This window comes from Pseudonaja textilis, chromosome 1, assembly GCF_049901715.1.
Source record: "Pseudonaja textilis isolate UNSWEBS1 chromosome 1, rPseTex1.2, whole genome shotgun sequence".
In the NCBI taxonomy this organism is placed as follows: domain Eukaryota; kingdom Metazoa; phylum Chordata; class Lepidosauria; order Squamata; family Elapidae; genus Pseudonaja; species Pseudonaja textilis.
Window position 1 is genome coordinate 211814705 of NC_141990.1, and position 115943 is coordinate 211930647.

General features: G+C 37.8%; 1 protein-coding gene across 2 annotated transcripts; it reads left to right on the forward strand.

The window, feature by feature from the left end:
* The first annotated feature begins 16519 nt into the window (after positions 1-16519).
* SLC12A8 (solute carrier family 12 member 8) lies at positions 16520-87092 on the forward strand. Of its 2 annotated transcripts, XM_026707935.2 has the most exons (14): positions 16520-16613; positions 21937-22232; positions 24071-24217; positions 28034-28225; positions 31215-31446; positions 52068-52181; positions 59263-59350; positions 61934-62021; positions 73906-74052; positions 75961-76642; positions 78223-78320; positions 79980-80097; positions 81490-81550; positions 85092-87092. In XM_026707935.2, the coding sequence occupies exons 2-14, from the start codon at positions 22080-22082 to the stop codon at positions 85255-85257; spliced, it is 2286 nt and encodes a 761-aa protein (XP_026563720.1). In that variant the 5' UTR covers positions 16520-16613; positions 21937-22079; the 3' UTR covers positions 85258-87092. The 2 variants fall into 2 exon arrangements, with proteins under 2 accessions (XP_026563720.1, XP_087776516.1); XM_087920390.1 differs by lacking the exon at positions 79980-80097 and having other exon boundaries at positions 85092-86333.
* Positions 87093-115943: the final 28851 nt, after the last annotated feature.

Consider the following 115943-nt stretch of genomic DNA (forward strand, 5'->3'; position numbering starts at 1 on the left):
GATGCAGTTATACACAAATACTTCTAAACAATTAATCTTCTATTCTTCCATTTGCTAGTTCTATCTCTGCCCCAATAACATGTTAATTTTAACTGAGCATGTCCAGCACGATATCTCAGTGTTCCCCTATTTATTTAGTTAACAATTGATTGTGTTCCAGTGAAGTAAGCAAGATGGGCAATTAAAACAATGTAGACATGTTCAGTAGCTGGAATAAAAAGCGAGGAAAATTTGAAGCCATTTGCAGATAGCCAAGAGGAACCCAAGGTGTGTGGAGCCTGGGTCTTTAAGAAGATGTAGGTGTTTACTTCATATGAACAAACCTAATATGAAAAAATTAATATTGTAAAGGGAGGCAGAGAATGAACTCTAGCAGACATTTAAAATGCTTTATGTGCATGGCTATTTGATTATGATGGCTTCTTGAGATGAGATGCATTGATGCTATTCTATAGCATCCTTAAATCTGCAGCATAATTGGAGAAGGGGTGCTTTTGGAAGAAATGTTTAAACCCAAAACGACATAGAAGTATGCATGAAATATCTCATGTATTAGTAGAAGCGTTAGCTTTGGTGTTTGTCATCTTGTCCATAAAAATAACATAAGATCCCAAATTACTTCTTACCTAAAAGCAGCTTTCTATATTAACTAAGATGAGGAAATTTTACAGGTCTATTTCATGCACGCAGTACATTGTGAGATAGTACTACTAAAACTATATTTTGCTTGAATAAAGTTTTATTACATTTTATTTAGGACATTTTAGCTAAGGTCCTAAAATCCTGTTAAACTCAACAGTATATTTACAGTTCGGGTTGACTATCCTTCGGTGTCACTTTTAAATGGAAATATATTGCTTAATTTTAAAAATTCTTATTTTCTCAGTCTTTAGTAGATCATATTTGGATATATGCTGGATCTCAGAGTCTTTCTTGAAAAAATATTGTAAATGAAGGAATTGGGTTTTGATTTAGAGCTGAAATAGCTACCTTATCATTTTGGGGGGCTCAATGACTCAGGCTATATAATTTACCAAGAATGATTTATTTAAAGAGAAACAACATGATGAATTGCAGTGCACTACATGTTTGAAGAACAGTTAGAATAATTTGTTTTTCATTTATGTTAGATCACCTTTCTTGCTTTTTCTGAAATCGGTCTAAAACTTTTAATATAGATTCCAAGGTAAAGCAGGTTGCCACAATATTTCAAGAGAACAAACAGTGTGTCGAAACCTAAAACATTTTTGTAATTTCTGTGGAATATCTGATAATTCCCAAGGCGGTTTTTCCCTTGTTTCTCTTGAGTGGTGTAAAGTCGTGTAGTAGAACTAAAACGATGACTGTAACTTTATCCAAGCATATTGCAGAGCATTTGTGTAAGTGCTGCAAATTAAGAGGCTGTGGACAAAATGAATGAAATACATTATAATGTCATATGCTTGCTTTTTTTCCTTATTTATTTTGTGACTTTAAAAGGGGATTCAAATCAATAGTGTGAATAATACGTTTTAATGATAGCTTTTGGATTTTATTTCCATAGTTTCGGGATTATCTTCAGAAATAGCTCCACTTGGATGCATACAACATATGTTCCATGTTTTCTCAAATTATTTTGGATGATGTGTGTAATATGTTTCATGAATATTTGAAGAAGATCCATAGTGGATCCAAGATCAGCCTGCTTGAATATTTCAGTATTAACTTGCTTTGTATTTGTAAATTTGCAACCTAAAATTTTGTCGGGTGGAAATTCTTACTCAAGTTGCAGGGAGATATAGATATTAGAATTTAGTTCAGAAATTTAGAAAACAGAAATGTGTTTGTGATCTGGGTATTTCATTTGGTAAAACCTCATGTAATTTTTTCAATTGATGAAATTATTAATAAAAACTACGTTTATATTTTTTTAAATTCTGCTCAACAGAAGCCTTGCAACTTTTTGAAATGCTTTTAATTTCTGTTCATGCATGTTTTTTAGGTATGCAGGACTTTTAACTATTCTTTTTGCGTGCAAGGAGGATGTCCTGAGGAAGTATTACAATGAATGAAAAACAACATTATGTTAAATTTAGCTTCCATTATTTTTCAATTAATTTGTTTCAGGGAAGTTTTCTAATTGGTTTTGCTATACATATAGAAATCACTGTTTTTCTTTTCAATAATAATTAAAAGAGAGAGAGAGTTCTTTTGGTAGCAGACACAAATTGAAGCAAGCAATTTTCTCAGAGTTGTTTCTTGCATTCTTTACCCCAGTACATGGAAAAATAGAAATATGTAAATGTTTATTTTATTTTTTTATGCAATATTGTTCTGTAAATATGAGTTATTAAATAAGGATATACCTATGATTGAATCTTTTGATTCTGCACAGTTAAGAGTTTATATATAAAATATAAATGTGTCTTGACAATCAAGGACTTACTGTCAGTCTTCCTTTATGATGTTTTATTAATGTTATGCATTCCATTTGTTAGACTTGAGTACCAATGTGGGAATTTGTATTGTCTGTAAAGTATGTAATGTTTTTACAGCTTGTTTTTAAACTAAAAAGGAAAAAAAAAGAACCTTGTACATAAACAGATCATTGTACTGCTTTATATCAGGAGGCATATGATGTACTGTATGTAAGCAATAATGCCTAACCGTGCTAACTGTACAAGTAGCATAAGGATAGTTCCAAAAACTGTTTGGGGAATTCAATAGTTTTGTTTAAGTTTTTAATCAATAAATCCGACATTTTTTTCTGTTTGAAGCATAATGTTGTTTACACAGCACAATCGGAGTTGCAGGAAGAACAGAGTTTAGATCTGTATTGCACCTGCCACTCACATTCATTATGAAACTAATGGCTCAATTGCACTTCTGTAAGAGGATGAAGACTACCCCAATGTCAGTGTCAGTGTCCTGGAAGGAAGAAAAAAAGACTTTTCTCCCACACCATTTCTGTGCCGATTGAAAATACGAATATGCATCTCTATAAATCAGATTTGTGCAATACAAGGAGATAGTTCTGTTCATATTGTACACTGCAGTTGAGCATTGAGTCATGGTTTATTTTTATAAAATTGCTTTTTGCTATAGGGATTATTAGCTGATGAGATGAGCTTTATTTAATTCAAGTGAAAGAAATCAAAAAGTCAAACAGAAACTAAGTTTGAACTTTGGTTTCAAGCTGTACAGAGTTGAATAACAGAATTATTTGAACACTCATTTCAGTGGGGGAAAAGATTTATAAATGTAAATGACCTACATTTTATAGGAGGAAATGTTTTTAAATGCTAGTCATTTATATAATATGTGCTTTGAAGGATTTGCTAGTTCACTTCTGTCACTTTTAGTACACTGGTATCTTTTTATATGTAATGTATGCTTTTTATTGTAGCAAATCATTTCAGTAGAAGGAATTTTTGCAACAGTATTGGGGGAAAATTTGTTGTTGGAAACTATAATGGATTTTGTCTCCATAGTTTTGTCTTTATTTTAACAGTGTTGGGAAAAGAGTCCTGGTATTCAAATAAATCCAACTTTAATTTTAGAGGGCACTCAGTGAACCATGCTGTGTGATCTATAAATGTGTCCAGAAATAAGATTGGAAGAAAGCATAAAGTTTTATTGTACAGCCCATTAAAGAATGCTATGTTTGGACTAAAGGAAAGAACAGAATTCTACTGGAATGCATTTTCTGATACAGTATTTGTTTTCCTGAAACCATATGCATTCTTTAACTTTCAGTTCATAAAATCCCCTCTAATATCAATGAGTATCTATTTTAATGTTAACACAGTATTAGCATACAATAACAAATCTGTTTTACTGTTACTTATGATTTCATCAAAACCAATTAAATTCCCAGTTTGAATTTAAAAATTTAAAAATATGTATAAATAATACAGACCATTTTGTATAAACCTTGAATCTATACATTTGTGTAATTATTTTGTATTTGAAATAAATTAGGTAATGCAGGATTCCTGGAATATCAGGAATTTTGTGATGACTGTGTGTTTCTGTGGTGATTGTGCACATATGGGTTGCTTATTGGAAAAATGCAGGTTGTTGTTAGAAACAAAAGAAATATTAGTGAGCACATTTGCATAATAATTAAATTTTCCAAAACATAGATTGTGCAATTCTTGAACAAACTCCCACGTTTACATGCAGTAATAGTCTCTCTCTCTCCCTCCCACTGTGTGTGTATGAGAAAATAAATTATCACACGTGTCATTTCATCCATGTAATTCACTCCTAATGTCATGCTTTCAGTTTTGCATCATTTGTTTGCCTTTTCTTTTTTTCTTTGTGCTTTAAACAAATAAAATAATAAGCATATTTTTTAAAAAAAGTTGATTCCTTAAATATGGCAACTGAAGAAATAAAAAAAAAATGTTGCTCTTAGAACTGGATAGATATTATAGACAAATACTGCTTTGCTCTTTTTTCCATTAATCTTACCTCTGACCTCAGGTTAAGGTTGCATTACAGCCAAACCTTGTATTGTATTTTCAGTCAATTCCAACCAATAGTAGCAGACTATGATGAACTCTGTAAGTAGAATCCAACAGCAAGTACTTCCTGATAATTTGGCCAGAACTACCTGTAGGAATAGAGCAGGGGTGTCAAACTGGTGGCCCATGGGCTGGATGTGTCATGTTCAGGCCATGCCCATCCCACTTCCGTGAATAGGGAGAACATCGCAAAACGTCATTTGACAGCAATGTGACACGGTGAGTTTGACACCCAAGGAATAGAGGATTAGTACAGAAAAGATTTTACTCAAAAATCAAAATGAAATCTTTTTCTTTAAAATTAGGCTTTTTAAAAGAACATGCTTAAGGATTCTCAGATCCTTACAATGTACCTGAAGACAATTTCTAACATTTTTTAAAAATGAAAAATGTTCATAATGCGTCACTGCCCCATCATTATGAACATTTTTCATTTTTAAAAAATGTTAGAAATTGTCTTCAGGTACATTGTAATAATTGTAGCATCCATGAAACTAGGTTATTTGGCATAAGGGCAAAATGATTTGAATGGAATATATGTGCAGGCAATAGAGTTTAATCATCCTTACTCTCTTACAAGCAGTATTGAAATCATCCAGGTTGCATCTCTCCGAAACAAATACTCATGACAGGCAGTATAGTACATTTATACAGGGATATTATTAAGTCAGCATTTTCTGATTTGTGGGAGAAGCTAGAAGCTTCCTCAATGTCTCTTACATTATTCTAATTTTTGATGAGGTTATAAAGCTAAAGACAAATGTTACTGCCCTGCAGAAGAATCTGTGGGTGAGATCAGGAGGATGGGATAAAAGCAGTGTTATGCCATAAACCAGTGATGTCCCCAAGGTAATTTAACATCCACTCTACAAGTCAAAAAAGCTAAACAGATATGTATATTATCCCCTTTATTGTTTACATAAATGACTTGGCAAATTACCTAACAAATTTGGACTTTCATCCTCCTAAATTGAATGAGAAATTATTATAATTTATACAGACAATGTAGTTATATTCTATACTTCCATGTCGGGAGCACCAAAGCGCTGAAAGGATCAGCCAGTGGCATCACTGTTGCCTGGAGGACTCCTAGTTGGGAGCATCTTTCATTATCACTGAGGTGGTACCCATCTATCTACTTACGGTCATCCATTTTCAAACTGCTGCATCACCAGGAGCTAGGCCATGTGACGGGAGCTCACCTTCGCTCATGGTAGCAACTGGGTCTTGAACGCAGAACTGCCAATTGTCAACCCAGTGTCCTAACCTCATAAGCCACCGTGTTCCTATGTTGTTATATTATTTAGGGCTAATATAGGTCTCGGAAGAGTATTGAAGGCTCTGGCATAAGTCTTCAAGAGAATAAATTGAAAATTACCTATCAAAAGATCAAAACCCTGAATTTTGCTAGGAGGGCATATCCAGTGCACAAATAAGCAATTAATTAGTGTCTGGGGATGGTTTTTCATATTCCTATATTGCCTAAAATACTCAAAGGAATGCATTTGCCATTAGAGTCTTCTAAACAAAAAAGTTATATATTATTTATAGTAAAAACACTGGGACAAATGTTCTGTAATACATAGCTGTGTCTAGTCCACTGAGCAAACTGAAATTAAAATTTGAAGATCAAACCCAGGTGTCTCATCTTAGTCACTGGTGTTGGTAATAGTAGAGGCTGGACCAAAGACACCTATACTAAATGACTGGCTAAAACTACCATTTTCTCTCTGGGGACAATTCATCTGCCTTTGGAGGACAGATTCAATCTGTTTGAAAGCAATCCCTGATGATAAAATCAGGTTTCCTAGATCTCTCTTCCTCTTATTTGCCCTCCCTGTTGTGTTGAAATAATGAATATGGACACAGAGCACCAGTCTGACCTAAATAGGCTTTCAAATCTTACTGTTGAATACTATAGGTGTACAGTCTTACATCTTATGCAATTAGAAGTATGTAGATCTAGAAGTGTTACTAAAACTAGAAACCTCTACTGTTGCATGTGTGATATCCTCCCTTCAAGTTTATTTAAATTTCCTGGGGACTCTCATAACTATTTGTTAAACCATTTAGATAAATTTAGCTCTCTAAAAGTATTAAGTATTGCCGCATTACGTGTAAACTTCACCCACAATTGGTTGCTAATAGTTCTTGTTGTTAGGGGAGAGTTCTGCACTGTTTTGTTTTATTGAATGTACTTTTATTGGTCAATGACCAAAATAAAGTTTCTGTCACTTTAACTGATTTAGAGGGGAAATAAAACATTATGTATCTGGGACATGGAGGTTCCTGAAATCTGGATCTGTTAAATTTCCTGAACATGGTTTTCAGTGTTAACTGAGGAGGAAATATGAAATGCTACTATCTCCCCATATAGCTCAAGCCTGTCTTTGTTTATTAGACCTAAGACTATGATCCCATAACAACATATACAGTTGCTATATTTTGCACTGCAGCATATATAATCTCCAGGAACTGACTTCCACTTTTCAGTGGAAAATCATGATGACATAGATGATCTAACTTTTAATATTTCATTGATATCAATATTCACTGTATTTATATAAATTAATATTCTGATTCCTAGAAAGACTTCGAAGTTTAAATATTCAGTTATAGGCTAGTACGGCTAAGCTTTAGATACTTAACTGTATTTCACAGCTTAGCTTGCTTCTGCATAGTTTCTATACCATACTTTTTCATTGTTATATTAATATTTTAAAAAATATCTTATTTTGCATGTTCCCTTACTGGTAGTCTTAATATTATTTAACAACAGCATGCATTTAATACTAATGTTAATATTTTAGTTCTTTTTACTAAGTTATATTCTAGATGATAAGGTTACAAATGACATTGATCACTCCTTCTTGCTCAAGATAGGACTTCAAAAACTATATTTTATGTATGGAAGATTTATCTTTTTCAATCAAACATTACAAAACAAGGATTGTTTAGGGTAACAGTTGTAAACACAGATGTCCCAACGGTGCTTTTTACAAAAAGCAACTGGACTTTCTTGGGTTTTTTAAAATTTCAAAACATTTCGCTTCTCATCCACGAAGCACCTTCAGTTCTGACTGTGGGGAATAAGTGGTGGACCAATGTGGAAGGAGTGGTGGGGAATCAGTTAGAACTGATGAAGCTTCTTACATAAGAAATGAAACATTTTCAAAGAAACAACAAAAAAGTCCCATTGCCTTTTGGTAAAAGCACCTTTGGGAGAGCCATGACCTGGATGATTGAGTATCTCCACAGACACCTAAACAGAGTGCTTATAAATATATGCCATTTCAATATAAGCCAATTTGCATATCACAGCATGAATTACAAGTTATAAATTCACTGGATTGGTGAGTTCAGTTGGGTCCCACCAAGATACCGTACAGAAATTCATTTTTGCTGTGCGCTGTGGGATTGGCTTCCTTTTTAAAAAAAGGAAAGATAAATGCTATGCTTTTACCCCTTACAGCCAAATGTTCTGGAAGGAAAATTAATGTTTTCTTTAGCTGTTGCTGCAGAAAATCCCATATACCATCACACTAATAGAATGAGAACAAGTGGTTGCAGCACACATTCAGCTGGAATTTACCATTTTCTCCTTCAGGAACGAGGGGGGTGGAATTACATGTTTATATGAATTAAGCCTATTTTAAGGCTTACACCAGGGGGTCCACAATCCCCGGGTCCTGACCCACTACCACGCCATGGCCTGTTCAGAACCGGGCCACATAAGCGGCAGGTGAGTGCACATGCAGCTCTAATTGCAAGTGGCAGGCACTCACACGAAACTCCATTTGCGTGAGTGGCGGGTGGTCCCCCATGCACCTGCCACTCACGCCGAGAACCGTCCCCTCTTCCCACTGGTCCACCAAGCCAGAAAGGTAGGGAACCACTGGCTTACAGTACAGTTTTTGTTTCTTTTGGGCCTCAAAGTGACAGGAAACTACATGGCTCCTTCTGTGCCTAAAAACAGAGCAATATGATTTGAAGTAGCTATAGGGGCCACAGCTTTACAATTGTCACCCTTGGTCGGAAGCCATTGGGATGAAAGGCCTGACATAGGCATCCTTTTCAAACAGCCATGTGCCTAAATGATACTATATGAAGAATATAGCAACAAAGCTGCAATATAGTCACATTCTTTGACCGAATAGTACCATAGTAGAAGTACTGTCTTTGGATTTGAATCTTTTTGTACCACCAAAAGAGTCTGAAACAATGTTTTCGCCTGCAGTGGTTTTAATAAGATGGTCTATGAAACTGAATGGAAGAATTCAGTTATGGTATTCTCCAGGATTTGATTAGGTAAGATGTTACTTGACATAGGATGGTGGCTATAAACTGTTTGTATACTTTAATAATTCTTTTGGAATCTTCATTAATTATTTCTATTGATTATTTCTACTAATGCAAGTCCATTATTATTATTTTCTTCACCCTCTAAAGAATAGGACTGTCTGGACCAAGTCTGGTGATACCCAATGCAGCATGCTAACTTCATTTTCTTCCTTTTTTCTTCTTCCCCTCAAGCCCTCAGGAATATATTTTAAGGGTGCAGAATGTGTAGTAGAAAGAGGGTAATCTTTTCTGTCAATTGTCTCCAGCAGACAGAGCCAATTGGATTTCGCCAACATTTATTTTAGTACAAATGCTGTACATTTGTTCCAAACTGAAGAAGCTTCTTGGATGAGAAGCAAAACGTTTTTAAAGAAAACACCAAGAAGGTCCAGTTGCCTTTTGAAAAAAAAAAAAAAGACCTTTGGGACATCTTTGTTTGTTGGTTTCCACATATCACCTATGAAATCTGGATTCAAGAAGGATTAGAATGAGATGGGAAAGGTTGATTATGCAGATACAGGTTACATGGGAGACAGATTACAATTACTTTATTAATCGACAATTGTAATGTGTTAAAACCCATTGTATTTGTTGAGCTGTCCTGAAATTCCCTGAACATTTGAAGTTTCTTGAGTTCAACAGTTTCTCACTTGATGATGCTTTTAAAGTTTATAAAACTGTCACTATGGAGATTCCTGAGAAATTGGAATGCTTTGACATTACCTTGTCCGATTTTGATGCTAACCTCATTTCTTTTGCACAAAATGTCTTCTGTTTATCCTAAATGGAATCCAGAGGGACAAATTTTATTGGAGGAGAAACACCTCTAATCTTATAGGCTTGTTGGGGCCTGCTGTTGTTGTAGATGTGGAGACAAAGTAAATGTCTGGGATTTGTTGCAGAGTCTGGTTCCCATGATCGGCATTTTGTCCTGTTGTTTCTTGCTGTTTGTGAGAATCTGCTTCAAGTTGAGTGGTTGTGTCTGTGCAAGTTTGGGCCCACCGCCCAATGCCTGAAACAGTGTAGTGTCATTGTCTAGTATATTCTGTAGCTTATTAATAATGTTTTCGAATGACTTATGCTGTGAGATATGAGTGGCCACTTATGGTGCTCAGTTGTTTAGTTCCTGTGTTATTGTTGGGTTTTTTTTTTTTAAAGATGCCCTCCCTGGTTATTGACTTGGCTCTGTTGATTTTCTATTGGTATTGTTGGGGGTCAGTTTCCTGTCTGTCTGGTTTTAATGTCTGATGGAATTATCCTTCAGAAACAAGTCTGCATGTACAGATACTTTATCCATGATCACTTGCAGTTCTTTAGCTACACTTTTTGGTGTGCTGACTTACTTGAAGCCAACCCATTGTGGACTTTCAGAATTAAGTTTGCAATCTTTTTTTTTTTTTAACCTTGATCAACAGCCCTGAATTTTCAGAAATTCAGAAGGGTAGTTAGGCTTGGAAAACATGTTCAGGAGCAAAACTGATTTAAAAATACACAGGCAACAGGAAGTAAAACGGTGATGCCCTCGCAGATTAAATGACCTTTCTGGTTTAGCACATCATAGAGACACAGCCACAGTTTGCTCTTAGGCAAGGAAGAGCTTGTTGCAAGTCATGTTGTATCTGATCTCCTTCAAGCCCTTTCATGTACTGGCTGGGTTCTCTGTTGTCTTTACTTAAACTGCTCTTTATTTTGTGAGGAGTTTTTAAGTCCCAGGAGTTCAGATTACTGAAGAACAAAAAAATAATACTCACTTATGCTCCATACTTCCATATTCTAATCTCATCTATGTTGTTGAACAGATCTTGGAAGCCATCAACATTCCTGCCATTCATCTTGCTGAACGGCTTATCTGCATTCTTCAAGCTTGCAAGCAATAAGAAGGAACCCAGCCTCCAATTGCCTTAATTTCTTTCACCCAATTTCTGATGTGAATCGATTCTAGAGAAAGGGAGGCAGGAGAAGGAAACGAACTGCCTTGATAATGGCAAGAAGACAAGCTCATTTGGAGGAAAAGAATCCTCTTGAGCAGACCTGCGCATTTTATCACCCCCAGGCCACATCCAACCCTTTGGCTGTCTTTCTCCAGCCCACATGAGGTCAATCGGAAATTAGAAATCAAAAGTAAATAAGTGTACCACAGGGGGCAGGAAAAGCCGAGTCGGGTCCAGCTTTGCAAAGTCACCCTGTGCTCCTTTAGTTGGCTGGTGGTTGCGGGAGGGTGAGGAGAGAAAGTGCGTTTCGATGCCCATGCAGTGCTTCCCCTTTCCCTGTAGCAGCCTAAGGAGTTGAGGCGATGGAGTTTGAGAACATCAAAGCAGGTTACATTGGTTTGGCCTTCCTTAACTGTCCCAGTTTGTTACGTGGCCCTTTGGGAAAATTAATTGCCCTTGAGCCTCCTAAATTCTCCCTTGAACTTCTGCAATATTTTGACTCCTATTGCTGACGAATACATAGTTTTATGTCTTTATTCATATCTGCACAGCTCTCAAGGAAGTATCTCACTGCTATAGTTAGGGCAGTGTTACTCTTTATTACTCACTGCTGCTGTCTCCAACTGTGTTCCAATTGTGCAGTGTTACTTTTTATTACTCACTGCTGCTCTGTCCAATTGTGTCCCAACATTCTAGAGTAATCACTATTTAGTTCCTTTTAGAAATTATATCTTCAAAGCAGAATAGAGGCAAATTTAGTAGCTGTGTGTCTCCGATACTCAAAAAAAGCAACTGTCCCATAATCGTCTACCTCTAATGAGCTTGCATCTTTCTCTTCCTCTCAACATGGCCCATCTGGCAAGATGGACAGCATACAAGTTTAATAAATAAAATACATAAAAATTACTTGCCCACTGTAGGAGGTCTTCCAGTGAGCCAGTGACTTTACTAGAAAGAGTAAATTACTCAGGCTATTTTTAAATAGATTTTCTGGATTTGGAGTGGGATGAACAACAATTCACAGATATACACTCCCATTCCTACTTTTATTTTGGTGTTTTTGAACTAAAAATTACATCACTGAGAAATGGCCATTTCCCCACTAAAATCTGGCAGCACAATCTAAGAATGCTTTGGGAGCCACAAATGGAGGATTACAAGTGCAAAGGGGACATACATAGGGACCAGGCAACCTACCTATATAAAAGACAAAATCACTGGAAACCATATACTTTCAAATCTCTTTCAGAACTACAGTATTCGTATCCTCAGGTGACTCTTTAGTCAAAGCCTATTCATAACAAAACCAAGTCAATCCAAAATCTGAATTATTTTAAATCAAAGAAACAATGGTTCCTATTTTTTTTTTTTAAGAAAACCTTGTTCTTCTGTGTACGATAGTAATTAAAGTCATTTCTATGCTATCAGTAGCTATCTTAAAGCAGAGATGAAACTTAAACAAAAAACATTCCAGTCGCATTACCCAGGTGGCTTTGGGAGGTGGAAATGAATCCAACACAGGATGTTATCACAGCCTAAAACAGCTGATGCCATTCCTCTCCTCCTTTGTGTGTGTGTGTGTGTGTGTGTGTGTGTGTGTGTGGGTGGGTGGTGGGTTGTTTTTTTTTTGACACCTGTTCTTTCTTGTTTGTTCTCCTTTCTTAATTGTTCCCCTTTCTGTATCTCATACTCTTTCAGATGCCATGTTCTCTCTCCCAAGCTACCGGGGGAAGAGAAGCAACAGATAGCTTTGGTCAAAGGGTGGATCAAATTGTTTCCAGCGGACTTTTGAAAGTGAGCCAAGAATGGCATATGGCCTTAGACCACATGGTTCTCATTGCTAAAATAAAGGTTGATAGTTTTAAACCGACCAGATACAATGTACCTATTATACAAAGGTTTCAACCTAGCATTCTCCAGATGCACTGAACACAAATCTCATCAGCTATGTCAAGTATTGCTAATTAGGGGTGTCAAACTCGATTTCATTGAGGGCCACAGCAGGGTTGTATTTGACCTCGGGGGCCAGGGTGGGTGTGGCTGGGGTGGGCATGGCCAGCTCAATATCACTCTTGTCAGGGGCACCTGTGGTGGCCTGAGCACTCTGCCAGTGAAAATGGACTCCCAAGCTCCATTTTGGGCTGTGACGGCCTCCTACAATCCTCTGCCAGTAAAAACGGAGCTGTTTTTGCTGAGAAGCACCACAGGCCGGTCCTTTGCTGTTTCCAGGGTAGCCCTGCAGGCCAGGTCTAAGCACCCCAGCTTGACACCCCTGCTATGGACAATGGAAGTTGTAGCTCATCACTTACAGAGAGGACCAAGTTGGACTTTCCTTGGCTTACCATTTTCTCTTGGAACTATATTTTTTTCTATTTATCATAATTGCTATTTCCTATTTATCATAATTGCTGTTTCTAATCTAATAATTGTTTGGAACAGCTTCCCCCCCCCTTTTTTTTTGTTTAAAATTTGCAAGGTTTTGGCTCCCCCTCCCACCCATGCCTCCTATTTACTAGATTCTAGGATCCTGTGGGATGCCTACTTTACTGTGAAAGTTCTTACTAATTTGGCAAGGGGCTGTTGCTGTAGCAACTTGCTGCCCTAAAAATACTGCATTCGTTAGGGAGCTTCACTGCAACATTTTGTAGCCACGTTTTCTATTTCCTTTTGTCTGCTTGATACCGTTCAATTCAGTACCATACTTTTCAATTCAACCACCATTTTTCTTTGGGCAAGAGCTGGATTTTAGGACATCCAATTTTTGGAAGAATTGTAAGTCCTATTTGATGCTCTGGTAGGAGAGTCCTAGAGTTGTCCTGGGTTGTCCTCAACTACTTCTTTTAGTAACTGTTCAAAGTTGCAATAGCAACTTTGAAAAAAAAAAAGACTTGGTCCCCACATTTACAATTGTTGCGACATCCCTACAGTTACAGGATTGAAATTGCTTGGCAACTGGATTGTGTTTTTGACATGTGGAAAGGGAACTTCATGAGGACAGTGGTGACACCCAAGCAGGAAAAGCCCAGAGGGAACATCAGGACAGCCATAAAACAAACTGGCATAGGAAAAGAGATTTAATAAAAGGTATTGAAAGAAGCCCCCTAGACAAAAGCCAAGTAATTAAGAAAGCTAGGGAAACAAGAAAAAGAAATCCCTTACAAACAACAGGTCATGCCAAATCAGCAAAACAAATAGACACAAAATATATTGCAAAGGAGACAGACAGGAGATTGCCACAAAACAAATATAAGAAAACATTAAGACGAAACTGATAATCCAATCAAACCACCACGTGGAGTTTACCCTCCGGTGGAAATGAAGACAACCCCTGACAGGATTTAAAACATTAAGAAATACAAACACAAGCACACACACACACAAAAGGAGAAAAGGTATAAAAAATCAGGGGCTTATCATACAAAGCGAGCTAGCCCCAGGAACGCAGACTTCTTGCTATCTCTCGCCTTCCTGAAAAATAAAAAGAACCAGCTTTCAAGCAGTTGTCTGTATCCTTGCACCGGAGCTCTCCCAGCAGGAAAATGAATCCTCAGAAGAAAGGCATTTTAAGCAGCCTTTCAACAGACAGTTGCAGCATCCTGAGGTCATGTGGTCACCATTTACGACCGTACTAGGCAGCTTCTGACAAGCAAATGGGGAGATCTGGATTTGCTTAACAACCATATGATTCACTTAACAATTACAATTATATACATACACACACTGTTATTTCGTTTCGATGTTAATATATCTGATTTTAACAAGTTTTTTTTTTCTGTTTTGACCTGTAAATGACTGAGAGACCTCAACAGCTGGCTGGTTAACAAGGTTAATTAACAGACAAAATATCTGCAATGCCTTCATTTGTAATGTTTTTCCCCCATTACAATGCCACAAGTTTCAGGTTACCTTAAGGGAATGAGCCAGTGGAACTCTTTGGTTAATTAAGATCTATGGGTAATGAAATTAGATCTTGCTAAGAGTTTTCTACCCTTTCTTGGTTGCTCTTAGGAAAAAGACAGGAAAGCCACAAGGGGAAAGACAGAAGGAAACTATGAGTCAAAAGGAGCAAGGTGTGTGAGAGAAAATTGCCTGCAGCGGGAAAAGAACAAGATTTTCTCCTCATCTCTGCAGTTACAGAATTCTCTCTCCAAATGTTCTGCCATCGAAGTTTCAGATCAACTTGAACTATCACTTAAAGCTGTGAATTGCATTCTTCATGCTTCTAAAAAAAATTCAAAGTGGGTGGGCCTTATGTTGTCTGTGCTTAGACACCGATTTGTGGTGTTAGATTTTTTTTTTCTACTGCAAACCATCTTAGTGTTTCCACAGTTCCTGTTAGACCTATAAAATGCCTTGGAAGCATTCTTTGCTCCAGGAGACAATTTACACGAGATCAGGATGTGCTTAACTCAGTTTCCTCTATGCAATGGGAGGAGGGGGTTGGACAATTTGTCAGTGCATAAGCTAAACAAACTGCAAAGCTGTTTGAAGAACAAGTAAACTAATTTCCTCAGCAAGATAGCTAATATTTTGTAAAGAGACAAAAATGAACTATTAATGGTCTGGTAGATGTATTCTGTCTCAAATGTTTCTAATATAATTTCAAAATACTGTTTTTCTACTTCCATTATAGCAAAACAAAGTATTCAATAACAGCATTCGGAAAATATTATCTTAGGAAATATTTGACCAACCATGTCTCCTTCAGATAATACTTGTTGGTGATACACAATATATTTATAAAAGCTAGCATTTGCTGTTAGTCTTATTTTATATATCTTAACTTTGGCAACAGCCTGGATAAATTCATTAAGAGCTTAACGATGCTTCAAGTTACCAATTCTCCTTTTTCTGTGCTATAAATGAACTATTCTAAAAATTGATGAGAAAATTAAGAATAAAATATAGTGAATTTGCCTCTTTCTTTTGAGAAATGGAAATTTCAGGATTCAAAGCTAGTTCAAAGCAACAAAAAAGGAGTAAGTTGATTCATTAATAAAATTCTTTAAAAAGTTTATCATGACAGCCAACACAGTGTCAAAGTACGATCCCTTTCTTTATGTTGGTTTTCTGGGGTTTTTTGGTTCCCTGTAATTGAAATATAAAATCCAGTTTCTATTAAGTCATTTAGTAGAAGAAATCTACATAACCGCATATTTTATCTGCTTTGGCCTCCCTTGTCTCCTCCTCTCTTTCCATACACAGCAATAGATGTGAATATACCCCCAGATGCACCCTTGAAAACAAAACCAACTTACAAAATCAGATTTTAAAATATTCAATATTCACAGTGCCCTTGTTCAGTCATTAATAATGCATCAATGAACATGATTGCAAAGTGTTTAATAACAGGATTTATTTATTTAAAGCAGATTAACTGAAGTATAAGAAGGAGGGAAAGAAAGAAAGAAAGAAAGAAAGAAAGAAAGGAAGGGAAGGAGGGAAGGAAAGAAAGGAAGGAAGGAAGGAGGGAAAGAAAGGAAAGAGGAAGGAAGGAAGGATGGATGGAAGGAAAGGAGGGAAGGAAAGGAAGGAAGGAAGAGAAGGAGGGAAGGAAAGAAGGGAAGGAGAGAAAGAAAGGAGGGAAGGGAAGGAGGGAAGGAAAGAAAGGAAGAAAGAAAGAAAGGGAAGGAGGGAAGGAAAGAAAGAAAGGAAGGAAGGGAAAGAAATAAAGAAAGAGGAGGGCCAAAATAAGAGCAAACATCCTGGAAATCGCCCTTCCTGCCCCATAAAGAGCCACCCACAGGTCAGCCCACGTGGCAGCCAGACTGCCCAGCAAAGGAGGCGAGGCGGCTGCCTCGGGTTTTTCTGCACCCGGCGCAAAAGAAGACAGGTGAGTGCTGGGCCGCCCCAATTAGGATGGTTCAGGGCGGCGGGATTGCAGGTGCGAGCAGGTCAAGCAAAGGGGCGGCGAGGGAGAGCCGCCCCTCGCGCCCGCCTGAAGAGGGAGGGAAGTCGGCGTCTAAGGGGCAAGAGCGGGAAAGACTCAAGCAAAGCTTCGGAGGAGGAGGAGGCGCTTTTCCCTAATTTCCCAAATCCCTAATTTCAGGACAGGCTCTGAATGGGTCCGCCTGAAACGGGAGGGGAGGAAAGTTGGGACAGGTGGCTCCCGGATCCAGGAAACCGCCGCCGCCCGACGTCGCAGCGTGGGTTGGGTCTCTTTCTTGGCAGGCTGCCTCATCACGGTCCATAGGAGCCAAGCCCGCCCAAAGTGGCCTCCACCCCACACGGGAAAGGCTGCCCTCTCCGCGACTGCAGTTGACTGCGTGGGTGAGGACGGGTCGCGCGAACCCCTCGGCCGCCTCTTCCCAGCGCGCAGTTTAAAAGTCTCCCTCTCAAACGCCCACTTAGAAAAATAGCCGGTATTTTGTTACAGTGGAAAAACCAGAGTTTCTCAACCTTGGCAGCTAGAAGACGTGTGGACTTCACCTCCCAGAATTCTCCAGCACAGCACAGCTAGCTTGAGGAATTCTGGGAGTTGAAGTCCACACGTCTTCAAGTTGCAGTCCAAGCAGTTGAATAGGCGCAGTAACCATGTCTTAGGAAGATTTTATTAAAGATTTTATTATTTAAGGGCCTTAAAATGAACAAGGCTGCAGGCAGCCCTGTAAACTGGGAACTTAGAGCTCCATGGGATTTTTTTTGGAGTGGGAGGGTGCATTGTGACTAAGTGAGTAGAACATGATTGCCTGTCGTACAGACACTGGCTATAACAGACTTGACCATTCATATGTGGGAATGACACATATGCCTACTTTTGCCTATGATCATATACTACAAGCAAACACAGCACATAAGATTTAGGATTTATTTATTTTTAGCAGTATTAACATCTTCATCATTTTGGCAAATTTACTGGACAGGGTCCCCAGGTTTCTATAATCAGGACCAAGCTCTGATCCATACAAGCATGGATCTGTTAGGCTCAGTACTGTCTATGTGGATCATCTCTACAGGAGTTCTTAAAGTTTGACTTTTTCCTATTCCCATGTGCTTACATTATGTTGAATTCCAATATTGCATGATCACTCACTCCCAAGGTTCCTGTAATTTTCAACCCCTTCCATAATTTCATTTGTTAGTGAGAATTTTGTTAGTGATAAGTCCAGTATGGTTGACCCTCTTGTTGCCTTCTCTATCTTTTGGGAGACAAAGTTTGTCAGGAATTTGTGTGATCTTCCACTTGGTTCAGAGTTTGTTTCCCAGTTAACGTCAAGATAGTTAAAATCCCCTTTGTTATTGTGGTGTGCTTCCAACAGGCACCTTGGAGCTCAAATCGGAAAAGCCACCGGTTACTGTATCTTGTTCTAAGACCATTCTCTTTTGTGATGGATGTGGAACTATTTTCACATTGGAGATTGGTCAGTTTTTTTCATTAATTTAATTCAGCTTTTATATTACCTGAACTTTTTACTGCACAAGTAGTCTTTAAAATACATGTTTCTAGAATTGCAAATTTTGATCCAATTGCTTGTTTAATATAAATTAAATATTGACAACCTGGCTGTCTCTGATACAGCTACCATATTCAGACTAAGATCATTAGATAGCAGCAGAGACATTCATCTTTCAGGCCAGGTGATAGCCCTAGCATTGGGTAATAAACAGGTGTACTATTTTTGGACATGCCTAAGCAATAGATCTAATAACTATATAGACCAGACTATGATAAAGTAGCATATCAAGATTGTGCTTGCTTCTCAGCAGCAGAGAAGCAATAGAGAAACCAAGACAGACTAACCTTACCAGGCTCCCACCTTTGTAAATAGGTCAGAGAAATTAATATAAAATCCATTGTAGACAAGGTCTTTGAATAGACTCTTAAAAACATATTTATAAGCACTTGGAGAGTAATGCAACAATTAACAAGAGCCTGCAAGGATTTTGCACAAACAGTCATTCCACGTTAACCTTATCTTCTTTTTTGATTGACATATTATCTTATTAGATTGGGGAAAGTGCTGTGGACAAAGCATATCTTGATCCCATCAAAGCATTTGACATTAATACAATGGTAGAATACGGTCTCGATAGAATTCTTAATGGATTCGTACTTGGCTGAACAATTGCATTCAGAAATACTTACAAATAGCTTGACATTGGAAAGTTCTACTGTGTTGAATGCAACAGGATTCGGCCCTGGGCTCTGTGCTATTCAATGATTTATTAATAAGCTGGATGAAGCGGTTGAGTAAATGATTACCAAATATGCAGCTGATCTAAAACTAGAAGTGGATGATGCTTTAGAAGTGAAGGAGAAGATTTTAAAAATTCTAGACAGGTTTGAACAGTGGGCTGAAGCAAACAGGATTAAATTTAACACAGATAAATATAAAATCTTGCATGTGATGAGGGAAAAAAAAGGTACAAGTACAGATGGGGGGAGAGGATCTGGCTTGGCAAAGTAATGAATAGAATTTGGATGTTCTAGGAGATCACATGGTAAGCATGAACTCAGCAGTGTGATGCACTTGCTTTTTTAGGAGGTATTAATGGAAACAGAATCCAGATCACAAGAAGCAGTTATGCCACTGTGCTTTGCCTTGATCAGACCCTAGTGTTTAATTCTGTGTATTGTAGTTCAGAAAGGACAGTGGCAAACTGTAAGTTCGGAGGAGGGATGCAAGATGGTGAGAAGATCAGAAACCAAGTTATTTGAATAACAGTTAAAGAGATAGGTATGTTTAAGCTGCAGATGCAGGAATTGTTGTGACATCCTGAATCTTTTTGATAGACAGAGAAGCTATGGAACAAACTTTAAAAAGTTATTAAGGACGAATATGAAAAGAGGCTGCCAAAAATGAATATCCAGCCTCTCATTCCCCATCAATTGTTCAGAACAATCTGGTCTTTACCAGCTAGTGGTTTGCTCTGGGACTTTAGTGGAACACTATAATAAAGCTAAATGCAGATGTGTATATTTTTTATTTGTATATATGAATGGGACAGCAATGATGAATGATCACATATACATAAAATCAGGAAAAATCCCCTTCAAATAAAAATCTCAGCAACATTTCCAAATTGGTGGCTGAACCCACAAAAAAATAAGCCAAATAATACAAGACTGAAGTTACAGTAACAGCTGCTTGAACAAAGAAAAGTTTTAATACAGCTGTGTAAAACTATTGTCTGATGAAGTCCCAAGGAAAATAGAACCTTACTAAAAAGAGAACATTTGCAAAGTTATCAGCAATTCAATGAGAGCTCCACAGATGTATTGAAAGATTTCCAAAAGTTTATTGATAATAAGTAAAGACACAGTCAAATTCAGTTGAATACACTCTCATTTAAGAGGAAGGCTCACTGTATATCACAGTAACCCATACTGCTTCAGTACAGCAGAACCGGCCATTTATAACTTATTTGTAAACCATTATTAGATATAGCTCATTTATTTATTTATATGATTTATAGAAACACCCATCTCACACAAGTGATTCAAAACACAGAAAATCCACCACATAGTACAGCTTAATTTAGTGTAATATGTGAACCAGCTCCAAGTTTTATAGGATTTTTACATAATACATATGAAGTCAGGCAGCTAATTTTTCTGAAAAAAATCCTGTTTCAGACTAAATTCATATGGATGTCATGTGCATATCCTGTTAAAGAAAGGCTAGGCATAAAAAAACTGGCTCACAGACAGTTCTTGCTCTGAGATCAAAAGACCTTTGCACGCAATCATGTTACACCTTTAATAATTGTCTATCTGTTCCCTGGCAGCTAGAAACAGATGGGGAGAGAAAGAGAGAAAGAAAAAGAAGTCAAATATTAAAGTGAATGTTAAAGGAGACTGAGTTTCATCCATCACTTTGGGCTTCTCAGCCATCCTTTGAAAATTAGTTGGTATCAATTTTCATATTTTTCAGAATGCTAGAACAATTGCTTTCTGTATATGCATTTCTCTTCGTGAGTTACTTGACTTTTTTTTCCCTGAATGCCACATCATTACAGTAAACGGATCCCTTGGGAACATAAAGCATTCCAATGGATGCGCCTAGAAATATTCATTTGATTCTTGCTTTTTCTTGGAAGCATTTTACCATGCCAAATGAATGTTGGAAATAATGGTGAAGCTTTTTGCAAAATAAAATTTCTGCTTACAGCTTTCTGTTGGATTCTTTTTAAAAGCAGCCTGACATTTTACTTTCCTTACTGATTTGCATAAAAAAATTTCCTTTGTGTTGTAAGTTCATCACTCCCTGCTGCTCTCTTCCCTGTGTGAAGCCACAGTAACGCTGAAAAAAAAACCCAGCAAGGGTGGTGGTGGCTGGCAAAGTTTCTTTCTTTCCACTGGAGGGGAATAAGCACTGGGAAATCAATGAACTTTAACTGCTTCAATTCAGCTTCCCAGGAAGTTTGTCAGCCAGTATGATTTGTGAACCCAGTTTCCCAACACAGTTTAGCGCACTAGATAAACTCAGGGGGCAACAAGCAGCTATAAGACAGAAAGGATAAGGAGAAATATTGCCCCAATTGGAAGGCAAGATGGCAAGATTTGAGCTTCAAGTTGATAATCAGGTTGTTGCAGAATTACAGCGATGATCAACTCCAGATAATCTGGATAGGGATACTGGCAGTTCTAGATAATATCTGGAAATCATAAGCTCCTTTTCCAGGTGCAAGAAAAGAATAAATAAAACCATTGCTCTTCTGCTATATGCTCAACAAAGTCTTTCCATCTTCTTTCCTAAAACTAAGAATGTTTAGTTTTACATTCCTTCCATCTGCTAACTCATGGGCAGTGTTTTTCTTTATCACTCTCTTTTGGGTGTCTCCGCATGTAGCAGCTTCTACCTGACTTTCTATGGGGTTGGAAGCTAAGTAGGGCTAGACCTTCTTGCATAGATCAATTCCCTGGTTTCCCATAGGAAATTCAGAGCTATTGACAAGTTGAAAAACATCCTGGAAAAAAGTGCATATGGCAAACCCACACTGCTGCCAAGAATATTTAATGGCTATCAAGCTTGACTTGAAGATGTATTTATTTTTCATGCTGGTGCACTGTGAAGCATTAGGGAAGCAAGTCCGCACAGCGGGGACAAGTAAAACCAGATCTAGCCTTCACATAGGTGCATAATAAGCCTTAATGTCTTTTTCAGGCCATCATATCATACAAACAATTTATAATATGCTATTTTTATTTCCAGTTTTATTCTTTCACTTCAGTGAAACCTGGTTGTGTCAATATGTGTTAAGGTGACAGTAACCTGAGTTTCTGCCAAGCCTGGCTGACATAAAGCCATGAAACATCTGCTGGGCACATCTTACTCCTACAAGGATTCATCTGGGCATGATAGTTGACCTGGAGCTCTCCCTGCAGTGGCTTATCTTTGTCATGGCAGAACCATCCAATGTGAAAAGCAGAACATTTCTGCCCCATGTCCGGACCAGCATGAGAAGTGATGGGCATGTGCAAGAACTTTTTCTTGAAGAAGCCAAACAGGTATGTTAAGAAGGCTTATATTTTATATATCAACCGAGTTCTGCCTTCTGAGACCTTGCAGGACTAAGAGCATAATGGAATACAGCTAGACCTAAACATAATACAACTATAAGACAGCCTGCTCCTTATGGTCTTTTGCATAAAATGTGTTGGTCATATGACTGGCTTGATTTTCCAATGGTTGTTAAGTGAACGCCATGGTTGTTGTATGAACATCACAGTCGTAAGTACAAATCCATTGTTCACTAAGAACACTTGGTTTACTGTCAACCAGAACCGGCAGTTTTCAGCAAAACCATTGCAAAAAGCAATCGTGATTGCAGGATGCTGCAAATAGCTATGAATGTGTTTGTGTTGCCAAGTTTCTGAAGAGCAGTCACATAACTGTATCAGCACTTCAGATAAGAGTTGTAAGTCCCTTTTTTCAGATAGGTTGTAACTTTTGTTTGCTAAACGACTGGTTGTAAGTCAAGGACTAACTATAATTGTGTGTCCAATCACATTTGGCCAATAAAGTATTCTATTCTATAAAGATTTTTTCCCTTTTTTTCATATCAATTTTTTTTATATACTATGAAATTGGTCCATGCTAATTCCTAGCTTTTTACAAAATAATTAGATCATCAATTTAAGAATTAAAAAAAAGGTTGCCACCAATCACTCCTAAGAGATTAATTGTACAATATTTTATTTTCCTTCTTTTAAGACCAAGAGAGTAGTCTGCTCACACATAGTGTGGCAAGTATAAATGCTGAACAAAATTTGGAAAACTATCTCTCTTCAAGGAAGTCATCTTGTGTTTGTGACAGAATTCTGGTGAAATAACCATCCATAAAAACTTTCAACATCATTTATCCAGAATCTTTCTCGAAATAGAGTGGATTCACAGATGGTACTAAACGACAGGTCGCCCTTGACTTCTGACTGGTTCCTTAGTGATTGAAGTTAAGATGGACCTACTTGGGGATATTTATAGTGGTGGATTAAGGCTCACTGGTGCCCTAAGCACTGACAAATCTTGGTGCCCTTCTCCTTTGTACATACAAGATTTTTTTACAAATCTTCATTGTTTTTTTCCCCCTCAACTTTGTGGTGCCCACTTTGGGCCTGGTGCCCTAAGCATGTGCTTAGTCTGCTTAATATTGTCCCCATACCCCTGGTCACATGACCACAGTTCAGTGTTCGGCAGCCATATTGTAGTTGTTGGTAGAATCCCACAGTGACATTACTGCATTTTATGATGGTTTGGCCCAAAAGCATCATTTACTACTGGTTTTTGACAAAAATGGCCCATAGCAAACCATGGATTTGTTTAATGACCGTACTGTTCACTTAACAGCCATCATAAAAAAGACAAAATCAGATCAGGTTCATGGGTAACCCTATTTACAACCATGACAAATTACAATCGTGATGGGCAGGCTCCAATACAGTCTTAACTTGAGGACTACCTGCATAATGGTTACATCTAATACAGATTTTGTGATTGAAAGCTGTGCAAAACATTTGTATGAGTTGTTTCACAAGACACGGGAACTGTGTAAAAACCAGAGGTGCTTCACTGCTTCAAAAAGAGGATGTCCCTCTCTGATTCCGTATATTGCAAATGTCTCATTCAAATACTTTGCATAGACCTAGTGTGGCTTCAGTCACTATTGAGTGTTCAATAAGCCATGATTAAACCCTAACTTATGATGTGCAAACTTAGATATAAAAAGCTTTGGTGTGTATGTTCTGGTACAAGGTATTTGGCATGTATGGATTTTTCTACTGCTTTGGTGCCATATTTAGGAAGCTGACAAATTAAAAGTAACTTGAAAGTTTTTTTTTCTCTTCAGGGTTATCAGACATCTAACAAACCTTGGTGGAAAATACAACTTTTTGTTTGGGAACCAGTGCTTTTTGGAACATGGGATGGAGTCTTTACTTCCTGTATGATTAACATCTTTGGAGTAGTTCTCTTTCTACGGACAGGTTGGCTAGTTGTAAGTATATGGGATTAAGCAATAACTCATAGGGGTTATTGCGCTGTGTGGTTTCATTTTTGCCGCTCTTTTAAAAACAATGTGTGCACTTGTCCTTGACTTACAACCATTCATTTAGTGACCATTCAAAGTTACAACACATTGAAAACAGTGACTTAGGAGCAGTCCTTGTACTTATGACAGTTGGAGCAACCCCGTAGTCATGTGATTAAAATTCAGGTGCTTGGAAATCAGTGTGCATTTGAGCATCCCATGGTTACACGATCACCATTTGCAACCTTCCTAACTGGCTTCTAACACATGAAGCCAATAGAAAAAGTCATCTTTGCTTAATGACCACATGATTCACTTAACAACTGCACTGATTCACTTAAAAAAAACACAGCAAAAAAGATCTAAAATTGTGCACCCCCTGGTTTAGCGGTGGAAATTTTGAATCCCATTGTGGTCGTAAAGGGGAAGGCTACTTGTATAAAAATTGCTTCCCTAAAAAAAAGCAAATTGCAGAAACAAGGGGCATCTTTTCTCAGACCTTTTTTAAAGCATCGAATGCATGTTGCTCTGCAGAACTATTACCAGCTGCTCCACTGGCAGTTATTGTTAGCTTTTTAAACAGCTTGTTAACCAATGCATAATGAAGAAGAGAGATACATCATTAGAATACTGGCAAACAGCTCATCCTACAACCAAATTAAGAATGCAAAGCTGGGGGGGGAAGACTGTTAAAGCAATGAGCTGTGTGATTAACATTTTTCCCTATTGCTTTTGCCTTAGAATCAGATAATTGTAGATCAGTGTGCTGTGAGCATCAAGGTTTTACCCTGGAGGTAATTAGGATTGTTCCTCTCCCCCCCCACCGCCAAGAATCCCAGACATAATTTGTGCGCTACATGTCTTTTATTTTATTTACTTAATCTTTGGTTGGACTGTGCTGTGATATAATGTGAATGTCAAGGATTTATATGTTGGAGTAGCTGAAAGAACAATCCAGCTTGTCAATAAGATGCATGGAATATATATCCTTTTGATATATCTCCTACATAATGAATTGTGCTCATTGTGTTAAAGCCAAGAGGGGTTTGTGCTGACTTAACTACAGCAGCATTTCATGTGTTGAAAATGGCAAAACTCTATTGTCCCAAAACACCCCAGCCCTGATATTACCAAATGTTGAGTTCATTTGGTAGTAACAGCTTGCTAAATTCTCAATATTTAGTAGCAACTAGGTTGATACTTTGGCAGAATATATTTCTATCACTGATACAGCTATAATAGATGTGGGTAACAAAATGGCTTTTGCCTGGTGTGTCAGAAAATAATTCTTAATGCCACCATTCGAACGACCAACCAACAAGCAACCCAATCAGCTTCTCAGAATTTAAATATAGCTCCCAATGAACAATCAACCAATTGTTGACCAACTGACCAAACTGGCACAAAAGACATTTATAAGCTAAGGAGAATAGGAAGATCCTGCTGGTGATGTTACCTAGTGTGGTGACAAAATGTTCAGAAACTAAATCGAAACAAGACTGGAGAGCAAACAACTGCCAAGGTGATGATGGTACCCAGATCAGTAAGCTGTATATTTTCAACAACCCAGTTATTGGTCTGCATCATCTTATAAAATCATCAGACTTGGCTATAGCATCCATCCCTGGCCTTCTTTTAGTTCTCTTTCCCAGGTTTTCTAAAAAATTAATCTTGCTGAAATAATTCAAAACGAGTTCAGAATAAGCTGCATAATATTGCAGCTCCAATAGCCATTTACAAAAGTTTAGAGATAAAACTGAAATGTCCATTTTTCTCAATATTTAAACACTGACAATTAAAATATGATAAGAGTTCTTATAGCTGTGTTGATACTTTGTTTTCTCCTGTTTTTCTATGAATGTAAAAATAAAATATCTTGGAATAGTTGTAATAAAGCTGATTAAAAATAACTGTTCAGGTGAAACATGTTGCCATAGAAACATATTTTTCCAAACATTAAAGAATTTGGTATCATCTCAGGTAATGGCTGTAAAATAGTAATCCAACTCATTTTTAAAAAATATATCAAATATATTTCTTTTGCAACATTTTTCCTGATTTTATTAAATATTTCGTCAGAATTATTGGTATGTGTGTGTCACATTCAAAAGTTGAAATTTTCATAAGAGTTTTATAAGTAGGCCAACCTGTTGAAATTAATGGATGCCATGTAACCCAGTATAAACTAGGGTTTGTATTAAAACAGCACTATTGTTGATGGTGGTAATTGCATTTCCAAAATTCTACAAATATTTGGCTGCTGTGCAAAAGAAATTTATATAGAAATTAATAAATAAACTCATATAAGACTCCTGTTTCCAAGAATATGTGAGTTTATATGTTGGACTCTAAATCAGATCACAAATTTTTCACTGCAAGTGGCAGAAACTGAGATGGACTAGGTTCGTCCTTAGTTGAAATATTTCCAGCTTGGATGGTCTTAGTATTTTTCTTTACCCTGTGGCTTTCTGTGTTTTCTACATCCAACTAATTGTGGTTTATATGAACCATAGTTAATCAACCATTGCTTAGCAAATGCATGGGTCCATTTGTTCATTGTTACAAAAGTCATTTTTCTGATTTTCTGATAAGCCTCCATTCAATGTTATTACTTCTGTTGCTGAATCCTGTCTTATTTTTCTGTATCTTTTTTGCAAACCAGTGTCTACTCAGAATGCAGCTGCATTCATGAAATTCTATTTCAATTTCTTGCCCCCACTGTGTTAGATGACAGCTGTAGAAGATCAAGGAGAACTGGAGCCAGGACTCAGCATGTTCACATCTGCCGGCATCTAGTCCTTTTATACTCCCTCCCTAAAGGGCTATTTTTGAAAAGGAAAGCATTGTTGCAGCTTGCATCATGTTTTTTTAAGTTATGTGTACTGGATATATATTTCAAATGGGCAATGAACCTAGAGTGCTACTTAAATATGTTGATGGTATAAGTATAGTCTAACATACTCTGCACAAAGCAACAATTAGCCAGAAAGCTTAAAATCACTTCCCCTTCTGGAGAGCTGCTACAGGAAGGAACACCACGCCTGCTGGATAAGAGTAACACAGAGGGCGCTTTGAAGAAGAGCTGAAGGAAGCAAAAGGCTTGGATTTGTTCACAATAGGGATCTCAAAAGCTCAGAGGAAAAGTTTAAGAGATCACTTTTTTATTTACATCTACACGCTGGCAATAGTTGGAAGTCCCTCTGAGGATAAAAATGTGGAAATATAAGAACACAGGAACTTGTTCTTTCCTTATCCAAAGATCATGATGTAAAACTCTATCTGCTGTGCTTCATTTTATAAGTAGATGCCTGTGAAAGATGCAGATGCAGGGAGAGTCTTGTTGTATCTGATTATTTCTGAAAAACTAAGCATATCCCATATTCCTGTATGGCTGTTTTGGTCGTAAGAATGGTTTTCAGGAGAGTTAAATGTTGCACGTTAAAAACCCTTCTCACTTGACCTTTCTTCCTTTGCTCAAGAAAGCTAACCTTTATAGATAGTTTCAGCAAAGGACATATTTTTCAATTAGTCTTAAAAGAATCCCTACCATTTTAAACATCCCAATTCATTATGAAAGTACAGGTAGAAATGGTATGGTATCAGTGCACAAGCCAATCTTAAATCTTAATTAATTGATAACAAACAGTAGTCTTTCTGTTTGAAGTAACTTCAATGAATTCACATGGATTATATATCAGCCATCTTCCCCCAATGTGCTCCTAGTGTAGTTATTAATTTATACATCATATTCTTTTTTGCTTCAACCCTCCCCTTCCATTTCAGGGGAACACTGGAATTCTAATGGGCATGTTTTTGGTGTCCTTTGTCATTGTGGTCGCCTTAGTAACCATCTTGTCTGGCATTGGGGTTTGTGAACGATGTAGCATTGGAAACGGAGGAGTCTATTCAATGATTTCTACTGTCCTTGGAGGTCAGGTTGGAGGGACCATTGGCCTACTTTATATTTTTGGTCAGGTAAGAATGCTATTTTCTGAATATATATGAATATATATAATATATATGAATATATATAATATATATGAATATATATAATATATATGAATATATAATATATATATATATATAAAATTTCCCCCCATTAATTTTACCCTTTATGTTCAGGGCAATAATATCCAAACTTGGCAAATTCTGTTGTGTTGAAAAAGAGTACTGGTTGAAAACTCTGGGAAGTGATGAAAGATAATGTTGCTTAAATGTGCCTTTCTAAGATACAGTTTTCCTTCATTGTCTGGGTGCCTATGAATAAAATGCTACCTTCTCTTTGAAAATTCTGTGATAGCCAGGAAAGTAAAATGGGGATTTGCATATGATTCTATGCATGCAATGCTTTTCAATTTAAGATTATTCTTACTCCAAGCCTTGGATACCAGGTTTTGTTCAAAGAAATGTCCCAAAGGAACATTTAAAAAACTTAAAAGTATATCACATTATCTGCTAAATCCCAAAGTTTTCACAAAATGAAATTTAAATAAATGCAACCATTAAAACTCAAATGAAAAAAGCACATCCAAATTAAGATGTTTAAATATTAGACTGTATCCCCATAACTTGATTTTACAATAATTTTTCACCCAAGAATTCTAATTGTTGGTGATTTGCTTAAAAACAGAATCTATTTTGTCAACTTTTTTATTTAGTACAGTGTTATTTAATATATATCTGTGTACATTTTCCTTGGCACTTCCAGCTTCTTTCTACTTTGATTTTAAAAAAATATTCAATTAAAGAAAAATAGGAAGCTAACATCTTGCAAAGCATCAACCTTCAGTCTAATTTTTATTTACATGAATACCTCATTTAGATTCAGTTTTTTTAAATAAAAACAGTGAGCAACTATAATTCAACATTCATTGGTAATGTACAGTATATCCAGAGCTTAAAGGAATAATCTGCAGCAGCCCAAAATCAGGTTCTCAGCAAGATTCTTAAGAAGCTACTAAGTATGATGATGAATTCCATGTCAGCTCAATTCAGAAGAAGCTCCAAATTTCTACACTGATTCACTTGATGTGCGCGTTTCTCAAGTGTCACATAGAGCCACATGCTCTTTAAGTTAGCAAGCAAAGGATGGCCCTTCCAGCCTACCTAATCCTTCAGTTTAAACATTGGCAATGTATGAAGCAATTGCGTTCACCTAACTTTTAACTTCCTGCAGTGAGCTCTCCAGGGTCCTAGCCATGCTTTGTTGTTGTTGAAGCTTGTTGATGACTCTCCCTTTCTCTGAATACGCTACCAGTCCTTAGCTTGCTTCATCGGAGTGCTCGGGTCAAGCTAGGACAAGGGTCTTCAAATTTGGCAAGTTTAAGACTTGTGGACTTCAACTCCCAGAATTCCTGAGCTAACATGACTGGAAGAGGAATTCTCAGAGTTGAAGTCCACAAGTTTTAAAGCTGTCAAGTTTGTAGGGCCCTGAGCTAGGACATAGTCTCACTAGTTTGCCTTTTGGTAAATTTTTAATATTGTAACTTGCCTCACCTCATCATGGCAGCCTTTTTGAGGATAAGCAATCCTTCCATGGTACCCATTGCCATAGCATGCTCTTTAAACACCAAATGTAACCACCCACTCAAAAAATTTGTAGTAGACAGCCTCACAGTAATCTAATACTTCATCTTTCTTCTATCAAAAAACTTAAATGAGGATACATTTTTACTCTGGTTTCCCATTCATACCACAGATGAGAACCAGACCACTTTAGTTTCAGCTGGTTTAGTCTATTTATTCCAATTTATTCTGAGGCCTTAATTATGTTCAGCACCAAATTAATACATGTCAAAATATTTAAATGCAGAAATAGTTCTTATTAGAGAAATCTATCATTGATTCCTATATAACTAACAATTTAAAATATGACAAACCTTTATGCAAGCTGTGACTCTTTACTAGAATATTGTTCATGAGTACACTGCTGTATTTATCTTAAAGTGTCATTGGGAACAAGATTTATAGAGTTTAGGAATCAATTGAATTTTAGCAAAATATTCTAGTGCTATAATTTAAGAAAACTGTACTGCAGTAGCCAAGAAAAAGAGCTGTTCTTCATAGCATCATAATATTTTATGCATAGATATAATTAAGGTATTCTAAGGCATTCTACTATATTAATTGGTACTTCCTGGTTTTGAAAACGAATTAACTTGACTCATCAACATCTGTCAAACATTATTAAACCTAGGAAACTAATAAGGGATGGGTTTTTATTTGTTTAAAATGGGTTTCTGATTAGCCTTTGGTAGTTCATTCCCACTAGATGTCTTTGTTTACAACATATAATGTTATGAATGATATTCAGGAAGAGAAATATTTTCCCTCAGTTTGTTTCAGTGTTTAGCCAGAGTCAACTTTCAGACCATGTATACCATGTTCTCCAGGAGCACCACTATTTTTTAAAATAATCTTCTATGTACCAAATGATGATTATTAAAAACTATCAGTACTTATTGTTTGCTTGTGCTAAAGGACCTTCCTCTTCTTTCTGCTGTACAAACAGTAATCTTTTGGATACCCTCCAGCAGTGGGATGAGGGTAAGAAATCCATTTGATTTCTTGGGTTATGCAGTTGATAGAAGGGCCTTTGTAGTTGTTAATAATACCCTTTGTAGTTGGAATGAACCTTTGTACTTGTTAATAATGCCCAAGGCACAAGTCTCTTTCCTAATGGAAAAAGCAAATGAACAGAAACTCAGATTCAGTTGACTTGTCCTGTTAACACTGGCCTAATTTATTATTCTTTCTCAGTGTTGTTATTAATAGAGCCTACATCAGGCCATTAAACTTCCCTGAGAATCTTGTATCCTCCTCTGAATTTTCTGTTCCTAATGAAGTCTGAGTGACAGAGCTTCCAAATAATGATTTTTTTAAAGATAAAAAATAAATAAATGACATGTTCATTATCCTTCAGTTCAAACAGCGTAGCCTCTTCACAGGTGAAAATGTTCTTCAGTGTGTTGCAGGTGCTATGTATATTACTGGATTTGCTGAATCCATCTCTGGCCTCCTGAACTTCACTAGCATTTGGGCAATCAGAGGCATCTCCTTGGTAGTTCTGCTGGCCTTGCTTGGAATTAACCTGGCTGGGGTGAAATGGATAATACGACTTCAGCTGCTACTTCTCTTTCTACTGGCTGTTTCCACACTCGATTTTGTCATTGGATCTTTCACACACCTCAGTCCAGGTAACATTTTTCTGACTCTTCCAAATCAAGATAACCATCTTAATGGATGAATAAGTTTTTATCCATTTATTTGTTGATTAAATATGCTAATATGAAAAAGTATTTCTAAAGCCACAGTCTTTCTTTTTTATGTTTACATGAGGCATATCTTTTTTATGGTTTCTCTCTCTCCCTCCTTCCCTCTTTCTCTCTGTCTGAGAGAGGGGGGGCACACATTTATGGTTTCTCTCACATCCATAGAGGAACACCTTTACAACAGAAGTTCTTCCTATGCATTAGGTATATATGTTTTACTGTATTAGATAATAATAAATAGTATATTAGGTAAATATGTTTACCATATTCAGGTTTTTTTAAAATAAGAACTGATTGAAAGTGATGTTTAAAATGTGCTGGTAGATAGAATTTTTCTAATCTTTGAAGTATTTTACAATTTAATCTGATGTATTCCTATTCAGAAAGAAATCAAAATGAATTCACTTGCATTGAAGTGGCTATGCAACTAAGTAATGGAAGAAAACAACTAATTGAAGACTAACCCCAACCCCACCCCAGGAATTTTAGATGAAATTATTGTCTAAATATTCATAAATTATTATGAGTTTCATTGGGTGCTTGAGAAATTTAGAGCTAAAGAAAATTATAAAACAGAATGACTCAAAAGGTTATTTAAACAGATACACCCATCTACAGCTGTTTTGGCCTAATCATGAAACTCAGTGTTGGATCTATCCAGACACTTCATCAGGTCAATCTATTAACTGCTTCACTTACAGAATACCTGCTGCATATTACAACCTGTCTTCTTGGCTCTTTCCCCCACCCCCAAAAAGGTCACTTCCCAACTGGGGTTTTTTCATAGCCTTTCCAAGCATTGTTGAGCACTGTATGTTTAAGAATCATAGTGTTATAAGTTCTACTTATGAAAAACTAAAGGAAGCAGCATGGTATTTTTGTTGGCTGGGAATATGAAGCTGAGGAGTTTTATATAAGAAAAATAAGGTAGACAGGGTAAATATGATTGTTTGATAAGATCAAGTACACAAGTATCAGAGAAAGATATGTAGCTTCTAAAAGATCACAGAATAGTAATTGATTGCAAACTGAATGTGAGGTAGCAATACGTGACTGTAAAGAATGGAAATATAATTTGGAATTGTATCAACTGAAGTATAGATAGTTCTCTCTTAATGATGGTAATTGGGCCAACACGTGTTTTCAGTTCATAAAGACACCATTTAAAAGAAACAATAAAAAAAACTAAAAAGGAAACAAAATGACCTGAACACATGCTCTCCAGTATCCTACACCCAGATAAGCTGGGATTAACACCAGACAAATAATTGAGCAGAAAACAATACTCTAATCAAGGAACTACTTTCACCACTGCTTGGGCAAGCTATACTATATAGATAGCAAGCAAAACTCACACTCATTAGTACTGATGATGATAGTCAGATAATGAAACATCTGCAAGCAAGCAATCAAGGTTACAGAGCACCAAGGACTCTAAAGTTTAATGCATATTATATTCTATTGGAACTTTAAACATATCACTGTTGATGAACTTGGGCTGTTCTGGAAGCTAGCATTTGACTTAGTAGATCCAAAACTGGCTATTCCTCACTATTCAAAAAGCAGAGCATTGTTTTTCAGCCTTTAATTAAGCTGCTGCAAATGAGGTTATGATCCATGGCAGTGTTTACCAACTTGAAAAATCTGTTGTCCAGATTCAGAGAACTTCCTCCTAGGTAAATCCCCCAAAATAGAATATAATCCTTGGTAAATGTATATAGGCCATGAAAAGTGATTGCTTTTAGGATCAGATTCATTGCTACAAATTTGTTCATACTTATGTGACAATTTATTATATTTCTGATAATACCAGTTCCACTTATGCAGTTGGAATTTATTTCTTTTATCATGAACAAGCAAAATGAAGAGGGAACATTTGTATATTTAACAGGGCATATTCTGTAAAATATATTACAAATATACCTACAGCTTTTAGTTATTAAACTCAAACATGTAAAAGTAAATGTAGTTACACAACTAAGCAGAAGGTGTCACTTTATCTTCAAATTCTTTTACCTCAGCTTTTTAATGTTGAGATTTTCTTTCTTTCTTGGCTTTGCATTCATGTATTATCTACAATGATATAAAAATCTAAAAACTAGGACAGGAAGATGAGTCACCTGCAAATATTCTAATCTCCTTATCTGGAGAGAATTTTTAATAATGCATATGTTATGATTCAACCCAGGAGAAAATCTCAATGGCATTGTAGCCTGGAATGCATAGTTTAGAATTACCTAACACTTGTTTACAGTTTGTAAAAGGCAGCTGAGGTTTTTGCTTCCTTAAGTAGCAACCTTAAAGATTTTTAATGAATAAGGTCCAATGAGCACAGTTAGACTTATTTCTGGATAAATAAAGATTATGTTCTCCTGTGAGAGCATAACTGAAGTCTCTTTGCAAGTGTAAGTTCATTTAATATTGACTAGACATCCCCTAAGATCATTTATTGCTCAATTTACAGAATTTAAACTCAGAATACATATCTGCAACCAATTTTCACCCTAGAACTTTTGAAAATAGCGCCAAACCAAAATACGGCAGTATGTTCCCACAGGATCCAATTTGTTCTTGCTTGCTTGCTTGCTTTTTGTTTTCTAGCTAAATACATTTGGTTATTTCTTGTGGATCTCAGATTGTAATTAGAATTTTTAATAAGTCTTGATTATCGTTATGCTCTGTACAGGATTTAGTCCTAAATGGTAGATTACAGGAAGGATGCCCAGAGGATTGCACCAAGTTGTTTTAAGTTGGTTCAGAACCCCTCCACTGGGTATGATGTACCTGGAATGTAATAGAAAAGACTTGTAAGTTCAAGGAATTTGAGCCTCAGTTTCATTTGGCCGAATAATTGAAAAATGGAAAATGCTGATTTCTTCTACTGCTACCACTATTACTGCTATGATTTGGTATGATAGTTAAAAGCATTCTCTTAAAAAAATAATTCTGAGAAGCATCCTTAAACCAAAAACTAAGAATGCCACATGCATTGTAAACTGAAATTAAGCCAAAGCGTAAGTAAGTAATACAATAGAACAAAGCAGGAACATCCTTATGCAATGTTTACGTTTTTGAAAATTGGCAATGTAGCACCATCAAAAGTGACCGTGATAAAGATTTCTAGTGTGTTAAGGCACTGTAAACAAGAAGATGTTTATGATCCTTTTCACATAATTTCATGGACTAAAAAAGCCTTTTAATTTGCCTTTGATCCGGATGTAGGCAGTGTTTACTTTGACTGATTGTTTAATGTTTCATTGTTTTAAACATGAGATTCTTTTTTAATTCATAGATTCTTTCTTCCTTCCCATTGGAAGTATTCTTTCTCTACTGTTCCTAAACTATGATTTGGGAAGTCCTGAAATACCACAAACATCCTCTATGTGGTATCTAGGTATTGATTTTCAGATACCTCATATAAATACTCTTCATGGGTATTTGAAAACATTCTTAGGAAATTGGAGTTACATGCATATGAAAAGGTGACCTTACTTTTTCTCTCTCTGTCGTATGAATGTCAAAAGTATTAAACTTATATTTTTTTTAAAGATCTCGATCACTTTTTACAAATGTGCAAGTAATGATAAAATGCCAATGCAAGAGAAAAGTTTGATAAAAGAAGCCAATGCAAGAGAAAAGTTTATGATATACAGTTTGAATGATTGTTATAACGCAGTAACATTTTGTCCTCTCTCTCTCCATGTTGTTCTACTTGGCTTTAATTCTTTGCGGTAGTTTTCTATTGTTTTTTAAGGAGGAAAATTTCTTCTAAGAGCCTTGAAGATGTAATTAGGCATATTATATGAATGTAATTGATCAATAATGCTTGTTTTAAGAAAAAAAAAACATTGCATTGTGGCTTAGTAATAAAAAGTATTAAGGGAGGAAGGTGGGTGGTTAAGAAGTGTTATTAATTAATTAATTAATTAATTAATTGCAGTGTTCTTTAGAAAGATAAGACCCTCTATAGCTGTAACTGATAATCAGGTTAGGCACAAAGAAATGTGGTAGATTAAAATTATTCACTCTAAGACAATCATGTTGTAGTATTAGAGTCCCCTCCCCCTTTAATCTTCATAGGTAAAAAAAGCACAGAAACTTGTGCACATCCTCCTTATAGAACTCAAATGAAATTCGCTACGTGATTAGGCTTGGGTGGAGTTTCCTAGCTGTATCACTCCCATTTCCCCAAGCACAACACACACACACAGACACACACACATCAGTATTATCCCAGATTCAGTCACTTCCTTCCCTTTGCTGATTTTATTTTTAGAAGTTGAAGTCAAGCACATATTTTTCATTGTAGGATTATTCTCTGATGGGGTCTCCCTGGCTCCCTATAAAAGTTCCTCAGTCTCAAAACTTCGTAGCTTTATAGATCTAGAATTAAATGATTCTCGTTGTAAGGCAAGTTAGCGTAAAAAGAGATCTCCTCACAGCTACCTTCTTGGTCCATTTCAAAACAAAACATCTACTGGGTTGGCTTTAATTTTCATTTAGCATGATAGGTGAACCCAATAGTTGTGGATTATAAGTCATGATTCGCTGTTTAGTAATAGACTGCTGTATCTTGAAACTATGGCACGGATATTCCATAGAATATATATAGGAAGGAATCAGGATCATGTTTTGGGATGTGTACATTTTTCCATATACTGTGCGCAAAAAGTACTGGGAATTCTTCCAGATCTTGTTGGATAACATTTTGCAGGAGGAAGACTTTGTGTCTCAAGCTTTAAATATTAACATCTTTCACTCGTTGTTACTTCTTTTTTCAGTGGGTTCAGGATTGCAGAAGCAAAAGAACACAAGTTTAGCTCTGATCATAATCCTGAATGAGTGGTGTAACAACCCCTAGGAGACAGTCCTTTATTATCTTCCTGCAGAATATTTTGAACTTTTATACATAATGCATAACTCTATGATCCTTACTTTCAATATGTCATAAGCCTCTCTGAAACAGTTAGCCATCAAAGGTTCATCCTTGGTGCATTGGGTAGTTGTGAAGTGCTCATAAAGAGACTTCGTTGGTTTTGCTGTTTGTATTTTGTGTCAGCTGCTGTGATTATTATTGTGGCCATGTTTAGGTGCAGACTCTGTTATTGGATGCTTTAACAGCTTTCCTCATGTTTTTAGCTGTAAGGTAGTCTGGTTTTGAAAAAGCAGCAGCCAGAAGTGGGACAAAAAAATAATAAATAAATGGAAGAATTCAGGGCTGTTTTTTCCAGTAGTGGTTATGACCTTATAATAGTTATCAGCAGCTGCAAAAATCAGCCCATTCCCCAGATTAAGTGAACTTCTGGAGAATATTGAATTTGTGCAAACAGCAAATGTAGGATATTTGTTTCAACAATGTTGAAACAAATGTTCAGTAAAAGCTTTTTGAAGGTTATACTTGAAAAGGAAGACAGATAAAAAGCTTCTGTAGAGAACAGTATAGTGAATTTGAGCCAGGTTCCTTATAAAGCTAGGCTCATATACTGTTTTTTAAAAAAAGAAATTTATTTTAAGTCATAGGGATAAAACAAAGTTTAAATTCTTCTGCCTAAAAGAAGGAATTCTATATAAAAGGAACAACATTATTTACAGATAGATGCAATTTCTCTTCTATATAATTTGGCATAGCTTTATATATTAGATCATCTTAAGCCAGGAGTGTCAAACTCGCGGCCCGTGGGCTGGATGTGTCATGCGCTGGCCACGCCCATCCCCATTTTAGTGAAGGGGGGAAAAGTCACAATACGTCACGTGATGATGTGACGACCCGAGTTTGACACCCCTGTCCTAAGCAAACTGTTTCACATGTATTTTTAAAAGAACACAAGGCTTTTTTTAAAATTAAGGTTGATGCTGTCATTCCTGGAAACCATTTTATATGCCATGTCCTTCTCATGATGTTCACATAATTTGACATTATTTGACTTCTTCACAGAGATAGGTGGAGTCTGCCTATTAAAGGAGGATTGCCACTCCTGTATTCATCAGGTAGCTCACATCTATCACAAATCAGTTGTGTAGTTCTGATCCCAAACTGGCTTCTTCCTCTAGCTCACGAGTGTCAAACTTGTGGTGTCATGTTGCCGTCATGTGACATTTCATGACATTTTCCCCCTTCACAGAGTTGGGGTAGGTGTGATCTGATGAATCTGGCCCACAGGCCACCAGTTTGACATCCCTGCGGAGTCTAGCTTAAGCCCCATGTTAACCAGAGCTATCAAATGGTTTATTCCCCACTGGCTAATATCAATGGAGAGGCAAAAATTCAGGAGAATCCACCATACAGTATCTTGTCCTGCACTAAAACTACCTTGTTACTGTTACTGTTATTGATAATCAGGGCCACAAATTTTTTCCCACCATACTTTACTGTTGGCTTAAGGATTAGTGGATTGCATGTTAACTCACCCACCTGGGTGTATTCAGCAGCTCATAACTTGAGCTACATTAATATCTCCTTCTCGGTTTAAATGTATCTGGTTTAGCATTGCATGAAGCCATACCATGATTGCTTGTTTGTACCTTAGTACATTGGGTGAAAATTAAATATTCTGAATGGTCATTTGGAAAGTATGATTAACTTAGTCATCTAATTGTAATTTATTCAGTTAACTGTGATAAAAAACCAAACATAGTGTGACATGTGAATCCAGTCACTGGCCAAGTATTTGGAAGGACATTTTTGGAACTTCAGGTAATAATTGGCTGAATGTCCTTCTGTCTGAAACTGGCATATGCCCCAAAAGGCATAAATATTGTCCTGGGAATCAACAAGTAAAAGTAAAGTTCTAGTGGTAGGAAGAAGAAAAGGAGAGCTGGTATAATGTGTTCTACAGCAATGAAGCAATAGAATAATAAATGGCCCCCCAAAAGCACAAAAGTTATAGAACACAAAGCATCGGATGAGGTATGGGTAATATCTCTTTAGGCAAGTATAAGAATTATATGAGAACAAGAATCTTGAAATATACCTTAAAGAGCAGTATAATTCAATTCCCACTCTATAATTCTTAGGTGCATTATTTCATCAAAACATTATTTTCTGATACCCAGGTTATAAAATATTTATCATTTACTATTGTACCCGGATTATTTTTACATGTATGTCTCACTGCTGATGTGACATTCCTGTCATTATTTATTAGATAAGGTGTATTATCTGAAAACAAAAAACCTCAAATACCCTGCATTATTTTTTAGGTTTAGGTTCAGCAGAAGTAATCCATCATTTTAAATAAAGTCACCCCTGCATTGCACCCTGAAAGGTGCAAATAATGCCACTGATTTCACTTACAATATGATTCCATACATATTAGCCAGAAGTGTTCATGTCCACTGCCTTCATGTCCAGTGCATCACAGAGAAAACACTTACGCTGGAGCCTTAAATCTTTATTTATTTATACTTTGCTTTTCCGTGCTTTTCTTATTTTTTGCCATTTATTAATCTATTACTTTTGTTGCTGCCTAGACTTGAGTGTGTTACTATTTCTTTAGTAAGAAATAGATCTTTAGCTGATGTCTATAGAGCTTGGGTGGAACTAGCACACTTTTAAAAAATGTTTTAAATATTAAAAAAAATCATTTCTGCTTATTTAGTCCATAAGGGGTGTTTTGGAAGATAAACCACAGAAAGATTGCCTTTCTCTTTGTAGAGGTATGCATTTGATATGAAAGAGAGTTACTTTCCTTTTTTTCTCGGGCTTTGCTCTTCTTTGTACTTGTGGCACAGTGGGTAGAATGCAGCATTGCTGACTAACTCTGCCCAAAGCCATGAGTTCAGTCCTGACTGGCTCAATGTTGACTCAGCCTTCCACCCTTCCAAGGTAAAATGAGGGCCCAGTTATTGGCCAAACCTCGAAGGTGCTTTTTTCCCCCAAGGAACAACTGGACTTTCTGGATTTTCTCTGAAGACGTATCGCTTCTTAACAAAGAAGCTTCTTCAGCTCTGACTGGATGGTAGGGAATGGAAGGACTTATACTCCTTGCAGACAGCTGGTCATTTGCGAATGATGTAAATGAAGAAGAAGCTTCTTGGATGAGAAGCGAAATGTCTTCAAAGAAAACCCAGAAAGTCTAGTTGCCTCTTGAAAAAAGCACCTTTGGGGCAACATGACATTGATGACTGAGAATCTCCATAGACAGTTATTGGGTAATAAATGCTAACGTTGTAAACTGCTCAGAGAATGCTGTAAACCACTACTGAGCAGTATTGAGCAGTATGTAAGTCTAAGTGCTCTTGCTATTATGCTTAAATGCATCTGGAAATGGGTGCTACAAAATTATCGACCCCAACCAGCAGCAGAATTTCCACCCTGACTACTGTACAAGGTAGACACTATGGGCGAACAGATCAGGAGATCGCTAATGCGATCTTTTATTTATGAAAACCCACCCTGCTTGCTTCCACCCACATTTTTCCAATTATAGTGCACTGAATTGATGTGACATCACTCTTGTCCATAGTCCAGTCTATTCAACAGTCTGGCTAAGAAATTTATTAACTGGTTACCTGCCAATAAGTCTGGAGTCTGATTTGTAAGGCAGATTATTTTTTCCCTCTTTTTAATGGTAACGTTGTTGGGCTTACAACAACGGGCCTAGAGAAACCTGCAGAATGCCTGAAATAGATACAGTAGTTCAAAGAATTTTGTTTTTTTTTTAAAAAAAAAACCTGATTACCTATTTATGAGTTAGCAGGGATGAAAGTGGAAAATTAATGAGTGTAATTTACCAGCATCATACTGTACCATCTCTCTGGCTGGCCAAAATATTAAAATTTGACGTATCATTCTCATTACTACTACTGATTAGCCTTGTCTATCATGTTGCTTTTTGATCTTGTTATACAGTTGTTGTAATCGAAAGTAAAAATGGGATTTGCAGCGTCTGTGAAAATTTCATGGGCTGCATAATTGGAAATCAAGGCAAATCATAATTTGCAAAACTTGCTGGATTAAACTGGTGCTGCTAAGTGAACTTCTACTGTATAAGTTGAATGTATAATAGCCCTTTAAATTATCTATGATTACCCAAAGCTTGTACAAATGGCTATAATGCTTTTCTGCTTGGCAGCTCTGGAGTGCTCTTATCCAGTGAGTCCTGGAGCCTGCAGAAAATACACTAGAAGCAAAGTTGCCCTCTGCACTACAAGAGAGGTGGGGGTGATGAAGAGGGGGATGGGGACCTTCTTTGGTGCCTGAAGGTCTTCTGCTGTTGGTTCTCCATGGATGGGAGAACTAGAACCAAGGAAGCCATTCCTAGCACATCTTTCAATGTTCCTCCTCTCAGCACCAGGAGATACTTTCCTCTTCCTTCTAGCTTCTGTTGCCATGAATAGCAAAGGAAGTGAGTTTTCTGCTAAGAGTGCTTTGATAGATCAGAAAACTGTTTCCCCCATCCATCACAAAACTACACTTCCATCTTATCCTACTAATCGTTGTCCTCAACCTTCATCACAACCGCTTTTCTCCGTCTGTCTGTTTTTCAGTTCTCTCTTCAGGGTCCTCAAAAGTTGTGTGTAACTGGAATAGAGGTGGAAAGAGAACTCCCTAATCAGGGACACAAATTCTGAAATGTATGCATGTAGAATGGAGCAACATGGGGAGCCTACATTGCTCCATTCTGTATGTATACATTCTTTCATTCAGAATGAAAGCAACTTCTCAGTGATTGAATGTGTTGAACAAAAGGATCGTGCCAAGACAGGAGGCTGGGACAGAGAGTGGAAATGGGTAACCATGGTCTTTAAATGCTAGTATCTAAAACTTAAATGGGGATCTGGACTTAATAGGGAGCCGGGTTAAATTCTTGTGGTGGGAAGAAAAGGAAAATAAGGGAAGTCCAGAGAAATGTGTACTGTAAAGCAGGGATCGCCAACCACCAGTCCCTGGACTGGTCCCGGTCCGTGGAACAATTTCTACTGGGCCGCCGGTTTGCTGGGCGCCACCATCTTGTTTTGATGAAAAAGTGCTTCCGGTGAGCTTTTCCAGGTAGAAAGCAGCGTTTGGGTGCTGAAAGAATCCTCGCCTCTTAGTTTCATCGGGGGAGGGGGGGGACACGGCTTCGAACAAAACTAAGGCGCGAGGATTCTTTCAGCACGCATGGCGAGCCGAGCGACCGTCCCAAAGCCGTTGTGAAGTCCATTGACACAGGTACAAAGGAGGAGTTGAAGGTGGCGGGGAGAAGTGGGGGACAGCTGGCTGGCCGGTCACTTGGCTCGCCTTGCCATGCGTTCTGATGCTGGTACCAGGCCGCGGATGATTTTGTGATGCTGGTACCCGGCCACAGATGATTTTGTGATGCCGGTACTGGGCCGCGGCAGAAAAAAGGTTGGGGGCCACTGCTGTAAAGTACCAGACTAAGCTCCAAGGGAATGCTTCTTTTCCTATCTCTATTTTTCTTATCACCAATAGGTTAGATAAGAGAACACAAGGTAAGTGCACCTGACTCGCTCACCGACAAAATGGTCCTGAAAATCAAGAAGCCACTAACAGGAAAGAGGAGGGCCTACCTTTCTGCAGCAACATCAGCTGCCCAAAACAATGAGTTGAGTTCCCATGCGTACCCTCACCTTTATAGGATACACTTCAGACTGACAAGCTGGTATAGCTTGTGCTTGAAGACATTGGAAAGCTAGATCAGAAAAGGACAACTAATGAGTAAGACTAACATTAGGTTGTCCATGTCTTCTAAATTCATTTCCTGAAGTCTTACCAATCCCTGGTTAGCTGGCCTCTGGAAGCAACAGACTTGTTTCTGTTTTTGTTGTATTTTGCTTTTACTTTTTGTATGATTTTTTTGGGGGGGGGGTTGTACAATTTTTGTGAATTATGGCTCAAGGATGGGAGGCCATACAAGTCTTAAATAAATCAAGAAATAATGTACCTGTAACTTCCCTGTCTTCCTTTAGGACCAGGTACAGAGGATTCTGCTTTTGATCGATCATAGTTTATTATATCATCCAGGCACAGATCTGTAGTTCATTTTGAACATATTCCACAATGCTGCTGTGCCTTTGCGCCTAGGGAGTGCTCTGATTTCAAATATGCTTATGAAGTTATTTTGAGGGGAACATTTCAGAGTAATGTTGCCATATGTCAAGTGACATCTTGGGGGAAAAAAAGCAAAAAGTGTGGACCAAAGCTCAATGAGAAGTTAATGAAATAACCTATAGAAATAACATATGAGAATGTTCAAGGATCAGGGTGAGTTTAGTAAGTTTGTGTGCCCTACAGAGTTTCCCTGTAGTTTGAACTCTGTCGAAAGAATTGAACCAGGGCCTCCTGGATCTGCACGACGAGATGGTAAAAGGAGATGGCTCTGCCGTCTCCTTTTTGGGAATGGGAATACGGGAATGGGAAGGTAAACGAAGGGCAGAAGACTATCATGCAGTGTGTAGAGGTTCCCCAGAATGGCCTGGAGGAATTACTAAATCAGATTAGGGTACAACAGATGAATCCCACTGCTGCATCGTTCTTCAGTACAAAGCTTGCATAAGTATTGTATAAATATATATGAAATATATGTATAATAGCTTGCTATACCTCCTCATTTAGAAGAAACTTCTTAAGTATCACATCATTTACTCAATGCAATATGTTTAAATGTCTATGTTTCCCTTTGTAAATCATACTAAAAATATATGTTTAGTGGCAAATATTGTAAGTTTGTGCCAAAATGTGTCACTAAATACATTTCACGTAGAAATGGGATTTGACTTGATGGAAAAGTGGGAACTCAACGTCCTCTTACAGAATAATTTGGGAGGTTCAAAGGATGTGGAAAGAGATAGCTAAGTCTATTAGGAGAAAAAAAGACTTTGGTCATAGGATGGGAGTTGTCCAGTTAACTAAGCTGGGCAAACAATATCTTTAAAGTTCCTTATCATTCTCAAGCTATGACCTTCTACATTATGCTGATCAAATAGCTGACATTTAAGTCTTCTTTAATTTGTTTTGATTAAACTTTTATCTCTTTCTGTATTTGTGAAATTTTCCATCTGTACTGCCCTGTGATTAGACTTTAAAAAGTTTTGTTCCTTTCCGGTTTTACTTCTTTGCACTTTTTCATTACTGCATTTCCCCATCCAACTTTTCCCCTCCTCCAAAGTCAGTACGACAAACTCCACATTTTTTTTCCAATGCAATGTTCCTCCCTCCACCACTTTGCAATTTCACAAAAAGAAACACAAAATCAGTGTAATAGCTATGCTATTCTAGAATCCATCTAGTAGCTGCATTTTATTCCAAATGTAATAATGCCTGAATAGCTTCCCCTGACTCAATCAAGGAAATATGTAGACAAACCTAGAGGCATCAACTCTTATTTCATAAGTGTATTGGTGGTTCAGTTCTCTTTGTGGTATGATACTGGCTGTGGTGTGCTTATGCTTCCTGCCATGGGAATAGCAGACCAGTTGGCAAATTCTGTGCAACAAAATTGCGAATGGATTTCTCTAATTTAAAAGAACAGGCATGACACAAACAGTACAATCTAGTAGTGATGTGGAAACATTTAGTTCCTTAATTCCTGCCCATCATCTTCAGATGTATGAGCTCCATGCTTCCACCATATTTACAACTCAAAGCACTATAGTACCCCAGCCCCCTTGTGAGTGTGACTGGTATTTTATACACACACACACACACACACACACACACACACACATACATACATACATACAGCAGGAAGGTAGAGTGATTTCAAGGGGTCTACATACAATGTAGGAAAGGTGGAACAGCCCAGAGCATGTGGGTCATGATCAGATTTGCCCACAAGCTCTCTTCAGTTTTTCTAAAAGCATTATTATACTGGAAACCTATGGTATAGTGCACGTATATTGTCATAGCTTAATAATAGCAACAACAGATCTGCCTTAAAACCATACTCAATTCCCAGGATCCATCCCTCTTTATAGCTTCATCCATCTCTTAATTGATGATTACTTTGCATGGAACATATTGGATGCTAACTCTTGTCTTCTCAATACTTTATATGCCGCTTATCTCACTGTTCAAATCAACTCAATAATAGGAACATAGCCTCTTTCACTCTGTGATGAATTTTCACTCTCTTTCCCCTTTACAAGCAACTTCAATTGTATGGACTGAGGTTTGGGAAACTGTTGAATGAAATGACTTCTTAAACATTAAAAAATAAACAAGATATATAGAGGAGAAATGCAGGAAAAATGTTGTTTTTGGAGCACCCATATGTTTTATGTAATATTTAGTTGGATAAGCCAATTACAATGAATGAAATATTCTTAATTTGCTGATACCAAATCCAGAACTGTGGAAATACTGCATTCTGTAACTCATAACATGTACCATGTTATGTACAAACCTTCATTCTACTCCAGCCAAACACAAGTTGGATTCACACATGCTACATTGTAATGTGGCTTGGTTGCTTTTGGTCTCGTATGAACCTGGCCATTGTGGTTTGTAAAGCCTGTTTGATTACTTAAGGCAATATATTGAACAGTAAGTTGTTGAATAGAAATGACAGTTTTGTGCACCGTGCAACCCCAATCTCCACCAAGTGGCAATAGCTTGAGAACGTAGATGTCTTTCCTACCTTGCCTGAAGACACATGCTTAGGATTTAGCTTGGGAGCTTTTGCAAGTAAGCATAATGCTCTCTCACTGAAGGATGTCCCTTCTCCTAAGGGTTAACTTTGCTTTCTTTTAAAGGAAACCATAATTGCAACTCCCTTGCCTGCCTAAACTGAATATAGGATTGCAGTCTGATGTTCCTTGGGATGCTTTAGTTCTGTTTTTGTGTTTGTGAAAAACAATCATTAACAAGCGGAGGGAACATCCACAACATTGCCTGGACTAAATTAAGATGCAGCAACATTGCGTTTCATTTTTACTCTACTGGGATTGTGTACAGTGCAGAGATTGTTTTCCCTTTGAACTGCAAGCCATAGTTGGAGCTGAGATGCTTCTGGAGAAGGCTGCAAATAATTGCCTCTCTGGATATAAATAATGCAGGACAACCTCCAAAGCCAACTGTATCCCATTTTCCCCGACACTGACAGAAGCTGGGATGGCCATGAAGTACCTTTCCCCTGAAATGCAGCTTTAGGGATTATGGGCACCTAAAGCCACTGCCTGAATTTTTTTTTGCTGCTGCTGGTGGAGGTTGACTTTAAATGGGAAGACTTGGAAGATCCAGTCAGAATCAGCAAACAGTAACTTGGAAGGAAAAAATAGTCAGTACTTCAGAAGGGTGGAGATTTCCTTTTGTGTAAACACATCATTCATCTGAGGGAGCACATTCTTTCTCATCAATAGATAAGGAGGCTGAATTGCTATTCTCACCGCTCGGCCTTGTTGGATTGTTATAAGCCATTTTGGCTAAATTCTGCTCATTTTCTTTTGTTCGGCTTGGCCTCTGGAATTTAGAATCAATACTGTAGTAATTGAATAACTCACTGGGTTGAATACTGTACATAAGTGAACAATAAGTGAAGCCTTCACTCTGTGCTCTCTTTCAAAATTCTGCCACTTACAACAAATTAATTACAGTGCTATATCTGTGTACAGAACTGGCAATCTTGCATTCTTGTCAATGCGTGTTTTGTATTTAATGTGCCATGCTGTAATAATAATTTTCTGCTTATAAGTACCCCAGAAACATCTGGCTGAAGATGTAGAACAGGAAAAAGACTAAGATGAGCCTTGGTTTGATCCATTGATTGTGCTTTTATGTATCATCTTTTCCCTGAAGATTTGTCCCAAATCACAAAAGTAGCACAGTATACTGATTTTCAGACTTATATTTTAAAAATTCATTCATTTGGAATTTAGAGGTGTTAAGGTTATAATATTTCACTATAAAGCTTATTACCAAATATATACACTAATTAATATATTACAGCCCAGGATCAGTAAGATATAGTTTTTGGAATTTCTGTTTAAAATTCAGCAATGGGACAATGGACATAATTAAAGAATGCCAAACTCTTGATACCCCAACCTTTTTTAAAAGAACAGGTTGGGGTATAAAACATGGCATAGATTGCAAACTCAAAGGCAACTCATTCCCAAACTTCTTAAAATGTTGGTGTTTATTATTTATAAATAAAACATGGATGTTAACCACAACTGTTTGAAATTACATTGTGCCCTCTTTTTGATGAAATAAACATAATTACAGAAAATATGTGATGATGATGAATATTGTAGGGTATATCCTTCCTGTATTTTAATTTGCTACTTTCCCGCCACTCTTTGAAGGTTAATTCTAACCTGGATAGTTCTAGGCCAGTTTTCCTGGAAAACTCACCCCTTTCCTAAGAGGTCTGTAGGGGGCATGCATAAGCACACCAACATGCCTACCGTCCCTGCCCTATTGTTTCTTTTTACTTTTCTTATATGTATCTATTTCATGTATTCATAAGTATGTTTATACTTATACCTATTATCTTGTAAGCAATTGACAAATCAAATAAATAAATAAATAAAAACCATTCACCATTCATTTTCCTTTCTGTAGGCAAGTCTTACTGCATATAAATATATAGACACACTTTAATACACAGAAATATTGTGTGTATGTTTGTATACAGTAGAAAGAGATTGGATAAAAATCAAATACAAATAATAAATAAAACATATATTTGCAGGCACAGCCATCTTTGAAATAAGATTGCCTCTCTTTTTTTTTTGCATTTTCAGAGTTTTTGACAGGGTTTTGGTTTTTTTTGCTTCCTTTCTTACCATGTTATGTTAGTGCCACAACACTTGATTTTCATGCAAAATGGCCCTAAGTTGAAATGAAGCAAAAATATAGTTTCCTTGGACTTATTTAAAAAAAAAAAAGCTCAGGAGAAAATAATGAGATCAGGAAAAGCAAAATAGTATTTTTAAAAAAAACGTTGTTGCTGGATGTTTATGACTGTGGGCATCCTGCATGTGAAACCAGCATTCTAAATGTTGTGGCAGAGGGAGCCTTGTAACAAAGGCAACAAAAGACTTTCTTGGAAAAAGTGACTTGGGTGGGGGCAGGCGGGGGCACATTCTTTCCTCTGCAAAGTATCCAATGAACTGATAGGGCTAGTTTGTAAAGAAATAAAGTGCAATAGCAAAAATGGATAGAGCTGCCCAAAGCATCATAAGAAACCGGTACTTTAAAACTCAAGCAGGAAAATGGGTGTATAGATAATATTTGCAACCAGAGGGAGATGAGTGAGGAGTGACATCATCAAAGAATGGTTGCTGGCTGTTCCTGGTGATGGGGCAACTACTTGCTAGAAAATATTTTTTATCTGAAACTAATGGCAAGAATTATCCCAGATGGAAATAAAACAGTTAAAATAGCCAAGATTTTCTCTCCAGTCCAAGAACTAAATAGATTATACTATGTATTTTTTATTGTGAGTTACTTAAATTGGTTCTAAGCTGTGCCGTGTAGAAATGTTGTTCTTTGTCTCCTGAGATATAGTTATAAGCTCATGTGTGCTGGATTCTAATTATTTTTATATTGTACACATTCTCCAGAGCAGCTTCTCTCTCTTTTTCTCTGTCTCTCTCTCTCTCTCTCACACACACACACACAGTAAATCAAGTAAAATAAAAAAAATAACATAGAAGTGTAGAAATTGCATTATTAATTTAGGGTCTAAAAAGTTTTCAAAACCATAATAAAAAAACCCTTTGCTTGCTCTTGAAAGGATAACAAAATATTCAATTATAGAGACGTGGGCATCATATGCAGGTATGCTTCTATTTACTAATATCTTACGTACTACAGAGCTGATTTATAAAGAGTTTAAATTATACTGCTGAATAGCACAAAATAAATCCATTATGATGCATACTGCATGCCAGTTTTAATTGAAATCCCTTCATCCTGGCATCTGAAAACGTTTAAAGCTTGAGTCAGGTATTTCTCTTCAGACTATGGAATTTTGTTTTAAGCTCCTTTACAGCCTTTTCATTTTTTGTTTCAACATCTCCCCACCCAACAGCCCCCATTATAAGAACAGCTTGGCATGGCGATAATCCTTTCAGAGTATTTTCAGGGTTGTGTTATTAGATTTTGCATTATAGCCCCAGTGCCAAGATTTGCAAAGCTTTAACTTTTGAAGCGGCTTTATCTTGAATTCGACCCAAAACTTGACTAATCTGTGAAGTTTCACAGAACTTGCCGTGGTGGATACGGTATCTTCGTTGCAGTTACATAACAGCTCTCCCCATATAACCATTGCTCACTGGCAGGGATTTCACCTCTTGAGTTATTTACCAAGTTCTCAAATCAGTACGAAAGAAATTTCATACTTTTCCAAAGTTTGGAGATCTGACATATTCTGCAAAATACTAAACATTTCTAAAATTTTAAAACACAACATTTTTTTCCTCACATACAGGCTCTTAAATATGTGCAAAAACAAACACCTCCAGTAAGATTTAGAGAACAAATAGGAAATTTTTCTATTTACTTAAGAAAGCTAGTGGGGATTATGGATGTTTATTTCTTGTTGCTTGAGTTCTTTGCAACGACACCCTCCCTGCTCTTGATCTGGGATGTGATGACATCTGTGGAATAAAATATGGTTGTTCAGCATATTTTATGAGGAGGAGGCATGATCCTAATAATTTTGCCCAGGGAGCTAAAAATAAAGTTTTACTGTGTTTGCCTTCTTCAAACTTCACAAATGAATAATAGTCACCATGCCTCAGGTTCCATGGCTCAGTAATCATTATTCAAGACAATGGGAACAATTTTGTTTGTCGCAATGTCTAACAATGGAGATAGAAATGACCACTGTGATTCCCTTGACCTCTGCCAGATGTCACAAGGCCCAGACAACTGAGGCCAACTTTACTTGGATAAGAAAGTAATGGTATCGCCCACATATCTTTGCCATTAGAGGAACTTTCCCTAGGGTAATAAAGATTGGAAATTCTATTTCAGCAGTATCTGAACTCCAGAATCTCCACTTCCCTTTTCTAAATATATAATTTTACTGCTATTCGTTTAAAACATTGTGTTAAATATCCCTGGCATCGTACATGTGGGTTTCTTTCCAACTGTTTCATCTAATCAACACAGATCAAAAAGATTTCAAGATCATTTGGTGCAACCCTCTGCTCAGTGTAGAATCTGCTAAAGCATTTTGGGCCGATAAATATCCAGTGAAAATATCATTTCAAGGACACGATCTTCTCATCTAGTTAATAGGCCTTTCATTTGGAAATTGCTCCTAAGATCTAAATCTGACTCTATTTCCCTGCAGTTTCAACAGAGACCTGTTGATCATACCTTCCAGAACAACAGAAAACAAGTCCACTCTCCTGTCTATATGACAATCCTTTAGATATCAGAAGACTATTAATAATTATTCCATGTCATCTTCTGCAAGTGAAACATAGATTAACTATGTATCATCAAGTCATTTTCAACTCCCTTTCTACTGTAGCAAAAATTAGAAAGCTTAGAAACTTTTCAAGGAACTAAGGGAGGAGAAAAAAACATCTCTGCAAGGCCCAGGATTTCTCCCTCCTCCCCCCTTCAGTCTTATTCCCTTGCAGTAAGTTTGTTTTTGGCCCCCATAACTCTGAGGAAACTATTCCAGTCCTTGAAGAACCCAGCAGAAGGAACCCTACACTAGAATAACCACACTCTTTCCCATATACCACAACACAGTGTGGTGTCACCCCGCCCCATTCAATAAATGTACCTTTCCTTCCCCTACTCCAGAATGTGGGACTTGACATTTCTCCCAGATAAATTTCACCCTGTTTCTTTCAGCCCATCATTCAAGCCTGCTTAGAACATGTTGAATCTCCTCATTCTTTTCTGAAGAACCTGTCCTATTCCTCCTAGTTTCTTGGCAGCTGCAGATTTGATAAACATTCCTTCAGTCTTTTCATGCAGGTCACTAACAAAAAAGTTAAATTGCATCAGGGCCAAGACATTATGGGCAATCTCTGTGGCATCAGCTGAGTGCTATTTTCCAAGGCAATGGGGAGCTATTTGTTAATAACCACTGGAGGTGTTTGTTCAGCCAAGTCAGATAGTTTTCTTCTTACTCTAAAACATTGTGTTCCAGAAGCCTGGTAGATGTCCTATATTTCAGTGTAATGTTCCTTGAAGATTAGGAATGATGCTGTTGACTTCAAGTGAGCTTATGGAAAATGGGCCACTTTCAAAGATCCGTAAAGACTAAAAACAAGAACAGGCATAGGGAATGAAGAGAGAGTAGAGATAAAAACTACAACGTATATTTCTTTTGTGCTGAACAAAGGTAGACTTTATATATCTTCACACCGTGTCATACAATTAAAACCCCTACATATAAACCAGGTTATTTATCAATAGAACATGGAGCAATAAGTGTATAGATATTATGTACAACCTGAATTTATAAATAGTTCACCGAATGGGAGTGTCAATAATAAAATCTTTTCAAGTTATAGAGAATTGAATTCTTTGGAGTTTTATACAGGGTAGTCCTTAATCTAAGACCACAATGGGGACCAGAATTTCCATTGCTAAGCTAGATGGTTGTTAAGTGACTCTTGCCAAATTTTACAACCTTTTTGCCATGATAGTTAAGCATATCATTGCAATTGTTAAGTGAAGCACATGATCATTAAGATAATCCAGTTTCCCCATTGATTTTGCTTGTTGGGAATGGCTAGGAAAATCACAAAGGAAGGTCATGTGAGCCCAGGACACTACAACCATTGTAAATATACGGTGGTTGCCCAGCCCCCAAATTTCGATCAAGTGATGCTGGAGATGCTCTGATGGTCATAAGTATGAGGACCAGTGGTGGGATTCAAATTTTTTTTACTACTGGTTATGTGGGTGTGGTTTGATGGGTGTGGTGTGGCTTGGTGGGCATGGCTTGGATACTGTAAAATCTCCATTCCCATTCCATTCCAGGGGGAAGGATACTCCAAAACCCCATTCTCTCCCTACCCACCTCACTAACCTGCTTTTCAGCTCCATTCTCCTGTGCAGGGCAACAAAAGAAGACCCAGCCGATCAGCTGGGACTCGGGAGGCAGAGAATAGATGGGGACAGGACCAGTCAGAGGTAGCATTTGCCGGTTCTCCAGACTACTCAAAATTTCCACTACCGGTTCTCCAGAACTGGTTAGAACCTACTGAATACCACCTCTGATGAGGACCAGTTATAAGTCACCTTTTTCAGTGCTTTGTAACTTCAAACAGTTGGTACATGAATAATATGTAATTAAGATTAGAAGAAAGAAAAGTTTATCTTTCAGTGAACTCTTAATCGCTTTTTTCAATCTTTTTTTTAAAAAACAAACTTTATTGATTATACAACTAAAATGTCAAACAAACACATACACAACACACAGAAAAAAGGAAAAGAAAAACAAAACCATCAAAAAACTAGCAATTCTAGTTATTCACTTTTTTCAATCTTCTAAGTACAGAATAATTTCCAAACTACTGGTGTATAACAATAGTTTCCTTTTGAATATGCTTTTAGGAGAATTAAAAATTTACAACAGTCTGTGATGCTAATGTTGTTCTCCCCTCCATTTTCATACCCACAGAAAATGGCTTCATTGGCTATTCAGAGGAGCTGTTATTAAACAACACGCTGCCAGACTACAATCCAGGAGAATCTTTCTTCACTGTGTTTGGTGTCTTCTTCCCAGCTGCCACAGGTACCACGGAATTTGATGGGAGGTTTAGTGGATGTCCTGCAAAATTTGGAAAGAATCTGAATAAGGCCATCTAGTTTAGCATTATTTATCCTACAATGAGCGAAGAATGCATTTTGGACATTCTGAAAGGTGCTGGGGACAATAACTGGGTTTGTACAATACTTTCTTCTCCAAGAACAGAATATTCTGGAGAAAGCTAGAATGTTCTGCCCTTCTGGACGGCAGCATTCCTGAGGTGGTCCAGTAGCTAAGAGAGAATAAGTAATAGGCTAAACCCACAATCTTCTTTTCTACTTTCTGGAGCCGGAATATTTGAAACTCTTCCAACAAACTCTAACCAGATAATCCCACTAAAACATACATTGATTCTGTAATAACATTGTACCTAATTTGGGGCAGATATGAAAATAAAGTGTTTTCACCACATTTATTCAAGAGGTGTATATTCAGTGTGTACTCTAATGGGTATTTGGTTGCACTTTCCTCAAGATTTACTACACCTTTAATGAAACCATTTGATTCAGTGCCCAGATTCATCAGCAAATAGTGGGCATTACAGGCTTCCCATAACCCAAGAGGGCTCTTGGGAGCCCTAGAATTAGTGCTACTTGCCATATGCTAAACAAACAAACAAACCAAGTGCTCCTTCCTATCTTATCGTTTGGCAAGGGCCTCAATAGAATTGGAATGCATTAAGGCTGGATAATCTCCCAGAGCATTCAAGAATGCCTTAGATGCTTTAAGTCTCAAACCGATCCCTTCTCATCCTTTCAGGATAGATCAGGCCTGGCCTTCTCTCGTCAGGAAATGGGATTGTATATCTTCTCTAACTAGTGAAATCAGACTAACAAGAGACAGGAAACGTACTGCTCCCAACTTTTTATTAGTTGATACACGAGAGGCCAGCGTATGCTAACTCTCCCAGTTAAGCCTTGCATGATATCAGTCAAATTGCTAGCAGGATTCTTATAGTACACTTAACATTAGTTAACTGATTTATTAAACAAATTCAGTGTGGTTGGATTTGCCAAATATGCTAGATTAAAACCAAATAGTCATAATTATAACTTGATGCAATACCTAAACCCTCTCACTCTTTTCTACAAGAGACATATTGGCTTACAAACTTTTAGAGGGCTGCCCTTGCTTTGTTAGTTTTTGAAACAAAGCATCCTTTTTATTGCTTCATGGAACAACACAGTTCCCTGCTTCTAAAGGGTGACATGAAAGTGCTATGTGGTTTTGTCTCATGTTGTTCCCCTTAAAATATATATATATGTATGTATGTATGTATGTGTGTGTGTGTGTGTTTTCTTAAGTTTTCACGGGTACTTACATGTATGGTATTCAGCTTTGTTCGGGTATTTTCCCACGTCATTATAGTTGTGCTTTTAACAACGTTGCGGCAGAATCTCATCTGCCATCATCAGGCTTCTGTATTGTGTTACAGAAGCCTGATGATGGCAGATGAGATTCTGCCGAAACGTTGCTTCAACTTTAAAAGCACAACTATAATGACATGGGAAAATACCCAAACAAAGCTGAATATCATACATGTAAGTACCCGTGAAAACTTAAGAAAACACACACACATAATGTTCGAAACAAGGTTAAAATACAAAATACAGAACACAAAAGACAAAAAACGCAAAACAATTTTAAAAATGCATTAAAAAACGCCCAACACATATACACATAATATCCCTTAATCAGCTGAATACTGATCAGTAGATTACTAAAACATTAGTTCCTACTCTTTACGAAACGGGCAGTCCCAATTTTTTTAATCTACTAAATCTATTTACAAATTGTTGGCCTGTCTTCTATAAGTTTCATGTTGTACCAATGGCCTTCTCCAGAAAATCCAGTAGCAAGACACTTTCAGTGTGAAACTGTGTAAGAATATTCTAAAGTAGGTGTGTCAAACTCGATTTCATTGAGAGCCTCATCAGGGTTGTGTTTGATCTCAGGGGGGTGGGATGTGTGTGGTAGGATGGTCATGGCCAGCTCGACGTCACTTATGTCAGGGGCACCTGTGAGAGAATGGTCCTGAGCTCCGTTTCCACCTGCAACCCTCTGCCAGTGAAAATGGAGCTTGGGAGGGCCACATGTAGTCCCCCCGAGCTCCATTTTCGCTAGCAGAGGCATTACGGGCTGGTCCCTTGCTGTTTCCGGGGTGGCCCCGCAGGCCAGATCTAAGCACCCCATGGACTGGATCCGGCCCACGGGCCTTAAGGTTGACACCCCTGTTTCAAAGCATGTGTGGATAAATTGTGCTGTTTACTGGATATTCAGAGGAGGCAAAATGCTTCAGGTGTAGGCCTAGTGCCATTAAAGCAAGCTCAGTTTACAAGGTTGCCACAAAGGCTTACTCAGGGAAAATATTCTGCATTCAAACACTGTGATGCATGAATATCCAGTCTACTAAACACGAATTCCCATTCTGAACCACACTGAAAAATGTTAATGGAAGATTTCTGTTCACCATCCCACCCCACAACCCCCCAGTTTGTGTGTTTAATACCCATAGGGCTTTGTTCTTTTTTTCCTCTTGTTTTTTTTTAATATCAGCATGAACCAGTGAGTGATCTGCAGGCTGAGGGCCAGACTAGAAACAGTCTTCATCCACTACTAGCCACAATGACAAAAAAATATCAACATTTGAAAAATAAATTTTTACTCAGCAGATTGAACATCTCATATTTCTTGTGACGTATAAACAGGTTGTTTACAAACACAGAGTGAAGTTGTGTGGTCGCTTAGTTTTTTAGAAGTAAACACAAGAAGGATCAGTTACTTTAAAAAGCAGCATGGCAGGAATGTTTCCCATGAATCTGTTGAAAGCTTTACGCAACCCGCGTGTATTGCTCAGAAATCATTCTTCCCCCTAAATATTATTTATCTTCTTTTAAGCTTGCAAGCAGAAATTTTTCTCTAGTTATTTAAAGAAGAGAGGAAAAGCATGTATTGTCTCTCTAGGTATGTAAGAGAACAATTTGCCAAATGCAGGTTAAACCTTTGCTCTCTGGAGGCTGAACAAGAATATTAAAAACTGTTAAGTCTGTCCAAGTATCACAGTGTCAATCAGATGAGAGCTAAGAAAGTGCCTTTTTTCAAGGGACTAGCATTGGTTTAATGGAACACTTTTTCCTCAGTGCTGTTTATAGATGTTTTATTTTGCCTTATTCTTTTCAGGTGTTCAGACTGTGTCTTGTAAACAGCTCCATCTGGGCAGAGTTCCTGAACAGTGAAAGAGCCTCACATAAATGCAATATCATAGTACAGGTGGCCATTGTTTAGCAGTCACAGTTGGGAGGGAAGATTGTTTAGTGAAGTGGTCATTAAGTGAAACTGCTTACAATACTACCTCAGCTTTCCTTTGCTTTGCAGACCTGTGAAGGTCATAAACACAAGGACTGGGTGCAGAGTTACTTTGTCATCAACATTGTAACTCCAAACAGTCACTGTCTGTGGTTGTCACTAAATGAGGACTACCTGTATTCAACTTAATATGTTATAAATTGCCTCTCATTCATTCATTATATTCAGGTTGAACCCATGAAGTTTTAAAAAAAATTCCTGTTGAGTCTCTGTGATGCAGCATGTGAAAGAAAGTTTAATTTCAGCATATACTGTAGGCATACCTAGCGTTTCTATAAAATTATCCAATGTCCCTTTAAAAGTATCCAAATTACCTTTTATCACTTAGATTGCTGATTGAAATTCCACAACTTAATCTTGAACTATGTAAGAACTATTTTCTTTTCTAACGCTTTAATTTCCTGCATGTCTTTCTCCACCAAGCTCTTTCCTTCTTCTTAGATTCCTGTTCCTATTCTAGACCCAGCACATTCTTTTGGGCTGTTAGTAGAAAGTCAGTTTCCTCCTCTAAGTATTTTTCCTATCTTCTGTGGGGTACAGATTGTCTCTGTGTATTGATTTTGGAACCTGTAACCACGCTAGAATTCCAGGACCATTCTGGTAGAAAGAAGTTCCCTAAGGATGGGCTTTGGAATGAGTCCAAATGCTTGGAAGACGAAACCCCTAGTCCTTGCCTCGCCTATGGAGCATGTAAAACATGTTCTGATTTATCCTCTTGCCTTATTTTTTTTCTCTAGAATTTTCTCCTCCCCCGCCCCCACCGCCCCCAGCTGCTTTTAAGATAAAAGAGTCATGGCTTTCTTGCACCATTGAGTAGAAAATATTTCAGATGTATGGCCTTGTGTGTTTTTCTTACAGGGTTATCTTAAAAAATAACTGAGTGCAAAATAAAATAGTTTGCTTATTCCCCGATGCACATTGCAATGCATTTGGGTAGATATCAAGATAGGTGTTTCTGCAGTGGTTAGAGTCAGAAGATGTTGAAATTGATTAGAAGTGTTAGAAGAATCAGTTTGTCTATAAACTGGGAGGCCTGTGAGTTTTAGCTTTGCCTTTGGCACAAATCTAGCCAAGTGACCTTGGTCCAGTCCTTCTCTCTCTCTCAGCCCCAGGAAGGAGGAGACAAGGAGAAGCGACTTTGAGAACTGCAGGGACTTGTTCAGTCAGTCAGTCGCCAGGAATAAATACTGACTCAAAGGTACAGTAATGACAATAGGAGTGAGTGGGGCTGGAGTTATTGAAATCTACTTAAGAATATGCAGTGGCCAAAGAAAGAGTAAATGTTTTGATTTCTGCTTCTACCAGATAACTGGTAGTCAATACATGATTCCATTTTTTAAAAGCTCTATAATGAATGTAAAAGATGCAAGGGATAAAAATTACTTCATGTTCATATGCACAGGTAGAAAACTAATTAAAAGAATAATAATATATAGGGCAGTGTCAGGAGCCACAACTGCACTGATATTATTTTTAGCACCTTCTTCTGCTAACACAGTTCTATAGATCTGTGCTTGCTGTTCAGCAAAAGTTTTTTGGGTGTGGAGATTTTGTTCCTGTAGTTTGTTGCCTGCTTCTTTGTCTCTTTTCATTTTGGAAAAAAAAAATGTAAACACAAATTTGCTCTTATGCCCTGGGTGGGAGAATGCAGCATGAGTAATGTAGGCAAGAGAGCCATTTTCTATAAAAATGGATGAGAATTTAACTAAATTTGGTGGTGTGACGGAAGCCATTTGATCTCTGGCCAAGCATTCTCTAGCTCTCATTGCACTGTACCAGAATTCAAGGTCTTGATTTGGTGTCATTGAAGCTAATCCATAGCGCTGAACTAAGTTACTCCGTGTTCCAATGTTAAGCTAGGCTTGGAATTTTCTTGAAGGGAAATAATTGCACTATTAGGAACTGAAGTGTTATTGTTTTTTCCTTGAATACCTCTGTACTTTGTATGTATGTTTGTTTGCCATGTGTCCCAGTAACACAAGGATAACAATTTTATGTTATTATATAGTTACAGAAGCAAGACCATCACACAAAACAGCTCATTTCTTAGAAATTGATACTTAGTACTTCAGCACTTCAGAAGCCTCTGGCTTTCTTCCCAAATATTTTGTTATGTGATAATTAAGAACTGACTTTTTTTAATCATTCAAGTAATAAAACTGTTAAATGAGTTGTATGCAAACTCGTAGGTCTTGATTTTTCAGTTAGATCAGTTACAACCATAGGTGATTTTCAAGTACTGTTAAGTTGTTTTGGATGTATACAAATATTTATCATATATTTATTTGCGGAAGTGGAACATATTCTTCTGTCTGATGATTTTTGACTGCAGTATTTTACTTGCGTAGCAATCCTAAGGTTAATTACTCTAAAATAAGGCCCACTGAATTCAGTGATCTATATAAATATGATTAGTTCTGTGAAAGCTTAAGTATTAATAAAAAGACTCATAAAACTATAGTTGATGGTCATTATCCCTATGGAAGTCTTAACTGCTTTAACAGAGGGTGAATGTAGAAAGCATCAAACTATATTTAATATGTCAAATACTTGTGGCTTATCTCCTGGTTGGAACTAGAGTGAATTAAAACAAAGGAAAAGCACTATTTGAGCAAAGACACATCTAACTGATCAATGGATCTTAAGTGGATAGTGGATATTGATCCTATTAATTGACTATGGGCTGGAAGTATGGTTCAATAGTCTTTTAACTGGAAGATAAAATTTTATTTGAGTTGCTGTATAATTACTTCCATTTCATATTAATTGTGGGAGTGTGACTTCATGAATACAGGTAGTCCTCAACTTACAACAGTTCATTTAGTGACTGAAGTTACAACGGCATGGAAAAAAGTGACTTATGACCGTTTTTCACATGACCATTGTAGCCTCCCCATGGTCACCTGATCAAAATTCAGATGCTTAGCAACTGACTCATATTTATGATGAGTCCCGGAGCATGTGACCACATTCTGTGACCTTCTGAGAGTCAATGGGAAAGCCAGATTCACTTAACAACTGTGTGACTAACTTAATAACTGCGGTGATACAATAAAAAATTGTGGCAAGGAAAATGGAAAATGGGCAAAATTCAATTAACAACTGCCTCGCTTAGCAACAGACGGTTGGGGTTCAGTTGTGGTCATAAACAGAAGATTACCTGTAGTTCAATTTATTACTACTTTTTAAAATTAATTTAGTTATTTATATAAAGAACCACTTTATCCAACATGTAAGGAGTTGGCAGCCGTCATCAGACATTAACAACCTGAAAGCTTATTGTTTTAAAAAACAGGGAACAAAAGTTTCCTGTGAAAGTGTCAGAATCTGTCATGTATCTGGAGATAACCACTCATGTAATGGGGAGCCTAGCTGAAAGGTCTGCCAAGTTCAGTGCTAGCAGGCATTTGGAAAGGGACTGTTTTCAAGTGATAGTTTTCAGATAAGCTGTTTTTGTCTAAATCCGGGCCTTTCTTCTAGTACATTGTCCAATTTAGAACAAAGGATCTCTTTGTGGGTATGTGGTTAGCATCCTGTTGCCAGTGGATACCTAGTTGCTTAATCATGAAGCTGTATACATGGCACTGATATCAGTATGTGCACCGGGGTTGGGTTTATTTCCCCCCTCCTAATAAAAAGGTCATCATCTTACAGCCCACTAACACTGTTGTGTTTATTTTTGTGTGTGCTCAAATTGCAGGAGTGATGGCTGGGTTTAATATGAGTGGAGATCTCAGGAAACCCGCAACGGATATCCCTCTAGGATCTCTGTCTGCCATTGGCATTTCGTAAGTCCTTATAAATAAAGAGGAACACCTCCTTGGGAGAAAAAAAATATTTTCTGCTCAGACTGACTTTCTGCTCATCTCTGTTCTGCAATCAATCCATTTCCTATTATAATAACTTTTCCTTTTCTCTCTCTTCTTTATCAAAGTTGGCAGGGATTCAGCTGTTTACTTATTTATTTGATTTGTCAGTCGCTTACAAGATAATAGGTATAAGTATAAACACAATTATGAATATATGAAATGGATACATATAAGAAAAATAAAAAGAAACAATAGGACAGGGCCGGTAGGCACGTTGGTGCGTTTATGCACGCCCCCTACAGACCTCTTAGGAAAGGGATGAGGTCAATAGTAGACAGTGTAAGGTTAAAGTTTTTGGGGTTTGGGGAGCTGAAGTCGTATTTCCTGCAATCAAGTTTGAAGTTCAGCTGTTTATCCCTGATCGCTTTCTGCCCTGGACACATTACAAAGAGACAAATTAGTTAATATCCTCCTCTCTTTTTCACTTTTCCAAATTTAGGGAACATGAATCTTTTCAGTATAATTATAGGACTGATAAATAAATAAATAAAAATAATAATTAGCTCTCCTTTCTGGTAGGGAATATCCCACGCAAGGCGTAGGCTGCCTTTTCTTATGCTCCTACGAATCCCTAGATACGTTTTACAGCACACTGATTTTTAGGAAGAATTCTTAAATAAAGCAGGCCCATTACCTGTGGTTTCATTATTAATTCATTAAATTTGTTTGCTGCCATTCTCGCCACAAAGTAAATGGGATTCTTTTATGTTTATATGATATTTTCTCATTTTCATTTACGGGTGAATTATTTCAGTCGTAGTCAGAGAATGTAACAGGGCTTAAAGACTTGATTTCATTCTTTGCTGGATAGCTACTTCCACACAGTAGTTAAACAGTAGGATCTAATATTTGGAGGCTTAGAGAAGTTAGATCCAACTGCTGAATGGTATGGTATGTGTGAACATGGAAAGAAGATTATCAGCCTTAATCATATATTCGTAAGCCAGAGCATGGTTTCGGGAAGAAAAAGGAAAACAAACTTATAGGAACTCCCCTCATTATATGGCGTCACCTCTCTCCTTTAACTACTTTTTAGCTATCCATATTTTAAAATAAGGATTTGACTCTTTATCATCATTTACAGTTGTTGCAAAATGTGTAATATTGGCCTGAATACATTCCAATAAAGGAGAATATTTGTAGCTCAGGATTGAACTGAGGAGCCCTTGGTGCTCTCTGAGCTTGCAGGCTTTTTATTACCCAAACTAGATAATACTGTCAGTGCTAGTCTGATATATATATGTTGATACATTCCTTCTTACTGTTCTGTTATTCTTATTCTTATTCCTTTTCCTTTCCTCATTCTTTTTTAAAAAATTGTTTTCAATAACTTTTATATTGCATCTTTGAGAGGGCATATCCTGTCTTTTTGTTTAGGCTGCTCATTTCAGCTTCTGGTACATGCATGATGGCAATAATCAGAATAAAATATAAATGCAAATAGTTTTCTTAACTCTCTGACTCTGATTTAATTGTTTTGAAGAACATCGTTGTTTTCAAAAATCAATTTAATTTGAATCCAGTTCCTAGGCATTTTTGTTACAGTCATGAAAAACTATAATAAACATAATTCATAAAATGTTTTAGCAATGTATCCTTAGTCCTAAGCATATAGATCCAGACTGATAAGTTGAGGATCTGTTCTAGGAGTTAGATTTCGATGGTAGAGGAACAATTGATAGTCCTACATCTGCCCATTAAAAGGTAGACTGGGCCTTTGTCCTCAATGGGATTACGTTGTACAGTGGTACCTCGGTACTCATCATTAATTGGTTCTAGGAGGAGTAATGAGTACTAAAAACAACAAGGGCCAAACAAATCATGTGACTTACCACATGACCCTTTGTTTCAGCCACAAAGGACTTCCTGTCTGTCCCTTTTCTATGTCAGCGACTTTCCCAACATGGCTAATTTTCTGTCCGCCTCCTGTGGCTGTCCCCCACTTTCTTTTGCGGCGATCTTCCCAGCACAGGCAACTTCCTGTCTGTTCTCTGCAGTCGTCCACTTTTTCCTATCACAGCACATCAAATACCAAACAAGTACTAGGACAATATTTTCACATCAAAATGCATCAAAAACCAAATTTGACAACTTGTGAAATAGTCAAGTACCACTGTAGAATTTCCAACTTTGGATCTGCTATTTCATAGTTGGGCCCTCCCTTTCCATTCTTGCAGAGTGAAATTGAAATCATGTTCCTCTAGCATTTGCATTCAAACTTGTTTCTATTTCAGTTGCATCCATAATGTGTAGTGTTTTTCAACCTTGGCTACTTTAAGATGTGTAGACTTCAGTTCCCAGAATTCCTCATCTGCCTGGTGAATTCTGGGAGTTGAAGTCCACACATCTTAAGGCAGTTAAAGAGGAGAAACACTATGTACCTTAAATGATTAAAATATTTTTGGAGCAAAGGAAAACTACTGCTTACTGAACTAGCTCATACTATTAAAGACATTATTTTTTTAAAAAAAAAGCTGTTATTTTTTTTTTATTTCTTTGCAGGTGGTTTTTATACATTGTTTTTGTTTTTTTACTGGGAGCTATTTGTACCCGGGACTCACTCCGCTATAATTTTATGATAGCAGAAAAGGTAACTTTGAATATATAAGGCAAATCCTTTAATTCTGAATTAAATTATGTGGTTTCTTGATGAAGAGTAATAATGTTTACTTATTGGCTAAATTGCTTCTCAACATCTACTCTCAATCCTGTCTCCTATAGCCCCTTGGAAATGCTCCAAATTTGTTCCCATGGTTAGGAGAGAATCTCTAGGGTAGAGTTTGTGAATAAAAGAGCCAGAAAGAGAGAAGGAAACAAAAAGAACCAGTTACACACAACACTGGATTTCACTCTGTGTCTGGAGCATATCATGATTATTTTATTCTACAGTTTGTGAATAAATTTCCCCTGCTTTTATTCTCTTTTCACACCTTAGTTTTCTTTATGCATACAGTAATTTTGCTGCATTTATCATGTATAAAAACAAAGTTCCATGACTTTTTTCAAATGCCTGTCCATCGATCCCAAATAAAATCATCTGGTCTCCATTGTATATTAATATTTTAAAACCCCTGAATCAATGTATGTAGTTGAATCTAGAATGTTTTAGCTCTTTTTTCCATATCCACCAAACACTTCTCTTTGTGTTGTTCACATTTCCAACATACATTTGGAAATGTTTTTATACATTCTAAACAATTTCTCTGATGATGTATCCTAATGGTACATCATTTATAAAAGTTCTCATTAAGAATATAGCATAATGTAAATCTCAATCCTTTCAGCCACTTATTTTCCCATTGTTCCATCTATATATTACAACCAAATTTTTTGGCTAAATGGGAGAATGAAGTTTGCAGGTTATTTGTATATAGTAGCTTGCCCTGCTAGACTTGGTTGGGATGTGGTTCTTTCTTGGTAATATCTTGATTAGGGTATTACTTTTTCTCTGATTGTTTAGCTAGTGTTTTTTCCTGCATATCTGACTTGGTTGCTAGAGAGGATGTTTGTTTCCTTTCTTGACATTAGCCTTTAAAAAGTATGTAGATAGGGGTTATCTCTATATGTTTGCTGATGGCTATTTTGTTAGAATGCCAAGCTGCCAGAAATTCTCTGGTGTTTTATCTAAACTTAGAGTCAGAAACTAAAAAACCTTGGTTGCCAAAGTAAGGCCTGCTAAACAAAAAGTCTTGTTATAAAGTCTATTGGATAGGTGGGGAGGTACTTAAAAAGCCTTTACTACTTGGAGAGATGCTCCAAACTAATTTCTGTCTCCATGTGTTCAACATAGTTGGGAAGCACCTTGAGTGACAGCCTGCCACAGAATTGATCATGTGCATTCCAGGGTATTTTCTGCTTCATGATACTGTGGTATTCAATGATAACTTTCTCTTACTATCATCTTATCAGCCTCACTTTTTTCCACTTTGCTCCATTAACAAATCACATGCTGTATTTTGTAAAGTAACCCAGAATAGACTCTAACTGAAAACTCTTCCTCAAAATAATACATTGGGAAAGAGATTATTCTTACCACCTAAGAATGAACCTTTGTTTTTTCTCAAAATGAAATTTCTTTTTATTCTTTCTTTTTAAAAAACTTAGATATACTTGGTTGTCTTAATACACGTATGTGTATATGATATGAGGCCTAATATAATGCCTTTTTACTTTCTTACCTGAGCCTTGAATTAACTGAGCCTTGAACCTTATTTTTCACTGTAGCCTTAAATCAGATTTTATGACATTAAGCTGGAACACAGAGAGATGGGTTGCTTGATATGAAACATTCTTTCTCATACAGATAATAAAAAATTTAATTTCAAATCATAGGTTATTAATCTGTGGCCTATGGACTCTATAACAGCCTACCAAATTCTCAAATATGCATTTGAGAATATCAGATTGTGCTCCGGGCATCTGCAAGTGGCTGATAGGCTTTTGAAAATATTTTGACTCAAAAGATTCATCTCCTCAACTATTGCCATAGTTGCGATCCTGCCTTTCTTGCCAGTTTTTCAGAACAACAAGAGTGGAGTTGTTTCATGTTTGTCTTAACAACTCTGTAAAATAAATTAAGCTGACAAAGAATGTCTGACTCATCCAATAAATTGCATACGTAACCAGGAAATACATCACATTGTGTGCTTGGGGTAGTCCTGCGTTCAGTTTATAAGCAGAAGCTACTCTTGATGGATTTCTCTTGCTTTATATGGAAAGGCTATATTCTTTGTCCCAGCTGAGAATTCAGCACCTCTTATACTGTGTGTTAGCTAGCCTTGTTAGAATGTGTATTTAACAGATATAAGAAGACATATGCATAGATGTTACTTTAAATAAATAAACAGGAAATACAGACAAAATGCAAGGTCAGTCGACACTTTTCTTTCAGGGAAAGCAAATGTTTAACATTTCTTTTTTAAAATTTTTTATTGGTTTTTAAAAACAAACATAAACAAACAAAACAAAAACATTAAGCTATCTTCCATATGTGTACATACAGTATGCCCGTTTGTTTACAAATTGTTTTGTGCTTCCATTTCGTAGCCTTCAATTACAATTGCATTGCATATAATCTCATATTTTCAATCAAAAATTAAATACCTTGATATCATTGTTAATCATTTGATTATACTTTAATTCTGCATGTTTTACAAGATAATCATAATTTACTTAGTTTATTTTATAACAGTTCATATTATCATCCCAAATCTATCCTAAAATCATTTTGTAGATATAATAAGAGATACATCTTTATATATTTATTATTTTCTAAAAGTCTACATATTTCATTACTGTATTTTATTATCTAACCATTGATAGAAAAGATCCCAAATTTTATAAAATTGTTTATCCTCTTGTTCTCTAATTTCAAATTTCATTTCAGCACATTCCAATATTTTCTTAATGATTTCCTCCTGTGATGGTATTTTCTCATTTTTCCAGTTTTTAGCAAATACAATCCTAGCCGCTATCAACACATTTACAATCAGGTATTTTCAAGTCTTTACTATATATTTCAGGTAAAATTCCCAATAAAAATATCTCTGGTTTCAAATCTATGTTTTTTTTATCATTTTTTCCAACCACATGTGGATTTTAGTCCAGTATTTTTTAGCATCCACACAACTCACCACATATGGTAATATGAGCCGGGTGTCTGATGACATTTCCAACATTTTTCGGATTTATTCTTGAACATTCTTGCTATTCTTGTCAGGGGAAAATGCCACCTGTAAAACATGTTATACAAATTTTCTTTATATGCTGTTGACATTGTCATTTTATAATTTTGAGACCACAGTTTTTGCCATTTCTCTAAATCAATTCCATATCCAAAATTCTTCCCCCAAGCAATCATAGTTTCTTTAACTTGTTCTTCCTCTAATTTAATTTCTAATAAATATCCATAAGTTTTTTAATCACCTTTTCATCAGTACCTGTCAAAATCTTATCTAAATCAGTCAGTTTGTCATAGAAACCTTCCGTTTTAGAGTCTTTGTCATACCTTGAATGTATTTGCGCATATGAAAACCAATTCATCTTTATACCTTGTTCCTCTAATTTTTGTATAGATTTAAGTTCACCCTTTTCATTCAATATTTTACCATATCTAACTGTTTGTTCCTTTTTATGTATTATCGGATAAGAAAATGCTTCAATAGTCAATAGCCAGACTGGAATTTTCAAATAACATTGTCTTTTAATCTTCTCCCAGTTTAACCACAGACTCCCGTACATAATGTCTTCTAAAATACCCCTGTGATCTCGTTCCTTTATACCATAGTAAAGCTTGCCACCCCAACAACAGATCATGTATTTCTTAATGTTATCCATTCCTTAACCCACATCAAATTTGTAGCTTGGTAGTACAACTCCCAATTAGGCAAACCAAATCCTCCTCTTATTCTAGCATCTTGCAAAAGTTTTAACTTTATTCTCTCTTTCTTACCTTGCCATATATATTTCAACACAATTTTATTTAAATCTTCAAAGTAATCTTTTCCAAGCCTAATTGGAATTGTTTGGAACAAATATAAAATTCTGGGTAATATATTCATCTTGATTGTTGATATTCTCCCTATTAATGAGAGCTGTAAATTTTCCCATTTCGCCAAATCTAACGCTATCTGCTGCTTAAGTTTGATATAATTATTCTCTTTTAGTGTACTGCATCTTGCTGTCAAATGTATCCCCAAGTATTTAATCTTATTCGTGACCTGAATTTTCAATAGATCTATCAGTTCTTCCTTTTGTCTTGATAGCATATTCTTTGTCAAGATCTTTGTCTTATCTTTATTTATTTTCAAACCAGCCACCTTTCCATATGCCTCTATCTTTTCTATCAATTTTGATGCTGTTTCTAGTGGGTCTTCTAAGATGAAAACCAGATCATCTGCAAATGCTTGCAGCTTCAATTCTTCCTTTTTAATTTTCATCCCTTTTATATTCTTTTCATCTCTAATATTTCTGTTTAGCACTTCCTAAGTTAACACAAACAACAAAGGTGATAGTGGGCACCCTTGTCTTGTTCCTTTTCTTATATTGATAGAGTCTGTCAGTTCTCCTTCTATCATTACCTTTGCCATCTGCTTATAGTATATAGTTTCTATTGCTTGAATAAATTTTCTAGCAAAACCCATCTGTTCCAACAGTAATAACATGAATCGCCAATTCACATTATCAAATGCCTTCTGTGCATCTAGAAATATCAGAGCCATTTGTTTTTCAGGATGTGCCTCGTAGTATTCCAAGGTGTCCAAGATTACTCTCATATTGTCTTTAATTTGTCTCTTTGGCAGAAATCCATTTTGATCAGGATGGATAAAATTATTTAAATATTTTTTAAGTCTTTCTGCCAATATTGAAGCAAAAATTTTATAATCTGCGTTTAGTAAAGAAATGGGTCTATAGTTCTTAATTTGTAATGGGTCGGTCTCCTCTTTTGGAATAAGTGTAATATAGGCTTCTGACCATGATTTAGGTATCTTCTTCTTTAACATAATTTCATTCATAACTTCTAGCAATGGAAGATTCAACGATTCTTGTAATGTTTTATAAAATTCTGCCGGAAGTCCATCTGGGCCTGGTTCCTTTCCATTATTTTGCTTCTTGAGTGCTTCAGTTAACTCCATCATCGTTATATTGCTTTCTAACATTTTTTCAGTCTCTTTAGGTATCTGAGGTAAATTAGCATTCTGTAAGTACTGCTTAACGCTTTCCTCACCAATATTCTCTTGCATATATAATTTCCCATAGAAGTCTCGAATGATTTCCTTCTTCTCTTTACTACCATGGCAAACTTTGTCTTGATCATCTATTAATTGCAATATTTTCCTTGATTCTTTCTCCTTTCTCAATTTGTATGCTAACTATCTACCTGGTTTGTTTGCATCTTCAAAGTAGTTCTTTTTAGCACCTCTAATTTTCTGTGCTAATTCTTCTTTTTCTATTTGACCCATTTTATGTTTAATTATATCCATTTTTAGCTTGATGTCCTTTTTCTGTGGCATTTTCTGTAGCACTTTTTCAAGTCTTTTATGCTCATCCTCTAAGGCCTCAGAGGCTAATCTTTTCATAGTATTCCTTTTCCTTGTATAGTCTATTATCAAACCTCTAACATATGCCTTCATTGTATCCCATACATTCTGAATTGATGTATCTTCTTTTTTGTTTTCTCTAAAGAAAAAAGCCAATTCTTTCTCCATCCACTGTGTGAAGTCTTTTTCCTTTAAAATAGTATTATTTAACGTCCATCTAGATCTTCTTTTTTGTCCTTTCCATTTAATTGTCATTCGATTATGATCTGCCCAAGTACTTGTTTCAATATTTATTTCTTGAATATTAGTTATTAATTCTGTTGACATCCATATCATATCTGTTCTGGACCATGATAAGTGTCTATTTGAATAGAAGGTGTATTGTTTAGTTTTGGCATTTCTTTCTCTCCATGTATCTTTTAAGTTTGTTTCATCTACCATTTTAAAAAAAGATTTAAGGAGAGTCTTTCTGTTTTGCTTTATTGTTTTCTGTGCTGTATAGTCCAATTTATTGTCTACAATTCCATTAAAATCTCCCATCATAACTATATTAGCATAGTCCAGTTCGATTATTTTCGTATGTAATTTTTTGAAGAATTCTTCTTGTTTGTCATTGGAGCATAAATTGCAATCAGGAGTGTTTTCGTATTATTGTCCATTATTTCCACCATTAGTATTCTTCCATCATCATCGGTATAAATCAATTTTGCTGGGGTGGTCTCTTTAATACATAAAACCACTCCTCTTTTCTTACATTGTGTCAAGGAAGTAAATATTTTCCCTAATTTTGGCTGTACCAACAATTGTTCATATTGTTTTTTAATATGTACTTCTTGTAGACAAATTATATCAAATTTTAATTTCTCTAATTTGTGAAAAGTTTTCCTTCTTTTAATGGCTGATTTAAGTCCATTTATATTAATTGTAATCAATTTTTTCTCTTCCATAGTTATATTTTATAGTTAGGTTTAGCAGCTGTCGTAGATCTTAGTTCACGTTTTCTTTGGCTTCCACCTTTCCACCTACTGCACCTTCTTCTTTTTCAGTCGCCATTTGGCAGTTCTCTTGGAATTCAATTAGTGAGATCTCTTTTTCTGCCTCTTTCTCTTTCCCTCCAAAAAATTCTGTATAAAATAGTTCCGCTTTCTCAATTGAGTCAATTCTATGTCTCTATTCTTGTCATGTCAACATTAAACTTTCTGGAATCAGCCATCTATAATTCACCTCTTTTTAAAGTAGCATTTTAGTCAGGAATCAGTATTCTCTTCTCATCTCTCTCACTCTTCTGGGTATTTGTTTCAAAACCACAATCTCCTTGTCTTTATATTTCAATGTTTTATCTTTTGCCACTTGCAATATTTGCATTTTAATGGCTTTCTTTGTAAATCTAATGTGAACTTCTCTTGGTTAAGCTATTTCTCATTGCATATCTTGTGAAAACTCGATAAACCTCATCTATTCCATCCATCATCTTCTCTTGAGTTATTTCCAAAGCTTCAGCCAGTATTTCTATCATTGTCTCAGCTAAGTTTTGTCCTTTTTCTTCATCTACGTTTTGGAATCTAAGATAGAATTCTGATCTATCCATCTCCCATTTCAACATACCACTTTTATCTTGTTCAACCACCATTAATCTATTATCAATATCTTCAATCTTCTTGTCTCTTTGTTTATCTTCTTCAATTTTTTGGAATCTCTCATCATACTTCAACATCATTTGTTGGATGTTCTCCACTTTTTCATTGGTTTTCCCTGTTCTTTGTTCAATGTTCTCTGTTCTTTGTTCAATGTTCTCTATTCTCTTTTCAATATTCTCTGGTCTTGCTTGAATATTTTGAATTCCTTGCATAATCATCTGCAGAGTCACTTTTTCTTGTTTTTTTTCTTGCTTTAACATTGTTTGTATTGAACGTTGTCCTCCGGATGGTGGAGAGGAAGAAGTAGCAGCTGAAGAACCAGGAGCTGTAAATTTCCTACTCATTTTAAGCAATTCAAAATCTTCAGGTTCTTCTAAACCTTAATCCAATTGTGAAGTAACCAATTATAGTTCAAAATAAAAATAGTAGAAAAAGAAGCCCAATAATAATTATAAAAAAGGGAAAAAAGGGACAAAATTTCTTCAGGTTCTTGTATACCTTAATTCAATCAATAGTTAGATGAAGAAAAAGGCTTAAGAAAAAGAAAAAAAGGGAAAAGGAAAAATTCTTCAGGTTCTTCAACACCTTAATCCAATTGAAAGGTCTCAAATAGAAAAGAGTGCATGAGAATAAACCAGAAAGGTAGATGAAAAAACAAAAATACCAGGAAAGGGGAAAAAAAGGCTTTTAAGGCTTTCCCCTTTAAAATAAAAAGCAAACCTAGAGATTGGACTTCCAAAGAAAAAAAGAAAAACAAAGACAAGCTCCAACAAAGCCAAAAACCCATATAGTTATTACAAGAAAAAAAAAGATAAAATGAAATACAATAAAGCTGGTGAGGAGGGATAGCACAACTTAGAAAAAGTAAAAAGGCCACACTGCACTTTGTTTAATTATCCAAGGCTCTTATTATATCTTTCTTCTCCAAAAACTTATCACCTTTCCCCCCCTAGGTTTCAACACCAGACTCCAGCTGTTGATAGAAACCCAGAAGAGCACCTGCAATAATACTCTCCCATGCTCTTCCCTCTATCTTATCAAATAGCAATGTCCTTGAAAAAGAGTCTCAGTTCTTTCTTTCTCAGCTTTGCCTGGTCACAGGGAAATAGAATATTTTCAAGCCTCTAGTTGGCAGTGTTACAAAGTTTCTTTGCTCTCACTTTCCTCCTCCTTTTCCGAGCAAGATATAATAAGAATTAATAAAAAGAAAGAAAAAGATATTAAAAAAAAGAAATAACTAAAGGGAGCCTCTAGCCCAAAATATTACAAAATCAAAAAGGAGAAAAAAAATAGATGTAAATGAAAAAACCAGTCCAGTTTCAAAATACAAGATCGTGAATAGAAAATCCAGCAATGAGAAAAAAAAAACATTACTTTGACATTCCTGTTTAAAATCGCCGCTTCTGTCAAAACTTTTACAGATTCTTTCTTTTCCCTAGGGTGTCCTTTCAGATCTTAGAATAAAAAAAAAGTTCTCACCAAACTGGCACACTTTCTCTTTCTATTCTATTCCGTTTCAGAGCTGTCCCAACTTCAGCAGCTTTAATGGCTGCCTCTTTGCCACTGGCAAGAAGAGCTTCTCCTGGATCAACCAGGGACTTTGTGGTATCCCTGGGATCGACAGGATGCGCTCTTCACTTTCACTGTCTCTTCGGGATGGTTTAGATCCGATAGGAGCGTCCAGGAGCAAAGATATCGGCAGCGATCTCAGACCTCCAAGATCGCATGCCGTATTGTCGCGACGCCAGCTCCGCCCTCCCAAAACCTAGACATTGATACATTAGGATATGTATGTCATTATTGTTAGGGAGACTTTTATTTTCAAATGCAATTTGGATATTTATTTATTTATTTATTAATCCCATTTCTACCCCACTACTATTGGTGACTTACAGGCAGTATAAAACCAGATAAAAATCAATGAAATCATAAACAGTGAAACAACCCCACCCCCCAAAAAATGCAGACCATAAAAAAGAGAATATAAATAGCTTAACAAAACCAGGAGAAGGATGTCCTTAATAACTTGATCTTTAAAATTTTCTGAAATATTAGCAAGAGGAAGCAAGCTTAATCATAATGAGGAAACTCTTCTACAGAATAAAAAATCAGCCCCTCCTTGTTTTAGCTCTCCAGATATCTCCAAAAAATGGGATCAATGGAAACTTCCCTTTACTTAATCGAATTGATCAAGTAAAGTACTGATGGCAACATTGTAGGCAGAAAAACAAACTAAACTAGCTTTTTAAATTGTACTTGAAAAGTCAATTGGCAGCCAATGCAGAAAAGTAGTGCTATTCGCTCCCAACAGTGATAGCCATGAGTTTGTGGGTTGCTGCATTTTGGATCAACTGTAGTTTTCTAATTGTCTTTAGTGATAGAGCCAAAAAGAGTTTATTACAGTACAGTAGTTCAAGAGATAGTGTTAAAATAATTATTATAGAGCCCCAGGTAGGCTGCTGCTGATGTACCAAGAAGAGCTGGTGATAGGCCCTCTGGCAACAGTTCTTACCTGCTGTTCCAGCAGGAGTCATAAATCTAAAAGGACCCCTCCTTTTCATGAACCTACCTCTTGATGGACTTATTGGTCAGGGAAAAACTCTGGTGGCAACATAAATATCCACACCAGCTCAGTTTCAGGGTTTACCTTCAGCCTGATCCAGAGATAAAAAAAAGGAATATATGAAGTGATTAAGTTGCAATAGTGAAGAATTTGTGAGCACTATACATTAGGAGTTGCACCTGCAAATATACTTTTGACTGTCTCAATGCAAAAGGGCATTTTCCCCAAAAAGTGTGAGTGGAATGTCATAACACTTTGAATAAGGCCATTTCAATTATGTACAAAGCATGGTCTAGTCATAGTATTTTCGAATGCATCAAAAAAGTACTATTATTACTCAACAATGCCATTTTCAAATTACTTCTATTTGATTCTTTTCCATATATTCCCCACCTATCGTCACTTCTTCTCTGTACTTTGTATGTGTTAGTGACACACTTTTTATTTTTTAAAAAATAAAGTTGGCTTGGTTTGGTGGGATTTGATGAATTCTGATCTCTTATATGACTTCCAGTACTCCTTCCTTCTGTTGCAGATTGCTGTCCTAACCAGAAACAAAATTTAGCTATAATACTTACCAACTAAAGTCCTGTAGTGTAGAGCATAGTGATTATTACCTCTGAGTAAAACTTCAGAGGATAGTATAGCCCACAATTTTTAGTTACTGTTTTGGCATTCCTAATTATGGTTGGTATAATCATTTTCAGCACAGATTTGTAGCTAGAGACTGAAGGCAAATTTACCATCCCTGGAAAATAGGGCAAATATGATTGGTGTTAGCTATTTTGAACTAACAGATATTATTCCATATAACCTACTTTCCTTTGCATCAGGATTTGTGGCGTTACTGTCTAGGAGGAAAAATTAATCATGTAGAATAGGATGTCAAGGTGAAGCCTTCAGTAATGATCTGATAAAACAGAATAGGAGGAGAAAGAGGGAGTAGTGTATTAGGCTTTATTTGTTAACACACACAAATTACCTAGAACGATTATAATCAAAGGTGCCAAGAGCTGGAAACAATATCTTGATAACACTGCAAACTTGTGCACTTACTTAGCATTAACACCCAAGGAACTCAATAAGATTTACAACCAGCTAAAAGTATGGGACTGTAAAGTCTTAGATTTTGTTGTTTCAAGGGGAAAAAAGTCTTGTAGGTTTAAATTAGGAAAGTAAGGGCAAAAATCCATTATTCAATTTGCATGCCCCACTGAAGTGGTCCCGAAGTAACTGCCTCTTTAGATTGCTGTCCAAAATTATTGGCTGGAGGATCTCATTTGAAACATGTCATAGAAAAACATGTTATTTAATTAAGGTATATTATCCAAATTTAGTCTATCTGAAATTGTATAAGTACATTTTCCTGGACTGCAACTCTGTTCAGGTATGTAAATGAAATAAAATATCTGCTACTCCCTTTATTTTTCTGTAAAGGTGTACATGTTTCTTCTGAAATTGCTGCTAAATTAAGCTTTTCTCATTGGATTGCTTTACTCTGGGCAAAGCAAATTAAAGCATATTCTTTTGTGTTGTTAATTAGGGACAAAATACCAACAGAATACCAATCTTTTCTTGCAGCAAAGTGCTTCTCACTGGTTTGTGGCTCATTAGGACATTTTTTTAAAATACAATTCTTCAAGTTTTGTACATGCATTATCTGAAGAATCTTTATACCAGCATTGTAAAAAAATGCTGTCACTCCCCTATTTCTGATGAGGAATGAGACTGAGAGAAATCTACTAAGGAAAGGACTCTAGTTCAGTGTTTGTGCATTCAGACTAAAGAAGATAATATATGCAGCTGAAGGCTGAACTCTGGAGTACTTGAATTTCTCTAAGCCTGCTTGTTTGCTTACAGATGTTTCATTACCCAATTACCAACAGGTACCATCATTAGTGCTAGTGAGTGTAGGTTTTGCTTCCTGTTCAGATTATCTCAAGTTTAATACTCATCATCTCAAGATAGTGCTGGGAACGCATCCAGACTAAAACTCTAGAAAATTAACCAATCATCAATGTAGACAGTACTGTATTAAACTAGATGGACTGATGGCCCAATTTGATATAAGGATATTATGCTTCTACTAATGGCTGATGAGATTTGGGCACCAGATTATCTGATTCATATTTTCAGTCATTGTATTATATCAATAATCCATGTAAACCACAGTGATTTTTATTAAATGTGTCTTCCATTAATCAAGAAATTTGTTTTGCTCTCTCTTTTTCTTAGGTATCCTTGGTGGGTTTCTTATTCTTACTTGGTTTGTACATTTCATCCTTGGCATCTTGTATGGGAGGTCTCTACGGAGCACCCCGAATCCTTCAGTGCATTGCTCAAGAAAAAGTGATACCTCTTCTTGCATTTCTTGGACATGAAGTTAGTAAACAAGGCATTTTCTGTTTGTTTTCTGTGTATAGATATTCTGTCATCCATGATAGATTTCCCTTAGCAGCTGTCTGATAAGCATTATTTAGACCTTTGGTCATTCTGAATAAGAAAGGCTGTGATATTATATTGAAAAACATTTCCAAATCATGAAGTTTATTTAGAATAGACTTTCATTCCACACTGCTAATACCATTCAGCACATCTCTGTTCAATTTTTAAAACAAACAAGCTACTGTGATGCCGTACACTGTCTTCTTTGTGTAATATTTTCCCAGGATCTTTTACTGAATGTCATTGCTTTGCAGAGTCAATCTTTTTTTCCAGAACTTCTGGTCTTCAAATATAAGTTAAATATATTGTTTAAAGTGTGTGATATCAATAAACATTAGTAATGTCTTAAATAAAAAACATTTTTTTAGCGTGGCTCAGTTTAGTTCATACTGTAAATGGCAACTATGGTTTCCCATTAACAGAAGTAGATATAATGACCCTTTGACTTGCAAGCACCCCTCTCTCATCTCCTTTTCACACTAAGCCTTGTAACAATCCTGCCGTATTTCAGGTGCCCAATAAACTTCAGACTATTATTTTTTAGCCATTGATTGAGATGGGCAGCTACAAAAATTGCATGAATGAATGGATAAACAAACAAATATGAATAAATATCCAAATAAGGTTGAATTATCAAATTATTCACCATTGATGGTACAACAGAAATGTTCAAGGCACAATCCAGAATTCATTATATTCTGGTGAAGTAAAAGTTCAAAGGATAGAGTAAAAAGTTACGATCAAAGCAATCGTAAAGGTCACTTGTCAGAAAATTGTTACCAAATTTACATTCATGGCTCAGTGGATACAAGATGATGTTTGTTGCTGATGTTCAAAAGTCTGCAAAGACTTTTGTATAGGGAGCTCTTAATTTTCTTCTAAGACCAAAAATACTAATTATCCTGAAACAAAATGCAGGCTATTCGGGAATATCATTAATGTTGTAATCTGGATCCAAAGAGTCAAAGGAAGCAACAGTCACTGCTGCTGTCAGTTCTGTTTGGTACATGGTTCTTCAGGAGGGCAATCAGCAAACTCATTGTGTTGTCCTTCCTTAGATGAGGATTTATCTGAGGACGTCCCAGTCAAGCAGATTTATTTATTTATTCGTTTGTTTGTTTGTCAAGCATGTACAAGATAACAAGTATAGGTATGAACATAAATATGAACAAAGGAAGTAAATAGAGATAAATGGGGACAGTAAGACAGGGATGGTAGGCATGTTGGTGCGCTTATGCACCCCCCCTTTAAGGACCTCTTAAGAATGGGGTGAGGTCCACAGTAGACAGTTTGAGGTTGAAGCTGTGAGGGGTTGAGGTTGTAACAATGGAGTCAGGTACGGTGTTCCAGGCGTTGACCACTCTGTTGCTGAAGTCGTATTTTCTGCAATCGAGTTTGGAGAGGTTTACCTTGAGTTTGTATCAGTTGTTTGCCTGTGTATTGTTGTGATTGAGGTTGAAGAAGTCATTGACAGGTAAGACATTGTAACAGACAATTTTGTGTACTATGCTCAGATCAGACCGCAGGTGGTGCAATTCTAGATTGTCCAGGCCCAAAATTTTGAGCCTGGATGGATAGGGAGTTCTAGGGTGAGTGGAGGAGTAGAGTGCTTTTCTTGAGAAATAGCTCTGAACCCACTCAATCATCTTAATGTCATAGATAGATAGATAGATAGATAGATAGATAGATAGATAGATAGATATAGATATAGATATAGATATAGATATATAGATACACACACACACACACATATATATATATGATTTAAACGTTATCCAGAAATATTTTATGACAGATTATTGTCCATATGTAACATATGTGATTAGATCTTTGTTCTTAATGCAGAAAGGGCCGAACAAAACTCCAATAGCTGCAATCTGCTTAACAAGCCTCATCACCATGGCTTTCATTTTCATTGGCCAAGTGAATGTTCTTGCTTCAATAGTTACAATCAACTTCATGCTTACATATATTGCTGTGGATTATTCCTATTTCTCAGTCTCCATGAGCTACAATCTTAAGCAGAACTCCAAAATGATGCGGCAAGCGGATGCCAGGACTGTGCTAAGTTGCTCTCGACCTTTAATACTCAGCAAATCGACTTGTTACGGATCAAATGGAACAGATGAGCGCAGGTCAGATGGAACTTTGCTGGAATTCACCAAAGATATGAACCATCTTTTTAAGCCTGTCAGTCAAGATCCAGGCATTGATCTTGAACTAAAAGAAAACAATGTGGATGCCGTCCAAGTGATCAAGCAGAGAAAGCAAAAGAAGGCAGCCAAGCAAACATTAGAAGACAGCTTTTGTTTGGCTCTTGAGAACGACATTGCTCATATTCAGGAGGGTTGCAATGATTCCCTAAGATCCAGTGTCAAAAATGTGCAGCATTTTTCACAGCCAAATTGCCAAGACGTGGATGGAAATGATGCATCTCCATCTGTTATTAGAGAAAACAATCAGAAGGAGGAAGATGGAGACCAACATTTGGATGAAATGCAAAAACCCTCCAGTCCACAGATGGAGGGTAAGAAGATTTGAAGCGCATTAAATTGTTATGTATTTGAAAATGAAAAATGCTCATTTGCTTTTCTAAGTAAGGGAAGTGATCATTTATATGTGTTCAGGCTGTTATCCCTTGTGACAAACTGTTTTTTTTTTTTACAACTGAGCACAGAGACTGTTCTGATTTAATTTACCAATGGAAAAGTGGCCCAGAGTTAATTCACTACGAGATAATTTATGGCTTAGTGTCTTTTTTCCAGTGCTCTACAGAGGCATCTCTCATCCATACAGCAATGTGAGATGCATTTATGTTTAATCTTTACATGGGTGGCAATACATTCCAAATGTTAATACTCAGAACATTAATTCAAAGTGTGTAAGAACAAATGGCTGTAGTATTCTACACCAAACAATTCTGAGTTAAAATGGAATTTATTATATTGCATAGCTGGATGTTTTTTATATATATCTGAAACATGCATAGAATTGTATAAAAAGAATCTGAGGCATGCGGCATTCTCTGGGTGAAATCCAGTTAGGGTATTTCCATTGCTAGAATTGCTTTCATTAGTAGAGCTAGAAGAGGTCCTCTATATTCCTTCAAAATATGCTCCATATTTTCTTCCCTGTCTGAAGCTGATTATCAAGGGGAATAGAAAGAGATGAACTACTGCATAGGCAGAAGTTTGCTTGCAGAATTTCACCCAGTAACTATGTTAAGTGAAATATCTCCTAATCAAAACATCGAGTTAGAAGAGTTCTGCAAGGAAAAGTGGGAATAAATTCTAAAAGCAAGAACTGGGAGACTCATAGCTGACTACAGGAAACATTTGGAAATATTTCCAAAGGGAGAATTACAAAGTAATGTGCATCTCAATATGCAGAAAGATGTCACATTTAATTTCATATTAAGCCATGAGCCACGGTGGTGCAGTGGTTAGAGTGCAGTACTGCAGGCTACTTCTGCTGACTGCCAGCTGCCTGCAATTTGGCAGTTCAAATCTCACACAGGCTCAAGGTTGACTCAGCCTTCCATTCTTCCAAGGTTGATAAAATGAGGACCCAGATTGTTGGGGGCAATATGCTGACTCTGTAAACCACTTAGAGAAGGCTATAAAGCACTATCTATATAAGTGCTATTGCTATATTGTGGAATGTTGTATCTGTCTTTGTTTACTGAGGAACATACAATTTGACCAGGAGTGCCTAAATGCTTGCAGCTATAGAACACTATTCTCCAGAGCCATCTCCCCAAATCTTCATGAACCCTGTTTCTTTTAAAGCAGAATACATGACACAGAGATTTTTTGCCGATTAGAAAAGGGAGAAAGTCAGATCTGCAGGATTTTCTGAAAGAGATAAGAGGGTTGGGTGACTTGGAACTAGGAGTTTTAGTTCTTCAACTCTTAATTTCTAAAAGGGAATCGAAGGTAAAATTGTGCCCAATTACAAGTAGAATGGATTTTTTGGGTTATTGTTGATTCAGGCAAAGTATTCTGTCCCTAGTGGATTTTGATTTCTTTTAGAAGTACACAAATGTTGCTTTTGAATGTATCCATCTTATAATTTGTTGAAAGCTTTCCTTTCTCTCTTATTCTGCAGATTTAAATCTAAAACAACAAAGACAAGAATTAGAAATTCAGAATATACCAGTTTCTTTCTATTCCAAGCTTTGTGATCATCGGGTTTCCCTTTTTGGTGTGAGTCACCTTCTAATATTGCAAAACTCTTTGTAACATGGTAGGCAAGAAGTTATAAATATTACTATTCATCCAGTAGTAGACTTCAAACCATTATGCATAGAATAGAACTTAACAGCTCTTTGGATTCAAAGATAAAAGGATGCTTCAGAGCAATTCTTCAAACCTAACCAAAACAAACACATATTTTCTGAGGAGTCTGTAACCACTATGGAGAGAGTCGGGGTGATTATAAGAATCTTCTTTAAGGACTTCTTTAAGGACCTTCTTTAAGGTGCTAAATCTGCAACCCCGCATGCTCCAAAACATCTTTTTGCCTCTGAATCCAAAGTAGTATAAAATAATAATAATAAAAAAGAAACAGGGTTTCCAGATTCAAACGTGCTTTTTCAAGAGCCAACTGGACTTTCTGTTTTTTCTTTGAAGATGTTTTGCTGCTCATCCAAGAAGTTTCTTCAGCTCTGATCTTGAAAGAAAAACCAGAAAGTCCAGTTGCCCCTTGAAAAAGCATCTTTGGGACAACCATGACCTGGATAACTGGGAATCTCCATAGAAATTTAGGGTTTCTAGATAGGAAGCACATAGCTGAAAAAATGGGAGCAGTTTGCTTTCCTAACCTAGATTAGGAAAGTGTGAAAAAGAAAAAAAAAACTAGAATTAGGATAAGTCACAACATGGTGCAATGCTTCACATCAGGAAGCTGATGTAACCTAGTTGATTAATTTAAACTAGAAAATTAAGTTGCCTGTCCTAGATCTCTCTAATTTCATGTTGCCTGTATATCTGGGATTACAACATACATGATTCCAGATAGTGTGACTAACTAAGCATACATTTCATAAGCATAACTAAGATCAGAAGTCTATCCATTGATTGGATGAGATGCATCATGATTGAATGTAAAAGTCAAGATGAAAAGGTTCATATGTATAACCACAGATTGTGGGTAACTTGATTAATTTTCTTGGCATTGACTATGGCTATCAGTTGAGATATCTTAACATCATTAAAATGCTAAAACTTAAAATGATTATTGTACTGTGGGTAAATAATGGAGGACTCTGTCAATAGCATTTAACTTTTAATAACTATCTATACATTTCATCTTTAGAAACATTCTGCATCTAAATACCAATTACTAGGAGTGACAGCTAATATCTTCATAATTGGCAGGATAAGTTTCCAAGAAGCATCTGCTGGTCAGTTCTGGGATCAGTTGGATTAAATGCACCCTTAGTCTGTTGCAACATTGTTGGCTTCATAGCTTTACATTCCTGTCCACAAAATAAAACAGATTAAATATGACAGCTGATACTGCCTTTCCCGTATGGTTCAACTCTGGAAATTCAAACAGTCTAATAACAAGTTCAAATTCACAGGAATTGGTTCTAAAAGGTATATAGCCTCTGATGTTAAAGCTTTCACATCCCCAAGGCTTACTCACCCAATCGCTTATATAATTTTTAAATTCATTTTTTTTTGCATAAAAATTTCTTTGAAATCTTGCCAATAATGAGGCAAGAAGTAGAAGATGCTAAGACATCTACCTTTGAATGTAAAGTTCTTACCTTTTTTTCCCACAGAAATTATCATTCTAATAACAAAAACAGCAAAATGTAATATATAACAACTTAATCATAAATATTATCTTTCCTACAGGCAATAGTTTCATTAGTGATTATGTTCATTATTCAATGGATTTATACTCTCATTAATTTGGGACTAGCAATTATTTTGTATTTCTACATTGGCAAAGTGAGTCCAGGACTACCACCTGGTAAATATATATATTTTCTCAAAGTTCTGGCTCTTGCTTCTCCATCTTCTTTTGAGTTTGCTGCATATTCTTTGACCTCCTCATCTCACTTGCTAGATAAATTTAAGTCCTTTAAAGTCTTTACTTCCACTTATAAATTTGTCTTATTCTGAATCGTTGATGATGGTAAAAATTAAGCTTACAATACTCAATGAATGTAGAATAAAGCTTGAGCAGATCAAAATGAAGTTGCCTATTCTTCGTTGTCAATTTGGTTTTAGGACAATAAACTGTTTTTAAAAATGATGTGGTTGTTAAAAACTGAAATATAAAGTAAAGAGAATTAAATATGTGTTTGAATATTAGTGGCTCAGGTGGGTAGTTGGGCTGTTGGTTTGAGCTCTGAGCTTGGCGAAATTTGGTTGCAAATGTTTTGTCACCCTTGATTCGAGCTTTTTCTTGATTCAAGCTTTTTCTTGATTCAAAGTGCACTGACAATGTCTCCTTGAAGGGTGACAAAACATTTGCAACCAAATTGCCAAGCTCGGAGCTCAAACCAACAGCCCAGAAATAAATATTTCTAGAATACTTTTTATATTAATATAAATTAATTACTGCACTGCAGATTAGAAAAAGTATCATGAATTCACAGTATAATACCAGCAGGTTGGAAGATCACTTTTCACCTGAAAAGAATGTGGATCTTTTCTACTTTTCCAGTTACAACCTCAGTGGCTGTCTTTTATAAAAACTGACACTAGTCCTGAAGAATCACCAAACTAATGCTATCAGTCTTAATTTTGTCCCCCATAAATTACAAGTGCAGTGGTGTGAACAGAAGTGTTGACAATGATTCCATTTTTCAGCTTCAGCTAGCTTGCAAACAATATTTGACAGCAGAATCTTTAAAGGCTTTTAAAAAATATTTGGGGACAATTAATTTTATTTTTTGCTGCTTTCTATGCAGGTATAATGAATTATACTAAAAAATTATTCCAGCTGTTCAACATTGCAATTCAAAATAAAGGTTAAATCTTTCTCAACTTTAGAAACATAGCATTGCATCATGGAGAAAAAGTTAAAAAGTCTCCTAATATAGTTAATATTTAGATCCTGCATTGTTTAATTAAACTTAGTTTTAAAAGAGAATCACATTTCTATTCTGGTTACATGTTTGAACTTGTTCAAACTAACTTTAATTGTTAAGGCTTAAAGAAGGACTCTTGATTTTGTAATTCTTCCCTTCAGAGATGTTCCCTTTGGACAAAACAGATGTCCAAATTCTCCAAAATATACAGCTGCCTTTATACTTTGAAGAGAGAAATTTTTCCTGTGCTAATATGTTTTGCCTAGCACAGTTCTCTAACATTTTGCACAATTGTAATCATCTGCATTTGTCTCATTTTTCTACAGGTGTGGCAGCTAATTTCAGCCTTTTCAAGTGGATTAAACTCCTTTTGCTTAATGCCTGCAGGTTGGTCTTGGTGACTAAGGAAAACTGATAAACAACTGATGTTGAGTCTAATGGAAATTAGGATCAGTCCCTGATAATCATGATTTTAAATAGTCACAAATAATTTTGTAATGAAAAATAAAATACCTATAGTAGTTTAAAGTCCTTGTGTAAAAAAATACCCCACTTAGTGCATTACAGGACTCACTTTCAATTATGAAATAATAAGTTTGAGCCACAAAATTTTTGGAACATTACTAAATAAGCTAAAAATTAAATGTGTGATTGAGTACGGTTCAAAATCCTATTACTAAGCACTACTAAAATATTGAACACTGACTATTAACTATTCCTAGCTCTAAAACTCCTTTAAAATATAAAGAAAGAAAGAAAGAAAGAAAGAAAGAAAGAAAGAAAGAAAGAAAGAAAGAAAGAAAGAAAGAGAGGGGGGGGGGAGGAAGGAAGGAAGGAAGGAAGGAAGGAAGGAAGGAAGGAAGGAAGGAAGGAAGGAAGGAAGGAAGGAAGGGAGATCATAAGACTTCTTCAAAATGCCTTCATCTCTTGGGCCTTATGTCAGCAACAACTAACATGGGTCATCCCTTGGCAGTGCCTTCAGAGTCAGTCTGGCATTGGAGCAAGGCTTCAGCTGTTACTGTCAAAAGAGAAATGAAGCAATATTAGTAAAAGCTGTCTTCTCAACAGCTCAGCCATATATGATTTAGTCAGGGGTAGGAAACCGACAATCCTTTGACTGCCCCTGGACCATATCACTGAAGTTCAGCACTGTGACTTTTTGTCTTGCTTTCTGGTCCTATAAGAGCACCTAGTGCACCCTTAATGCACTTATTTAACAGTGAAAGCCATTTCTGAACTAACTAGATACATGCTAAGACCTATTGGATGCACCTTGCTCCTGTTGAGACTCTCCATATTTCCACATTTGTTTTCTCTGTGAATTTTGTAAATTTTGTAAACTTAAAAAAACCCAATAACTTATGGCTCCTGGTTTAAAGGACTGAACATTACACTGAGCTCAGAAGTCTAGTGCAGGACAGTACTTGTTGCAGGTAGTCCTCAACTTATGACCACAATTGACCCCCAAAATTTCCATAGCTAAGCAAGTCAGTTGTTAAGTGAATTTTGCCCATTTTATGACCTTCTTTGCCACAGTTGTTAAGTGAATCACTGCAGTTGTTAACCTGGTAACACGATTGTTAAGTCAATCTGGCTTCCCCATTGACTTTGCTTGTCAGAAGATTGCCAAATAATCCAATTGTCATAAATGCAGGCCAGTGGCCAAGCATCTGAATTTTTATCACGTGACCATGGGGATGCTGCAGTGGTTGTAAGTGTGAAAAATAGTCACACTTTTTTTCAGTGCTGTTGTAACTTTGAATGGTCACTAAATGGAATAGCTGTATATTGAGGACTACCAGTAGTGCAACAGAGGTGCTCATGTTCTGATTGCTGTGATCCTACCGAATAATCAGACTGCCATATCAGTTGAAGTTCCAAATCATCTTTAAAGACACTGCCACACTAGAATAGTCTGGTCTGGGTGACAGAAATGGAGGATAACTGAACCAAGGTAAAAAAAGCACTGTAGGCTTCTGGTACCCCTTGAGAGCCCTCCATTAAACTAGAATTCAGAAGAACTCTTAAATGGCATACTTATTTTGTAGGTCAATGTAAGCCAACTCTGAGCAGCTACAAAGCTCCATCATTGTTCTTTCTCATGCAACACAAACTTTATTCCACCGGAAGGTTGTACAATTTCCCAAGGGAAGTAAATTTAAAAGAACACCGAGAGATCACCTACGTATGGATAACCATTTGGCTCATACTTTTCTATTATTGCTTCCAGTAGCTTTATAGAGATATTAAAAACATTTTGGAGACATCGGCCAATTCACTTATCTCCTCACATGTTAAAGCGTTGTTTTCTAGTGCCTATAATCATCCTACTAATTGTGTGTTTCTTGTATGTCCTGAAACTATATTTTAAGGCATTTATAGTCAACAAATTGTTTACAAAGAATAAATAAGAGATTTATTAATTACCCAAGTATCACAAGAAGTTGAACCAATACATAAATAGGTAAAACTAGGTATCTCCCCTTTCAGAAACTGTATATATGTGGGAGGTAAGCATCCAAATGACAATAGAATGTATTGTGGTTATAAAAATATAGTTCTTAGCTATAGAGCAGCTATATGTTCCCTGGACAATCATTGCTTGAATATGAACCCAGGTCATTGATAATGAACAACTTATCCTACCTTACCCATCCCTAATTTTATTTATATGTGCTTGCGTTGGATTGGGGCCTATTTATTTATTTATTTATTTACTTGCTTATTTACTTACTTGCTTGCTTATTTACTTAGTTACTTATAACATTTGTGAACCATTTTCCCATTAAAAAAACAAAACAAAATGGAACCTTACTACTGAATGTTAACTCAAAGCAAACTGTAAAAAAGATCCTGGGTTAATTTGGTTTCTGCAGTTAGCTTAGAGACATCCCATTGAGTCTTTAGCTGGAGTGCTTTCTTCACTCAAAACTGAGCCATGGGTGACTATGGCTGGTGATATGGGAACACCCAGGAAAACATTACTATCTTGCTATGGCATTACTTGGGGAATGGGACAAGTGAAAGAAGCTTTCCAGCAGCTGTGTTTGTTTAATATTATTAAAACAAATTGTCTAGGGACCACATGTGAATGTGTGTCATTTTAAACTTTTGAAGTAGATTTCACGGCTAATTACAGCTTTTTTTGTGTTCTACCAAGTGATGTATAGTAAGGAAAATGCTGTTTTACTGTCAGACATGTGTGAATGTAACTAAACATTATGCCAATTTCCCCCCCACCCCAAAAATGTTTCATTTAATAGGGAATTAACAAAACACTTACTATACTAAACGAATAGAAAAGAAGTGAAACAAAAGATCAAACTATTAAGGTGTGAAGAAGTCAAATTAAAAACAATATAGACTTCGAAAATCAAAGATAAATAGGGAAGTCTACACATGTGTATTTAACATTTCTATTCAGAACAGGATTTGCATTAGACGGAGGTTATTGTGGAGATGGTGCACAATAAGCTGTCTGAGCTTTACATTTTTCCCCCTCTCTCACTTTTTTCTCAGGACAGTTGCCTGCTAACAAGGAATGTTTGGAAGTGGCAGGCATCATGTTAAGAGGTTGGTCCTTTGCCATAAAGCACACATTGTAACAGGAACAAACCTCCACCTTCTAATTGCATGGATCAGAGCAGCTAAAGTACTTGGCAATAAATGAGAAGAAGTAAATATGTGTGGAAAATAAAAAGTTTTGACTTGCATGTGTTTAGAATAGCCGTTACATAAGAAAGAATTCCAGCCAAATACGAGAGCCATAAGAAAAAAAGCTGGCATTCCTTTCTGGAGTTGAGTTTTGGGGTGCTTTGCAGAATGCATTCTTCTTTCTTTGTTTTATTTACATAGTTCAGAGTGCAGCTGCAGATCTATTGGGAAACAATGGGGCATCTGAAGGTTTTTGTGTTCTTTTGTTTTGTAGGGGAAGGCCATCCCCGGAGGAGCGATTTGTTGTCACACCGACCTTTGCAACAGTTGGCATGGAGACCACTCAACTCACTGAAGAGAATACAGATTTTGCTTCCCGAGATCGTTACCATCATTCCTCTTTTATCACCCGAGAAGAGTTGGTCCATCAGTTCCAGTGAGAGAGCTATGTGCCATTCACTTTACCAGCCAATTAAAGACCGAGTACAGACATACCATCTGATTAAAAGGCTTTCCCTTTTCACAACTGATCTTAATGAATGCTGAAACTTCCAATTAAGGGGAGTTAGGGGGAAGGAGCGGCAGGCAAGTTCAAAACCTGCTCGGTCTAAAAAAAAAAAAAAGAGGGTTTGGGTTTTCATTCCAGGGCATCGGATATTTTTGTGCAATAACTATCAATCTAAAATAGAATGTGGTTTTGTAACACTGACGGTACCTGTATTTGCTAGAGAACAAATTCAATTCCATAGGCAGGTCTTTCTGAAATCTAGAATTACCCCAGGCTTCTCCAAAGTAGTTGGTATTGAGCGCCAAAGATCAATGGGACTATCCATTGGTTTTATTGTTAATATTACTATTTGTAGTACTGTTAATCAAAATAGTGTTTATTTTCATATAATAAATATTTGGGGATTGATGAGCAATCTAAAACTTAATGAAGAGGTCAAAGAACAGAAGAATTTAGGGACCCCCTGAGTTACAGAATGTAAAGAAAGAAAAGCTATTATGGACAATCAATGCAAGTGTTTTCTATGGGTGGAACAGAGAAGTTTTCTACCTTCGCTGGAATTGGATCAAACTTTTCTGAATCTTGCAGTTGTCCTGAACAATACTTTAAACTCATACTGACGCTTCCTTATTTATATTTCAAAAGTTAGGCACAAACAATTAGCTGTGACGTAGAACTTAAATTGCACTTTAGTCTTCCATGCCTTCTAGTCTTGCCCAGGATGCCGCAGAGATAGTCATGATTACAATTGAGCCCAGTGGATGAGAAACGAAATGTCTTCTTCCTCAGGGGGAAAAAAATCAGTCCAGTTGCCTTTTGAAAAAGCATCGAGACAAGAATTTATGTGCTTGGTAAAGCGACTTGGCATCTGATGCCAGTAAAGTAACATTGCCAAATTGGATTTCTGAGTAATTAGAAACACTGTGGAAACATGTTTTGTTTTGTAGTAAGAGTCCTCAAGGTTAATAAATTGTCATATTTATACAAAGATTAAAAGCTACTTACTCATTTCTCTTTCCCTTTCTTTTGCTTACAGTTTGTAATAAAAGTCAATAATTCTACTGTTAAGTATAATATATCTAAGAGCTTTACATGCCAGGTTTTCAAAAATTATCATTATCTATTTCCCCTTTTTTGTTTTTGCTGTTTCAATCTCTTTCTATTATTTTCTGCCTTTATTTTATTTGATTAATAATAAGTATTGTTGCTAAAACAAATAGCAAATGGCACTTCTTATTTGACTGCACAGTACAACCTGAGAGAACTATGATTTGGCTTTATGTTCTATGAAAAAAAAAGATGTCCTGCTAATCCTTTTCAAATTTTTGTCATAAGTGAAATATATCCACTTTTACTTTGTGCTTGAAAAAACCAAATTCTTGCCAATTAATTTTTTTTTTTTACAAAGGTTGCAAATATTTCTACATTTTCTTCTGGAGTTTAAGTTCAGATTCTAATTTCTGAAATTTCATTTTCTAAATGCTAAATTTTATTTACTGAATTATTTTCTTATGGTTTTTTTAAACATCTTATTAAATAAATTAATCACTGGGTTAATCCATTATATGTGAGGACTTCAGATTAGAATGTATGTGTATACAGCAGAAAAAAGTAGGCTGCTGACTATAATAGGGCCTATTAAACCAATGAAAAACCAGGGGGGGAAATAGCTTATAACATTCCTGTTTTTTGTTGTTTACATACTAATGCTTGAAATCTGCAAAGCAAAAAAGCCAAACAAGCAATAAAAATAAGTGTGGAATGGAAGTGGAATCAATTAGTTTAAGAAGTATATTTCCTTTCTCTAGATATGATCAAGCAGAGGATTAATAGCCCATTGTGAGGAATGCTTTAATTTAGATTTGTACAGCAAACCAGATGGCTGAGCTTGATGGTCTAAAGAGCTCCTTTGAACTGCTTGGTTTGATGATCTGTTGTTCCATATTTGGATAAATGGGTAATTGTATAATTAAAAGCATTTGATGCTTGTTAATCACCAAAACTAGGTTATGTATGTTTCTGTGACCGAGAAAGAAGAAATATGTAATTTTCATTTTCATTTAAGGTTTCTCAAAATGGCAAGATAATTATGTATGGGGTTTGTGTGTGTGTGTGTGTGTGTGAGAGAGAGAGAGAGAGAGAGAGAGAGTGATAGAATGAAAGAATGAGAGAGAGTGACAATTGTTTTTTTTCCTTCATCTTAGATCCTAAAGAAAGTTAATGCTGCTTTTTCACAGTACTTGAGGCACAAAAATAAAATGTTTATGACAGAAGGAAGGAATGCAATACCTAAACCTTGTGTAGGAATTACCCTGCTAATTCAAGCGTGATGACTACAGGCTTTAGAATATTACATTTAAGGCATTCAGGTTATCCTACTTGTGCAAAGAACTGAAAGGAATGAGAACATCAAATATGGGACAAGATATAAAAAGGAAAGAAAAAAAAATGCAGAAAAGCCAAAGCACTCTTTTTATTGCTGGCTCCTTCATTTCCTTCTATTGAAAATGTGATTTCTTGTGTCAGATTCTACCTGTGAAAAATAAACTTAAAAAACAGTTGATTTTATTCCATAACTGAGATCTTGGCTTTGACAGCTGCATAGTCTGTAATGCATAGCCAACATTGTGGCATGTTGAGCCTGGAAGACAATTTGATTAAGGACCTCATCCTGTCTCAAAAGCCCTCTTATATCTCAGTACAAGTAATTCTCGACTTATAACAGTTTATTTAGTAACTGTTTGAAGTTACAACAGCACTGAAAAAAGTGACTTATGACCATTTTTCATACTTATGACCATTGCAGCAGCTCCATGGTCACGTGATTTACATTTGGATGATTGGCAACTGGGGTGCCCTGGGGTCATGTGATAATCTTTTGCGATATTCTGACAAGTAGCCAATCAGGAAGCCCAATTCATTTAATAACCGATACTAATTTTAACAACTGCAGTGATTCACTTAACAAACGTGACGTGAAAAGTCATTAAATGGGGCAAAACTCACGTAACAAATTTCTCACTTAGCAACATAAATTCTTGGCTCAGTGAAGGACTACCTGTATATATCTCACTTTATAAGTCCACCATAAGGATAAAATTGAAAGGGGAATAAAATTCTGGAAATAAAAAGAGGGATGGAAATGGTGTAAGCCAACAGCAGCACAACTGAACACAATTGTTACTGTTAGTATGGAATTGCATTAAATTCATGCAGAAATTACAACTGCGGAAGGAATCACAGATAATTCTTATACTGCAAATGTTGATGGTTTATACAGATGTAATGAATGAATAAATAAATTCTTTCAAAGCTGAAAAAATAAGGATACGCATGATAATTTCTGTAGCAGTGAGGAGAGTAAATGGGAAAAATAAAAAGAAAGAATCAAGGATAAAAGTATCCCAGCCTCCTAACTACTGGTATGCACAAACTAAGAACATTTTCATTAGTAAATATTACAGTGGGATATTTTGAGGATAATGCAATGGTACTTTACCTTCTAAAAGCTGCAAACATCGATCATTTATGCCTGGTTTTTTTCTTTGCAAGTGATTGTCTTTAATGTTATATCAAATTGCTGTTGCAATGAGTTTAAATCCACATCAATACTTCTCCATAAGAATTCACATTGCAAGGATGGAAGAAGGATGTGATCAGTGGGAAGCGAATGGAAAGTTTTGGTTATCTTCCACAACATGATTTTAATTTTGAGAAAATATGTATTAATGCAGATTGGCTTTATCTTAATGTAGCATCAATCACTTTCTCATCTAAAGGCATCATCATACAATCTCACATAATAGTCCTAATGCTGAATCATTGGTAATTTCCCTTCAAGAATCTTGCAAAATGTGGGTGTTTTTCATCTCACGAGATTCCAAATTTAGTCTCATTCTACTTATGTTGAATATCATTTTAGGATCATGGATGCATGAATGCTTGCAGGTATTATTTTGCTGTCCACTTACAGGTTCATTTTCCAAATCATTGGTTTTTGCTAAAATGGTTATCTTGTTGTTTTCATGTTTTAAATTCTTTTCTGCATTAATTTATCCATAATTAATACATCCACATTACTCCTTTCTTTCCTACCCCATGGCAGGAATACCACACATACCCTTTCCCTCTCTTTTCCCTGCTTCAATCTTTAAGTCACGGTTTTGTGAATGATAGGCAGACAATAGAACAATGTTGAAGTGATGAGAGGAAGAAGATGATAAATAACTCTTCAGAGAAATAAATATGATTTATTATTCCTGGACTAAAGAGTGTGCATTTGATGAAGATCAGACCAATATTTAAAAACTTTTCCAAAAACTGTAACTTGCTTTTATGCAAGTGCTGCAGTTTGTAAATGCATTCATATTTTTGTTTCTGGGATTTTGAATATAATCCTAGACCATCATCATATCTCTGAAAAAAAATTGTGTTTGTTCAGCCAGAAATTCTTTGAGGTTTTTAGTTTTTAGATAGTCAGTTGCCTCAATAAAAACCAACGAGATGCCTTTTTTATTTTTTTCATATCACTTATAGTACTTTCACCATTGCTTGAAAATAAAATTGCATAGTTTTGAATTACAGAGGTAGGAAATGAGGGCGGGGTGGGGTGGGGGAATGCATTGATACTCTTGAAAATAACCAAAGAGATGTTTGTAGCTATGCAAGAGGCATCCAAATTTCTGATAGCTCCACTTTTCACATTCCTAGCCAAAATCTCTGCTCTGATTTAAGAATCCCCGCAGCCCACAAGTCACAATTTGGTTGCCTCGGTTTATGTGTGGGAGAAAAGGGAAAGGATAAAAATCCATTGTTGGGCATTAGTTCATCGGAACGAAGCAAAACGACCGACAGGTTTCTAGTCCTCAAGGACTCTTCTTCCCGCAGAGAGCGGCGATGTGTAAATGCGCGCGCGCGCACACACACACACACAAACGCGCGCGCCTACAAACAGGCACTTTTCTGGTTATCCGAGTCGGCCCGCAAACTTCACGCTTGACACCTTCCCTCCGGGCCTCTCGAAACAGGCGCGCCAGGGTCTCGACTCGCGCCTTTGGGCTCCTCGCGCGCTCCTCTCTTACCCTCTTCTCTACCCGATGGCCCGTTCCCAGCCCCTCCCTAAATAGGACCGAGTCCCGACCCGGGGATGCCCCGAGGAGCAGCCTGCAGGGGCGGAGGGGAGCGGGACGGCCGCTTGAGGAGAAAGAGAGCCGCCTCGGCAGGGTGTGATGTCAGCAGCCGCGAGGTGGAGCCTGCCCTTGCGGGCGCTTTTACTTTCAGGCTCCGCGCCACCGCGAGCGGCCACTGCCGGAGCCGCGTCCGCCCCGCTCGACCATGCCGTCCCGGGGGCCGGCCGCCAACGCTTCGCCGCTGACCCGGGGAACTTTGGGCGCGCCCGCGGTTGTGCTCCTCTGAGGCGCCCGCTCCCTTCCCGCCTGCCGGGCATGGCGCTGCCTGCAACTGCTTCGTGACGATGATGATGATGATGATGGTGGTGGTGGTGATGGTGGTGGTAATGTTTGGGGTGATTGTTATGATCACTGCTCAGCATCAACGCCGGGCATGTGAAATCCCAAGCCTCATGCCAGCAACGCGCCTGTTTCTGCTCCGTCCCTTCAGCCTCCTGCTGCTGCTGCTGGGGCCGCATCTCTTTGTGGGATCTTTCTCCCTGGGCTCTGCCTCCGAGCGTCCCCCCGTCGCTACGGCGGGGCCTCGGACAGCGGCGTCCATCCAGGGGGGATCCGCTTTTCTGGCGGCTTCTTCCTCCTCGCTACTTCCGAGGGAGAAAGGAAGCCCGCAGCCTTCCGCGGCATCTGTCAGCGTTTGGGATCGGACGACGGATCGAGGCGGCGGCGGCGGCGGCGGCGGCAGCTCGGGTGAGTGAAAGGGTAGGAAGCGGGGAAAGGGCGGGGAGGGAAAGGAGGGAAACTCTTGTGTATCTGGAGGAGAGGGAGCGTGCACAGGCAACAGCGGCTGCTGCAGAATGTTCTGCTTCATCTTTCCACCCGTCCGTGCGCCGGTGCAGCATATTATGTCCCATTTTGGACTGGGGATCCCTTGCAGGTTGTCCACAGGAAGGGCTACAGAGCTGTCCCCGTCTTCCCCTTCCTTCGCCACTTTCCCCACAATAGAAAGTCTCTCTCTTTCCCTCCCTCCCTCCCTCCCTCCCTCTCCTTGTCGCCCTCCCTCTTGCTCCCTCTCCCTCCCTCCCTCTCTCTCTGCCCCCCCATCCCTCCCTCTCCCTCACTTTCTCTGTCCTTTCCTTTGCCGCCAGTTCTCCCATAATAGAAAGTCAGTCTCTCCCGTTCTGTCTCCCTTTCCCTCCCTCCCTCCCCTCTCCCTCCCTCTGTTCCTCTCTCTCTTCTCTCCCCCTCTTCCTCTCCTTCTCTTTCTCCCAATCCCTCCCTCTCTCCCTCCCCTCCCTCTCCTGCTCCCTCTCTCCTCCCTCTCCCTGTCCCTGTCCCTCCCTCCTCTCTCCCTTGTCCCCCTCCCTCTTGCTTTCCCCTCTCTCCTCTCCCTCCTCTCTCCCTCTCCTTGTCCCCCCTCTCTCCCTCTTGCTCCCTCTCCCTCCCTCTCCTGTCTCTGTCCTTTCCTTTGCCCTCCCTCCTCTCCTGTCCCCTCCCTCTTGCTCCTTTCCCCACAATCCCCTCCCCTCAGTCTCTCTCTCTCCCCTTCTGTCTGCCTTTCCCCTCCCTCCCTCCCCCCCTCTCCTTCCCTCCCTCCCCTCCCTCTCCCTCTCCCTTCCTCCCTCCCTGTTCCTCTCTCCTTCTCTTTTTCCCCCATCCCTCCCTCTCTCCTCTCCCTCCCTCCTTCCCTCCCTGTCTCTCTCCCTCCGCCCTCCCAACCCCCTAGTCCATCCCAGCAAGGCTTGTGCTTAGAAGAAAGCTGACAATATTAAGGACATCTTCACTGATTGTACACACACACACACACACACACACACACACACACATTGTAAATAGAGTTTAATCACACATTTGAAATATTAAATCTCCCTCTCCAGTAGGTCTTAGGAAGGAAGCCGATGTAAAGGAGGTTTTCCTCTGAGAGATTACTGGGAAGATGTCACTTTCTTAGCACCAATTGTCTGCTGCAAAGTATTAAGAGAGGAGCATAGGGGAGGTGGGGTGGGGGAAGGCGACTAACTCTAGATTAGTGGCATTACGCACTTGGCAAAATGGTTTGAGGGGATTTGTTTACAGGGTCTGAAGAGTCAGTCCGCTGACAGATTCCCAGGAAGGGCTGTGCAGTAGAAACTGATTTTAGGTTGGTTAATAAGCTGTGGTTAATTAGGATCATGTAATCAAAACAAGCCAGCTTCTTCATGTTACTATTACATCAAACAAATCATTTTGTTTCCAGTAAAATAGTCACTTTCCATATGGCTTAAAGAGGCAAGGTGTTTGTTTATTTTAAGAATTTCTAGATGTGTTTTTGATAGATGATTAGATAATATTCAGTGTATGAACATTCTTGGGGAGAATATGCCCAACTCTGTTGCTAATGTGAGATCTAAAGAACTAAATCTACTCTCATACAACAATTTACTCAAGTTTACTTATACCCTTCACTTGGAGAAAATGCCACGGTACCTGATAAAGCTTTGCTTCTGAGTAAATCTGCCTAAAATTTTCTACGAATGTTTTTTCTATCATTGAATTAGAGCGGTCCCTCCCTGGCTCTCTCTCCCTCCCTCCCTCCGTCTCTCTCTTTTCTCTCTCTCTCTCATTCTTCTCTCTCTCTCTCTCTCTCTCTCTCTCTCTCTCTCTCTCTCTCTCTCTCTCTCTCTCTCTCTCTCTCTCTCTCTCTCTCATTCTCTGCCTCTCATCAATGCCTCTGCAGTTAAGTGAATGAAAATTGATGCTGGCAATGACCTGAAAACAATTTTGTTACATATTTTGCATGCCAAAATGCGAATTTATAAACTATTGGAACAGCTTTATTCATTATTATCTCAATCATTATATCTTTATAATAACCGAAGTTCTTCAACAAAAGTGCTTTTTAAAGGATTTGTGATATACAAATATACCAAAATATGGCAAGCAAATAAAAGTTTCATTTCCAGATTCTTGCTCTGCACTGAAACAGAGCCAAACCAGAGGATGTATCGTGAAAAACAAAAACTAAGGAAATGCCCATTTTGGCAGAGCAAGCTTTGTAGTTGGAACCTCTGGATTTCCACTACAGTCCTATATTGGCTGAACTCAGATAATATTCTGCTGAATTACAGTAGGTGAGGCATATTTGGTAGGCATCAATAGATTTGACTGAGGGAGTCAAATCCAATCAATTAAGTGAGACTTACTTCTGACTAATTCTTTGGGCTTCAAGCTAAAATCAGCAGACAAGTGTGCACTAGAAGAAGGCTACGTAATCAATTAATTTTTATTTTCTTTAATTTTGCCAAGATTATGGCTCTGAAATAATGATTTCTCTGTATGTAGTAAATTATCTCTAATTCAGTACCAAAAATTACCTAAATGTAGAAAGAGCAGAAGGGTAGCGGGTGATTTGGCTAGAAAAGGATACTGTATTTCTCTGTGATGCAGGATGGGACCAATGGATAGATCTGAGGACACTTAATCTGAATTTTGCTCAAATTTGCATATCATCAATTTGAATAACAGTGATTTTTAAAAGAAAATTTGTAAGTTTGTAGCACAAGCTAACTCCACTCACAGCCCTCGCCTCTTCTACTCACCTTTACATATTAGGAATGTAGAAAGTAGCAATAGGGGAAGACTGAGTGGAACAATATTAATCTGGAGCTAGTGTAGGACTCCTTATGAAAAATTGGTCCTTAGGTTTCCATTAAATTAATGAAAAAGAGCGTCCAGGTCTTTAAGATTGATGCCCTTTAAAAAAAATGTTCGTGCTTTGAAAAAGTTATATTGGAAAAGCAGCAGCCAACAGAAAGAGAAAGGAAAAAAATAACTGATTACCAAATGTATTATAAGTTTGAATAGAATAGAATAGAATACCTTTATTGTCATTGCATTCCTACGAATACAATGAAATTTGAAAGCTACTCCAGCACTGTGCCCCAAACACCACATCACAATCACACTACAGAGTATTTAAAAATTTAAATAATAATAATAATAGGACTAAATCACAAATGCACTGTTTGACTCAAGACAATTACTGCCTTGGAAAAGAAACTGTTTCTCAATCTATTAGTCCTCATTTTAAGCTACCTATCACGCCTCCCTAATGGTAACAGTTTGAAATATGAACATCCAGGATGAGAACAGTCTATAGAGATTTTTAGTGCTCTGGAGAGGAGTCTGGACTTCACAATCTCTTCCAAAGAAGAAAGAGAGCAACCAATGATTTTTTTGTGCTGCGTTTATAACTCTCTGGAGCATCTTCTTATCCACTGCAGAGCATCCCGCATACCACACCATTACACAGTATGCCAAAATGCTCTCGATGGTAGACTGGTAAAAAGTAGCCAGCAACTTCTCACCCAGACCACATTTTTTCAGCAACTTCAGAAAGTGTAGGCGCTGTTGAGCCTTCTTTGCAGTGGCCATAGTGTGGACTGACCAAGTAAGGTTGTCGGAAATATGAGTTCCTAGAAATTTAAAACTATGAACTATGAAAGATAGCGTTCTATCTTAACCACTTAAAATAATATTGGTCAGTATTTCCATTACGTCAAAAACAATTTATAAGCAGAAAGCAAAAGACATGATCTATCAAGAACTCTTAGGCTGGGGGTGGCAGTATCTTTCCATCACAACAGAATGATCTTCTTTGTTACCCCTGTACCAAATTCAACAAATTCACATTCTTCACACAGAAATAAATTCCATTTTTAATGCACAGAATTCTTCAACATATTTAACTCCATTTGTCTAAACGTTATTAAGAAGCGTATGGACATAATAACAGAATGGGACAACAATGGGACAAGCCTTTACAGTGAAATTCATCTGGTCCTGGAGACTTAAGTTCATTTGAAAAGACTAAGTTGTCTTTTTAAATGAACTTAAGTTCATTTAAAGTTCTCTTGCCTTTCCTAGTCTCTCCTAAGCTGCAGTTCCCATTTTTCCCACTGATATTATAATAAGCAGCTAGTGCACCATTACAGAGTCTTAAGTTAAGAAGTCCTGTTCTCATTATAATTCACCATCAACCATCATTCATTATGTTTACCCCACCATGGGTCCGCATCTTCTTTGTTTTTCTTTTAATTCCCAGTGTATCCCTCCCAAAATAGGTTTTTCTTTTGTTATTTTTGTTACATCTTTCAAGCTACAGCACTAACACCTTCTGTCCCTGTTCCTGCAGTTTCTGGGCATAACCTTATGTTTTTCTTTGATTTTGTTTTCCCTATTTCATTTCCTATACCCGTTTGGCTTTTTCCCCACTTCAGCTTGTTAGAAAGCCCTTTGTGTGTCCATATCTTCCTTTTAAATTCCACCATTCCTTGTTGTAAGAATTGCTTGCAATTATGCTGTGAACATCTCAAAGGATTTCTGAATCCTCATGGATACTTTCCTCCTTAAGCCTCTGAAGCTACTGAGTCCAATCTACTTTCCTGTAATTTTAATGAATTTTTAATTCATTAAAATCTTCTGAAGGTCCAGTTTGCAGATCTGCCTCTTCTTAGTTCTTCCTTAAGAGAATAACACAAAATCAAGAATAACATCAACACTATCCACCAAGGTTTCACTCACCTTCACTTCTTCAATTAATTCTATCCTATTGGTTAGGATTGGGGACAAGATACCATATCTTTTGTTTTTCTACTGCCTGCTGACACATGGAGTTATCACCAAGAGAATAGAAAACTATTCTGTCAATAGTTTTGACAGATGCCAGCGAAAATGGATTTCTTTCATTATTACTGTTGCATGCCTCTTTCAAAGATTAGTTATTTAACACAGAAAGTTTTAACTGCATCTTCGGCCTGCCAAGTGTCAGCAATAAACTCCCAGGGTATCACTTACAAAGATTCTTTCAACAAAATTTCCATGCCTGATTATGACTCTGTTTTATATACTATCTCATCCTTTCTGTGGAGCCTGTTTCTTCTGAATAAGGTTTAACCTTCTAATGCTATGTATCATCCCTCTATTGGGGTGATAATATAATGTAAAATTTTAATGAAAACAAAGGTCAAGATTAGAAAGCTATTGTAACCTTTTTTTTTTCTAATTTGTCTTGTGGCCTTTAATGCTAGAAGTACAATTTTGACTAAAAGGACAAACAACTTACTTCCATAATATTGAAAGGATCATATAATAGCTTTTGAATGTAAACACTTGAATTCCATAAAGAAATAATAGTAAAACTACAGTTAAGCTGAAAATCAGGGGAATTAAATTCCCCATCACCATATGAAAAATGTAGCTTAGATATAGAAATTCTGGGACTTAGATCATTCCATAAAAACCTTCTTAATAATTTATCAATATGCTTAAAGCATTAATATAGGAATCCGTATTAGTACAAATATCTCACCTACACTTTCATATTTTATTCATTTTTCTTCATATAAAAATCATTACTTTTCTTCATTTTTAAATATTAATGAGACCAGCAATTTGAAATACTAATATCCACAAATGAAGATATATTTAAATGCATTCAAACTTTTCATTTTTGAAAATTTTCCTAAGCATATTATAGTCCACAGAAAGAGATTGTTATTAATTGAATAACCTGGGAATCTACCAAAGTATTATACTATATCATTAAATGATAATTTACTGATCTAAACATCCATAATGATCAAGAAGACATATTTCATTTGTCAGGATATAAATACAATTTGTTTCTAAGACTATAATGATTCTTTATATGAAGAAAAATGAATAAAATATGAAGTTCAAAGTTAAAAGGAAGCATGGCCAAACATTACTCATTATTTAAGACATGATGGTGGACCAAATGCTCTTTTCCTCTATGTGCCATATCTTTCAAGATTAAATATAATGAATTAAATAAAAAAGAACAAAACATGGTTATATTAGAAGCAACCGTTCTATTGACCAGCAAGGATTGTGTAGATCCAGTTTAGTCTCTGACTTTAGCAGAGTCTTCCAGCTTCTGTACTTTGAGATTTAGAAATGAATGAATGGGTCATGCCACAGTTGTTAAGGGAATCACTTCAGTTGTTAAGTTAGTAACAACACGGTTGTTAAGGGAATCTGGCTTCTCCATTGACTTTGCTTGCCAGAGGTCACAAAAAGTGATCCCCTGACCTGGGACACAAAACGGTCATAAATAAATGCCAGTTGCCAAGTGTCCAAATTTTGATCACGTGATCGTAGGGATGCTGCAGCAGTTATTATAAGTCATCTTTTTCAATACCGTTGTAACTATGAACAGTCACTAAACAAACTTTTGTAAGTTGAGGACTTCCTGTATTCTAGTTTGCTCAGCCAATAAAAGATGAAACAATATGTGAGGCTAGCAGAGTTTGAAGAATTCCCGGTTAGGATGTGCAATCAAAAACATCAAAAACACTAGGATTGAACTGAGAATACCAGGAGGATGAATTCTTCACCTCCCCAATTATCTCTTCACCTCCCCAATTACCGCTGCTCCCTCCACCACTGTCTCACACACTCCCATACCTCAGAAAGAAAAAGTCATTGCCATCAAGTACTTCTTCACTCACTTTTGCCAAATCCTAAGAATCGAGGCCTTTGAACTATGGTGCTGGAGAAGACTCCTGCGAGTCCCTTGGACTGCAAGGCGAGCAAACCGATCAGTCCTAGAGGAGATCAACCCTGACTGCTCTTTAGAAGGCCAGATCCTGAAGATGAAACTCAAATACTTTGGCCACCTAACGAGAAGGAAGGGCTCACTGGAGAAGAGCCTCATGCTGGGAACGATTGAGGGCAATAGAAGACGGGGATGGTAGAGAATGAGATGGCTGGATGGAGTCACTGAAGCACTCGGCGTGAGCTTAAATAGACTCCGGAGGATGGTAGAGGACAGGAAGGTCTGGAGGAACATTGTCCATGGGGTTGCGATGGGCTTGACACAATTTTGCAACTAACAACAACAACATTATATATAGGAAGAGGGGAGAGACTTGAGGGGAGAGATTGCTTACAATTGTTTTCTCACCTATTGTGTCTCTCTGTTCCACATGAGAGACACATAGCAGAAGGAACAGGAACCAAGGCATATTGGTCAGGAGTGGCCTTCTGGATGGGGAACAGCTGATCCCACCCATATGGCCACCGATTTATGCCTATTGTAGTCTTGTGGCGAGCTAAAGCTCACTGGCTCTTCTTTTTAAGGATTAGTCCAATGGTTCTTAAGCTGTTTGACCCAATTACCCCTTTCAGCAGTCTCGAATAATGTCATTACCTCCACACGCACACAAAAAACAGACTCCATTGTTTTACAGAAGTGTCTCACCAGCAACAGTCTCACACTGGAACCTCAAGTCACAAACAAGTAATTACAAATTGTTTCATTTCTCCAGGATATGCCCAATTTACTCTTTTGGAGATAATTACCTCCAATTTAAGAACGACCGGACTCGTCTCTATCACAAAAATGATCACAAAGGCTCAACAAATTGTATTTAATCTTTATGATCACACAGGCTTGTGTTTAATCTTTATGGAGTAATGTTGCATTAGCAGAATAAGAAATTAAGAATCTGGCTTCTGATGCCTATAAGGATGGTAATGTTTATATTTTTTAGTAACAATTTGTGGTTTCTCTCTGGGTTTGTACATTTTTTAATTGGTATTGAATCTTACCATCTAGAGCAGGGGTGTCAAACTCACATAGTCACAGCAATGTCACATGACGTATCGGGACTTCTCTCCCCTTCGCTAAACTGAGCGCGGGCATGGCCAGTGTATGACGCATCTGGCTCACGGGCCGGGAGTTTGACAGCCCTGATCTAGAGTAATGTCATCACTTTCCATAAGCTTTATCTTTCCTTCCTTTGGAGAATTTTACCTTGGGTGTTTTTTGTGATATACCATACATGTGACTTGTTTATTATTTATATACTTGACACCTCTTCTTGAAGAAAGGATGTGAGCATTAAATGCAGCAGGGTTTTCTGCCTGTAATCAGAACAGAGCAAAAGTTAGAGGATGCTGGTGTTGTGACCCATGAAATATATAGTTGTTTACAACTACAGGTTGTGGAATGGAGCAGATCCTCAAGCAAAGACCTGTGGATAGACAAATTGTATGAAAATGCAAACAAAACGATCCTGGCATGTATAATTGCAACTTAAATGCTGTATCGCTGTATCATCCTCTTATTTGACACAAGTCCTAGCTAGACATTCTTGTTGGATTGTCTGATTTAGCCATTCAGGCTGAAATTAGAATTAGAGTCCCTTAACAAGGAGAAAAACTTTCCCACCCAAAAGGGAAATGGGAGGCTGTAGTCTTGAGGCAGTCAGCCCAAGAAATAATATAATCCTAGAAGAATGTGTCTCCCGTGAGGAAGTTTTCAAGCTGTAGCATTCCACTTCGACATTAAAATAGCTGTTGCTTCTCTGGCTGCCATCTGTCTTCAGATCCAGGCTTCTGAAATGTCATGGGGCTTGCTTGCTCAGTATTAAAACAGAAGACAAAGCCTTGTTGTAAATGTCCAAGTTCAAGTTTTGTCAGGTGAGAGTGTAAGAACCTTTCGTGTCCTGCAGTTTATAATTGGAATTTGTTTCATAGAGAATGTATTATTTTAAGGTGGATTCTCACATGTCCCAAACAACATCCATTTCAACCACACAAGCCTAGCTCTAGTTTTTCTGGGGCACCTTGGATCTCAGTCCTTTGGCCACCTGAATCAGAGGAGTTTTTGATCTTCACTTTGATCAGTTGTTAAAATCCTGGCCGTGATATTGCTCCAAAAGCAGCAAGCATAAATAACAGCGCTTGAAGCAACCGTTCAAGCAAGCAGAAGCAACAGCGAAGCCCTTCTCCTCAATGTCATAGTTCATCATCTATGAGTTATTTTACCATTGGGGCAGAAAATCCCAGAAACACAAGAGTCATAATGCATGGATGTTTTAATTTGGCGCTTTAATTAGTGGGCTTGATTTCACAGCATTTTTTTGGGTGGCGGTTGTGAAGAGGATTTACCTCAGTTGAGCAAATCCGTGGTTGTTTAGTAAATACCAATGGTTCAAACACACTCTTCTAAGCATATGCTTTTTCCTGGAAATTCTTTGACAAAAAAGATGCAAATTCTGTTCATGTGACTGTGAGATGCTGCAATTGGTAAATAAGGCAAACCGACTGCCAATATCTCAGACATGGTCACATAAGCATGCGTGTGTGTGGGGGGGGCACCACAACATTTTAACATGATTATAAAGTACCCATTCTGGGCTTGTCATAATTTTGAGCAACTGGTCAAGGACTACCTGTATGACCTATCAAGCCGTTGATGATTCTTAGAGACAATGTACTGTAGATAGTTATTCTCCATGATAGGATGGTTCAAGTCTTTCAAGAATGTGCTTATCACCTTATCACCACTAAATCCATGCATGTTGCTGATTCTAGACATTGCTGATCCCCAGATATTTTGGTTTCCCCACACCCACAATCCAAGAAGGCTCCTCACTGAGTCTTTTTGGGATGTGTAAATTTAGACTACTCAGGGATAGAACTGTCGTGGTATGATGGTATGACATTTTGAACCTTTTGTTTGGTATTCTATAAGCTGTTTAGAGCCATCAGGAATTGGCTGCGTGTAAGCCTAAGAAAATAAATAAAATCAACCTAGAGTTTTAATTCAAGACACAAATGACCAAGCTCAAATTATACTTCTGTGGACACAATATACAAATCTTTAGAGAAGACTCTAATGCTGGGAAAGATGGAATGAGACAGAGGCTGAGTCTCTTCTTGCCCATTCACACCTGCATAGTTCTAGGCTAGGATATTGACCGTGTTGGTTGGCCAGCCCAAGGTTCGAGATGTATATCTGGATATCATCAGCATAATAATAATATATGGCTGATCTTTGAGGTAGACCAGACTAGGAAATCAAAATGCTGCAGGCTAATACATTATTATTTTTATTATAAGATTATAGTAACAACATCTGAAAAGTCTGTATATGCTTCCCTGCTCTCTATCTTCCCTGCTCTCTATCTCAGGGGAGACATGATAGCGGTCATCCAATATTTGAGAGGCTGCCACAGGGAGGAAGGGATCAAGCTATTTTCTAAAGCTCCTGTAGGCCTGACAAGGAATAATGGATGGAAACTGAACAAGGAGAGATTTAACCTGGAAACAAGGAGAAACTTTCTGACAGTGAGAACAATCAACCAATGGAACAGCTTGCCCTCAGAAGTTGTGGGACTGCCATCACTTGAGACTTTCAAGAAGAGATTGGACTGCCATTTGTCAGAAATGGTATAGGGTCTCCCACTTGGGTGGGGGGTTGGACTAGATGACCTACAAGGTCCCTTCCAACTCTGATTATCTGTTATCTGTTAGAACTAGAAATTTGTCTGAGATGCTTTCTTGGGTTATAATTCTGTTCTGGATTTAGATTTCGTTCATTTGGCCACTGCCTTGGTAGTCATTCTTCCTCCTGACTCTCCAGATCATTTGTTAACATACCCATTAAAATATGTGACTACAAACTGATAGATGACCTCGCTCACTGGTTCACGTAGCAGGGAATGAGCATCAAATCTTGCAATACTTCCAAAGTAAGGAGCTAGGGCCATGATATATCCCCACTTGTCAACATAGATTGAAACTACTCATAGAAAAGAGCCAACCACACAAAATGGTACATCCCATCTCCAGACCCCAATGCCAGTCCTAAGGCATATCATGGTTGAGAGTGTTAAAAGCCACTGAGATATCTAGGAGCACCAAGGTAGATGCATCGTTCCAGTCCAGACTATGGCACAAATCATTAACAAACATGCTCAATGATGTCTCTGCACTAAACCCTGGCCTGAAATCTGATTGAAATGGGTCCAGACAATCTGCTTTCTTCAGCTTCTCTAGAGCTGAAGCCCCACTGCCTTCTTCATTGCCTTTCCTTAGCCTCTTTCAATGCCAAAGGGATCACCACCTTACTCTAGGAAGGTGACACCACTATATGGCCCAGCCACAGATCACTGTGTCCAAGGCCACCAAGGATCTAATAGCCTTCCTTCCCTTTGTCTATCATCATGTTTCCAGATTGACTTCTCATCTTCCCCCATCCCTTTCCGATCCCTCGCTCGCCTCTGACAGGCCAAGAAGTTCTTTCACCCTTCTCATCCACCAGTTATCCAAGAAATACATTTACTAGAAACAACACAGACATGCAACCACACACACAGACCTTTCCCCAGGCCCACATAGCAACCCTTTCCCTTGGCTGCACCTGTGCTCATGCACTTGCCAGCCCAAAGGTGAAGGACAGGCTATTGTGGAAAGCTTCATCACACACCCTGCCAACCCCAACCCGCCACCCCCACCTGCCCAGGAGAATGAGAACCATATTATAAGGTGCCTTTAAAATTTCATCGTTTTTTTTGTTCCCAGCTTAAATGGCTAAATTCTGGTCCTTGGTGATACAATCTCTTCATTTATCCAGTGTGGGATGTGATATGGAGCTAAATTGGCAGATAACAAAGGGTCTTTTCAGCCACTGATTTGAAAAGCAGCAACATGATCTCAGCTTGGAATAGCTGTGAAGAAAAATGGGAAATGTAAACTAGTAAAGAGGTGAATGATTAAAAGCCGTTTTTTTTTTTAATTGTACATTTTTCCCCCCAGTGGAATGTAGCAGCTGAAACTGATACTTTTTCATAGTTATTGACTTCCATTCAGTTATGCATCAAAGCTCAGGTTCATGATCTCCGAGATCTTTTTCAGGAATTAAATAAAAACCTTTATTGCAGTCATAGACCAGCCTAGAAGTAATTTAAATTAATATCTATGGGTTAGATATTATGACTTCTGTAAAAGAAACCTAGAAACTAGGTACTCTTCACATCTGGATAAGTAAGTAGAATGTGTCAGTTGACTGGGGTTAGGTCCCTGTTTTCCAATCTTGACAACTTCCTGATATAGAGATGTCACTTCCCCAAATTCCTTAACTGGGAATTATGGGAGCCAAACTTTCCATACATCTCAGTCCAACTCCCTTCACAGGATCGTTGTTGTGGAGAAAATAGGACGAGGAAGATGTGTTAGATATGGACTGTTTGTCAAAATAAAAAATAAACTAAAGTATGGAAATAGTGGGAAATATTGGCTTAGAAGTCCCCATAACACGATTGAATATGTGACCTTACGAGGCCTGTTTAAAGCTAAATCTAAAATTACACAGGTTAGTTGACTTGCACCAACCCAATCAAAATTATTGTGCGAATAGATCCTGTGCTTGTTGATATCAACAAAGCATCAAGTTATTTATCTTAAGATACATATTATGTATAAACAAAGAGTTATTGGTGGAAAAGATCAGGGGATATTAGAAGTCAGGTTAGCTTATTGTTCTGCTTAAAAAGTCTGATAAATGTGCACATTATAAATAAACCACCAAGCAATCCCAGAAGCTTGTGGTTCCCAGAAGTTTCTGGGATTGTAGATAAATAGATAGAATTCTTTATTGGCCAAGTGTGATTGGACACACAAGGAATTTGTCTTGGTGCAAATGCTCTCAGTGTACATAAAAGAAAAGATACATTCGTCAAGAATCATAAGGTACAACACTTAATAATAGTCATAGGTACACTAAGCAATACAGTACACTAGTATTATCACTGTATTAATACAATACACTTGTATAAGCTTGGTGTAGTGATGAAGGAACCAGGCTAGAAACCTGTAGACCGTGAGTTCTAGTGTTGCCTTACTAATAAAACCAACTGGGTGATCCTGAGCCGGTCAGTTTCCCTCAGCCCCAGGAAGAAAACAGTGTATGACTTCTGTAAAAGAAACTAATGATAACTTTCCATTGCTTTGGAGAGAAAATACCAAACAAGTGCTGGACGGTTCTCTTGGCTTGAAATTCTTCCATCTGTGTTCCCAACACATCTGGAATATGCCTGGGTGGGGACAACTGCCTTAGTTTTTGTTTTTAAGCTTCTGTTCATTGTAATGGTAGGTTTGCTTTATTTTTTTTCCGGGCTGTCGTATTGATATATTATTAACTAGTCTGCATATCAGTTCATGGGAGAAAAGCAGTACCATAAAATAAATATACAAGCTTTTAAAATAAATGTAAGAAGAAACAGAACACAAGCGCAGATCCATAATCTTTGGAGGAAGTGGTTATCTTCAAAGCAGACGAGGACCAATAATGACGCACATGGGGAAAAGGTGGCGCTTGGCAGGAGGACAGCAGAACTTTTGGAAGGCCAAGGGTGGGTATGTCAAAGGGGAAGAGGGATTCCTGGCAGAATCAGGAATGTGTTGATTACTGGGGGACAAGGCTTTGCAGAACGCAACTCTGTTCTAGTCCTCCAACTACATTTGGAGTGAAGTGATACCCCTGCTCCAGCCAAAACAACTTGGTTTTTTTGGGGGGGGAACGAGTGGCAGTAAAACCAGGATTTGAGTATGTCTAGTCAGGGGTGTCAGACTCAAGGCCCGTGGGCCAGATCCGGCCCAAAGGGTTCTTAGATCTGGACCACGGGGCTGCCCTGAAAACAGCGAAGGACCAGCCCACAATGCCTCTGTCAGCAAAAATGGAGCTCAGGGGGTCTGCAGGTGGCTCTCCCGAGCTCTGTTTTTGCTAGCCATTGCAGCTGAAAACAGAGTTCAGGAGCCCGTTTTCTCTGGCAGAGCACTCAGGCCACCCTTGACACGAGTGACATCGAGCTGGCCACACCCATCCTGGCCACGCCCACCCTGGCCCCCTGAAGACAAACACAACCCTAATATGGCCCTCAATGAAATGAAAGTTTGACACCCCTGGTCTAGTCTAATAAAAAGAAGGACTAGAGGTGGCGTGCTAAGAGCTTCCCAATATCTAAGGGGCTGCCAATAGGCCCAACCTATTATCCAAATCACCTGAAGCAAGGGATGGAGAGAAGTAACCTAGAACGAAGGAGAAATTTCCTGACAGAACAATTAATCAGTAGAATAGCTTGCTCCAGAAGTTGTGGGATGCTCCATCACTGGAGGTTTTTAAGAGGAATTTGAACAGCCATCAGTCCAGAATGCTACAGGGTCTCCTGTCCCCAACCCCTGGGTCAGGCCTACTACCAGGCCGTGGCCTATTGCACAAGTTGAGCTGCGTGCTCATGTGTGTGCACACCGGCCCATCACTCGCATACCCAGTTCCCCTCTTCCCCCCTCCATGCTGGACCGCCCCAAGCTGCAAAGGTTGGGGACCGCTGGATTAGAAAACCTCCAAGGTCCCTTCCAACTCTGTTATTCTCAAACCACAGGGGATTTTTAGCCCTCTGCTATCTACTGCCTGCTGGCCCTGTCATGCTAGCATTCAGGATTGAAACAGAACCAGTGGGGGTGTTCGACTGGTTCGGCCCGGTTCTGGCGAGCCGGTAGCAGCGGTAAGCAGCAGAGACTGAAACGATTCTCTCCGCCACTCTGCTGCTGGGGCCACCTGCCCGCCAAGCGTGCCCACCAAGCCATGCCCACCAAAGCGGTGGCAAAACTATTTGAATCCCACCATTGAACAGAAGCCTTGGGGTTTTTGATTAGCACAGGAAGAGCCTGTAGATAAACATGTGATATTCTGTCTTGTGCTTTAAAGTTAAATGGCTTTTCAGATGCTTAATAATATTCCACAATAAGGGCACTATTAAAGTTTAAAGTGCAGGACTGGGATCTGAAGAGTGTTTTTTGCTCTGCTTTTGACTTTCTGGCTAAAATCACCTCTTGTAAAGTCAGCAAAAACCTGTTGACCATCAACTTCTCTGTGGCCAAACTTTAACAACCTCTGGATCTCAAACTGGGGAAATAAGATTGAAGTTGTGCAGATTTTAATCGAGCAAGTGTAATGAGTGTGAATCCAACATACTCCTTGCTCCTACCGTAATTATATTGAATTACAATTCCCATTAGTCCCACTCAGCATGGCCAGTAATATCTGGAGTGCATTAAACTGGGAAAACTGCATTATTTTAGATCTTCAGTAGAAGTAGAAATCAGATCTTACTGGAGAGCAGCCTCAAAGATTGGGTGACTTGCCATGTTTTGTGACAAAGCCATTAATTCCTTCCCTTTCTTTTTCTGTTCTCAGCTCATGCTGCAGAACATGAGAGAAAGGATGAAGGAGAATTCTTTCAGATTAATCAGCGTCCAATCCAAGATACTTACTGCCTGTCCTATAGAAGCCTACACTCCACCTGTAGGACATTAATTAATTACTTAATGCCAGTATGCTTCAGCCTATCTCTCTGCACCAGTCATGCTTTCGGTATATCATTGTGTGTAACAAGTCAAAGCTATGAAGCCACCAAGTTATCACTTTTTAAATTAAAGGCTCCACCAAAATCTGTGAAAGTGTTTTGATAATTGTGTGCTTTCTGTAACCCCTCTCTCTCAAACTATGCTTGAGAGCAGTGGTGGGATTCAAAATTTTTACTACCGGTTCTGTGGACGTGGCTTGGTGGGCATGGGGTGGCTTGGTGGGCGTGGCAGGAGAAAGTTACTGCAAAATCCCATTCCCTCCCCACCCCACTAACCTGCTTTCCAGCTCCTTTCTCCTGTGCAGGGCAACAAAAGAAGACCCAGCCGATCAGCTGGGACTTGGGAGGCAGAGAATAGAGGGGGGTGGGGCGAGTCAGAGGTGGTATTGGCCGATTCTCCAAACTACTCAAAATTTCCGCTACCTGCTGAATACCACCTCTGCTTAAGAGTGCAATAGAAACTGAAGTAGGGGGAAAAAGGGGATGTTGACTTCTAAGCAAAATGTATTCTCTGGAATGAAGATAAAGATATATGTCCCAAGATAATGTTGAAGGATCCAATCTGAGTCGGTCACCAGGACCAAAGCATTGGTGATATTCTACTAATTCGGCCCAGTTCAGCCAAATCGGTAGCTCCAAGGATCATCTGGGAGAGAACCTGTTTGCTCCGATGATCAGCTGCTAGGCCCACCTGTCTGCCCTGGCTCTATACTGACCTTTATTTCCTGCTTCGTGCGGCACAATGGATTTGCCGTGCGTCAGCTATTGAACACAAGGGAGAGTGCAGGATTGCAGGAGAAGATCGGTAGGAAATCCTCTGCAAAACGCGCCCACCAAGCCCTGCCCACTGAACCGTAACAATTGGAGACCCACCACTGGACCAAAGGTTTAGTCTTCCAAGCTTTTGGGCTGGAGCCTGTCATCAGGGAACTTCTCTCAAGAGAGGGAGAGGAGAGAAGAGACGTGGTTCCCTGATGATTCTACCAAAGGCTTGGTAGAATAAACCTTGAGTCCCAGTGACTGACTCAGATTGGATCCTGCAAAATATTTTTAGATGATAAGAAATGGAAATCATTGTAAAATCCCTTTCAGTATTGCCATTGACTCTCATCCTCCAAGATAACCAAGTTCTTCAACTTACTTCCCAGATCTGTGACAAGAAAAATAAAAGAAATAAAATACAAACCAATGCTTTACACGCCCAGGTCTTCCTGTAGCAGAGCAGTAAAAAAAAAAAAAATCAAACAGAAAACGCTTGCCCATTTCCTCCTTGCTAGGATGGCTCCTTTGACAAGCCATCATCCTCCTTGCAGGCCCTGCTGTGGCAGTCAAGGCTGAAGAGTCTGTTGGCAGAGTGAGAAAAGGGCTCCTTCCAGTGGGGAAACCAATTGTCCACAAAGTCTACTGGGGTCCACCACTGGAGAAAGAGGATTAGTTCAGGGAGAAAAATGAGCAGATGCTTTTGAATTGCTGCACAGGCCTCCTTGGACCAACTTGGCCATCCAACTTTGTTACCATATTGTCAGTGAGGGGAGACATTTATTTCCCTAGTTTGAAATGCGTTTGTATGCTTTCTAATCTGTATTTCATTTTCTTATTGTAAAACTCTCTGGAAGGGAGGAGATAGTGAGGCCGGGATGGGAAAGAAACGGAGGTGGGTATTCAGCAGGTTCTGACCAGTTCTGGAGAACCGGTAGTGGAAATTTTGAGTAGTTTGGAAAACTGGCAAATTCCACCTCTGACTGGTCCCAGCCCCATCTATTCCCTGCCTCCTGAGTCCCTGATCGGCTGGGTCTTCTTTTGTTGCCCTGCACAGGAGAACGGAGCTGGAGAGCAGGTTAGCGGGGTGGGGAGGGAATGGGATTTTGGTGTAATCTTCCTCCTGGAGTGGGAGGGAATGGGGACTTGCAGTATCCTTCCTCTGCCACGCCCACCAAACCACTCCACACCCACCAAGCCATGCCCACAGAACTGGTAGTAAAAAAAAAAAAAAGAATCCCACCACTGGAAAGAAAATGAAGTATTCTGGACAATGGTATGATTACCCAAGACCCTGAATAGGAACACCTCCGTTTGCTCAATTCCTATTTAAATGAGGATCTCACTCTCACCAAGTATGGTAGCACAGAGATCTTTGATCAAAATCAGGAATCTCTTGTCATGCCAAATGCGAGCCCTGAAATACCCAATTTTGGAATAGCTTGGCATGCCATCTGGTTGATCCTGGAGCCTCTCGCCAGAGTTTGCTCCCTGTTATTGTTCAGAACTGTTCTTGTTTAATGACAGTTTTCCTGCCAATCAAAGATTATGAGAATGTAGACATTTCCTGAGCAGACTCTCAGGCTCAGCATAGTATGATATGATTGGAATTTGGATGATAGTGGAAATCTTCATCTATGAAAAATCGTTTAGGCTTCCCTGCATGCCTCTGAAAGGCATCGCCTCATGGCAAAGAACATGTTAGACAGATGTGTACAGGTAGTCCTCGACTTACAACCCCAATTGAGCCCAGAATTTCTATTGCTTGGTGAGAAATTAGTTAAGTGAGTTTTGCCCCCATTTTGTGACTTTCCTTGCCATGCTTGTTAAGTTAATCACTGCAGTTGTTAAATTAGTAACACGATTGCTAAGTGAATCTGTCATCCCCAATGATTTTGCTTGTCAGAAAGTCACCCCAAATGATCACATAACCTCGGGAACTGCAACCCTCACAAATATGAAACAGGTGTCAAGCATTCAAATGTAAATCACCTGACCATGGGGATGCTGCAACAGTCATAAGTGTGAAAAGTGGTCCTAAGTCACTTTTTCAAAGTCACTTTTTTCAATGAATGCTCCCTTAAATGAACTGTTGTAAGTTGAAGTCTACCTGTATTCCAGTGGTGGGACTCAAATTTATTTTTACTACCGGTTCTGTGGGCGTGGCTTGGTGGGCGTGGCAGGAGAAGGATACTGCAAAATCTCCATTCCCACCCCACCCCACTAACCTGCTTTCTAGCTCTGTTCTCCTATGTAGGGCAACAAAAGAAGACCCAGTCAATCAGCTGGGACTTGGGAAGCAGTGAATAGATGGAGGTGGGTCCAACCAGAGATGGTATTTACCAGTTGTCTAAACTACTCGAAATTTCTGCTAGTGGTTCTCCAGAACTGGTCAGAACCTGCTGAATCCCACCTCTGCTATATTCTTTTAATGTTATCCCAGTCAGACACAGTAAAAATTCGCCTTGCAAGATCACAGGGCATCAACGTTCTAGTCACTCAGGCCTGAAAGTATTTCTCATTTCAGTCAACCTGTTCCCTGCACACCCAGGGAACTATTTTTAACCTCAATCAATCAGAATAGAGCTGGAAGGAACCTTGGGGGGGCGGGTCTTCTAGTCTATCCCCCTGCTCAAGCAGGAGACCCTATACCAGGGGTGTCAAACTTGATTTCACAGAGGGCTGCATCAAGGTTGTGTTTGACCTCATGTGCTGGGGTGGGCGTGGCGAGGGTTGGTGTGGCCAGCTCGACATCACTCGAGTCAGGGGAGTCTGTAGTGGCCCAAGCTGTCAGCAAAAACGGGCTCCCAAGCTCCATTTTCGGCTGCGATGGCTGCTACTGCCCTCTGCCAGCAAAAACAGAGCTGAAGGGGGAACACTCCCCGAGCTCCATTTTTGCTGGCAGAGGGTGGCAAGAGCCCATCGCAGCCATAAACGGAGCCTGGGAGGGCTGCACACAGGCCTCCCGAGCTCCATTTTGGCTGGCAGAGGCACCGCGGGCCGGTCTTTTTGTTTCTAGGGTGGCCCCATGGGCCAGATCTAAGCACCCTCTGAACCAGATTCGGCCCCTGAGCCTTGAGTTTGACACCCCTGCCCTATACCATTTGGGACACATGACTGTCCAGTCTCTTCTTAAAAACCTCCAGCGATGAAGCACCCATCAAAGCACCAACTTATCTGCACCCTCCCTCTGCATACACTTACACACACACACACACACACACACAGAGTTATTCTTTCGGCTGGTCTGTGTTGCAGCCAGGATGTCTTTTTTTCTTGCCTTTTTTTATTGTTCCAGTGACCTAGCAACTCTGCACTAGCGGACTCTGACTTCCTCTCCAAGCCGTCTGACAGACTCCAACCAGGCTGCCATCAAGAGAGAGCAGGAATTGAGGCTGGGACAAAATAGGCTCTCTCCTTTTCAAGAGCCATTTCCACCCAGCCACACCCACATCATCTCTCTCTCTTTCTCTTTCTCTCCCTCCCTCCCTCTCTCTCTCCCTCTCTCTCTCTCTCTCTGTCTCTCTTTCTCACCCCAAATTACCAGTTCTGTCTCTTTTTTTCACCAGGAAGCAAAAGGTTTACAAAATACTTCCAAAAAGGGATAAATCAGTGGGTAAGACTTCGAACAAATGAGTGAAACTATATTTACCAGTATGAGTATTTTCCCCCTTTACTTTCAGATAGCCTTCACTGCTCACTTTGGTCTGTCCGGATATGGTATACTGTATAAGGGGTTGCAACTCCCACTCTCAGGGTTCTCAGGCAAACTGGGAATTTGGAGAGACCAGAGAATTCCTGATCAAATTATCTTGAAAGCACTGGTTTGAAAAATACAGCTTGCATCACTCACTCCGCATTCATCCCTTTCGTCTTATCCCATATTATAAAGTTAACACTGCAATTGTTTAAATGGGATTTTTGATAGCAAAGCAAGAAAGTTTGAACTGATGTTTCTCTCTGTAGGAACAGCAGGTGTGTGTGTGGGGGAAGATTTCAGTAGGGACCATAAGGAGGCACAAAATTAAGCCCTTTCCCCAGATTGCAAAAAAATTTGACTCTTTTTCACTCCTTAATTATTTATAAAAGAGTTAAAAGCACGGCTAAATTCGTGACTGACTTGGATGATTGTGAGATTGGTATGGAACAAAGAAAGAAGGCATTGATTCAGGTGAGAGGATAATACCTCTCTGTCCTTTTAAAACCAAATGAAAGCTGCAAAGAATCAGTGAAAGATTGACTACCATGGCAGTTTTTAATTTATTCAGTTGGGGATATTCAAAAAGTGACTGGATAAAGCAACAAAATATTGTGATTTATAAACCAAGGTGAAAAGATTATGGAGGTAAAAAAAAATCAGTTGTTATATCAATCGTAATTGGAATTCTTGATGCAATATCAAAAGGATTCACCAAATACTTAGAAATTTTGAATGGCCTGGACTCATCACTACGAATTTTTGCAAAAGACTTTCTTTGTTGGGAACACCCATACATTTTGTGGTAGTACCTTCATGACTTTTAGGTCCTTGAACAAGGCACAAGTCACTGGGGTCAACCTCCAGTTTGTGACATAGTATTCATTTATGTGACAATAATGACAAGAAATTACATTTATAAAGTTGCCAAATTTTACAAAGACTTGGGGGAAGGCAGTGCATAATAAAAATACCAACAAAATGCAGATAATACAAATGGGAAATCTCAAAGATCCCAAAAGCAAATAAACAATCACGCTATCAAACCCCTTCTCCATTCTAGGCCCTGGGGGAAGAATCTGGGTCAAATGAATCTGGGGTGTATGAGAGAGAGCATTGTTCTGAGGGGCAAAGTGCTTTGACAAGAGAAAATTTACCTTCTGGGTCCTAGCAGATAGTACTGCTTAATAGTGGAGAACATGCACACTCTACTAGAATGTATCAGTTGAGCAGAAACTATGGAAGATAAACCAGGGCCTGTAGTAATATACTTGTCATGTAGCAACTCTTCATTCTTTCATTAAGACATGGTTGGTAAACTGATTAAGGAGCTGCTCTCTTTTCCTTTCTACAGTGATCAATATTTAGCTTTTAGACCCTCTCATAGTTGTGACTTGTGTGAGACTGTCTAGCTTTTGCGTGTCTTGCATTGTTGGTTTTTCTAGTGTAGAAGACAATATGGATCAGATATGGAATGGCCTTCCTAAGAAAGACATATCACGCTATAGATGAATGTCATTCGGGAAGTACGTTACGGATCTGCAACTACCCTTAATCTAAGTGATGCAGTGTTGCCCACACAAAAATGCCAGGAGTGCTATCCGCAACCTTGTGCCTTTAGTTCAGGAGACCATGATCAAGGAAGTTGCTCTGGCGATGGTTACCATGACTTATGAAAATGGCAGCAGGCCATGTGGCTATATATGTGCCTGTTAGCTTGGTCATAATCTAATGCATGGTCTGAGGGTGAGGTTGGGGGGACTTTTTCAATGGAAGGTATTATGGAGTTGGGTTGACCCCTGATGACTCTTTGAAGAAATGCTCACCATCCTAGCCTCCACCTCCCAGATGTCCAGCTAATTACATTTGGGGGATTTCAAACCTTGAGCTTTATTCTAGTTTGGCAACTACTACAAAATAACTATGCTGTGGTCGTAAGTGTGCAAGCCAGATGTGTGACATGAGACCACATTGGGAAGCTTACATGCAAATAAAAAAAACTTGTATATACCCTGTCTGTCTTTTATTGGGGTTTTGCCCAGCTGAACATGTTGCCGATTTGACAAAAAAGAAGGGGGGTGGTGGTGTTTAATTCTATTTCCTGGTTTCTAATGAATACAGTGGATTATTAGCCACATGTTAACAGTCCTATAGAATTGCTTTTCTGCTCTGAAGGGATTTTTTTTCCCCCTTCTCAGAGCTGCTTTTTTCAGGGAAAGAACAAGGAAGGAAACTGAAACAGTCCAGATTTAGGACTGAAGTTTTTGTTCGGATAAACTCCCTTGGCTCCCAAACAGCCTCCACCCATAATCATTACATCCGCAGCAATGTTTGAAAAACACAGCCCAGAGACGCTTCCCTAGTAGCTGATAAAGGGAGCCGGCTGACTGTGCCCTCACCAGTGAGGCAGGGTAGGCTGAGCCCTTTTTGTTATTCTTCTTTCTCAGCCTCAATCTTACTCCTAAAGACTTCCTGAACAGACTCAGGAATGAGGGAGTTGAGATTTCCCTCTAGGACTGGGTCTCTCAGGGGCTGAGCCCCGGGATAGATTTTCCAGATTGCAAATGCTCTGGGCAGCGTTCAGGTTTTAATTGTTTTTCTCGTGAGATTTTTTTTCGTTCTTTTTTTTTTTTCCCCAGGTTGAGACAAAGCTTTTCACCGAACCAGATTTATTTTAGTGACACAAAGAACAGCTCAAATGTTTGTTCTAAAGGAGGCCAGTTCACAGAGAAAGTATTTATTTATTAAATTTGTTTGCTGCCCATCTCAGTGCGAGGAGACTGTGGGTGGCTTACAACATTAAAAGGATTCTTTTCAAAGGATCCAATTCAAAGACTCAGGCAACAATTTTACAGCATTGCAGCAAACCTGACACACCCTCTTCTTCAGAATCTAGAAGGGCAGAGAAGTCTGTGCAATGGGGAAGGTGGAAAGTGACTTCTCCAAGCCCTCCTCCTTTCCTGCTCTACCCCCCCAATCCCTGAAGTCTCCTCTTCTAAAGATGGGGAGAGCACTTAAAGGGTATTTGCATTGATCGTATGGGGCTGAGAAGGTAGGAAGGCGGGGCAGAGGAAATGCCTGTAACTAATAGCTAAATTTGATAATGTAGTTAGGTTTCCTGGTTTTATTTTTGGTCATTGTATGGATTTTATTTAAGACTAACAAGAACTGTTGCTACTGTTCTATTGCAATTCATGCTCCTCTGGGATAGAAACCGTGGGATAGAAATGAAATGGATTTTTAAAAAGGGAAAGAACAAATGCAACAGCCCTCAATGTGTTCAAATAGAGACTGGAAAGCCATCTATCTTGCCTGGAATGCTGTAATTTGGAATCTTGCAATGAAAAAAAAAAAGCCAGCTTCAGCAGGCGAATAGCTCTTTACAATTCAGTGATTCTCTGACAGGTTGAGTAATGTGCCTTCTCATTACTTAAAGGTATCTTCCTGGTGGAAATGAAATGTCAATATTTCTTAATTTTTATCTAACATGGCAGACATCTATCTCTTTCAATAGATATTTTTAAGGCCTAAGAGTTTGAGGCTCAGCTGCAGGGCATGCTTTCTCATGTTCCAGGTCACGAAGCAGTTGCCAGTCTAAATATATATTACATATTAAGAATTAAATATGTATCTTTTGACTATAAAATGTGAAGGCCTTTTGGATTTTTGAAAGAGTATACCATTTCTGAGTTTCGTGAGGGCTATAGATATAACACCAGCTTGTGTGGATACCTTGTGAGGATCCAGATGATAGAACTTGCCATCGTAATGGTGTCTACCACACATGTTCTCTCAATGGCAAGCATAACACACATCTGAGATATAAAATACATGCCACACAGCTTTTCTATCTTCTTACATTCTATTTTGTGATCAAATAGTGGACATCTGTGCGGTAATTTAAGTGAGAAACTGGCTACATAAAAGGATTCAGATAAATCCTTTTGTATTTAAAAGGTAAAACATCACATGGGTTTTCTTAGTTCTCAGTACCAAGATACCCACCAACCATGTCCCACTAATACCATTCAGTAGACATTTGCAATTGTCTTCTACTGATACTAATGTGCAAAAATAGAGAGCACATAAGGAAAATTGCTTCAAGTTTTTCCTTTATATGGAAATCATATATTAATAAACAGCTCTTCCAAAGCCCTCTGTTAATGACAGTTCTCTCCTCTGCAGATTTTCTCAGAGTTCCTAACTTCTAAGAACATGTTCTGATTTCACCTACTTTCTGGGCTGAAGTTAAGCTTGAGAAAATTATTATTCCAGCTTGGGTTGTTTTGTTTGTTTCATAATAATTTGATCTCTTTAGTATTAATTTGATTTTTTAAGATGTATTTTAAAATATTTTTAAATAAAAATATTTTAAATGCATCTTGAACTTTTAAGATGCAGTGAGGCAGATAAATAAGCCTACTGAATATTTCATCGGTGGTGCTCACCAAAAAATTATGCCCTCATGTTTATGTAACTCTGTAAAATAATAGATGGCTTGAAGATTGATGCTTTTGTTCTTTGACCATATAATTCTACCTTTTGGCCAAATGCGTTGCTACATGCAAAAATGTATAATGGTATCATAACAGTTTTGCTTTTATTTTTTTTTAGAATGGAAAAATAGTTATGAAAGGACAAAGGTATGGAAATGGTTCTTGCTCTTCCATAAGCCCTCCTACACTCTTAAAAAAAAACTCATAAGGAATCTTGCTCAATTTGGTTTCTATGTTGACCTTAAATGCTTAACTCATTTTTAAAGGATACGTGCTGAAGACAATTAGCATATACAAACTTTGAAGATTGTGACTACAATATG

Excerpts from the sequence above, each read along its gene's own strand:
- SLC12A8 (XM_026707935.2), top strand. The coding sequence starts at position 22,080 with ATGATAGTTGACCTGGAGCTCTCCCTGCAGTGGCTTATCTTTGTCATG. Across the intron at positions 31,447-52,067 it reads TTTCACACACCTCAGTCCAG|AAAATGGCTTCATTGGCTAT; the intron begins GTAACATTTTTC and ends TCATACCCACAG. Across the intron at positions 59,351-61,933 it reads CTGTCTGCCATTGGCATTTC|GTGGTTTTTATACATTGTTT; the intron begins GTAAGTCCTTAT and ends ATTTCTTTGCAG.